This window comes from Metopolophium dirhodum, chromosome 1 (assembly GCF_019925205.1).
Source record: "Metopolophium dirhodum isolate CAU chromosome 1, ASM1992520v1, whole genome shotgun sequence".
NCBI lineage: Eukaryota > Metazoa > Arthropoda > Insecta > Hemiptera > Aphididae > Metopolophium > Metopolophium dirhodum.
The window spans coordinates 129,524,668-129,636,679 of NC_083560.1; the positions used below are offsets into that span (position 1 = coordinate 129,524,668).

At 27.6% G+C, this 112,012-nt stretch overlaps 5 protein-coding genes and 2 pseudogenes across 5 annotated transcripts; 2 read left to right on the top strand and 5 right to left on the bottom strand.

The window, feature by feature from the left end:
- Positions 1–6,471: 6,471 nt before the first annotated feature.
- On the bottom strand, positions 6,472–10,010 carry LOC132936513 (pro-resilin-like). The gene is made up of 4 exons (XM_061003254.1): positions 9,910–10,010; positions 9,647–9,855; positions 8,536–8,718; positions 6,472–7,265 (listed from the first exon to the last, which is right to left on the bottom strand). Exons 2-4 carry the CDS (start codon positions 9,659–9,661, stop codon positions 6,876–6,878), a joined length of 588 nt encoding a protein of 195 aa, XP_060859237.1. The 5' UTR covers positions 9,662–9,855; positions 9,910–10,010; the 3' UTR covers positions 6,472–6,875.
- A 3,765-nt stretch (positions 10,011–13,775) lies between these two features.
- On the top strand, positions 13,776–15,816 carry LOC132937323 (piggyBac transposable element-derived protein 2-like; annotated as a pseudogene).
- A 6,267-nt stretch (positions 15,817–22,083) lies between these two features.
- Positions 22,084–27,250, bottom strand: LOC132936443 (pro-resilin-like). The gene is made up of 3 exons (XM_061003175.1): positions 27,067–27,250; positions 24,368–24,550; positions 22,084–22,864 (listed from the first exon to the last, which is right to left on the bottom strand). Exons 1-3 carry the CDS (start codon positions 27,079–27,081, stop codon positions 22,358–22,360), a joined length of 705 nt encoding a protein of 234 aa, XP_060859158.1. The 5' UTR covers positions 27,082–27,250; the 3' UTR covers positions 22,084–22,357.
- Positions 27,251–65,658: 38,408 nt separating this feature from the next.
- On the top strand, positions 65,659–84,762 carry LOC132936381 (uncharacterized). Its single transcript, XM_061003100.1, is given in 23 exon segments — positions 65,659–65,885; positions 66,708–66,914; positions 69,043–69,320; positions 69,384–69,549; positions 69,621–69,759; positions 70,690–70,869; positions 71,313–71,444; positions 72,653–72,753; positions 74,142–74,184; positions 76,021–76,208; positions 76,278–76,374; positions 77,224–77,362; positions 78,039–78,174; positions 79,997–80,162; positions 81,392–81,504; positions 81,569–81,760; positions 82,256–82,443; positions 82,514–82,658; positions 83,792–83,836; positions 83,838–83,952; positions 83,955–84,004; positions 84,061–84,134; positions 84,368–84,762. Coding segments are annotated over 22 exon segments (2,961 nt in total). The 5' UTR covers positions 65,659–65,885; positions 66,708–66,725; the 3' UTR covers positions 84,453–84,762.
- Positions 84,763–89,046: 4,284 nt separating this feature from the next.
- Positions 89,047–91,804, bottom strand: LOC132933970 (uncharacterized; annotated as a pseudogene).
- A 3,362-nt stretch (positions 91,805–95,166) lies between these two features.
- LOC132936557 (cytoplasmic dynein 1 light intermediate chain 2-like) lies at positions 95,167–102,467 on the bottom strand. Its single transcript, XM_061003297.1, has 10 exons — positions 102,242–102,467; positions 101,915–101,988; positions 101,727–101,843; positions 101,373–101,603; positions 99,151–99,278; positions 97,433–97,662; positions 97,157–97,268; positions 96,879–97,088; positions 96,690–96,807; positions 95,167–96,610 (listed from the first exon to the last, which is right to left on the bottom strand). Exons 1-10 carry the CDS (start codon positions 102,262–102,264, stop codon positions 96,414–96,416), a joined length of 1,440 nt encoding a protein of 479 aa, XP_060859280.1. The 5' UTR covers positions 102,265–102,467; the 3' UTR covers positions 95,167–96,413.
- A 2,834-nt stretch (positions 102,468–105,301) lies between these two features.
- LOC132936451 (uncharacterized) lies at positions 105,302–110,420 on the bottom strand. The gene is made up of 9 exons (XM_061003181.1): positions 110,156–110,420; positions 109,989–110,069; positions 109,631–109,925; positions 107,427–107,739; positions 107,240–107,339; positions 106,767–107,116; positions 106,445–106,703; positions 106,120–106,287; positions 105,302–106,013 (listed from the first exon to the last, which is right to left on the bottom strand). Exons 1-9 carry the CDS (start codon positions 110,213–110,215, stop codon positions 105,486–105,488), a joined length of 2,154 nt encoding a protein of 717 aa, XP_060859164.1. The 5' UTR covers positions 110,216–110,420; the 3' UTR covers positions 105,302–105,485.
- Positions 110,421–112,012: the final 1,592 nt, after the last annotated feature.

The following is a 112,012-nucleotide window of genomic DNA, read 5'->3' on the forward strand; positions in this document are numbered from 1 at the left end:
AGGATATTTCAATGGGGGGGGGGGGGGGGGGGGAGGAGAGAGGGCTTGAAAATTAGTTACAATTTCATTTTTATTTTGTCTAGTCTAATAATTGCAGACGTTTATTCTGGTAGAAAAAATGATGATCATAAACTTCGATGCCCGACGTATGTTTTTGGAAGCAAATTGTACTTTTAGAGGTCAAAATTAAAAAGGTGGGCAAGTGGATGTCGCTCTGCTGTACTGTAGGTTACAAGTGGGTCACTGTATAATGGATGGTATTAAATTTGAATTCAATGATATATCATTGTATAAGAAAAACGATTCTGAGTGGAGACGATATGTCAGTCTAGGTATAAGACATATTATACACTTATCTATGGTATTAAAAAAAAAATTGACCTATAATAAATTCCAAATTAATCATATCACAATATCCATTAGGTACATATAACGCGTTATACATCAACAACAAACCGTGATACTATCATCATAATATATCGATGAAAATATTACAAATTAGAAGTTTCAAATGCCCACGAATAATATTATACAATCACAACAAAATAACTAAAATAGTTATTCTAGGTTTTTATGTAATTTCGTCCAAATTTGAACTTAAAATGACTATACAAATAAACTGTGCTTGTGTATTTTTTAGATTTTTTGGTAACCGAATTATCTATTTACATGGAATCTTGTTTTAAATTTTCAATCCTTAGCTATAAAAACTGAACATTTTATAATTTATTAATTACAATGGTTGATAATTTTCGAGATTTTGATAAATTCTGTCCAAATTTGATCTTTAAATGCTTATAAAAAAAAACTGTGCCTATGTATTTTCAATATTTTTCAACTGCTATTGTAAAAATATATCAGGAGTCTTGTATTAAATTTTTACACTTTTTGGCCCAACAGATAAAACTTTATTGATATTTATAGAAAAAAAAACTAAAAAAATTGAAAAATGAAAATGCCCGTAAACAGCTCAAAAAGTGTCAAAATATTTTCAAAATTGTATGGTGTATAGGAAATGCTAATATAAACATTCAGTGAAATTTTCATGTATCTACAGTTATTCGTTTTTGAATTACAAGAAAATAAGGAAATCGGTACATGAGAAATCGAGTGAATATCTAATGTTGTAAAAATATGAATTTAAAACGCTCATAAAAATTTAATTTGACTTTCTTGTAGAAATTTTTTTTTTGATAAAGTTAGACAAACTTATGAGGAATCTTGTATTAGATTTTAAAATCTTAGATGTTAAAAAGAAAATTTTTTATGAATTTCTAACTCAAAATAATTTGCAAATTTTCGTGATTTTTCCGTATTTTTTCAAGATTTGAACTTTAAACGTGTATAAAAAAAAACTGTGACTAAGGATTTTTAATTTTTTTCATCTGCCTTTGAAACAATAACCTAGGAGCCTTCTATTAAATTTTCAAGCTTTTTTACCCAACAAATAAAATTTTATTGATATTTATAGAAAAAAAATTTAAAAAAACTGAAAACTGACAATGTCCGTAAACAGTTCAAAAAAAGTCAAATTATTTTCAAAATTGTATTGTGTATAGAAAATGCAAATATAAACAACCAGTGAAAATTTCATGCATCTACGGTCATTTGTTTTAGAGTTACACCAATAACCAAAATCGATTTTGTTATAAATCGATTTTGCGTAAAAATTCCCGTTTTTCCTTAATTTTTCTTTTGTTTTTCACATCGCTTTTGAAAACTACTGGGAAATTAAAATTTTGACCTCCCCAATGCACCAACGATATTCACTTTCCCATCGAACAAGATACTGAAGTCGAAAATCGAAGCATTATTTCGACTACTTATCGTGTACACAGACACAAAAATAAAAAAATAAAAAAATAAATAAAAAAAAAAATAAAAAAAAAAAAAAAAAAAAAAAAAAAACACACATCATTGTAAAATCAATACATTCATCGTTTCACTCAGAATCTAAAATGCTCAGTGCTTTTTAAAATAATTGAAGAAAAAAATGAAAATTTATTAAAATTGTTTGGTAACCAGCTTGGTTATACCGTACTCACTTAGATTGTATTTCATTAGTTAAAATTATTTTTTTCTGTAAATGTCAATAAAAAATTATTTATCCAGTTAATAAGCTTAAACATGTTATACGTAAGTTTTTATTATAGCTAAAATATTAACATAGACATCATGGTTATTTTTTATAAGCATTTAAAGTTCAAATTTCAAATTTCGTCAAAACCACAGTTAATTTGTAGTTCAAAACTTATAAAATATTATTTGTGTATAAGCTAAGACTAGAAAATTGAATATAAGCAGGTCTTCCATACAAGTAAATCATACTTTTTCCGAAAATTTACAGATAATTTTAGGAAAATTTGTATGGGAATACAATGTTTTTTTCAAAAATAAATTCATTCTGGTAAGACGTATACGTAATTTACGTCTTGCTTACTATAGTTGACAGTTGAAACTTGATAAATATTTATTTTTTTTAAGTAATAATAATACGGGCAATGGGGGTGGGGGCCCTTAGCCCCCCTTCCCCCTGCGGACGCCACTGTGATTGAATATAATATTATACCCGTATTAATATGTATTAATATATTTGGTCAAAACCTTATTATGACTTAGTAAAAATGGTTTCTAACGCTAATATTGTTTGACTGTTGTCCCGGGAACCTACTCATGCACATCATAAACTACGTACAGTCCCGCCTCCAAGGGGGGGGGGGGGGCGAAGGGGCGTTCGCCCTCATCATAACAATTATTAATGTATAAAATTATTCTCATTGTGAACAAAATAACAATGATCAACATTTTAATTTACCGTTATACGTAAGTAAAAAAACTTATCACCACTAATGAGTGATGACTGTCTACAAACACGACAATTTATACATGGTGTTCAAAAGTAAAGTTCGGAAGCGATCATTTGACTGATAATTGATAAACAATATGTTATATGATAATATAATGAGGTGGTTTAAATATCTTACTAATAAATGTGCAGCAGTGTTCTCTTGTATTGCTTTATTATGTAGGTATAAAAATATCCAACAGTAGGTAATTAAAGCGTTTCCAAATTGTTTGAACAACTTGTATAATTGTAGGTATGTGTCCATAAGCGTAAATATGGGGGGGATTTAGGGGCTAATCTCCCCAAAAATGTCCATAGCCCCCCAAACATTTCCTACATTATTTTTTAACTTCTTCAATATTATCAAAGTAAATCTTTACCCCCTCCTCCCTTCAAATATCAAACGTTATTTTCGCCTATGTATGTGTCTTATAAGTTTAATCTAGGTAGGCTACTGTATATAGATAATGTGTAACACAAAATACTCGTAAGTACCTATTGAAATCAAAAATCTAAAAAATATATACCAAGCACTTTTTTTCTTATAGGTAGACATTTGAAATTCAAATTAAACGTAGGATAATAGTTTTCGTGGGGATTTATAACATTTGCGTATATTATTATACTTCATATTATACACAATGACATTTTAAAAACATGTAGACAAATTATATTACTTTAAATTGTAAAATAAATTATTATATCTTTTTATAATATTATAATCAAACGTGTCCTGGCTCAATGATCAAAGTAGAGCCTTGAGCCTAAACTATAATAGCCAATAGGTACAGACTTGACATTTTGGCAGTAACCTTATCATGTAGTGATGCACTCGGAAAGGATTTTCCAAAAACGTACAACGTACTAAGGATTTTGAAATTCATAATGTAACTCGACATTTTAGATTCTGAGGGAAGCGATGAATGTATTTATTTTACAATAATGTGTTTTTTTATTTTGATTTCTACAAACCGTAAAGCCTACGGTTTTCCTAGTTTATTATTGTCCTTTTTTTTCAACTGTTGTTATTTATTGAGGCCTTGATGAGACAATCTCGGACTCTCGGTAAATGTGTACTATCAGCATTAAAATATAAATTTTCTTTCTAACGCATAACAATGTCTAAGGTTAAAAGTTAGGTTTGGAATTACGATAAACGTGTAGGAGATAAAGCTTACTGTGATTTATGCGATGAAAATTCTAATAATGAATTTTCGTGTGTTGGTGGAACAACTGGATCAGTACTTCGTCATTTAAAAAACATTCATAATATATCAAACATGAACATGAAAGTAATAGAACACAAAGTTGCGTATTGTATAATATGTCAGGATTAACACATATAGTAATAATAATAACAGCGAGCAATATTATAGTATTATGGTAATTTAAATATTTAGTACGCTATAGTTATATAATTAAAATTTTTAGTATAAATCTAGTTTAGCATCCACGCAATTTTCCATATTTTTTTCCTGAAACATATGTACTTTTTTGCGCTAAGAATAATGGTGCAATCAGAATTATTTATTTCATTTACAATATTATGATTTATGATAATTTTATTTTAAAATAGTGGAGAAAGCAATGAAAATATTAATGAACAATCAAATGCCGACAATTTAGAATTATGTGATACTCAAATTAGCACTTTTACTTCTACTTTATCTTCTACAGTTTCATCTCGAAAACGACGTCATCGTAATAATTTAACAAGTGAAAGAAATGGTAATCCAACATCCTGAAAGAACTGAAAATATTCATCAAACCGTGGCTAAAATGGTGGCTTTAAATCAAATGCCTATATCATTCTGTTCTAGTGCTGGATTTCATTATTTCATGTCCATCGTAGAACCAAATTACAAGGCAATTAAGGAAGAGGCATTAAAAAAGAGACTATATGCACTAAAAACTGATACAAAAAAAAAAGTAATAGAAAAATTGCGTTCTGCTCAAAGTGTATCGTGTACTTCATCCTTGTCACAACAGTCATATATAACTATAGGTGCACATATTATTGATACACAGTGGTGTTAAATATCATTTACACTTACTACTCATGAGTTACACGAGCGACACACTGCAGAAAATCTTACCCAGCAACTAGAGAATACTTTCAACGAATGGGAAATAAATAAAAAAAAGTAGTAGCAGTAGTAACAGATAATGGTAAAAATATTGTAAATGCCTTCACATCATTAAGTTTTATTCCTGAAGTTTGTAGTAGTACATGTGCAGCTCATTCATTGCAACTTTGTATCGACAATTCTTTAAAAACAGATACTGAAATAATTGAAAAATGTTCTGAATTAGTTCGTCATTTCAAACACTCCAATGTAGCTATGAATGAATTACATAAAAAACAAGAACAATAATTAGGCTATATCAAAAGTTCATTGCTTCAATATTGTAAAACACAGTGGAATTCAATTTATACAATGTTGGATCGTCTTTTTATAAATAGAAGTGTAATATTATCTGTATTAACCGATAGAAGTTTAACTACATCAGAAATATATAGAAAATTGGAGATTACAGAAAATCAATATTGTTTAATAGAAACTTTGATATGTTTACTGAAACCATTTTACGTTCTTACAACAGTTCTTTGTAAAGAAAATCATTCTCCAGTGTCTATGGTGAGACCTTTGCTTTACAAAGTTATAGAAAATCATTTAAAATCACGAGATGACGACAATATAACTATTAAAGACTTCAGAAAAACTGTTGTAAATGAATTAACAAAGCGGTTTAATCTTAAATTTGAAATTAATAATATAATTTCTGTAAGTCATATTTGAAGTTTTTTAGATCCTAGGTATAAGGATTTGGAACATGAACCGATTCATATTAGAGAAGAAATTTGTTATCATGTTAAAAATTTATTGAATGATATAGTTGTTCATCAGCAACAGATGCAACAACATACATCGATCGGTAATACCGATCTCAAATTTTTATATTGTCATGAAAGTCTTCCTGAAAATGAAATATCTGATCAGTTTTAAGGTTACCTAGCAGAAACACAGTTGAAATTTGACTTAGATCCATTCGAGTGGTGGAAAACACGGGAACATAAATATCCAGCTATAGCGAAGTTGGCATTAAAATATTTGATAATACCGGCATCATCAGTCAGTTCGGAAAGATGTTTTTCTACAGCAGGTAATATAGTTACGTCAAAATAAGCTGTTTGCTGTCGGAAAATGTTAATATGTTGATTTTTCTTTATCAAAATAGAAAACTATTAGAATGAAAATTATTATGTTTTTTTTTACAATTTATTGTTATTCAATTTCACATTACATATAGTATTTATAGGTATAATATTCTAATTATAATTTATAACACAAATACATACACATGGATATCTGTTTATCTGTTAGGATTTATTGAACTAGAACATATATTATATTAATTAATAATTATCAATACTGTATCATATTACACGAGTAAATTATACATGTGAAAAAATTGGGCTTATTGTCCAAAATTAATAAATAAATAAAATTTAAAAACATGTTTTTATTGTTATCAATTTTTATGATATTCATAATTGTTCAATTATTTTTGTATTTATGTAAAATTTTAATAATAAACATTTGTCGAAAAAACCGCATTCTAAAATATTAGTTTTCAGTGGATATTCTGTTCGTAATAAATAATTGATCACCGTTCAATTCCATGTAAAAACTAGGAAGTCATTGGAAGATACTAAATGTATTGAAAATAAAATTTCAAATGTAATAATAAATGCGTGATTTAATAACAAAATTCACGGACTCACGTATTCACAAATTCACGTTAATTTATTTCATGTGATTGCATGATCCGTGAATTTTAATTTTACGTGTATCTGTGAATGTAACTACACTTGAAATAGAGACCTCTAATTTACAGGCGTAAGAAAATTTTGAGTAGTTTTTCTTTTAATTACTGTCAAAATAATAATAATAATAAAGTTATTTGGTCAGTCAAAAAACTTGAAAAGTTAAAAACTAAATACATAATTAAAAAATTAATTAAAATATTAAAAATCAAAATTCAGGTCATCAGAATCCTCCTTTGGTTTGGGTCGAGAAGATCCCTTATCACCCTTTCTTATAAGTGGTACCCAGATGATATAACCTGGGGCAGACAATGGGTCACTACTTGGAGTCAAAGCAGGAGAACCCGGCCTGGACAGATAACTTCTTTGGCTGTCTGGTTGAGATGGTTGTGGTTTAGCTTCCCCTTCATAGTTGACTTTGGCGTTGTAACCATTTGTGTCGGCTACATATGTCATTACTTGATTACGACCATCCGGAAGAAGTGCACTGTACGCTCCGGTCACTTGTTTGCCGTCACTGTTGGCTTCGTGCATGAAGTATGTATTGGTGGGTGCATCTTTCACTTGGAAAGCAAAGTTGAACGGCTCAGACTACATTAACCCAGACAAAAACATTGTTCAGTAAATATAATTAATAATATAAACTACTACTATATATACTTTTACTGTGACACATAGCGGTGTAGGTATACTAAAAAATAAAATTATTTGGTAATTTGCAAATTGTGACACATCACAGTATTCATTGGTATCACACCCTTTATTGTAAGTAGTCATTTAAATTTGTGTAGAATATCTTTAATAATTATAAACCTATTATAATATTAATACAATAGAACCTCGAGTAGAACTGTCATATAACGGTCACCAAAGGGACTGTAAATAATGACCGCTATTTAGAGGTGCCGTCTTACAGAGGTAGGATAACACTCGACGGGACCAAAAAAATTGACTGTTACATAGAGGTGACTGTTAACGGAAGTTTTACTATACTAGTTTTCCTATGGCTTTTAAAAGAAATGGGGAAAGCAAAACCAAAAGTACCCCCTTATTATGTTCAATGACTTATGGTAATCAAAAATGTTATTGGTGTACTTAATTTGATTGAGAATATTCCTATCTATAATTTGTATATAGGTAATACTGTACTATACTGACACCATTGTTTATAAATAGTTAACTAATTTACTGTAATAATAAAAATATTGACGTGGGTACATATTAATACTTTGTTATAAAATTTATTTGCATTATGCAAAATTACAATTAGTTATATAGAATTTAGTTAAAAAGTTAATTTCATTTTAACGTTTTAACTTAACTAGTTACTTTTGGATTTTCATTAACTTAACTGTTAGCTTACTAAATATCTTATTAATTAACGTGAAATTAACAAATTAGTTAGTTAAGTAAATTGAATTTGTTTTAAATTGTATTATTACATTTCACTTTTTAAGTCTATTTCGTTTGTCATGTCAAAAATATTTACCGTGAATTGTTTAAAGTTAAAAGTTTATTTTATTCCAATCTAACTTATATGGAAATACTGTAAAAAGTATAAATACTATAGTCTATAATTTAGTTTAGGATTGGTAAAAAATTAAGTATGCTAGCGTTGAATTAACAAATTAACTTTTTTTTAACTTAATGAAAAGTTAACAAAAAGAGTGTATTATTTTTAACTGAGTTGACCTATAATTAAATTAACTTATAACTTTTAACTTTTTGTTATTGGTGCATATACTTAACTTAACTGAGTAAAAAAAAATCATTAACTTGCCCATACTTGCTTATATTAATAGTAACGACTTATTGTCAAAATATGGTTTGTACTAAAATACAAGTTGCACATAGAACTTACTTCTGAATTTCCATCTGATCCACTAGGTCCTCTGACGGGATTTTGGCCTTTGTGTCCATAGTCTCCTGATGGTACACTGGTACCTATACCACCGTATCCGGGATTGCTATTGCCTGCAGGACTACCAAATTGGGCACAGATGAATGTTGTAAAAAATACATTCAATAATAGAATGACAACAGCCTAAAAATACAAAATATGTTTAATGGTTATGAAAGAGCTGAATTTAGTTTTGGAATTATACATAAAACAGGTACATATAATATTATTGAGTATTCATAATCAATGAAATTATCTATATATATATTATCTGTATCACTCGACACTCATATGCATGCGACTTACTAGTGCACTTACTATCTTATAAGTAATTAATGTGTAGTGAAATGTTCAAATTAAAGTTTATTAAAATGTTAAGAATACTTATGACAATTTGGTCAATTTGGTAGGTAGACAATACAATATTTAATTAATACATTATATTTTGTATAAGATAATTAAATCTTAAAATTGTATCATATTACCTATTTGAATTTAATATAAAAAATTTTTAAATCAAATAATTCATAAAATATTTAGTGAAAATCATTATTCAATAATATTATTTATTATTACGATAGGATACCTACCTAACAGTTATAGGATTGAATATTTGTTTGTTAACATGATTTTAAAAATGGCATTTCCAATAAAAATAAAAATGATACAAATTGAAAATGAAAATGGTCGTTCAAAAAATTATAAGCTACTATAATTGTACTAATATACTGTCTTGTTTTCAATTAATTTAATGTAAAAAATAAAATATAACATGCACGTTTGAATAAATTTAATTGTGTATAAAAAATATTAATTAAAAATAGGTAGTAATAATAATAATAATAATAATATTTACAACAATACACGTTTTGGAACTTGCAAGGGTTGCTCTTATATTATTTTGAATATTTAACATGACATTTCGAGAATAGAATAATATGATTAGGTAGGTATGCTAACGAGTAACGATGCATTTAATATAATTTTATAACACTCAGTGCTTTAAAATTAATATTCGCATTGTGTGGTAGGTATATTGTCTGTAAATAATATAATTATGTTTTTCGTTTACCTTTTGTTGGCTCATTGTGGGTAATATTAAAGTGTAAAACGTATGTGTTCAGTATTTACACGAGGTAGACGATAGAAATTCGCACACTGGAATAGTTATAAACATCAACGGAGTTGGTATTTTTCCCGTTCGACAGCACTATCACAAATGATTTACTTTGATTTCGGTGGGACACTGGGACGTCTTATATAATCGCCGACAGAATGTACCTGAAATAACCATACGATGTAAAATCAAAGGTTGCAATAAAAAAATTATACTACCGAGATGGCACTGAGTCAGTTCATTTACAAAGGCTATAATATGTATACATATATGGTATATATGTGATAATCCATAGACGATAATAGCTTCTGTATTATAAGAATGAATCGTGATCTCGGAGCCGAAGACATCCGTTTCTTTCTAACATTAACGACTAAATCCATACAAGTTTTCTCTGTCGCACTTATATCGTCGCTGAATCTAAACAGCTGATTATTGGAAAAACAAATTAACACTGGAAGCGCTGTCGACGCCTATCGTGCTGATGATTAGACGGGTTCCCCCCCACGTAGAGTCGGGAGATTGTATTTATTTTCCCGACATTTCACATAAATTTTGTCGTAAGTGAAGTGTATTTATATGTATTTGATAATATTAGTAGAAATTGTACTTACCTGGTAAGTCCAAGTATACGGTTGGCTATAAAAGCGTATAAAGTTTCGATAGCAAAATTAATTTATCATAAAAAGTAAAATAACCAATATTAAATTATATCATCCATACATTCCGAATTGGAACTTTGGAAGGTACAAATTGTTTCCACCAAAGCGCGTATTTTTAGATTGTTAGATTTTACCAATAGTAATTTCAATTCCGTTTTGAGAGCACCTGTTTGATATCACAAAAAGTGATCATAGTCGGTTTAAGCCACGGACTATGATTAACAGGACTGGAAACGAATAATAGTGCACTTTATAATGAAAAGATCCACATCTGCTCCGGAAAGTCAACGAGCGATTGTAGCGCCATCTCCTAGTATCTATCTTTTTCACCAGCTTCCTACACTGTTCTATTACTATACACAGTGACTAAATTTTAGTTACTCAATTTTGTCGCCACGATCGCTCGTTAACTTTCCATAACAGATCTTGATAGTGGCGTATTTACAGGGGGGGGGGGGGTCCATGGGGTCCGGACCCCTCCCATTGACTCGTGTCTTGTACATGTTAAATTTTGTGTTTTTACATGATTAAGAAAAAAATTTTATCATACAATACGAGGGATTTGTAAAAACTTTTCATCGCTTCAATTTTCAAAATTTTCAATTAATATCGTGATTTTTTTTTGGTTATAAATTTACATTGCCAGTATTACATTGTGATTTTGGGCAGTATTTACATTGGCACAGAAAATCTCAAAATCCTCGTTTGAGCAACTCCCCGGGTGGGGCTAAAAGGGTGAAAAATACTTTACTACCTATTCTCGTACCTACCAAATGTACAAAAAAATTTTTATCCGAATCGGTCGAGCCGTTACGGAGGAGTTCGTACACTAACATCGTGACACGAGATTTTTATATATTAGATGATTAAAAACTCAAAAATGTTACTTGGACTTATGACTTATAAGCTCCCTACGGCTCTGTGTTCTGAAAATGATCTGGGCCCTCCCCATAACAAATTCCTAAATACGCCACTGGATCTTGGTCAAATGATATAGGTTCGTTTCCAGCACGGACTACTACACTGGACTGGAAACGAGACGTTTACCACCGGGTCTCTTAGTGTCCGCGAGAGAGGTGTAGTAAGGGGGAATCGTACATGAGCTAATATGGCACCATCTATACATCAATGATAAACCATTTACCAAACGTATTCCTACTACCTAAGGAATTGATAGTATGCCTGTGGTAAGCCAAGCAGCGCTAGATTAGCTCACTATTCCCCATTATTCCCAGTATGCCTGTGGTAAGCCAAGCAGCGCTAGATTAGCTCACTATTCCCCATTATTCCCCCCTCCCCAGGGAAAATTGTCGTAGGTGCAACTGCACCCTCCCCCCCCCCCCCAAGATGCCACCACTGGGAATAGCGAACGTATAAACTCAGACAATGTGAATATAATTGGAATATAGGTAAATTAAACTCTAATATTATAAATATCAACATAAATTTAGGTATTCAACTGAACGCAAAATATTTGTTATATTCCAAGTGGATCAGAGAAAGAAAACGATATTATATTGGGCTGGCATAGTCACATGAGTACCTACACCACATCAACAGTAATTTTATCCATGAAAATGGTTTTGCATGGCACAAAGTAACTGAGACAGTATTTAACAGTAGTACTATGGTAGCAGTCTTCATGTTTACACGGTTCCGGTTCCGGTACTGGTACTTAATTACAGTAAAACTTCCATATTACGAAGTCTGACAGGCACCAAATACAATTCGTATTATAGAAAATTTTGTTCAATAGAATTAAATAATTTGGTTTGAATTAGGTTTGGTTCATAAAAATATTTCGTTAAACAGATAATTTTGTCTAATGTAAGTTCGTTACATTGAAGTTTCACTGTTTTTTTTGTTATGGGGTTCTGCAAGTTCCAGTTAGGGTTTTCCGAAAGGTTAACCTAACTTGTCATATAGAAGAAATCTATGTATGTTGTAGAGTTTTTTTTATTTAATGGATAACCGATTAACTGAAGGCATTCAAATTATTAATTTGTATGGATTCGTTTTTAGATTCTGAGAGGAGCGATGAATGTATTGGCTTTACATTGGTGTGTTTTTTTTTATTATTTTTGTCTGTCCGGTAAGTATTAAAGTGTCGTCAAAAAAATCCATTGCGGGTATTTTATTGCATTAGTTCCTTATTTCTACCGGTATAAGTGTCTAGCTACAAGATGAGAAGACTAAATGAAAACAGATTGCACTGATTGCAGCATAGGAAGTGACTAAATAAAAAGATCACCAAAAAACCAATTTTTCCTATCACTGTGCATTTTCCCAAGACTTGACAGAAACGGTAAAATTCCTATATAATTGTAGTGGGAATAACTTTTTTTTCCATGATCTTAGTTATTCTTCCAAGTCTGGGGAAGTATAAAATTTTCGTGCAGTAATCTAGCGATCATGACGTGCACAATCAGATTCTGTTTTCATTTAAATAATCTGTCGTGGTCAGAGATTCAAAAATATTATTGATAAGGAACATCGTTTCGTATCCTTATTGTTCCATGATAATATTATAGTTCGGGATAATATTATGTTTCTGAGTTTTTGAGTTTAATATAATAATTTGCAGATATTCTATTTCAGTTTTCAGTTATTGTTACGTTATTATATTACATTTTAATAGGTAGGTACTTAAATGTAGAACAGAATAATAAATATTAAGAGGACGTAATACACTGATAGGTATTTGTTGTCTCCATCTTACCAGTGCGTAACATAGCAAATTTATGCCCAGCAGAACACTTGTAGCTTCGTTTGTTTAAACATTAGGGTGAATTCACCTATTATGAAACTTGATGGTCAGAACATTATCTGTGTTTGTACCTTGGTTTTTTATGATAATTTAGTTTTAAGTGAGTTATTTTAATTTAGGTATATTAATATATTATATATATGTATACGCATAACTTGCTAAAAAAAATTAACTATCGTAAAAAACCAACATACAATCACAGATAATATTCTTACCAATAAGTTTCATAATAGGTCAATTTACTCTAATTTTTAAACTAACGAAGAAGCTACATGTGTTCTGCTAAGCCTAAATTTGCTATGTTATGCACTTGTAAGACGGAGACAACAAATACTAGTGTTACGTCCTCTTAATAACATACTAATATAGTAATATACTATTATACCTACTAGAATAGATTGAATCAGATTGTTAAGATTGTTTTTTTTTAATAATAATTAATATTGATATCATGGCTTAAATATATTTAAGTATATTTAAGCCATGATTGATGTTATAATATTACTTATAATAGTATAATATTATAAATATTTATATGTTTTCATGCTCTAGATTACTATACATAGGTTAGGTATATATATGCATAGTAATGAATATTACTTCAACACGTATTCTATTTTATTTTTCATATTTAGTTCAAACTAAATCTCAAAACATGGCGAAAAAACATTGTTATCGTGATATAATGGATATGATTGGCGATGGTATGGATTCAGAGTTGTCAGGGTTATCCGATGATGATGATGATGATGATATTGATGAAGATGGTGTTTTTCCTCGTTCAGAACTAGATAAAATACTAAAAGAAATCGAAGAAGCAGAATTAAGTGTATTTAAGCCAATTGAAGAATCTGATGATGACCTTTTTATTGAAGCCAATGGTACATGACATAATTCTAATTAATTTCTTATATTTGATAATTTATACATTTGGATTTATTTTTATAGAACCATCCAGTACAAATTCTATATCACAACCAAGTACCAAATTATGTTCTGAAGAAGACAAATCTTTTAATGATGAATTTATTCAACAGTTCAAGACATCATCTACTCTACAGCTTACACCACAATGCATACCTTATGATCAAACGCCAACGGTAAATCTACCAATTTATACAAAATACAGATATTCAATGGACTAATAAACCATTTATGTCTAAAACCTTTAAACGTTCAAGCATTAGTTCCAGAAATATCAACAACTCATCAAACTTTATCCCCTATAGAATATTTTATGAATTATTTTCCTGAAATAGAGTTTGAAAATATGGCAAAATATACTAATCTGTTTGCTAAGCAAAAATGTATTGAAAATTATGTAGATACTACACCAGGAGAAATAAAAGTGTTTGTCGGAATACACATAATTATAGGTTGTTTAAAAAACACTAGCTTTCATTGGTATTGGGAGGATAACTTCAGAATAAATGCAATTGCTGATAATATGTCACTAGATCGTTTTCTTATTTTAAGGTCATGTTTTCATGTTATTGACAATAACAACATTCCAACTAATAATGTAGATACATTCATAACAATTAGACCATTATATAATTCTTTTTTAAATCAATGTAAAAAATTGCCAGTGGAAACTAATTTAGCTGCTGGTAAACAAAAAATTGTCTTTAATGGAGGACTAGATGAATTAGATTACGATATGGAAGACAAACCCTGTCCATGGGGTATTAAAACATTTTTACTTTGCTCACAAAATGGAATAAGTGTACAACATGATTTTACATCAGAAAAATATGATTGAATTGAATCCTGAAATACAAAACAAATATGGCCTAGGTGGGTTCTGTTGTACTAAAATTAGTAGAACATTTAGAAATGGATAAACATATTTTATTTTTTGATCATTTTTTTTGGGTCATACAATTTATTCATGTCACTTGATTACTTAGGAATTAAAGCAGCAGGGCTTGTTCACATAAATAGTTTTGCAAAACCCCCCATATTAAGTAATAGTGAACTTAAAAAGTTAGGAAGGGGAGCTTCTTATGAAGTAAGCTCAGCTGATGAAAAAATTGGCATCATCAAATGGTTTGATAAGAAAATGATAACTCTTGCTTCAAATTTTATAACTTCAGGGCAGCCAGATATGTTTAAATGTTACGACAGAAAAAAAAAAATCTTATATTGAAGTAAGTCGTCCAGAAATTGTGAAATTATACAATGATACTATAAGAGGTGTATTTATAAACGATCACCCTAACTGGTATTTATAGGGTATTTTTAAAATCTCAAGAATGGTCCTTACATGTGCTTTTTCACTTTTTTGACATGGGTATTTGTAATTCTTGGTTGGAATATACAAAACGATGCTCAAGCAACTAATTTACCAAAAAAAAATACTATGGACTTATTTTCGTTTAAGCAAAAAATTAGCTCGAACACTTATAACTGTAGGAAACACTGAAATTGCACCTAAGAAATGTGAAAGTCCAACAATATCCCCTAAATCTACTATTCAACCAAAATATGTATCAACAAATTGTGAAGATGATAGTTCAAAGGCTCCTGATGAACTACGCTATAATCATAATATAAATCACTTACCTGGATTTGATGATTTGAAAGATGCAACCTTATGTAAAAACGAGGAATGTTCAAAGAAATCTCATGTGACTTGCACAATATGCAAATTAACAAAAAAAAGGAATTGTTTTTATGATTATCACCATCAATAACTTATTTACTGTATAATTTTTTTGTCATAATAGACATAATATATTTTGTATTTAATATCTAGGTAGATATTATAAAACTTACAAGACTTCTACATTTATTTTTTGAAATTGGGATGTTCAATATTGATGTTAATTATTTGTATGAATCATAAAAAACTTATATATATTATATTTCTTAAAAATTTTCATGTTTTTCATAAATAAAGTAATTTATGTCATTCAATATCTTGTGTGTGTCTTATACTCTTTTTTTCCAATTGCAATTGATTGGCATCAGTAGTATTTATTTAAATATACTCATGTCTTGTTATAATAAAAAGTCATTCATTTTAGATTTAACTACCAACCTGTCAGCCATATTGTATAAAACGTAAAATCATTTTATAATAAGGATTTAATGTCCATGTTATCTTTTGAAGTTCTTTTAATTTAATTTGTAGGATTAACGCTTACACTTTATAGTTTATAATGACTATTTAATAGTATTTATTTTAATTATTTAAACTACAATATTTATTATTTACACTCGGGGAGAACTAGTAGCGACCCTGAGTAGGTATCATTATAACATTATACCATGTATACCTACTGCCATTGATTATGAATACTACTAATACTAGTAACTAGTATTCATAATCAATGCTACCACCTACAATATAAATTGTAATATTGTATAAATGTAAGCCAAGAATATATAATACCATTACCTAACCTTTTAATACATTTTAAGCATAAAATTAAAACATTGTGTGTAAATTAAAATGAATAAAAATATTACCTAGATTTCAATAAAGATCAAAAAATGCCTAAATATAAAATAAATTTAAATTTAATAAATCCTAAAAAAATTTTTGAAATCCAAAAATGTAAAAAAAAAAATACAAAGTAAAAACTATATATTATTTGATAATCAAATCACATTTTGTGCTTGAAAATCTATATCCTGTGTATCATAAAAAAATAATCCTAGTCCTACTTGGCCACTTATTACTTATTAGTTATATGCCTACCTAAGTGTTAAGGTTATAGCAGTAGGTGGGGCGTGGGAAGTGGGATAGTAGTCGAATATTTATGTTTATTTGGATGTATGATGTACCTATTCAGTGGCGTTTACAAGGAGGGGTCGTGGGATTCAGATCCTCTCCCATTGGCATTGGAGTAGATAATCTTCCATATTGTGTTTGATGTGAATTTTGAATCAATTCAAATTATGTCCATTGTTCCTTATTGTTAAATATTTTACTGCCTAAGTACCTGGTCAGTTGCGCCTATGTACAACATGCTAGATAAAACTAATTTTGTTTAATATCTAGGTTTGTAACGTCGACTTATTCACTTGGTTATTTATAATTGGGTACTCAATTTATCATATCATCACAATTATTAAGCATGTTTTAAAATAAATAATAATTGTCAAAAAAGTTATACAAATTAGGTAAGTTCTTGTACCTAATATGACTTTTTGGTAGGTGGGTGGTTGGTATTAACTATTCTTGAACAACCAACTGAAAAATGTCAAACTGCGCCTCTGTCTGTCATTAACTTTTGGGACAGAAAAATAGAAAATGCTTCAATTTTCTTCAACAGCATCTTTTCTGGTATGAAAGTGAATCAAGTTGGTACTTAGGGGGGGTTAAAACTAAAAAGATTGGCAAGTGGGTGTCGCTCTGCTGTACAGTACGTTACAAGTGGGTCACTGTATTGGATGGTGTTAAATTAGAATTCAATGATATAATATCAATGTATAAGAAAATCAATTCTGAGCGAAAACGGTCAGTCAGCCTATGATATTACTAAGTATATTTGATGATATTATTGTGAATAAAGTAATTTATATATAACCTATTTCCGTGGAAACTTGTTTTACATTTTCAATCCTTAGCTATAAAAGTTGAACAAAATAATTATAAAATTTTGTCGAAATTCGAACTTTAAATGCTTATAAAAAACGCTTGCCAAGTCAGGGATCGACATGTAAACTTTCTTGATTTATTTATATTTAGAAATTTATTAACTGATAATCACACCCGAGCAATATAACAATTTAGTGAGATAGATCTCCAAAACCGGAGAGCGGATTTCGTTGTTTGGGGTCTTGTTAGATTCACATGGAGAAGTGCATTGAAGATTTTTAGAACTTTATCTTTAATATTTAATTCATTACAGAATATAAAAAAAATTAAAACAAATTTTATAGGGGGTTTTTCGATGTTTTTCAGCTTTACAACTTTGTAGTGAATTAACGATTGGAGATAAAAACCAGAAAATCTTCACTGCACTTCTCCTAGCCAATGTGAATCTTACAAGACCACAAATAACAAAATCCGTTCTTGAGTTTTGGAAATCTACCTCGCTAAATGAAAATCTAGCGAAAAATAACTCTTTTTTTTATCTGTGAAAAATTAAATAATTTTTTTTTTAAATTTTAATTCCACATTTAGTATTTACTTGATAATCCCTTTTTAATGAGTTATCAACCAACTTTCTTGCTATCATAGTTTAGGAGAAAAGTTAAAAAATAGATATTTTATATTTTATATTATAGCTAGCTAAATTACTCACCTACTTATCATTACTGAGTTACATATTTATTATTTTCCCATGTAACACAAATTCTTGAAGTTTTTAAAATTCAGACTTTTTTCACTTCAATCACCATACTTACTTGATTAAAAATCAAGAAACTAAAAATTGTACTTAGGTATGTATTTTTAATATTTTTCAACTGCTATTGTAACAATATATCAGGAGCCTTGCATTAAATTTTCTTGCTTTTTTACCCAACAAATAACATTTTATTGATATTTATAGAAAAAAAACTAAAAAAATTGAAAACTGACAATGTCCGTAAACATGTCAAAATAAGTCAACATTTTTGGAAAATTGTATGGTGTATAGAAAATGCTTATATAAACATTCAGTCAAAATTGCATGTACCTACGGTCTTTTGTTTTAAAGTTACACCAAAACCAAAATCGATTTCCTCGAAAACAGATTTTGCGTAAAAATTCCCATTTTCCTAAATTTTTCTTTTTTTTTCACGACGCTTTTGAAAATTAATGGGAAATTTTTCTTTTGACCCCCAAAGTACCAACTAGATTCACTTTCCTATCAGGTAAGATATTGTTAAAGAAAATCTAAGCATTTTTATTGTCCTAAAGGGTGATGACAAACACTAAAAAAACACACATCATTGTAAAATCAACAAGTAGGTACATTTATCGCTCCACTCAGATTCTAAAAATAGTTTTCAAAAGAGTCAAAAAAATAAACAAAAAATTAAGAAAAACAGAGATTTTTACGCAAAATCTACAACTAAAAGCTAAAAAAAATAAACATACATAGAATGCAGCATAACATTTTCGAAATATTGCAACTCTTCTTGAAATATTTATAGGCGTAAAAAAATGTCAAGTTTTATTAGTTTCTTTTTAACTATTATCAAAATTATTTGGTTGGTCAAAAAACTTTAAAATGTAATACAACGTTGCTCATAAGTTGATGTTAGTGGAAATTAAAAAAAAAGTTGTGCGTAAATCCACAGTCATTTTGTATGACTGTTTGAAGTTAGAATTTTGACAAAATTCATCAAATTGACGAAAATTGGCAAATTATTTTGAGTTAGGAATTCAGAAACATTTTTTATTTATATCTATGCTTTGAAAATTTAGCACAAGATTTCCGTAAGTTTTCCTACATTTAACAAAAAAAAGTTTCCCAGAAAATCCAATTAATTTTTTTTTTTTAATCAATATAACGGTTTTCTTATTTATTTGTTAATCTAAAACTAATAACCGTAAATAGGTACTTGAAATTTTCATCAAATGTTTATTTTATCATTTTCTATACGTCATAATAAAATGTTCAAAATATTTCGCCTCGTTTTGAATTATTTATAGACATTTGAAATTTGAAATTTTTTAGTCTTTTATTCAATAAAATGTTAATCGTTGGGTAACTGGGTAAGAAAGCTTGAACATTTAATACAAGGTTCCTCATAAGTAGTTATAATGGCAGTTGAAAAAAACTAAAGATCCATATGCACGATATTTTTATAAGTATTTAAAGTTTAGATTTTGACGAAAGTATATAAAAATCTTGTAACCAAACAATCAAAAAAATATGTGTATGAACTATAAACATAATTATTTTTAACAGACATTTTAAGTTAAAACCATGAATAACGATTTTAGTTATTTTGTTGTAATTAAAAAATATTATTTGTGGGTATATGAAATTTTTAAAGTATATTATTATATTTTATACACTTAATGATATTTTAAAAAGTAATTTTTTTGACAAAAATGAATTTACCTTAGTGCTGTTTTAATGCTTAATAGTAAAATAAATCGGTATCTTTAATCACGATAATATCATTAAATATACCTACTTAGTAATAGTATTATAGGGCTGACGCTCATAATCTTTTTTTGTATACAATGATCTTATATCATTGAATTCAAATTTAACACCATCCATTACAGTGACCTACTTGTAACCTACTGTATAGCAGAGCAACACCCACTTATGCGCTTATTTTGTTTTGTTTTATCGTATGTTTATTCAAAATTATTGAGTTTATTATCATAAAATAAAAACGATACAACACAGATAAAGCTCTATTTTATGTACCTAGTGTAAAAATTTGGGAAATCTACTGTGAATAGGTACTCGTAAGTCGTAAGTTTTCCTCGGTCGAAACTGTTTTTCTATGTATCCTCATCCTTATTCCTTATTACTAATTTTAAAATGCTCCATTAAAATTGCCTAGACTAAACCCCTGAAATAGCGGGTGTGTTGCGTGGTTGCGTCTTAATATTTTGTGCTTATTTTTTATTTTAGCCAGCACTAGATGTCCAGATGTCCTTATGATTTTGTGTAGTAATATATTTTTTTTGTAAATGGGCCGTGTGTGTAGTGACAGTCCCTATCAATATAATATGAGTATAATGTACAGTATACAATGTACCTACTCAGTAGTAAACTGGTGAGCAGTCCGCCTTTTGTATATTTTATTTAATAAAGTTGTTATTTGTTTATATATAAATATTAATCAGCAAAATTGATTCTCATTAAATAGTTCCAATATTTTTTCATGAGTTAATTCCGATAATGTTTTTATTTTTTTATAGATACACTGTTATTACATATTACCAGGGCTCGGAACTTATAGCACTTGAAATCATTAAAATAAGCACTCAAATAAGCATTTAAAAAACTTATATCTAAACAAAAATATTTAATCAAAAAAAAACTTCCTTTTTACATGATAAAGTAGATACTAGACATCATTTGTATAACTGTGCTAAAAATAATTATTAGAAAAAGTTTTTAACTAAAAAATCAAAAAATTAAATAAATCATTTGCATTTAATTTTAACTCTATCAAAAACAACTCTGCAGGAGAAAACTATAAAAAAGTAGAAAAACTGGTTAAAAAAGCAAAAATAACCAGAAAAACGGGATATAAGCATTTTTTTGAAAAATCGTTGATAAACAGCAAAAAAAGCACTTTAAATTTTTATAATTGAGTCAATCCATAAAAATAAGCAAATTCTTTAAGTCCCGACCCTTGCTTATTACTTATTAGGTAGTTATATCGTATAATATGATAAATAATTTTTCTTGATATACAATTCAATTATTGTTTTATTTTATTTTTTGTTTTTATTAATACAATTTCAAAATAATATAATGATAACATATTAATATGTTAAGCAGCTTTTGAGCTTTTAACAGTTTATTGAGTGTAAACATCGTTTTATCAGGTGAAGCGGGGAACTGGATATGTTGGAAAAGTTTGAATTTAATTAAATTATAATCATATGTATTATACCAATGTTACCAGTATAATAATTTTACAATAGACAATCCGGAAGTAGGTACATCAGCATGAATCAGTAGATATAATTTATAATGTAATACAATTTGCTATTGTTTGTGCCATATAAACGTTTATTCATAATCAGATCATATTAAAATAAAATTTATATTACATTGTATATAATATATTATATTACTTGAACACCAGGCTGTAACTGAAAACAAATTTTTTTGCGAGGAGTCCATGAGTCCAACATCTTTTAGTTGAGATACAAGATACATATTATAGTGTATAACTATATAGGTATAGTTTAGAGAACCCAAAATAGTTTATAACTGTGTAAAGACTTTTAGCTTGGCGAATGTCAAAAGAAATTATTGATGACTAATCTGATAAATTTTAATTCATAAATAATAATTATCATGATAATAGTAAAACACGCATTTTATAAAAAAAAACAATATGTTTATTAGTTATAAAATAATAAAATAATTTAAATAAACTAACTATTTTTAGTCAAAATACGGTAGGTATACATTTATGAATATTTTGTTGTACGTAATATTTGTTACAATTTGGTCAATGACCAATATTTATAGCTTATTTTGACTGTTTTTGAAAAATAAAAAAATAAAATACATAATTAAGTACAAGGGCGAAAAAATCGCTTAAAATATTAAAAATTAATCAATTAAACAAACGTTACAGAGTTATTAATTAATATCCTCCGTTTTTGGGTTGAGGTGCGGCGTAAGATCCTTTAACGCCGGACGGGTAACTCGGGGCAGACGATGGGAAACCCGGTGCCGATGAAGGATAACTTGGGGCAGACGATGGGTAACCGCCTGGAGCTGAAGAAGGGAAACCAGGTGCTGAAGAAGGATAACCAGGGGCAGCTGCAGAAGGATATCCAGGGGCGGCCGCAGAAGGATAACCAGGAGCAGCGGAAGGATAACTAGGAGCAGCAGAAGGGAAACCTGATGCGGACGGATAACCTCCTTGGCTGCCTGGTTGAGATGGTTGTGGTTTTGCTTCTCCTTCATAGTTGATCTTGGCGTTGTAACCATTTTCGTCGGCCACATATGTCACTACTTGATTACGACCGTCAGGAAGAAGTACGCTGTACGCTCCGGTAACTCGTTTGCCGTCACTGTTGGCTTCGTGCTTGAAGTCTGTATTGGTGGGTGCATCTTTTACTTGGTAAGCAAAGTTGAACGGCTCGGGCTACAATATAAATCAGACAAAAACATTATTAAGTCAATATAATTAATAATATAAACATTATAAACTAATAAATATCTAATAACTCTTAACTATAATACTACTAATGTCAATGGGTAAAGCCTATACTTATACCGTATTATAGTCATGTAACCTATGTAGGTAGTAGGTACTATTGTATTAGTTTAAACTTAAAACTGTATGGCTGTATCTAAATTCAGAATTAAAACTTGAAACTGATTCGATTGTAACTGTCACTTGGGTAACATGAAAATATAACTGTGCATTCTACTAAAAACTTATATAATTCACATTATATACATTAGCCCAATTTCTGAAAATTACGGTGGTGTAATTTATGAAGTTAACAGACAATTGTTTAACCAATAATAACAGAAGCAACTATTAAAAAAGGTATGTACGAAAAGAAGTCATTAAAATGTTTAGGTGTACATGTACCGGGTACCTATTACTTTTACAGCGACGTTAACTATACAAGTTTAACAACACAGTTGCTAAAAAAATTACACATTAGACACAATAGGTTAATGTGTTAATGTGTATTTTATAATATGGGTTAACACTTATAAAGTTTATTATACTTATAGTTTTCTATTATTTTCACAGGCCATAGGTAGGTACTTAAAAATAAAATGATTTGGTAATTTGCGTATTGTGACACATCACAGTATTCAGTGGTTATCGTACCCTTTATTGTAGTCATTCCATTTTAAGTCAAATATGATTTATGTGGAGTACCTATCTCATATAATTATTGACCTATTATATTTAATACTAATTTTCCTATAGTTAAATAAATTGATTTTAATACTGTGCCGTACTGCTATTTTGTTAAAGTATTGTAATAATAAGTTTTAATATCCTAATTTAAACGTTATATTTTGGGATCGACAAAATATTATCATTATAATCGTACATTAGCCTGCAAATTGTATAGCATTACAAGATATTATAACTAACAGGAATAAATGATAATATATGATTTTATGTGATAATTGATAGCTAACAGTAATATTATATGGACTTGTAATAAATACTTACTGTACAATAATTTAATTTACAGTTTATAGCTGCATATTGAACATTTGAAAAATTGAAACCAATTTCAATAAATTATGCATTTTAAAAAAATGGGGAAAACAGAATCTTTATAGGTGTACTTATTGTGTTCAATGACTTATGCTAATTAACAGTTTTAAATAAATTCTATTTAAAAACTATTTAATTATACCAAGGTGTAATTAATTCGATTGAGAATATTCCTATCTTTATAATACGATAATACCTTACCAGACGGCTGACACCATTGTTTATAGTTAACTACCATATTATAATAATAACAATATTAACGTGGGTACCTACATATTAATATTTTGTTATGACATTTATTTGCATTATGCAAAATGATGATTAGTTATGCCAATAGTAACGACTTATTGTGAAAATATGGTTTGTACTAAAATACAAGTTGCACATAGAACTTACTTCTGAATTTCCATCTGATCCACTAGGTCCTCCGACGGGATTTTGGCCTTTGTGTCCATAATCTCCTGATGGTACACTGGTACCTGTACCACCGTATCCGGGATTGCTATTGCCTGCAGGACTACCATATTGGGCACAGACGAATGATGTTAAAAATACATTCAATAATAGAACGACGACGGCCTAAAAATACGAAATATGGTTATGAAAGCCCTGAATTTAGTTTTGAAATTATACAAATATATACATAATATCTTTATGTCATATCACTTGACACTCATAATATGCATGCCATAGTATAATAATATAAAATAATCATTTTTAATGACACAAACAAATTTGATTGAATTATATAATTTATGCCGATACTATCAAATTATCATAGTATAGGTAAGAACATTTTATAATTATATGTGTTTTGAATATCAACAAAGAAAACCTATTTAATTTATGATGTTTTTGTTTTATTTACAATATTCTTCAGGAAGTATGAAATATTGGGAAAAAAAACTAAATAAGTGGGTACCTACAAAGAATGAATTGTAAAAATGAAATCATGTGTGGGTACCTATTGTGTGCTTACTGTTTTATTGTAGGATCCTACCTATGAGAATTATAGAAAAATTATAATGTCGTATTATAAGGAGTAAGGACAAATGAATGACGAATCAGAGGTCACAATTTGTTTTCATAAAATAGCGAAGATGTACTGACTCATATATGGTAACGAAAAATAAAAGAAGCATACTTTATTCTATATTATATAGTAATATTAATATAGTAGGTATTTGTACAACTCCAGCATGTGTAATTTAGGTAAGTGCCTAATTAACAAACAATTTTAAAAATATAATTGAAAAATATTTAAAACTCTATCATTTTACATCATAAAAAGTACCGATTAAATGTATAAGTATTGTTTATATTGTACCAAATAGTACCATTAGTACCTACAAATTACAATATATTTTAATAAATAGTCAATAAATATATATACCTATATTAAAAAGTTATTTTATTCCACTTTGAAATAGTAGGTATCATGTATTATGATAGTCGGATACCTAATACCTTATATTATGCTATTTTCTATGTTGCAACTTTTAAATATACAGTGTCGTATACTCGTATTAGATTCTTATGTATTCAAGTACTGAAATTATTGTAGACTAAAGTTACAATATGTAACTTAGGTACTGGATTTTGTACATTGTGTATAAAACTAAAATGTTTTTGCATTACAAAAATTGTATACGTTTTCATGAGATAGGAAAATATAACTGTTGTTTTTAGTAAAATTATGATTTTACCACTCCAATGAAAATGATAATAATTGAAAAGAAAAAATAATATTAACAGTTCAAATATAATAATAAGAGTTTATTTAAGTTATTAACGTACCTACTATATATTGTGTGTTAATTACATTTATTATTAAATAGAATATTTGTGTGCATTTTAATACCTTAAACACATCGTTACATCAAAATATTTGTTTTAAATATTGAGCGTTATTTCGTTTGCTTATTTTTTAATTATTGATAAAATAAAAATACTTGAACTTTACACTTTACTGACGTTACTTACACCATGATTATGAAAGGTATTATTATTAATGAATAATGATTAATATAATAATATTTTTTCTTACAAAAGTAACACACAATACATTTACAAAACAATGTATAAACAAATACACGGTATGCACTGGCGAAGAATTATTTGTTCAATAAAAAATATTTTTATATAATATTTCATCTATAAGATAGTTGGAAAAATATTATAGATTAAAATTATCAAATTCTTATTGTTGTACTTTATCATATTAAGTTAGATTAACTGTATTCGAAATTGTATAAAATAGGTTGCAGTAAAACTTTAGTAAATAGGTAGGTACTTATGAATTTCAATTTTAAAATTTTCATAGGAAATTTTCATTATAAAAATTATTATACGTTACTATTATGGACAAATTTAATCGTATAATAGTTTCTATACAAATTAATTTAGTAGATAATATTGTATACATTCTCTGAAAAATGTATACAATTAACTTTTTTTGGATTTAATATAAAAAAGTTAACAATTTATATAATATTTAGTGCAAATCATTATTCAATAATATTATTTATTATTATGATCAGATACCTAGAGAATAGCTACAGATTTGAATATTTGTTCGTAAATATTTTAATAACAAAAGTATAAGATGCTTTAAGATCATTTGGATTGATTTTGATTTTTGAAAATAGCATTTAAAAATAAAAAAATATTAATATCTAATTGAAAATAAAAATGATCGTTCAATAAATTATACTCTTGGGTACATTTTAGATCTATCAGATCTAGGTACCAACTATAATTATTGTATTAAATAATGTACTACATTGTTTTCAATTATAATATATTTTTAATTAATTTAATGTGAAAATAAAATATAACAGCGAATAAATTGTTTGATAAAATTTAATTGTGTAGGTACACGTGTTGCAGTAATACTTGCAGCGGTTGCAACTATATTATTTTGAATATTCAACATGAAATTCTGAGAATAAAATATGATTACGTATAAGGTAGGTATGCTAACAAGTAACGATCCATTAAATATAATTTTATCAGATAATATGTAACACGCGTAGTGTTTTAAAATTAATATTCGCGTTGTGTAGGCAAATAATATTGTTATGTTTTTCGCTTACCTTTTGTTGGCTCATGGTTGTGCGGTGGATAATAATATTAAAGTGTGAAACGTAGGTGTACAGTATTTACACGAGGTAGACGGTAGATAGGTATACGCACACTGGAATAGTTATAAACAGCAACGGAGGAGTTGGTATTTTTCCCGTTCGACGGCACTATCACAAATGATTTACTTTGATTGCGGCGGGACGTCTTATATAGTCGCCGACGGAGTGCATCTGAAATTAGCATACCATGTAAGATCTAGGTTGTAACAAAAAAAAAAAAAACGACCGAGATGGCACTGGGTTAGTTCATCTATATAATCAGCCCCATTCATCGTCTGATTCCAATGATGTAATATTGCTCCATGCAACTATACGATACTAAACTGAGGTCAAGTGTCATTACCGGAGGCAGCGTCGTGATCTTCCTAGTAACGATTGGTTATTTATCGCAACGGAAACACGCCGCGATGTTACGTATGGACTTGGAGTAAAATTACATGTGTACTTCGTGGAGCATGATTCATATAATAATAATAATAATAATAATAAATACTCCAGAAAATAAATATGGGTAAACGTCAACGTGCGCCGAAGGTAAAAATATTGCGATTAAATGTGTGCTTATTATGTCCATTATGCGTTAAGTGTATTGAATCGGCGGCGGTAAAGTGCCGACCAAATGAAATTATAAGCACGCCATCATGGTGTTGCAGTATATAGGTATATACCTATATAAATACCGTGGTGCGGGGCTATTGAAAATACAAAATATATAATACGCATGTACATAAAATATTATAATCGAGATTATCGTGTCGGCAAGTGTTACGCAGCAGCCTCGGTCCTTATTATTATCATTATTATCTCGCGCGTTCCAACGTATAGCGAAGAGCTGAAGATAGGTTTATGGTACATAAGGTAATTGGTATTATTTTGATGTATCGTTTCCACGGGGCGAACAGCAAAACCACCTGCAGTAGGTACCTACTCGTCGGTCTATTGTTTTTGTTTTCACCGTAAATTGTTATCCCTTAGGCTCCCGATGTGAACATCAATAATATAATATAATTATAATTTCGAATTTCGACTCTAAACACACAGATGACGCAACCCGAACATGATAACATTATTATTATTCGCCAAAGGTAGGTACGAGATATTTGTTCAAATTATGCACGATAAAACCTTGTCTGACTGAATTCCGCCGAAATAACATGGATGTTCGTTGGGTATTAAAAATTAATAGTTTTTCGTGCGATTCGTGACCGTTGATAGCCGACATTCATGGATGACCTGAAATGTTCATTATTGCCAAACTTTATTCATTCGTAATTAACTTATTATTAGGCACAACTACGTGCACATTTGAATGGAAATGCTAAATAATCAGCATAAAACCAACGAGTTTTAATTGAATATTTTTTATTTATGTATGTCAATAACAACATTTTTATTTACATTTGGTATTTCATTTTTTAATTTATTATTTGCATTTTGTACGATATTAAGAGATTTCAGTATAACGATGAATCAGAGATGTCTAGACAAATTACTATAGTTGGTAGTTGCTACAACTACTCATGACCATAAGTCATAACTATAGAGGAGGCGGCGCACATTTGTTTCATTCTTCAATTGAAATATTTATTTTTTTCAAGGTAAGTTCAATATACTAGGATAGCAAAATTAAACATTTTTTACTACATTTTGAATATGATTTTTTGACTAATACCTATTAGCAACTTACTATTAGTTAGTAGAATTTAAACTTTTGGTTGGGGGCTATTTTATTTTTTTGGATGGTTGATCTTATAACAAATTGGACAAAAATAATCATTAATTATAATAAATGTTATTTCTATATGCATAGCCCCACTTATAATTCAAGGATAAAAATTGTTAATTTTTTGAAAATAAAGTTTAAGTATTCATGTATTTTTAGATCTGGTAAAAGATGTTTCAATATGGGTTAAGGTACCTACAAAAAATAATGAATATTTTTAACCTTAATTCTAAATAAATAATATTTGAGTTATTATTATTACCTGTACCTACATAATGTAACCAATTATGATGGTAATCCTAATATTATTTCAGAGTGTGATAAATTATCGAGTATATACGAGTGTATCTGTTAAAAATTAAAGCGCCTAATTGAATCTACTCTGTTTTATTTTTAAATACCATTTATTTAGATCTAACAACTAATTTATAATATAGGTGTAATATACATTTTGATCAAATATGGAAATAAAATAATTTTATCTTTTATGAATAATACTTTGGTACTCATGTTATAAAAATAAGTTACAATAAGTTATAAATTGTGTTATAATATTTATAAATAGGCGTTAGCCGATAACTTTTAATATTTATCTAACGGTTTATTGTTATTCACATACCTATAAGTTTTATTATTATAATTTAATTAAATCCGTAAATTTAATTGTTTATTTTCGTTTTATAATTGTATATTAAATTGTTTTCAACTCACAACTATATTTACATCCCGGCTATAAATTTTTACAGTTTCATAGTAAAATATGATAAGTATATGAGACACTTTTAGTATAATAATGCCATAACGTATATTGTGTTAATATTTATTACTACTATTACTACTGCTATAAAGATAAATTATTTTAATTTTTGAACATTATTACGCAGATTATTCGCATGTCGAATAATGCGTATTACCATTGGTTATAAATACTAGTATTACATTATTCGAGAAAATAACAAATTGCTGTTAGGAAATTAACATGTAGGTATGTGGGCGAACACAATAATTTAATTACATAAAAAGAAAAAGTCTGTTCCTAATTTTTATATTATATACACACTGCGGTAGATCAAATAATTATGTACATATTTACTTTTGTTTTGATTCAAATATGATATTTGTTGCCAGGTTTAGAAGCAAAGGCAATCGATCAACGACTGTTCTGTGGCAGTTTTTATTGCGTAACATTTATATGTTTATGTTCAATTTCTACTCCTACACGATCTCATCACAAATAAGTTACGTTACGAATGTAACTGTACATTAGCGAGATATGGGTTAACGAATGTTAAGAAGTAAAATCGTCATTCCTTGTACGCGTATATAAGTGGTTTTTAATGTTGGCTCGAATGTTTTATGGAAAAAAAATGTTTGTGACATAATAATAATAATATAATGTCATCCCTCTACTACAGTCTACTATTGAGAATTACAGCAGTCCACGCAGATACTTTCATGTATTTTTTTTTTCATTTGATAAATATTAGGTACTGTTGAACATTTATCGTAGTTTTACTTAATTGAAATACTTTCGCGATCATTTTGAGAAAACATTTTCCCACTGTCGTTTAAAACTATTTAATATAACACTATAGAGTCTGAGGCCAACAAGTACTCATAAGTCATAGGGTAAGTATGTAAATCGTAAATGGGCCAAAAAAATTACATACAAAAAAAAAAAAAAAACATTTTGTACACATTTTGCCGGGAAAATACGTATAATATGTTTATCAAAACCTCTCTAATATAGTTGCGAGAAAAAATAAAAATACTATTTAGGTATTTGTTTTGCTCTTTATTTTCACTTAATTTAACGATGATCCCGATGGCTGCGGGCCGCAAAAAAAAGAATCGAGGGCTGCGTGACTTACATAATATTTGTATTAAGGCCTATACAGTGTTATAGTTTATTGTTTAAAAATTGTAATAGATAGATGTGTGATACCAGTGACGTGGGGGGGGGGGACTTAATGCGGTTCCAGGGTCTGTAGGAAGCGGAAGCCCCCTCGAACACAAAAATTAAATTATTAAATAGTGACTCTAGAATGAGTCTGATTAAATAGGCTTATAAATTTATTTAAAAATACTTAAAAATAATCAGCTTCGTTTGATAATCAAAAATTATTTCTCAGTAGTCAATTGTCAATTGGACGTACCTTGGGGGCCTAATTAATACTCTATTGCGTGAAACACCATTACAATATGTTTATATTTTATTATTTTAATATACATATATCCCAGACGAGTGTGTCATCTTATTTTCGTGTTATGCATTATCACAGAGTCATAGCATAAAATTTAAATGTTTTTGATTAGGTACCAAAATGGCAAAATGTATAATAATAATAACAAATTATCTTTCGGCCTATTTTATCGAACTACTCTCGTTTCATCGCTTGCTCCGTGCATTGCTATGCCAGGTAATCGGTTAAGTAAATTATATCATATTAACATTTTATTTAAATATTTATTAAACTGTACTTGGTATCACTATAAGTGTCTTGTATAATATTATTTACATACAAATCCTCTCGTTTCGTACTAATGTGTCACTGGTACGCTTATGCCCGTATATCACTGTACCAGAGATAACCTACCAATAGTTTAATAATTACTATACCACACGTAACAATATAATATTGTTATTAAAAGCGATGCAAATCGATTCGGTTAATAGTCGTTATATCAGCCACTATAGGAGAAACTTTCGTTTACCTATATATGCTGGCCGTATAGCCGAAGTGGCGCCCAACACTATTACAAGGTACCTATCAGGTAGGTTAGGTATATTTGCCGCAGCATCTTTGAAATAGCATTAACAGTATCTAATAATAGTTAGGCAGTAATGACCAACAATTATTAATAATAGACACGGTTCTTTTGACAGATTATAATCCCTGATGCGAATAACGCATGTAAATATGATGTCGATCATAATTTCATAATTCATAAGTATTTAGATATACTCAATGCATTTAGTCTTTAAAACGTCGATTAAAACGTTTTTTTTTTACAAACAATTAATTATTATGAATATTTTTATTAATTTCATTGGATAATAGTAATGAATTGGTGATGTAGCTTGAAAGCCATGAATTATAGGTTAAGTGAAACTAATTCGTTTGATTATAATTTATATGCGACCAAGCTAAATCAGAATTAAATATTTTTATGTAGGTAATTAATCTTATATACGTTTGAATTTATTTTACACGTAATTATTTAATTCTTATAACATTTAAAAATTTCAACGCTGGGCGCCTGGGCATTAACAAGCTAATATGTTAAACAAATTGTGTATTAACTTTTAACTTTTTCTTATTAAAGCATAATACTAAGTATTAACTGAGTTAAAAAAATCATTAACTTAACCAGCCTTGAAGAAAACTTACTTAACAAAATTAACTAAAGAATATACAGTTTTTCGAAAAAATCTTATAGGCCCAATTAAGAGGGTGGGGCTTGGGATTTCTTAAGTCTTGGAGTGTGTTTATAGCGTATTTTTTAAATCTCTATTATAGGTATAGCTGAAAGGTACCTAACTCAAACATGAACTTTATTTTGCCTCACTCAAATCCAATATTTTTTTAAATTTATTTATAGGGTTGCTATTGGTTACATAATATATAATACCATTATAGTTTATTTGTAGCTTATATGTAAACTCAAAAATTACTGAACTGTTTTCAATAACAATTATTATACCAATAAATACCTCGAGACTTGGAGGGTGTATATAGCTGATTTTTTAATTCCACAAAAATTTTTTTTCAGCTCGCGAAACATAAATATTATTATTTTTATTATTTAAAATTTAAATGATTGCCGTTAGTTACATATTATATTACTATTATAATTAGTAGAAATATGGTATAATATTATATTTTTTTACAATTATACTTATCTTTGGCGCCAGTTGTAGGGACAGCTAGTATATACTACTTATATACAAATATAAATTAATATATATTAAATATTTTCAATTTATTGCAAAATGAAGCGACCAATGATAATGATAGTTAAATGTATATAATAAATCATTAGAATAGGTACATTGGTTATTTTTGTACGATATAAATATATTTTATGTTTAATTATTTACAATTAAATATTATGGTTAGGTAAACATTTTATTGTATTAACTGTTAATATATTAATATTTTTTATGTGGAAGTATTTGAATGTATGAATAATATGTATGTTGTAATTATTAGAGCCGTAGAGGGTACGAGTAGTTAATTCTTAATTATAAACTGCGGTGGTTGGGTATTTATTTTAGATGTTGAACATTTCATACTTTCATTTATTGGTACAGTAATACTTGGCAGTTGTAGAAAAAAGAAGATGGCCATCGTGGAATTTAATGAAATGATTTATGATTGAATTAAATCAATAAAACGGTTACTATTTCGTCCGGTAATAATTAATAAATTTATTGCATTATCAAGTAAAAATGTATAGTGTGTGAAATTTTACTTTACTCGTCGAAAATATAAAAAAAATATTTATTCTATTAATTATTTATTAACACAGTACGACACACGCGGATACGATGCGAAATATGTACGCCAATATAATATCGTTATGTTAAAATATAAGAATAGGTGTGCAGTACCAAATGTCGAAATTATTAATAGCGCAAGTGCCTATTATATTTATACATTGATTGCTATATTAAATTAACTCAATCGATCAAAATAACGATTTATATTTCAAATATTATATTGAAAATGTTTTTTTATTATTTAATTTTCGTTGGAAAACGTGTTGAGTAGGTACGCTTTTAATCAATTAATGAAGTTGCCTATGATATATTTATAGCATATACCTAATAATAGTAATAATATCATTATGCTAGTATTTTATACGCATAGGCATATGCGCAAGTAGGAAGGGAGAGTGCTTTAAGGGTTAAGCCCCCACCCCCCAAATCTGTAACACTATTTGCGCACAGGCACGGCACTAGAATTTTTTTCCAATTGGGGGGGGGGGGGGGTGGCAGAGTAGTGCAAATTTTTTTTTACATGTATGTAATGGGCTAAGGTTTTATCAACAAATACTGAGGTTATTTAAATAAAATATAAATATTTTCGTATCATAGGTATAACATAATATAGCTATGAACACACGTTTTTATATTGTATGCTCTAAAAGTCTAAACAGATAATATGTACAAACTTTTGAATAGAATAAAAATATCAAATATTTTGTATGCACCTTATGTCCTTATGTAAGAAAATGTATAATCGCAGACCTTCAACAACTTTATTCATAATGAATAATGATGTACAAAAATGATAATTGCTTTATGACTTTAATAATATTACATACCTTTGTGAAGTAATTGTGTTTAGTAATGAACAGATGAATTTGTTTGAATCATCTTTAATGGAATGATTTGGGATACCTTCGTTTGCTTAATTTTATTCAGTAATTAGTACCCAATAAAGATAATAATAAATAAATAAAAGATTTTTTTTTATTTTACAAATTTCAAAACATATTTTATTGAAATTGTAGTACATTTTATCCTAATTAGACAAATAATAAATTCAATTTATTCCTCAATATTTTTAGTAGTGACAAATATATTAAATTATAAAATAAAATAAACTAAATATTATTATATCAGTTTTTATAACGGCAAATACTTAAAACACAAATCTTCGAAAATACGAAAGTATTTCCAGAAATTAAACATTTTTAAAAAGTATATTTTATAAATTCTTTGATGTAGCTCTTTTAAAAATAATGTTTTATAACTTTTTTATATCGTACATATTTTCGGTGGGGGTGGCTAGAGCCCCCTCCCCCCTTGTCGCCGAGCCTGTTTGCGCATATAAGTATCTTTATAAAACTTTAATATAATATATTCGTATATAATATATTATAAAAGTTTTATATTGACTTTACCTTTATTTATCGCTAAATATGTCCTTGTTTTGTACTGACTAATAAAATAAAGAACAAGAGGGTATACAATGAGTAATAGGGGCTCATTAGATATGTATTTTTTTATGTGCTTATAATATAGGTAATGCTCATTAGTCATTAGGTGGTACTGTGACAAAACTTTTTATTTTGTAATATTTATTCCTCATTTATTGCTAGAAAATGTGTTATTAACCGTTCTAATTTGATATAAAACTGTTAAAATAAAATAAAATATAATAAATTGTTGTGTGATATCATTATACCACCAAAAAACAACAAATATCGATGCGCTCAATTTATCATTTATGTGACAATAATTTATAGTAACTACTTCTTTAGCCGGATCCAGACAGAACTGGCAACATTTTCGACGCGTCACTTATAATATTATACGTATTTGTTTTCCATTTATTTGAATTTCGTAATCGGGTTACCTGTTGTTTCCGAACATTTTGACAATTTGATCGGATTGTATTTTATATACAACTCAAATAAATAAGTTTCTGCTTTATTTTAATTTCTAAGATAATTAATTTCTCAAGTAATATACTACTAAATTAATAGTATGAATATTGAATAAATTGAAAATTATTTATAATATTTAAATTATTTTAGATTTGTGGTGTGTTGAACGCTTATATATTGTATTATAAAATAATATTATTAGGATAGGAATTTTAAATTAGTACACTGCAGAAAGGCAGCCAATGTAAAAGTTAGCAACTATTGATACAATAAGGAGACATGAGTTGAAAAGTTATAACTATCTACCTATACTATTTTAAAATTGTCAATAATTATTATTACGTATTCTTGGTCATATTTCACGGGTAACCTATTATGAATTTTGTTTTTGTACTTATAATTATTTATTAAAAAATTATTACTAATAGTCTATTATATAGCATTGATCATAAATAATATATAAGACACTCGCCGTCGGCTATCGATAGTATGCGCAATATTACATTTTGGCGCTTGCGCTCTTGTATTTATAATTTATAATCAATGTCCATTACCTAAAAACAATCTGTCACAATCGGGTGCGTGTGGCTGATATTGTTTACTTATAAAATATAGACTCATATAGAATTTTACTTTCATATAAAAACAAAGGGACGTAATTATTATATTAAAATATTAAATTAATAATTATACACAAGGTACCTATCCAAATGAATTTCCTCTTTTCGAAACATAAAATTATAAAAACACGTTTAAAAAGTTGTTTAACCCAAGTTAAATTGGAATCATTGTTTTTGATGACCTGTGAAAGGGAATTGTTGGCCAATATACTCCAGATCAAGTAATTGACTCATTGTGTGAAAAAAATACAGAAATTTTAAGAATATTGAAAGTTGAATTGAAATATTTTATGAAATATTTTATGAAACAATTTGTGTATTATTTATCTATATATTAAACCATTTTGATGTACAAACTATTATTATTTTATAATTTATAATATAATACATTTATACTATGCTATTATAAGGAACGCTTAAACACAAAATCAAGCTATACCTATAATTAACGAAAAATAATTATTTTAATATTGTTGGAGTATTTATTTATTTTTATAGAAACCAAATCAAAATGTAGATTTTGTTTATTATTTACTTGAATAGGAAATTACTTACAGTTTACTGTCTTAGAGGTAGCTGGTAAGCAGTGTTTTTGGCATGCAAAAAAATGGTAATTTTATATAGTTTTTTTCTTGGTGTAATAAATGGGTTAATAGCTTGGTTGGTATTGTATGTACACACGGGGCCCACTGCTATTACTAAATGGGCCTTAACTATAATATATGATATTATCTAGTTTCCAGTTAATGAAAATGGACCTAGTATGCGTCTCAGTGGCGTTGTGAAGCTGAAGGGTTGGCCTCTACTCCAAATTTTAGGCGGATGGGTATTAATATTTAGCGTATACGACATACGTACATACTAGAAATAACGAAGTACTAATACAAATAAAATAATGTTTCGGAACAAGTTAATCTGAATATCTAGAAGAAGCTATCAATGAATATATGCGATAACATCAAACGTTTTAAAAAATGTACTTACTATTATTAAATAAATGTTTTTTTTATTTTTTATTATTAAATCTAATATGAATACATTTTTAGATTCTGAGCGAAACGATGAATGTATTGATTTTACAATGATGTGTGTTTTTTATTTTTTGTCTGTCATCACCTTTTAGGACAGTAAAAGTGCTTGGATTTTCTTCAACAGTAACTTTTCTGATAGGAAAGTGAATCTAGTTGGTACTTTGGGGGGGTCAAAAGTAAAAATTTCTCAGTAGTTTTCAAACGCGACGTGAAATACAAAAGAAAAATTAAGGAAAAACGGGAATTTTTACGCAAAATCCGTTTCACGTAAATAGGTTATATATAAATTACTTTTTTCACAATAATATCATCAAATATACTTGGTAATATCATAGGCTGACTGACCGTTTTCGCTCAGAATCGTTTGTCTTATACAATGATATTATATCATTGAATTCAAATTTAACACCATCCATTACAGTGACCCACTTGTAACCTACTGTACAGCAGAGCGACATCCACTTACCCACCTTTTTTTATATAATAAATAAAATATCGAGGGGTGGGTAGACAAAAATCTTTGCCCCTTGTGTTCAAATAGCTCGCCTGGCCACTGCGCCACAGTCCACACGAACTGTGGCACTGCCCGTACGACTTATATATTATGTTGATCTACACCACTCGTTAGGCCGATCTGAAATTTTCCGATGTCTCATCCAAGGGAAATGAATTTGTGACATGCTACATAGTCGTGATTTTTTTTAATTGATATTTTTAAAAATTTATTCCACCCACAGATTTTTTCTATGTTTAAGGCATACAATTTTTATTAAAAAATTTTATTACCGCCAGTAATAAATAGAAACATTTTTACTGATTAATTATTATCCAAACGCATTTTTATATAAAAAAAAAATAATTAATACAATAGGTAGGTACCTACATTTTACAAAAAATAATTGCCAATTTAACATTACACGCTTTACTTGTAATAACTTTTACACACAACTTTATGGCATAGGTACTGTGATAGTACGATGTACTAACTGAAAATAGTGTAAGACTTATTAAATGCGTTATTAAAATTAAACATAAATTATAATGATGAGAGTATTTATTTTTCATAATTAAAAGACTTCTAATTAATAACTAGAAAATATTAACTATAATACTATATAGGTATATTATATTATACTCTAAAATTTAGAGTCTAAATAGGTACCTACACACATATTTTACATATTAGATATTATTTATTTATATATAATATATAATATGTATATGTTTATATGCATAATTGTTAGATAAATACTCGCCGCGCACTTTCTATGGCACATTTAAAATTTTTATCATAATATTATTTGATTAAATTTGTAATTAATTGCATATAATTAAATACAATAATGGCAATGGTAACTATCTACCTAATTGTTATTTAAAATTAATTAATACAGGTACCTACCCACATAATATTTATTGCCCTCTGTTGATATTAAACGTTACACTTTTTTTTTATTTCATTCAAAATCTACAAAGAGTTGTAGTTATTATTTTCCTACTATACATATTACATGTACCTATATATAGGTATCTGAGTGTTAAGTTTTTAATATTTTTAAATATATCCATGAGTAAGCCCTAGATTTCATGCCCCAAAGACAATCAAATAATGATCTAAAAACTACCCAATAATATCCTTAAAAAATGACCAAATATTTTTTTGTAGCCACACAACTACGCAAGTGATAGAAAAACGACGGATTAACTTTCCGAATTTTTAACACTTTTTATCTTAACTAAGCAACAATTATTATACAAAAACAAAATACTAATACTTAGGCGCACACAATAAATACATAGTATACTAGAAAAAATGCGATAGCGATGTGCCTCTAACTGACCAATTAGTTGTTAGTTGTTATTTGTTTGAGTTAGAAACCACATACGATAATCGCTGGAGACAAAGACATTATCGCATTCATATTTCATAGATATTGTAGAACATTTTATATTTGGTACTGATGAAAAATACATTTAAATACCTAAACATATGAAAACAATATCTATTTCTTGACATAATATTTTCAATTTCCAATTTTACACTAAAAGCTTGTACAATATGTATATTATATATGCAAATATGTGTAATATATGTACTAAAAATTAATATAATAACCTGAAAATTCTAAAAAAATGCAAAATAAAAGTTTCACTGTTGAAGTAGGTATCTATGTTACATATGAATTATCAAACGAATTATGTACTTGAAATGCATTGTCTTATACGCCTAGATTAGCCAAAAAATATTGCACTTGAAATCCGGGCCTTACTCGTTGGCTATAACTTACATGTAATAGGTACCTATTAGTTATTACCTTGCTAATTTTGGTATTTTTGTTTGAATTTATTACTATTTTTTTTTTTTAGGCACGATTTTTTATTAATTATAGTTTGCGGAAATAAGGTAATAACACGTGTGCTATTACAGTATTACATTATTATGTTAGCGTTCATATTATGATTATTGACGGTGTACCTATATTAAAAATAATAATGTGAGATATGATCGTCATTGACATCGTATAATTAAAGTTATGCGAGAGTGAACATAGTGCATATAATATTTAACTATAAGATATATACATTATACATAGGTATAGGTATTAGACTTTGAGCGGAGTGATAAATGTATTGGTTTTACAATGATGTGTGTGTGTTTTTTTTTGTGTCTGTCACTACCTAGATATTTCAAGTTCAAATGTCTGTGAAATTGGATACCCGTTTAAATGAAAAATCACGATTTTAGTTATTTTATTGTAATTTAATAAAGATTATTCATTGAGATTTGAAGCTTCTCTCTCCACTACGCGTATATTATTATTTATAATACGCAATGAAATGTTCAAAATAATCAAAATCATTTTAATTTTAAGCAGGGCCATATTATGATTGGGAGGAGGGGCAACATTGAGCAGTTCAGCCAGTCAAAATCAGAAAACTAGTTACAATTTTTAACTGGTTTTTTTATCATTTAAATTAATTTTATTATAAATATTTTTTATTTTTATTCTTAATCGAATGTTTAATTTATTGATCCTAGGTGGTGAATCTAAATACAACCCTGCTTTTAAGTTATTGTTACCATAACCAATTTACGCTGTTCTGCAATAGGTACCAACGTCGGTATAATAAATTAGGTTCTAGGTCACTTTGTACGGTCGAGCATTAAAAGTGCGAAACGCGGACACTTTGTACGGTCGGGTAAAAAGGTACATTGAAGAACGCGGACACTTTGTACTATTATATACATAAAGTATATATATCATAAATATAAGTTATATACCTAAGTAGTAAGTATATATAATATTATAAATTATAATGTAAATTATTAAAATAGAAAAACTAAAAATAAAAAGTAAATTGTTTCATCGTATATTAATAATGATCAAAATAATCAAACAAACAATAATATTATTATAAATCTTAATTGTATTATAATATTAGATATTAGTTTAAAGCAAATCAAAAATGTGTACAATATAAATATGTCATAATGACAAATAAAATATAATTTTTTACCTATAATATGGAAATAATTCGTCAAAATTAACGATCTAAAAAATATAAAATTTCCATTCTTTAATATTTAAAAAAATCTTTAAAAACTGCATGTATAATATATGGAATTTAAAAATTCCATATATGTTATTTCCTTTTTTTGATGTTTGTTACATAAATTTAATAGTTTATTATTGCCAGCAGTATAGGATTTTTGTCTCTTATGAAGTCTATTGCCACATTCATCCAATTGTATTGCTCGCAAAACCGTCCAAAAACTTAGTAAAATTTGGCATATATAATATATAGTATTATTTACTTGCTAACTTAGGTATATAACTTATATTTATAATATATATACTTTATGTATATAATAGTACAAAGTGTCCGCGTTCTGCAATGTACCTTTTTACCCGACCGTACAAAGTGTCCGCGTTATACATTTTGAACAATGGACCGTACAAAGTGACCGTTTACCAATAAATTATCCTTAGAAAATATTATGTAGGTAGGGCATTTCCGCTCAGAATAATTTTTCGTATGCAATGATTTATCATTGAATTCAAATTTAACGTAGGTAATACCCATTACTGCATTGCCTTAATAAATGAGAATGTGCCTGGTAAGCTCGACACATACTCAGAAGAGTGCGACTTGTTCGGATTTTTTTGTATATTATTCAAATTTTGATTTTTTTTTATATATTATGTTGAATTATGACTAGAATTTAATCTTACCATATAAAATTACCAATTAAACGATTCTGGTACATTTTTTTTATACAAATTACTCTTGATACCTAATTATTTTTTCGATCTCTATTATGAAGTATTAACATCTGGTAGTATTGCAAAGTAATAATATTATAAATAATACAAAATAAAAATATAATATATTATATTATCGTTGGAATCTATTCTCTTATTTCGTATGCATATTTTAGATATTTAATGTTCATATAAATATGCGCATAATTAACTTTTTTACCCGAAAATCATGACATTCCTCGCATGACGAATAACATGCCTTCTCAAGAACATGTCTGACTACTTGATCATCTCTTGCATTACAGACGTGCTGCAGCAGCTGTAGCCGATGTTCGGTCACTATTATAATATTATCTTCCTATTTTCGTTCGGTGGTGGGACATAATGGGTAATCGTATAGTTCTCATATTATAAAAAAAAAAGACAAAAGTCCGTCCAAGACCGTGTGAAATTCTGACTAAGCATCGCATCTCTGCGGTGTATTATAAATATTTATAATGTGCGAGAGAGGTTATCAGAGACTTACCTTCTAAATATACCCGTATTATAAACACGTTTTTATCGCGGAATCCTGTTGAACTTAATTAAGAAATATTTTTACCCAAAAATCCAAACCTATTATTAAATGAACTGTTTACACGCGCAGCAGACATAATACGGCTGTGTGTAACATAATATTATTATAGCTGCATGCCGACCGATCTACGAATAAGTATATAATATTATCTTTTATACCTAGTCGATTATGCATGCATCCAAAACCAATAATATACGGCACTACACACGACACACACACACACACACACACACGCGCGTAAGACATAATATATAATATTATGGGAACACTAATAAGGTGTCGTCGTCATCGTCGTCCAAGTCTTTCTCTCCTGAAAATAGTATATTATATACGAGCTATTATCGTGAGCGGATCCTATGTGCTGTAAACGTATTTATTATTATTATTATAAAGTCACATGATACGAAATGAACATAATATTATGTTATGTATAGGTATATTATTATACCTTTATAGTATGCATGAATGCGTACAGGGTGATCCGTTTACAACTACATTTAATATTTCGAGGAAATAATATTTGTTTTGATTTTTACAGAGCTGTGCGTTTGTAGGAAAATGGATTCTTTTTAAATTATTATAAAATATAGGTTTTTTAACTCAAACTTTGAATTAATCACCAACGAGTTTATATTTTGAATTTTGTATGATGATTTTTAATTTTTTAGGTCGGTTTTAGTCTATTGGGTCAATTTTTCATTCTCTTATTACTTTTTTCGATATCTCTTAATTAAAACTTTTTGCTCACATTTTATGAATTATTTTTTAATTTTCGCCCAATAAAGGTTTGTATCTAATAAAAAATATAGCTTCTTCTTGTGAATAAAACCTAATAGATTTTGATACGTTTTAAATTGTTATTTTATAATACATTTTTCGAGGTTTTTAGCGTTTTTGGAATTTTGATTTCGGTTTTTATAGCATTTTTTGAGATTTTGAATTAATTTCTTAAAGTTATCTTATGCATCAAATTCACAGCCCTATTCATAACACTATACATATTTATTTACATTGACTATAAGCATTTAATGTTTAGATTAGTGGATTAAAGTGGCGAGGAGTACACCGAAAAAGTTCTAATCCACCAACTCGGCTCATATTAACTTCAATTTGTTACTAATAAAAACAACTATTTATTCGATGTTCAATATTTAAGCAATAAGTAGTTACATTTAAAAAAAAACATCCTGTTTCTGAAATCAAAAAAATATAATATATTGTCACATTGTGATTAAAGCTTATCTTTTAAAATCTAAAAGATAAGAATAATAGTAAAACGTTTTTCATAAAAATGCCGTCATATCTATATAATTATATAGGTGCCTACTTTTATAACTATATAGAAACAAATTGACGTCTCCAGACAATTACTGTTTGGTTAGTTAAATAGATCACTCCGTACAATTATTATAATATTATATATTATCATGTGCTGCAGATCGAACTAAATAATATGTTTACCGATATCGAATACCTATTACCAATGCATACGAATGCATTCAAGGTAACGGCGGCGGCGCTGTTATGTAATTTTGATTGTTTGCGCGCATCCTTATGTGCAAAGGAGGAATGGCTGAGTTTCCCGGCGATCTATATATACATATATTATGTATTATATTATATATATTGTGTACGTATATAAATATAATATATTGTGAAATGTTATAATAATGTCACGTTTGCGTGGGCGTTACTCGCGCCAGATGACTCAAGGCTTCTCTTCTCGCGCGCGCGTACTTGGTAATGGATTTATTCTAACGCAACAATGGTGCGATAAACAATTCGTAATAGCTAGGCGATTGCACCTACGCACCTCGGTGACGACTACGACGACTACGACGATGTCCTGCCTTATTATATTATTATTATAATATTATGTGTTATTGTGTGCATATTATAAGACTCGGAAGACTATAATATATAATACTATAAATTTTATTGTTATCGACGTCCTGACCGCGAGTTTCCCGGATATGTATTATAATATGAAATATTTTTTAAAATAAACCCCCCCTTTCACGGATTTTGCAGGAACAAACGTTTAATGATGTTTCATGGACAACTTCGTACCAACTGTCTACAAAGGTTCCGCCGGGAGATTGATATAATATTTACATTCCTATACTTATTAAAAATCAATCACGCTAAACGGCCTTTATTTTTTAAAACTACCTTCGATCGCATACGGTCGTGAATTTTGCTAGTTAAAAAATTTGATTATATTGTTTACAATTATAATTATATCATAGTGATTTTAACATATTTTTTTTTGTTGAAAACCGCATTATTATTAGGTACCGTACTTACCTAGAAAAAATGGCTTCGATCTTCAAATTCTATGTGAATTTCTGGTAGCAAATCAGATTTAGTTTGTACCTAAATTGAGGAGCCAAAATCAAAATAATCCCCATAGGTATTTCTTTTCTTAAAAATTTGGAAAAACTAAAAACAATTACTTACGGAAAAATGGAAATATTTACACATTATCATTTCGTTATTTTGCTGTAATTCACAAACCAATAACAGTACCTAGGTAGACATTTTTAAATGTTTATCAAGCATTTATAATATCATTTTCTAGACATTGTATAATTTTCAAAATATTTTGACTCTTTTTGAGCCATTTATAGACATTTTATGCTTGCAAATGTAATGCAAGGTTTCTCTTAAGTTGTTCTTACTGGAATTAAGAAAATTGAACGTAAATATACATTAGGTAATTTGTATGAGAATACGTTTGAAGTTTTGACAAAGTCGTCAAAATCGCAAACATTAGCCACTTGTCTCGTAGTGAAAACTCCATAAAGTTTTCAATTTTAAGTGCAAAGCCTTGAAAATGTAATACAAAATTCCTCTTAATAAGTTGTTCTCCTTATAATAGGTGTCGAGTGTACCTCGCTATTTAGTAGGTCACCGTAATGGATGTGTTAAATTTTAATGCAATGATAAATCATTGTATATGCGATGAAAAACAATTATGTGTAGAGACATATAGGAAGCTGACAAACCGTCAGCCTATATTAATTATAATGATATGATTTTATTTTATATTATTTTATAAAGCATGCAATCAATAATTTATCTTTCTGTTAGTACCTAATACGGTAGGTTGAACTCAGAACTACAAATTTTTGTCATAAGCAAATGGCATATATTTCATAATATTAATCATAATATCCTAATAAAATCAAAAAAAATACAAATATAAAATATTTTGGTACCTAGGTAAGTACGTAGAAAATTTTTTTTAATGAAGATAGTGTAATAATAGATAAATGTTCACATAGGCTATTCTTTGCTTTTAACCGCGTCCAATTGTATACGATTACTATCGCTTATATTATTATTATTATAACTGTACCTAGGACAATTTAATAATTTTCTTGCAATTATTGTTTTCGTCAAATACTTTTAAGGGGCGTATTAGTTTGTGCTCTATGTTGTTCCAATTTATTGTGGCACGTTTATAATAATACAATATATCGACAAAAATTATAATACATCAAACTGTTGTAAATCTGAATCGTTGCGATATGTTTAATTTATTAGTTAGGTACAATAATATAGTTACGACCGCGTAGTGTTACGACTTACGACTGTGCTGAGAATTAGCGCAGTGATATCATGCATATCGTGATATATTTTAAAACAATTGTTAAATTTGCTACAAAATCGAACAGTGTTCTAATAAGTGTATTTGACGTTCTTACATAATTTCGTGATCGTTAATGGTGCAGTCTCATCGATACATATGTATATATATATATACAGTGTACACATCAGGTAGGTACCTACCTATATAGGTACGTGTCTGTACAATCACCGTCGCCGACTTACAAGTAAAAGTAATATAATCTATGCATTTTTATGCTAATGTTACGGAAACGTATATAGTGGTACGCATAGGTACACACACTAGAACGTCTTGAATAGTATACTTACATGCGCAAAAGAAAACGATAAGAAAGCTTGTGAACGAAAGGAATGGGATTATGGGAATAGTCCGCGCGCGCGAGTTTATTATATTATTTTAATACATAAATCATACAATGTATAATAATAATATGTAATAATATTATATATTATATTTACAGGGTGATTATTTTAACGGTAAACACCTGTCATCACAAAAAGTATTAATAAGTTTTTGGAAACATGTTTTCTTACATAATTTGAATTACAAAACAGTACGTTCACTATTTTTTTTATCGTTATAATTTTTTCATTTTTTTAGTGTTTTGAATGACAGACGTTTTTGATTTTATTCTCGGAGGCAGAATATTTTTCAAACTATTTCGGTGCACACAAATCGTATTTTGAACGTCGGTATACCTATATTATATAGTTAATTAATCATAAGCTCATAACTTACAAGTACTTATCTATATTTAAAGTATAGAAGAGTGTGGAGTAGGGTGGAACTATAGGGGTATCCCTCAAATGTTAAGCCATTAATCCAATTTTTTTTTTTATAAAAACATGTTGTTGGCGATGACTTTAAAAACGTTGATACTTTTCGATATGTCGAGTGCTCACTGTTAAACAAATCACCCAGTATACCAGATACCTACATAATATTTAGATAGGCACTCGACAGTGGCGCATATATATAGGTAGACATTTCAGCACTTGATGATGGCGTATATAGATATATAATATTTAATCCGTGACCATCGGCAATTGCCAATCCATAATAAAACATTATTTTGATGTACCTATATTATGTATATTATAATTTATATTCAATAACGACCATTATTGGTATTCGCTTTCATAGACACTCTACGGGTATAATACGTTATCAGCAATCAGCGTTCGAATCACGAAAACCTCTGCTCCAGAAACATCTAAACCTCGATTTTTAATTAACACGAATAATCCAAAATGATCTGACGTAACGAATACCTATAATATTATATAGATACACTTTGACGATGTGATGATCGTTACATTCAATTTTTCTTAAGACTATATTGCATTTTTATTTGAAAATCTTGTGCAATCTATTTTCACCTAATACATACCATAGGTATAAACGTATAATAAATAAAACGATACAATAAACCTATCGCGGATAAGTATGATTTTAATTTATTTCAAAATGTTCAATATAATATATTTACTTACTATACATATAGGTTAGGTACCTATATATATTTTTAATATGATGTAAATTATTTAAAATAAATAGGTATTGGTATTTTTATTAAAAAAAGTTCAAGGATGTCACGATGAACAATTTCAATGTGGCCTTTATTTTATTTTTAAACTATGTGATAGAACATCCGAAGAAGTCATACTTGGAAATAATTAAGTGTTAAATCGTAAGTGTTGGTGTTACAAATGAAAAAAAATCACTCAATTATTTACCTTCTAATATATTTTGATGCGAAGGACAGTTAGGCACTCATAATACACGATGTATGATGGTATAACGTCAATGATGGGTATTATTAAATTCTTAAATGGTCTAATGACCGAAAAAAAATGCACGCCGAAGACTAGGCACTCACTGGCATAAATATTGATAACATCAACACACATCAATATTAGATCGGTTAAACACTTTATGTGGACGTGTAATTTGTTCCGCCCATTGCATAAATCAATACACCAGGGTCACAGATTCATAGGTGTTCCTGCCCTCAGCATCTTAGATAATATATTATTTTATGATCTAAGCTTAACATCGGCACGTGTGTTATCTTAAGACTCCAACAGCGCAATCCATAATTTAATACATTTTTCCATGTTGTACATAATATGTAAAAAACCTTAGTAGGGGTCTATATTATACTCTATACTTATACCCCGAGTTTTCTAACACCTTTAAAATTTTTAAAGTTATGTTTAAAGTTACGATTTGAATTGATTGTGCGTAACTTTTATCACGGAATGAATTTTTATTCGTTCCAACTTTTTATTGTCATCCAGCAAAAAAACAGCAGATTTTTATACAGAATGTGCAGAATCAAGAATAGTGGGTGGATTTTACAATTTATATACCAACTATACTCAATATTATTTATTCAATATTATATTAACTTCTCGAGTAACATCAGATTATCACGTCATAATACGCGCAAAGGTTTAAACTAATTCTGAATTTAACATAACACTTTAGAGTTTAGACGATTAATATTCACTTTACTGCTTATACTATTTTTTCACGTGCAACACATTTTAATAGTACTTGTACTTAAGTAAATACATTACAAATAAGTTTTAATCTGACGTTTAATATTAACTTTATAGTCTATATATACTATGTTATTCACGTGCATCATATTTTAATAGTACTTAGCTGTTAGATAAATACATTACGTAGGCACCTATAACTTATAAGTTTTAATTTGAACAATGAAACAGTAGCTAACTTGTACCTAATAGTAAAATTTCCAAATAAGATCAAAAGGCACGATACTAATAGAGTTTAAATTTCGATCGGTTATAAAAAGGCACCGGTGGTCGATGTTTTATGAAATTTATTAAAATATTAATTAGATTAATAATTATTATCATACCTACATATTATACAAATTTAATAGGTTTAAATTTTATTATACAATAACATATATACCTACACGTTTTTAAAATTACTGATCAACCATATAGTTAACCACGAATGACGAAAATAGTGTGAAGGTTCTTGAGTACCTAACCTATTGGTTATTTATAATAATAAAATAATAGTAGGTGCCTAATAATAGTAAGATAGAAAAACGAGTATTGGAACTCTTATGTGTTTTTTCGAAGAATATAGGTAAGTATTTAATTTTTTCATCATCTATTATGTACGTCATCCCTATGGATGAATAAATATATTTCAAAATGCTTATTCGTTATATAAAGGTACCTTCTGTAATAGGCACTTAAATTTGTGATGTATCTGCCTAAATAGGTATAGTGAGTAGGTAACTCTCAAGTCACAACTGATAGTGTAAGTGGTTACCTACACTAAAAATAATTGAGTTTAAATAACAAATTAGATAATAATTAATTAAATATTTAACTGTATTATTATAAAGTATTTAACTATAAAGTAAAAGTAGACGTATATATTATATAATTATATAGGAAGAGCTAAAGTATAAAAAGAGGTAGGTAGGCATATTGGTGGCTATAAATGTTGAGGTCTCTCTAGTCTCTACCCATAGGCTATAGAAGATGCCTCTATACTAGATAATATTATATTATATTCCGATCGGTTATAATTAACACGACATCATTATAATACATATGCTAAATTGTAATAAATTGTAACTTTTATTGTAATAACTACTGTATCTATTGCAACATGTTTGTGAAATAACAGTTTGTATTTTGTTAAATGTAAACACAAAACGCTATGATAATAAATCAGATTACACATATATATAATTGCAGCTTCAATACGGGTTTTACGCGTAGGTATAGTAGGTATAACACTTGAACCTGCATGAACAGCCAGGTTTCCGATTTTATAAAAAATAATTTTATACTAGGTACCGAGATTATAAACATTGTGGGTCAAGCAGGTCAGAGGCCAAAAATGTAACATTACGGGTCAAATTTCTAGGTAGGTAAGTATACATATTGATACTAATTTTGATTATACGCATTTGTATCGTCGATACTTATTTGTTTTTTTATGTGTAAAGTTTTCGAAATAAGTCAACCAGTAAATTGGGTGAAAACTGACACATATTAATTTTTAAATCAATTTCAAATGTATGTTGAACTACCTCGTACAACATTTCAAGTTTTAAAAATAAAAAACAACTTTTTATCATAATAGAAAAATTGAAATTGTATAAAAAAAATATCTTATAAATTATAATAGTATTTCTCAATTAATACTTTAAATAAAAAAATTAAACTTGAAAATATATAGTATTTCTCCTGCTGTAATGTTGGTTTAGAAATAACTTACAATTATGATAGTAAATTTAATAGTTTAAATTTATATTAAAGTATATAAATGAAAACAACGTTAGCCGATAAGTTATAAGTGTTATAACATTGGTTATATTCATAAAAAAAAGAAATATAATAATAAAAATAATCTAATCAAAGAATTTGTTCAATATATTATATATTTGCTACAAATTTAAGTTATTTGACTAAAAAAAATTGTGACTGCGTTATGGCGTTCTAGCGTACGGGCAGGATGGGCAGCTGCGCGTAACAAATTGTTTGATGTTCACATGTTATAAAGTTTAATATCGTGTCGTTCTTTTAATTAAAGTAAAATATTATTATTCGAAAGAATAAAAATAGTTCATACATTTTTACAACTTATTAAAATAATTTTGTTTTTTAAACTTATTAGGTACACGTCATCACTCATCACTAATTATATACCTAAGTACTTACCTAACCTGCTCATTACTTTACTTATTAGTTTTTACTCGTTCTTTATCAAATGGTACAATACTAGCCTGCAAAATACCAGCTACTGCATTTGATTATTCAAGATAATTAATGTTTTCTAAAGCAACTTTGAACATTTTAGGAAATATTGTTTTTGGTCATGTACGCCTTTATTTTTCATTTTTTTCTGCATCCAAAACTTAATGCCAGACAGTTTTTAAAGGATATCAAGTACCTATAGTTATCATAAGTGTGTACAGAGTTAGGTGGCAATAAAATAAAACGTACCAATGAAACATTTGTTTTTTTATTGCTTCTACTTGAATGGCTTGATAAATTACTTTTTTAACATTAAATGTTATACAATAAAAAAATATAAATTTTGTTCAGTATTAACGTCCGAGTTAATATCTTATACAAAAATGTTATATATAATTGGTATATCATATTTTACAGGGTCTGGCATTTCTCTCCTATTCAAACTTAAATCTATATTATAATTCATAGTATTACTATTACTGATGTGTAAATTATTCAAATAATATAAAATAGCAAAGTACATTTTTCTGCTGTTGATTTAAACAATAATTTAAATGATAAGAACTATTTATCATTTGAAGAGGATTGACTTTTGTATGACTTCTTGAAACAAAGTAATTGTTCTATAATTTTTTTTCTATAAATAAATATATTTCAATTGATATGCATATAATAGATATTAGATATAACATTTTCTAAGTATCGAAGTATGGTAATAGCGTACTTTATAATATGTATAATTTGTATTTAAAAAGAACAAAGTACCTAGGTACAACATTATTATGGTTCAAAAATTATTGGTAGGTTCAACTCTACATGACCGTATTTGATAGGGTAGGGTTGTGGAAAAAATTTTCCCAGAGAATCAACTTCCCTCATAAATACTCATAGGCCTCCCTTATAAGCACACGGCTCTGAGTTAATGTTTATGATATTTTTGTTGTCGATTATATAAAAAATTTAAAAATATTTTTTTTTATCTAGTCGTTAGATTTTTATCCATTAACATTTTTTACTTAAGAGGACGTCGCACCCACATGTGTTGTCATCACTTATGGCACATTTTCGTTCACCAGATTTTAAACTGTACATTTTATATGATCATAACTTACTTAAAAATAATAATATAAATATAAAAGCCTACGTGGGGCCCTAGATAATAATCTTACCTAAACATTTTATAATAAGTAAATTCACTCTAATATCGAAACTGATAGCACACTATTGAATCTGGTGAACGAAAATTTGCCATGTCTTACGTGTGTAGGGAAGAGACAACACAACGACGTGCTCGAAGTCGAAAAACAAATAGGGTAACTTTTAACTTTACTTTCTCTTTTATGTGCATTAACTTAACGAGTAAAAAAAAAAAAAATCGTCCATCTGCCCTGCAGCCTTGGCAGTAGATAAATATTAGGTGTACCTGCTAGACATGTGCGTGCATTAAAATTTTGTTTTAAAACCGTATAAATTATACCGAACGATCAGACGGCCCAGATGGGCAGATTTGCCCTCCCGTCATTCGGTACAGTCCGCCCCTGCAGCACATAACCTGATTTGAATAATTATACATCCTCGATATATGCAATATCGAATATTTCTCCAACACAGAGAATGTTTAATTTCTTTGTCTCCGTGCGGCTTTGTGAACGTGAGTGTGTGCGCATATGGTATGCGCGTTGCGTGACGCGTGTCTTTAAATGTACCTATATATGTAGATGGGATACGATGGGATATTCTATATACACAATTTGAGATGTAGGCGAATCGTATATTATATTATTATATACATTATACATATTGCACACGATGATACATGGACATCTATATACATAATATTGTGCACCTATGAAAATACCAACTAAATATAAATTATGATACACTAATTATTATTTATTTATGTCTCATCTGTGGCGGCCAGCAGTAATAATAATTAGTCACATTACTAAATTGATATTAATTATTATTATAGTTTTAGAGCCCAGGATATTTTGGGTGTGCTATGCACAGTATATAGTCGATAATATACTGGGTAAAAGTCACTTACCATGCTTACCCCCACGTTCTCCTTTAATAAAATGACTTTATTCAAATTCCGATTAATGAAAGGTTTTATCGTACCTATACTACGTCTTAAGGACAATATTTTCAAATGCTTTGATTTTCATACCATTTAAAGAGTATTCTATACAAACTTATTTTTATTATAAGAATCGCCATATTTTAGTATACATATAACTATCTATATATAAGTACCTTCATATGATTTTTTTGAAAATATTCCCGTGTTTAAATCAAAAAATATGTCCGAGTATAATAAATACTAGATTCAATACATATATTACATAATGTATTTTATATTTTTTAAAACCGTTTTCAATGGTTATTTTACTTAGTATATTATAGATTTTAATTGTCTATCCAGCAACTACTCGTTCAAATTTGGATTTAAATACATCAACATTTGAATGAAACAAAAAATGTACCTACAGTAAAAAAAGGTTGGTTCTCGTTTGAAAAAAAAATAGTATATAATATCGCCACAAAACATTTATTTGATGGAATAAAAATCTAATAAATTAAAAAAATTAAAAAAATTGTCCTAAATATACTTAAAAATTCTAAAAATAGGAATGAGGAGTGAGCATGCTTGGTGAATCACCCTATATAGAACTGGATTCGCAGTTACTGGTACATCATAGGTATACATTATATCATTATGTTAACGTATATTACATCTGAACGTTCTATGTAGGTACGACAATAAAGTCAAATATTCATAAATAAAATAAGTATTAGGTAAGTACGTTATAATATTATACACTATTTTAATCTAAACACATTTTTAAAAAAAAAACTTTTCTATAACTATTGATATTAATATTGAATTTCAAAGTTATTATATCTTTAGATATATTATTTACATAGGTAATATATTTACGGTTTAAATATTAACATATTATTATGTAGATTTGACATTAATCGCAATTTATTCGTTTACCTATAATTTTATTTTATATAGACACGAAGGGATTATTAAATAAAACCGGTAAATAACGAATCAATATAAAAAGCATTAAGTAATTTTTGAAAGGTACGTTCTATGGCTGTATAATAGTTATAATAGATATTATGTAAGTTTTCTATTCGCGTACTAAATTCCTTTTTTTGGTTTTTGTTTTAATTCCTGCCGACACATACCGAAAGCATCTAATTTAGTTGATAATATTTAATATTTATATGGGTCGCATGTGGCCGTCAAAATTATCTCTATGAAACTTCCAAACAAATTATTAACAGAATGGAATGACTATGCAGTCGGAATTTTTAGGTTCTGGTCACTGCGTTGTCCGGTTTAATTTCCGGACTAACGATGATGGGCCTTCATTTCAAAATCACCGATGCTGACAAGTTGATAAATGTATTTTGTGCGATGTTAGTTTTTACATAATATTATTGTTGTGACTTTATTCTTTTCACGTTTGAATAATGTTAATAACATAATAATATATAATGTGCCGCGCCACAATACCACATAGTATATATTATTATAATATAAGTGTAAAAAAACACACACATGACGTGTACAATAAAATATAAATTATAATAACATAATATATATCATTATTATAACTGACATTATGACTTAGCCTACCTACATTTATGTTGACAATAATGTATTAATGTATAGGTATTATTATACTTCAACAGTTTGCATGATGAAGTATCTATACGGCGTTAAGGATAGGTTGGTAGATAGATAATATATTATAGGCATTCATTTTATTTCTGGTACAATGGATATTATATTCCTAACGATGATAATAAAGACGTATTATTTAAAAATTGATTTATTATTGTACTACAGTATAATATACACTTTATACCTACTGTTGTAGTTAATTCAAATATAGGTACTTATTCAGTCAATAATAATTTACAGCGACGATCGTATCCGTCGATCATATTTTATTTGCCTCATACAATTACGTATGTATATATATGTACCTATATATAATGTGGAATTTAGATCCAATATATAATCATCATTCATCACCATAGGTACTGTATTGTCTTAAATACGGTTTACTGCCACATTTAACCGGACAAACGGCATTCGCGTCGCTGCATGTTCCGTTCTGTAATGAGTTAATCAACAAGTTTTTATTGAATAAAAGACTGTAATATTGTAGAGTTATTGCAGCTGTATTATTGGAATAATAATTAGCCATTTAGCCTTTATGTTTATTATCTAAGCGCACACATCTTATTATATATAAATGTAATATGTTTATTATTATAGAGTATAGGTAGGTAGTTGTTTATAGTCTTCCTTATTGCCAATCAAATTTACATTAATTTCAGTCTCGATGATAGTTTGAAGACTCATGATGTAGGTATTATTAGTATACTTTATAAACGCGGTACACAGGTATTATAATATTATATATTATTATACCGACCAGTGTGACGGCCTCTCAACTGAATAGTTTATGTATTGGCATCTAGCCTTAAAACTGATTCCTGCACAATATGCACGTAGTTTGGTGGATTAAAAATTAATTACAATGGCCGTTTATGATAGTGATTTTTTTTGTTGCTTAAAATAAATGGGTGTCGTCGATAGACGATACAGTATAAATTGCTGGTATAGTAATTGCTCAAATACAACACACAATCAACAAATATAATTTTATTAAATTGATGCTGAGGTATCTATAAACTCGGTAATAAAACGTCCAACCACGCCAGGGATATATTCACTATATAGTTATACAGGGTTATTCAAAATGATTCATCTGATTTAAAATGTTTATTTTTTTAGTTTTTAGGTTTAAAGTACATACCTAAATACCTAATATATTATTATTCGTTCGGTGGTGTGCACATAATTTTTGTATGAGGGGATCAGAAAAAAAAATATTAACCTAAGTACCTGCACATTAAAATAATAAATAAAATACATTTAATACATGTTATTAACAAAACCACAAACAATTGTGACGAAATAAAAATTTACAAAATTCTTAGCAATTTTTTTATGTTTCTTTGTAACGCCCCAACACTAATAACACTATTTTAAAAAATTTAAAAAAAAAGCCCACGACAACCACATCCCTTTGTATACGCTCCTGGATTCATTAAATAAATCAAATTTATAATATTTATTTTACCAGTACCTACCCTTCATTTGGTCTCATGAACATCATCTATAGTAGGAACACAGCATGAATTAAAATTTTACCTACCCACTTACTGACAATTGCAATTTCTTGGCCAATAAATAATATTATATGTAATCTATTCTGTTGTAGGAACACGAATTCATTCCTTATGCATCATATCCGTTGTAATACCATTAATTGTGTAGCTCATCTGTGGTTGATGATGGTAAAAAGAAATACCTATAGGTAGTCACACATTATGGCGTAAGATATAACTGCAGGTGAGTCCTATAGGAAGCCTGGTTCAAAGCAAGATTCATTTTGGATAATCCTGTAAGGCTGCAGTAGGTACATCTGCTATTGCTATATAATATCCCGGATTTGTTTAAACGATTTTTTTTTTGTATTCTATAATAACATAAAAACACATATTTTCATGATTGTATTAAAAATCATTTATTTACACAACTATAAATTGTTATGTAACGGTGAGAGTTGTGATCTTGTCGCAGTCAAACAGACATTACTAATGTATATTATTCATGACGATATTTTTGAAATACATTTATTTTCACAAATCATAAAACTTGTGTTAATCATATATTATGTATACAACCTAGGTACTGGGATGATGCTTTAAAATATATTTTATTAGATTTCGTTAGTACGATACGAGACACGACTTCGCGAGTAGCTATACAAGACCAGCTGTATAATATAGTCTTTTACGTGTTATTTTATTAGCTTTGTTTTATTGCTTATATTAGCTACCTATACATATATAGTAGCTGGTATCTGGCATACGGTATGTCGCGGGATACCCGTACAAGTTCTATTATATTTTATAACGTTGTATTCATAAAAAAATTTTAAATATTATATTAGCCGTCGGGCGTGAAGGTTATCTTCTGCGAATTCAAATTGCATAACAATTCGTTAAATTAATTACGGTGATTATATGCATGATTACACATGGTCGTAGAAAAAAGTAAAAACACAGAAGTTTTAATTCCATAAATTATGAACGTAAGGTGACTTCGTGTGTGACTAAAAGGATGAGTACCTATATATTTACAACTTACTTATACCCGTCAGAGCTATTTAGTGCAAAACACAAAAACGAGTTAATTTTTACATCGAATCATTAATATAATATTGCATGGTTATTATTACTTATTAACTATTATGACTATACCTATACTACCTACACTCAAAAAATATCGTCGGATCAAAAACACGAAAATCGACATTTAACGTAAATATAATATAATTCTGTGACAGGTATACTGTACACAAACACAATATATACAGTACTGCAGGTAACACGATGTGGTAGGTACCTATCATATTATATTGTACATGCTTTGTAGTCTCAACTAGTCAGTAATGTGATTGTCAATACTCAATATAAAATAAGAAATAATAAGACATAGCAACGGCTTTATTTTAATATGAAAGAATTTAAAACAACAATACTACTGAAACTATTATAGTGCTAAATAAGGATAATATAAGATTACAAAAAAGTATAAGTCATTATTTGATTAATCTTGCAACGGAAGCAACAAGGAAATTGCTTTTTAATGTAAAAATGTATCATACACACGTTCACGGTTCACACATTTCTGGTATAAAACATCGTCCGCCCAGTACCGATGAGCAGTATCTATTCCACATCCACATTCCACGCTATATGCCAAATAACAATTTTTTTACCTTATAGGTATACCTATTTAAAATTAATTACCTATTTAATAGTAAAAATATCCAATATGGCCATGTGGGTTATGGACATTGGACATACCTAGGTATATAATAAGAAAGATAAGGTTATGTTTAATTTATTAATAATTATTCGAGTATTTATAACTCTTTAATAACATCAAGTTATGTATCACTGCAGATGTGCTTATACAAAAAAAAAATAATAAAACTGATTTTAAATTGTAACTACAGTCTACAACAATTCTATACACAATACACATATTATAGATATTATTTTTACATATATAATACACTATAATAAAATTAATATACTGTTCAGTGTATCTTGGGAAGAGTATTATATATTATATAGTTATATTATGTTGTTGTTGACATGCAAACAACCTTTATTGTGTAGATTCAAAAAAAAATTCATAATCGAGTATTGGAGTACCTATACGGTCTACCTATAATTTTACATTTCTATAGAAAGCCGGTAGTGGTATGCAAGCTTGTGAAAATATTGTTATTATTAAAAATTTAATTTTAATTTTTAAATACGTGATATATAGTATAATATATAGTATAATGATACCTATTTTAGTACTTTAGTATCAAAATGAATACAAACATTTTCCTATAAAAAAAGGGGGGTAAGTAGGTAATTAACTACTCTGCTGTGTACAGTTGTTGTAGTTGTCTAGTGAACCTCGTCGTTAAATATAAGTCACTTTAATGTAGGTATATTATGATAAACTTGAATTCAATAATAAATTATTGCATTCGAAAAACGATTTTGAGCGAAGATGCCAATATGGTCAGTCAGCAGTTTACTTATACAGTTTAAATATATTTTATGATATATTTATATTGCTATTGCTATTGCCTATTAATGTATGCTAATGCATTTAATCTAAATATTTTGAAAATGTCATTGTGCGTATAAAATATAATAATAATATACGTTAACATTTTTAAGTACCTATCAACGAATAATATTTTTAAATTACAACAAAATAACGATTTTCGTTATTCTTCGTTTAAATATCTAATGTTGTCGAAATTTTAACTGGAAATGCGTCTAAAAAAAACTCTGTACCTATACCTATATTATATTTTTCAGATTTTTTGGCTACAGTATCAAATACTTATGACAAACTTTGTATTAAATATTTAAATCTCAAATCCTGAGCATTGAAAGTTGAACATTTTATCATTTTTAATTACAAAATTATTCACATTTTTTTTTAACGATTTTGACAGTTAATTTTGTCAACATTTTAACTTCAAATGATTACAAAAAAGTTGTGCCCATGTATCTTTAATATTATATAAAATATATCTATAGTAAAAACGTACGAGAGACCTATAGTATTACATTTTCAACCTTTTCGACCCAACAAAAAAATAATAGTTTATGATTTATAAACTATATAGGTAGTAATTGAAATGTTAAGTAATTGGTACGTAAGTATAAAGTATTGCAGTTGTATCAAAATTTTCTTTTTCTTAAAAAGTAGTAAGCTGTTGTATGATGCGTGTAGGTGTATAGTTTTTAATGTACCTACGGGCTACGGCCATTTCTTTACAAACAAATATTTTACGGTTTTATTTCTGTTACTTCATATAGGTACCTATATGTACGAAAATTACATATTTCTGTATGGTATACACACACGATGACTATATATTATAGTGTCAATTCAATATTTTTAGCAACTAGTATCTAATTACAGTCATAGATACTAAATTATTATTTTTTATTTACGCTTAATACTTAATAACTTTAATCATTGTTATCGATAATTATCATCTTACACTAATAACAATTTCTAAATGTGTGATTATTATTTAATGATATATTATACGACTTGCAAGTTTGCAATATTATTTATTTATAATAGGCGCCCAAGTAGTTTTGGAATCGTGTTGCAGATTGTTCGAGACTTCCGTGTATGATTTAACATTATTATAATTTATATAAATTCTATACACACGTATTATTGTGGTTGCACACCAATGTCTTCATATATTATCATAGTCAGGTAATACCCACTATCGACAAGACATGGATTTACCTCATCTCTGGAATACGACGTGTCTTGCAAATTCTTTGACACAATAAAAACGCCTTGTTATATTATTTGCTTCATTAGTGGTTGTATAACGTAAATATTTATGTACTTACAGCACTATATCACAGTTATATAATACAATAATAAATACCTATGTATAGATAATACTCAACCATCACAATTCACAACCATACTGACATTTTATTCTTTTTGAGGAATATTTTTCGTTGTATACATGACACGTCATGTGTATAATATATACTGACAATCATGTATTCATGTACACAATACCTATGGGTAACATTATGGAATAATATTATAGTAGGATATGTACCTAATAAACGTTAGTAAAACAACATTACATATAGGTAGGTACACCATCCTACAACCTTGTATTAAAACAATATTAAATGACATGTATTATATTTATTACACAAAATATATTACCTATATTGTTTTATGTCGTAGATTCTTATTATCTCGAATTTTTCGCATGCCGAACTCAATTGAAATCCCCTGGAAATAATTAACATTGCAATAAAAATTCGAACTTGTATCTGTGTCATCTGAGCTTCGATATAACGCGAGAGTTTACTATATTTTAATTTACTATATTATAAAGGGGATTTTTGGAATTTCCCCCATGTATTTAACACTACTGGAAATGGTAAGAATTTACTTTGGCACATGACTGATTTTACCAAAATTATACCCCTGTAAGTTATTCAGGAAAAACGATTGTAAATTACTTAAGAATTACAAGTAGGTTCTTCTTTTAAAATCTCAAGTTAAGATAACTGATTCACCGAATATTATTCATCAGACCATTTTAAAGACATTAGATTATAAATATACTATAGGACCTTATACCTTATTGCTAATACCTTTATAGTGTATATGCATCATCAATGCAATACAAATATTTGTCAACAAATAAAAGAATGTATTATTGTTTTGTTGTAAAATTTAAAATTTATTTTTTTAAAAATGAAAATTGTAAGTATCTTGCACGTAAGTAGTATTTTTTTTATTTATCTTAACTTTGTTTGACACAATTAGTTCTGACAAAATAAACAGTCAATGAATTATATAATATACTGAGTTCAACAAATGTCTATATTTATTATATTATGTAGAACATTATATTATGGAAGGATGTGAAATGACTACGGTAGTACGTTTAATGCCTATGTACCTACTATATAATACCTAAAGCAAACCAAACTCGGTTTAAAATTATTATTTTAAATACGATGAATGACGATTGATGAACATTGCATCAAGATTCAAAATAATAATAATATTATAATATATTATAATATATAGGTAGCTGCAGGAAACAATGATAAACTAACTGACGCCGAAGTGGGCGATCAACGACGAATGCAAAAACCCAGTTTCTACATACCGTTCGCTTTTTAAATTTAAATTTCCATTTGGTGATCGATTTATATTTTAGGTATGGTGACCTTCAATAATTTCATAGGGAGTGGCTAACACATAATTCATAATTGGGAAGATGTATGACCGCAATGAAAAGCACCGTCAGTACACAAGTATTGGGCTTATATTATAAGTTATAAAAAATAAATAATAGTCTAATTAAAATTAAGTCAATATTGTGACACCACTTGTCCCTAAAGAAGGCTGATAACATAAAATGTAAGAAGGCACTTATTCAAAATATACCAAATTTTTGAAGAAAAATAATATTAAAGAGTTAAGATTTTATGAGCAAATCTAACTCAAGCCAATAACAATGATTTAATTAGGTACCTACGAAGTAATACATTTTTAGATAACATTCGTAACCTCATAATGTATTGGTAATTATTTTTAAATAATTTAACTTAATCTCTACATTTAACATTAAAATAAATAACTAATTATAATTGTTGTGCATTTTTAGATAATTCAATATCTGGCTTTAATGGTAAGTACTTAACAATAGTAGGTAGTTAAATGACTAATAATTAAAAATTCAACTCATTTATAGAAACTATATACTCAGATTAAAGTCGGATCAGAATAAAAGAAATACGTAAGTTTATAGGTACGAATAAATATTATCATAAATAATGATTAATAGTGCTGTGACATAGAGATGATCTGAATATTTTAAGATATGTTTTTTTTTTTATCCCATATGTAGTATTATCTCAAAAATATGTATTGGTTATAATTTACTGACAATTAAATTGTTCGGAAATTTAGGCAATTGTGTGCCTATATGGAATATATAGTATATGACATTGACATATATTTAATGTTATAAATTCCAGGCTGTGAATTAACGCATAACAGTGGCGTATTTAGGTTTTCGTCTTGGTGGGGGAGGGGGGGAGGTGATATGATCTTATCCAGTAGCCCCGCCTTTAAAGTTAAAGGCTTTAAGTTAGGATTCCGAAAATGTTTGCATATTATAATATACGGCCTATGGGATTTATCCCCCACTCCCGTAAATACGCCACTGACGCATAAAATAACAATGACTTAAAAAGAATGCACTCAAAATTAGGGAAGATTCAGTGGTGCAACCAAAATTTTTTCGAGGGGGGTGGTGGCGGCGTTCATACTTGTTAGAACGTTATGAAACGTTTTTCATATTATTCGGGTAGTATACCCATTACCCACCCATTATAGCTATGGCTCAATGGGGATCACCTTGATCCGGGCCTTAGGTTAGGACGTATATGAAGTTGATTTTGATTTCTAAGTATTCAGCTGACTTTTTGCGGGGAATGAATTTACAATTACTTACAATGGATTTACAATTGTTTACAATTTGTCCGGAGTCGATAGGTCAAAGTGTGGGGGGGGGAGGCAACTTCATGTACGTTAGGTTACGATAAGGTTTTTTTTTGAATTCCTGCAGTGATAAAAACTTATGAAGAATTTTTATAAAAGTTTCAAGCCGCACTTAGTAAAATTTAGTAAAATCGTCAAGTATTAACGGATATTCATTTTTGAATTACAACAAAAAACAAAATCGATATTGTAAAAAAAAAAACGGGTGTTGCATAAAATTATTCTCATTTTGCCGTATTCTTTTAAAAAGTTTTTCTCCATATTTTTTTAATTTCTGATAATTTTCTAATCCTCCCCTCAACAAATAAAAAAGTAATATTAACAATAATTACTAATGAAATCCTACTTCCTACCAGAAATCACCCTCACTGTTGGTGTTATTACCACAGCTCCAAAGGTGATGACAGAAACAGTCAACAGATAGTCATGTGAAAACAAATACAGAGTTGAAGAACCAATACATTCATCACTCTATTCACAGGATCTAAAAGTATAAATTACAGATAACAGATGTATAATATATTAATATTGTATAATATATAATAATATGGTACTTATCTATAAACCTACAGTGAACAATGTACGCTAGGTATAAATTATAATATTATTTTACCTTAGTGTATGATATTACATTATAATATACGACCATGGTAAAACTTAATTTGCTTCTGAAGTATGGTAATAAGTAAAGTAACACGGGTACACTGAACTATTATAATTAGAGTAGTGAATAAATAGCCCAAATAATGCACTTATAACACTTCAAAACCTTAAAATACCTATATTTGTAAAAATATTCACTAAAAATGTCTGTTCTAGTGGCTTAATAAAATACGAACGATGTAAAAAGTAAGTGGCTGAGTCGGTACGAGTTCAAATTGTTGACACAAAAAATGAAAACTTTTACTGTATAATATACTTAATACTTCTATCTTATTTTTAGATATTGTGTTTGTAAGAAAAGTTAATTCTGTCACATTCCGGGGTTGTAGAGTGTGGGTTTATTAAGTATTACTCAAATACTTGAAAAAAATATTTAAAAATAAGATATAAGTATTAAGTATATTATACAGTAAAAGTTTTCATTTTTTGTGTCAAAAATTTGGATCCACCATAAAGCCGTTTTTCCATATCATTTCGCAACAACCCACATACACACTGAATATACAGATGAAAAATCAGTACTAAAGGTAGATTGTTTCCTTTTGTTTTGAAAGGAGTACTTATTATATTATTAGAATTTTTAAAATGATAAAATATATATTTGAGTAAAAGTAGGTATTACAAATTTATTTTTAAGTATAAAATATATTTAAAATTTTGATTTTATTTTAAATTTTAGTAAAATGAATAGTTTATCAAATACCATAATATTTGAATGTGCAGTGTTCTCTCTACGCAATTACATAGGGTTAAAATTCTGGAGGGCTACAGACAACTAGCCTACACTATACAACTGGGATACTTAAAACAACCATTGGGGGTACACACCCCAACATAGTGAGAATTGCTTTGATTTTACAATGATGCTTTTTTTTATATGACATTATCGTTAGCCAATTAAGCCAATCATAGAAACGGTGTACAACAATATTATATACAACCACTACTATTATCTTACCGGTTTTTTAACATTAATTAATAATATAAATGTATTTACCTGTATAACACGAGAACAAAAATATACAAAAATCTTTTTCTTAGTCAACTATTTTTTTTGCAAAGGCACATAGAAATAATGTCTGATATTAAATAAGCATCCCGATGGGCCGGTTGTTGGACGTTGGTATAATAAATTATCTCTATTTTTATAATATTTAGGAAATGAGATATTGTATACACTATACATATACCTACTGGTTACTGAGAAATTATTGTCACAATGATGATTAATATTTAAGAGTTGGAACATAATATTATATATTATAATATGATGTACCTGTGTACCTATTTTTAAGTACGAGTTCTTATTTGTCAGACGGATCACGGATAGACGTGGACGCATAAATGCATGTATGATAATATAAAATATTATACAAAATGTTCAAAGTTTGTATTCGGGCAGCGGATTTTCTCATTGGTAACAATCGGTGGGTAGCTAGGAGGAAACAAAATTAAAAAAAATTCAAGACAAAATGTAAAAAGTGTATAGCAATATGTTTATATGTGTTTAGTTAGATACCTAATGAAATAATTATTTTATTATAAATTTTTTAGCATTTTTAGCATATTTTAGATTGTTATTATGTAAGACTGTGCATTATAGAAAAATGCATTACTTTTAGCTTAGGTACGGTACTGTGTAACATATCAACTTTATTAGTATGAAGTTTTGATAAGTTACTAATGAATTCAATGTTGAAACTTTTATTTTACAATTTTTTGATATATTTTTTGGTATTTTTAGGTCATTTTTTAAGTTTTTTACTACTTTTTTGATATTATTATAAATTTCTTTCATTTATAGGTATAACTTTTTACATACATGTTATAAACCTTAGATTCTGAGCGAAGCGATGAATGTATTTATTTTACAATAATGTGTGTTTTATTTTTTATTTTTTTTTTGTGACTGTCATCACCTTTTAGGACAGTAAAAGTGCTTGGATTTTCTTCAACAGTAACTTTTCTGATAGGAAAGTGAATCTAGTTAGTACTTTGTGGGGTCAAAAGTAAAAATTTCCCAGTAGTTTTCAAAAGCGACATGAAAAACAAAAGAAAAATTAAGAAAAAAACGGGAATTTTTAGGCAAAATCTGTTTTTGAGAAAATCTCTAAAACAAAATATGATCGTAGGTACATGCAACTTTGACTGAATGTTTATATAAGCATTTTCTATACACCATAACATTTTCCAAATATTTTGACTTATTTTGTGCTGTTTACGGACATTTTCAGTTTCCATTTTTTTTAAGTTTTTTTTTTTACAAATATCAATAAAATTTTTTTTGTTGAGTAGAAAAGCGTGAAAATTTAATGCAAAGCTCCTACTAATTGCTACAATGACATTTGAAAAATATTAAAAACCCTTAGTCATAGTTTTTATTTATAAGAATTTAAAGTTTAAATTTTGACAAAATACGAAAAAATACGAAAATTAGCAAATTATTTTGAGTTGAAAATTCATAAAAATTTTTCTTTTTCAATCTATGATTTGAAAATTCAATACAAGATTATCCATAAGTTTATCTACCTTTATCAAAAAAAAAATGTCTACAAGAAAGTCAAATTAAATTTTTATGAGCGTTTGAAATTCATATTTTTACAACATTTGATATTCACTTGATTTCTCGTGTAACGATTTTCTTATTTTGTTGTAATTAAAAAACGTATGACGGTAGATACTTGAAAATTTCACTGAATGTTTATATTAGCATTTTAGCATTTTCTATATAAGATAAAATTTTGAAAATAATTTGACTCTTTTTGAGCTGTTAACGAACATTGTCAGTTTTCAAATTTTTTAGGTTTTTTTCTATAAATATCAATAAAAATTTATTTGTTGGGTAGAAAAGCGTGACAATTTAATATAAGGCTAATAATATTAAAACATCCACTTACCCACATTTTTTTTTTAATTTAAGCCCTGGTTAAGAATAATTAGGACTCGATATGGTACGTATAGCCGAGATCTGTGGCATGAACGTAGAAACGCGGGAAGAAATCTGATAACAGCGATTCCTATAGGACGGTGACCTATAATATAGTATCGCATTCCAGTGTTCGGTCCACACATTGAACTATATGATAACATGTTATCATTTAGTTCGATGGTCCACATGGCTCGTATGCGTATCGGCATTTCTAGTTTCTCTGAACCGGATAATGATTTTATCAGTGGTTTCATTCCACTAGTCACGGCCGAAAACTTATAAAATTCCTGACGGCTTTCCATAATAATATGCAATGGCCGTGAATTTGTTGTATTCCAACACCTTTCGCTAATCCCTGTGAGAACCGCATACCCGTTTTGCACCTTACAGCCCGGAGGAGGTATTATGAGCTTTTGACTACGTAAGTATTTTCACTCGTTGCGTGTTGCAGTTTTTGACCGAAATCTGGATGCACCGAAATTTTGTTTAATATTGTTTTAAATATTATGTTGGAATGTTCAAAATACATACAACCTTATATAATATCGGTTCATTGATTCATTTTAGATTTTTTAGATTTAAGGTTTGTGCAATTAATAAAAATATCTTATAATTTTATAATTACTTGTTCAGGCCACCCACTATCTGAAAATCAATGGTATAGAAATGAATGTCATACCTACGTTTCTTTCTTATATCTTAAGATTTAATTAAAAATTAGTTATTTTTATTTACAATGTTGGGTACATCCAGGTTAGTGCATCTACTAATTTGTAGCGATGCTCATCTGGGTGATCTCAACTAACATGATATCAGAATTTGTTTTGTACTACATCAGTGTCAAGCTAATTATCATTGATGCGTTTAAATGTGAAGTTCTTAATTTGGTTTTTATTAGAAAATATGATTTCACAACTAGCTTTTTCATCAGAAAAATAATACTTCTATATTTGATTTTAGTTTCCTCCTTAAACATTTATTTATACCTCTCATTATTTAGGCTTCATTAACAAATATTACATTTTTTTTTTATAAAATTAAATAATTAAATAATTTGAGACAACAATTAAAGATACACAATTTTTTTCTTCAAAAATGGCTATATTAAAATAAATATTATATTTGTTCTTAAAATAGCTAATGTACCTAATAAATATTAACTTAAATTTGTGGTTATAATAATATTGTTTACTTACAATATCAAAATTAGAAACTTAACATACCTATATATATTTTTTTATAGGTATATCATTTATTCACCATGGAACAACCAGATTTAAATTATTTAAAGACAATTATACGGAGTCTTTTAACTAGTTCTCCAGGTAAAATGACAATTTCACAAATATTAAATGAATACTATGATTATGAAGGTTGTAATTTACCATATAAGCACTTGGGGTTCAAGAATGTTTTTGAGTTGCTGGAAAATATGAAAGATGTTTTAAAAGTAAGTTGAACCTTGTTTTTTTTAGCAAGGGGTTTTTAATATTTTGGTTGATGAATTAAGAGGACGTCTTACACTCATACAACATTCCAAATTTTCGTTCACCAGTTTTAATAGTGAGCCGTTAGTTTTGATATTAGAGTGAATTGATCTAACTAAAATTTAAAGGTAAGATTATTATTATTATCTGGGGCACAATGTATGCTTTTTTTTTTTTATTATTAACATAAAGGCTTCAATTACAAAGATTATTAGCCTGAGAATGTATGCTTTTATTAATATTATTTTTAAGTAAGTATGATAATTTTAAAATGTATCCGGGTGAGACGTCCTGTTAAATAAATGACATTTTCTATTACAGAATTTTTAATATGATTATTACGGCTTATTTTAGGGAGCTGGTTTCATGGGGTGTTCTATTTGATAGCATTTTAGTTCATATAAATTGCATGTAAAAAATAATTATTATATTGCTTGTTTATTTTGTAAAGGTACCTACTGCAGTCATTGCACAACATAGTATAGACCTTAATATACTTATAGACGGAGAATATATGACTGGCAGGTTGGGTGGTGCGGTGAGAGCATATTGTGCAGTGATGTTGTCTTATTATTATAATTCATTATAACGTAATAGATGAAATTAAAAACCGGACAAGTTACTTCTTCTTCTTTGATTTTACAATTCTGTAAGAATTTTGGCCGCCACTGTTACCGTTCTGCAATTATTTCGGTCCTAGATTCTATTTTCCCAATCCGTTTCATTCAGTGTTTCTAAATTTTTTCTTATTCTATCTAATTATTACTTTCTAGGTCTTCTATGGGTCTTTTCCCCGTCATTTGTCATTCGATTGCTGCTCTTGTATTTGTAGTTTCTATTTTTCTCATATCATGACCAAACTACTGGAGTCTAACATTTTACTTTAGTGATTTGTCTTATATTAATAAGTCTAATATTTTTCCTTATGTACCATATATTTAACTCATTATCAAACACTGGATCATGAATCATCCTCAGTATTTAATTTTTTTTTAATTTTAACTAGTTTTCTAGTTGTAGAGTAGTAGACTATACCTCCACCTATAAGTTACTGTTGGTCTTATTATGCTCATGTATAGTCTGACCTTTGTTCCTTTCGAGAACAGTTTTGATTTAAATTATTTATGGAACACAAAATATACCCTCTCTGCCTTGCGCATACGACTCATGACTTCAAGACTCCAGTCATTGTTGTTAGTAATAGTTGATCTTAGGTACTTCAACTCTTTAACTTTCACAAATACATAATCATCGATTACCATGTTTTCCTCCCCATTTGGGTGTTACTAGTAAGACTTAATACAAGTTTATTCATAATTCATTAATTTTTTTTGGAACTTGTAATTAATATTCATGAATCATGATACCATTTATAATATGATAATTATGTATTTATGCTGTATTTCTTTTTAACTATTTGGTATGGTTTTCGTCCAAAAGCATTTCCCTTTCGTCATTGAATTCTTTTTGTCTTGTGAGAAAGGGAGACTAAATTATTAAATATGGCACTTATGGTTATAGTAAATAATTATTATATTAAATTATATTAAGTACAACTTTGAAGCTTACTACTTGGTTTAAGAGGACGTGCTACCTGCATTTGTTGTCTCCGTCTTAATAGTACATAACATACCAAATTTTACGCTCAGCAAAACATGTGTAGCTCCGTTAATTTAAAAATAAGAGTAAATTGACCTCTTATAAAATCTAAAGGTAAGATTATTATCTAGACAGCTTCATGGGCTTTTTATTATATTTTAATTTTTAAGCAAGTTATGAGTACTTTAAAATGTACAAACAATTTACAATTTTAAAATACTCATAGCTCGCTTTAAATTTTAAATATAACAAAAAGCCCATGAAGTTGTCTAAATAATAATCTTTTCTTTAGATTTTGTAAAAGGTCAATTCACTTTAATTTTTAAACTAACTGAGCTACACGTGTTCTGCTTTGCGTAGAATTTACTATGTTATGCTCTTGTAAGATGGAGACAACACATGCAGGTATCACATCCTCTTAATAGAATATTTTATTAATTATTGAATTAAATTATGTATATGTTATTTATAGTTGAAATTATTTTATTTTAGATACCGTCAAACCCAAGTATGAGTTCTTTCATTACACTTATTGTTGATGAAAAAACTACACACCTCAGAGAACTTGTTGTAAATCAAAAATCTAAAAGAACACGTCCTAGAAGAAATAATTCCGTTGGAAGAAGTGGTAATCATCACTTGTTGAAATCTGCCAACTTTAAATCTCGTGATTACAATCATAATAATTATAAGACTGAATATGGCAGATCTAGGTATACAACTCCTAGATATGAATATACAACTCCTAGATATGAATATACAACTCCTAGGTATGAATACACCTCCTCTAGATATGATAATAGTGCTCGTGTACATGAATATAGCACTCCTAGGTATGACAACAGTGCTCGTGGATATGAACGCTCTTCTAAGTATGATCACAATGCTCGTGGATATGATCATATTAAAATCAAACCTTTAAGCTCAAAACCTATTGGTACTGTAACATCCGATCTCAAGAGTTTCATAGAAAATCTGTGTAATACTTCCGGTCCAGAAGTAAGTATTATTGTTTTATTTACAACATTATACATTATTATTTTTTTACTAAATATCTTCTTGGTTTTTAGATAATAACTATTAATAAATTGAAGATTTGTCTAATAAATCATCCAGATTATAAGAAATTGGGTACAACTAATATCGAAGAATCTATAAATATGTTAAAATTTTTTATCTACATTGATAAAGGAGGTGTACACCTTAAAAGTAATAATCTAAACAGTATATCTTAATACATATATTTTATACATAAATGTTCTTTAGCTTGTAGATTGTTTACATATAGTAAGACTTTTTGTTTGAATGTAGTAACTATTAAAATAATACAGAGTATATGATATATTAAAAGTTAATCAAATATAATAATAAAATATCATGACTATATTAGTTTTTATTGTATTTTACATAACTTATAATTGATAATACTTTCACATTAATCTATATTATTTTGTTACGTTGTCTACTTATTAGTTATTACCATAATATAATAACCAGTTATTATACTCGAAATTTTCTTTTTCTTTTAAAGTTAACTTATTAGTTATGAAGCTTTTTAAATAATATAATTAAATGTAAAAATAAATAAAACAACGACTGTTTGTCAAGCAGGGCTTGAGACTCATAGCATTTGCATATTTATTAGCAGTACATGAAATGATGTCAGAGTAAGCTATAAATATGTTCTAAAAATAATTCTATATGTTTTGGATTTTTTCATCAATTTTGCTATTCATTGCTAATTAATGCAGAAATCAGTATCACACAATTCAAATAGTCATAATTTGTATAATTTTTAATCAAATCTTTTTACTCTAGATACCATAGCATTAATCATTCAATCAGTTGTGCGATCTCTTACAATAATAATAAAATTATATAATTGAAAGTGTTATCCATAAGTGAAAGACTTATTTTATTACTTTAATGAGTTTTGATTTTGTCATGCTTTTTATTCACTTGCCACATACGCTTATATTATACATTACACAAAAAGTTTATATTCTCTGAAATAAACTGTTATATCCTTCCTTGTTATGTAATACCTAGAGAGATTAAAAAAACAAATATAAATATTTTGAAAATTATGAAATAAAGTTTTTAAATGTAAGTACTATTTATTTTGTATTTAAATTTTAGATTCTCCATATGAAATATTTCCATCTAAGACATCTGATAAAAGACAGTACACAATACCAACATCTGCAAATTATCTAGGTAGTATTGTTAATGAAAGTGAAGAATTGTCATATAGTGAACTAAATTATGATGACTTTGATGAGATGGATGATTTAGGTTCCGAAAACCTTAACATATTTGGTAGGTTTGTTTACATAGTATATCTACTATACAAATTAATATATTATACATTTATGAACTATAGTTTGTAGCTTGTTTGTGTGTAGTTGCACTTTTTAATGTAGAAACTATCAAAATAATATGGAATTTAAGATATTAGATCAATTTCTCATAATTTATATAAAGCAACAGAAAATAAAGTATATACTATTATTCAATATAGCTTAGCTACTATGAATCCACATTAGTGCATTGCAACTTTAAATAAATGTTGCAAATTAATTGCTTTTGTACCCTGCCATGAGTAAGCCCTTGGTCATGACTCATGGCTAAGTTGATAGAGGTAAAATTAGGCCGGTATAGGATTTTAAATTATAACTACACTTGATCACTGAGACACTGGTTTCATAAATTTAATCTCAATATACTTTATATAATGTAAACTATGTATTGTGTTTTAACAGAAAATGAACACAAAATAAGCCAAAAATCAACCAGCACTGCACATAATAATAACACAATCTCGCTGAGCAGTAATTCTCAACATGGATCAAATCAATTAGCACATCAGAACTTAGTCAATATGTGCAAAATAGGTCTGTTCTATCATGATATAAGTATAATATATCTTCTATTTATTAATATTGGTGGAGTAATAACATGATAGTAGAACATAATAAATAAATAAATAATATTCTGTATTTACAACTGTAAAAATGTACAGAATTCTTATAATATTATGTTTTGTTTATGTCTTATAGACTGGGAGGGATTGGAAAAAAATAGGTAATTGCATTAATTTTATAGATTTTCATGATATTTTTAATGATGTGTTATTTATTTTTGATTTGACTTTCGTGACCTTTTATATTTAGAGCAGTAAAAACAAATATGTATACAATATTTACACTAGTTATTTTTTTTTAAATCGATTTAGTTAATTTTGATAACTTTTCCTATATAATTATACTAGTATTTTTTAGACGTAATATAATATAAAAAAAAATATTTTGGCTCCTATTTAGTTATTTATTGGCGTATGAATTTTTGTTTTATTAAGTTCAAATTTTAACGAAATTGGATACTTGTTAAAACTATTTACATAACAATTTTAGTTATTTTATCGTTATTCAAAAATATAAATCTCAGGAACTTGGAACTTATCGCCATTAGGTATAATTTAAAAAATATTATACCACAATTCTTTTCACATGTGACTACTGACTGATAAGTTTATATTAATTTATTGTTTTTCTTCATTTAAATTAATTTATAACAATAATATTGTATATTTAAAAATAACATATTTTGAGCCTTCGTTTGAATAATAAAAAAAAAATGCCTTGGTGATTATTTTTTTCTCATTTATTAATTTTCATTCTAATATATCATGTCTTATAAATTTTTTATTTGGGTGATTTTATTTTCATAGACCTCACTAGTCGTGAGTCTAACTATATCTAATGTAAATTATTATGACACTATCATTGATAAAAAAGGTTATTTCCATTTATTTTATTTATTATTTGATATACTCTCAATGGGCAAAGAGCAGACTTAGAGTTACTTATATTATAAATTTAACAAACAACTATTTTAATTAAAATACAACTATTAGTCTAATGAAATTAATAATATTTTAAATGTAAAGATAATTATTCAATGTCGCGTATTTATAGAGAGAAGAATGTAGGGGAAAAATATAATATAAAATTTTGTTTTGATTTAATAATTCTTAATAATTAGTTAAATTGTTGTCAATTACGATCATACTTTTTTGATTAGATTTGTTATTTGTGTGTAGGTTTGAATGATTCAGAGTCAAAAAATAATGACACAGTTCCAGCTCAAAATAATGATAAAAATACATTAATATCGTCTACTACTAAACCTTTTCATAATAAAGTAAGATTATTGTTATTATTTAATTTATTACTTGTATAGTTGTATTTATAGTTAATTATAGAGTTTTAAAATATATTTATAGTTCTTTAAAAGGTAATGAATTTAGTAGGTTCATTAATGTATGATTAATATGTATACGTATATAATTAATTCAATTGTGAATTCTTAATTCAATTTTTAAAGTTAAACTTCTTTACAGAAGGTATAAAAAAAACTGGATGATCGAGAGAGGATATTAGTTCAAAATTTCCTATGCACGTAACCTCGTTTCAGTTAAAATTTTTTTCCGTTAGGATCGCAATACAAATAGATAATGCCAGTATGAACCGGTACAATTCCCTGGTTTTTTCTGATTGTTAATTTCTATTTTTCCCTTTATAACCATAGGCACAAATCCATTAAAATATCTGGGGGTTCTAACATTTTTAACATCATTGTGAGTGTGTGTGTGTGGGGGGGGGGGGGGCTAATGGAATATTTAGAGGGTTCTAACCTCCCTATAGCCCCCTACAATATGCGTGTATAGTTATAACTTTGTCGAATAGTGGGTTAGTCCAATTTTTTAGATTTGGATTATCACTGGACATAAGCATCTTAGTGATTCAGGGTTTTGGCTACCTTTCATAAGCTTAATCCCAGGATGATTGAACCTATTCACCACCACCCTCAAAACTTAAGCACCCACTCATCATAGAGTGACAGAACTGACTCCTAACGTTTTGGTTTGACCTCGCAAAGAGAAATAAGTTTCACTTCAACAGCGCCATACTCTCAACACACTATTTGTTTAAAATAGATTTATTTTCTTTCAAAGTTACGTAAAATTTTTATATTATTCCACAAATTTAAAAAGTTCTATAATTACTAATTAAATTCATCTTGTATTTATTTATTAAAACATGAATCATCAATTACAATTATATTGTTGCTGGTAACTGGTTAAGCTAGGTATTATTGTAACGAAATAATTCTGTTTTAATGTTTTAGTTACATTTTATACCGAGTTCTTGAAAATAAAAACCACCAGCCCACAGTTATTTACCATATTTTGCTTCCTCTGAATGTTTGAATCAATGCTATTTATTGGCTAGTAATTTGTTGTTAGATCAATATAACAAATTGTGTTTATTTATATTAAAATATTTTGATTTTAATTATTTTAATAAATTTAAGAAAAAATGTAATCCCAAGTATGATCTTTATAATTATAGTCAAATTATAATATATTCTAATTCTTGATAAATAATTAAGTTTTGGATATTTAAATTGATTTATAATAGTTAATCATTTTATTCTAAGAAGTAAATTAATGTCTTTAAATAAATGTAATTTATCAACCTAAAAAAGAAAGCATTTGTTAATAGCTATATTCTATATCAATTTTATAGATTGTGTCCAAAATTGAACATAAACCAAATGGTGATGTACAAAGTAAGTACCCAGCAATTGTTACTTTTATTTTATTATTTACAGTTTTCTTAAAATGTAATAGTACTTACCAAGGCTGGGCATTAACGAGTTAAAAAGTTAAATTTATTTTAACTTTTTAACTTAACTAGTTACTTTTGGCTTTTCATTAACCCATTAACACCGTGCGTTGCCATATGGCAACATAGATTTATTACAATCATTTTTGAGGTATAATATATACATTTTCAACAAAATTTTGGTTAAAATTGTAAATAAAAAAACTCCGGCGCTAATGGGTTAACTTAACTGTTAACTTACTAAATTTCTTTCTTAATTAACGTGAAATTAACGAGTTAATTTTTCATTTTAAGAAGTAAGTTAAGTTAATTTATTTTGTTTTTAATTTTATAATATTTCACTATTTCAGTCTATTTTGTTTTCATATCAAAAAATATGTATCGTAAATTGTTTAAAGTTAAAAATGTATATCATTTGAATCCAACTTATATGGAAATACTGCATGAAGTATTAACACTATATATCCTATAATTTAGTTTTGGGTTGGAAAAAAATTAAGTACGCTAGCGTTGTATAAACAAATTGACTTTATTTTAACTTAATAAAAAGTTAACAAAAAGTGTGTATTAACTTTTTGTTATTGGTACATATTAACTTAACTTAACTGAGTTAAAAAAAATCATTAACTTGTCCAGCCTTGGTATTTACACTTAAATTCATTAATTATGTTCAATATGTTCATAAAAAAAATTATTGGTGATAATTTATATTATACTAGCCGAATCCATGCACTTTGTTGACCATAAAAAATTGCAACTTAAATAAATTGTATAACTCCTTTTGAGTGTAACTCACTGCAGTTATTTTAACTCAGCTACCCTGTTGGGTCTGACTATGTCGGATTGCGGACAAAGAGCAACTAATCCACCTTGGTAGACAATGTTCGAAATTTGATTTGATGCAAGGTTGTACAGACGTTGCCAGATAAATTGATACGGCGGCGCGATAACGGAAAACCAGTGGTTCACCGTATTTGATTATTATTACCAAAAATACATCAATAAACCAAAAATTGTCACAAAAATTATTTTACGATAATTTAAAATCAGATATTCTGATAATAATCTTTTATTTAAGAACAAAAAGTAGAAATTGTAAAATAATATAAATTAATTAATAATAATAATAAATACATTGTTTTGCACTGAGCTGGGTTCGAACTGGTGACTGTGCGCGTTGTAACCAACTATGTGACGTTTGCACCACACTGCCAGCGACTAGCTTGGGCTACACTTACTGAAAAGCGCTGCCGCCGCCGTCTCAATTTATCTGGCAACGACTGTATCTACCCGTATAACTTATGGCAACCAATAATAAATAAATACTAATTTCTATCCTAATTCATATCTACACGCCAATAAAACGCACACAAAAGAAAAAAGGTCAGGTTCCAGGTAGCTTGAAACCCATTGGCCGCCGTGCTGTTTTATGTATACAATTTACACGTTTATATGAATTATTAATAATAACTAATTATTTATTAACTTTTTATCAGACTAAATTTATGCCTATGACACTCACAAAGAATGTAGCTTTCTATTGGTGAAAGAATTTTTGAAATCGGTCCTGTAGTTTTTGAGGTTTTGTTTCTTTCCTCTTTATAATAATAGTATAGATAACTTGGTATGTTTAATATTATATGTATCTAAATATAATTTTGAGATTTTCAAAATATTCTATCAAAACAGTTTTATTAATAACACACAATGGGATTATTATTGTATTATTGTATTTCTTAAATTATTATAATTTCAACTTTTTGTTTATTTGTCACTCCAGATTCGTCCAAAACTAAGGATTATTATAAAAAAGCCATTGTTGCTATTATTGCCAGATCTGATCAACCAATTACCGTAAATAATGTATTGGACATATTTAAAAATGAACATGGTTATACCTTTCCATTTCAAGAATTTTCATGTGGATCATACATGGACTTTTTTCGCTTGTATCCAGATATGTTCAAAGTAACTAATTTATCAATTTTTAGAACATTACTCAATAATATAAAATATAATTTAAATTATTTTTTTTAGTTGGAAGACCAATGCTCTACAAACAGTTTTGTAAGTCTAGAAAAACAAATAATATTCAAACGAAAAGAAACTATTAGAAAATTCTTTAAAAATGCATGTAAGTCATAAATAATAATAATTTTTTAGTTTAATTATATACCTATAGTCTATTCAAAATGAGATGATGACTCGTTGGCGACCAGTTTTGGTCAGCCGCCGGTCATACTCCCTCCACAAGCATCGATCACGTGACCGAAGCAACGGGGATGTGTCACGCGAGACGTGGATGTGCGTGTGTGCGTCTGCGACCGACAGACATACAAAAAATACGCGCAATGCATTTCAAATTATCCACACACATCGGCAGTCGATATTAGACTAATTAAAGCTCCCGTCCGCGGCGGTGTCTCAAGCGCTACTACGGAACAAAAGCCACGCCCATGCGCACAAATTGGCCGCCGATTCATCATCTCATTTTGAATAGACTATACCTTCTTATTTCTTGTTCATTGTGATAACTGACTTTGACGATTACAATATTGGTTGTATGATGGACTTAAATTCCATTACATTCTATTTTCAATGCTTTCAATAATACAAATTGTAATACATCAATGGAATTGTTGGTTTTAAGATGTATACAAATAATTCTAATCTTAAATGCTATTTTGTTATTAAAATTCTGTTATTCTAAATTGTTTTCAAGCGACTTCTTAAGGATAAACTTAATATTAACAAATAAAGAATAACAATATTACTTGTGCTGTTTAACTAGTATCAATTTTTATTTTATCAGGTCTTTTTTATAAAACCTATATAAATATTATATTTATATAGTATAGACTATAGAATATCTATTATTTCCTAAAATCAATATTTTTTATACTAAATAATTCTTTTAATTAAAAAAACATACTAAAAAAGTTATGTTAAATATTTAACGCTTATTTATTATTTACATTTTTAGCCATATTTAACAATGATGCTGTTACCAATTCAGAAAACAATATTTTGAATCAAAGTAAGATTATATCTGAAGTATTATCAAACAAAGACGATGATCAGAAATATATAAATGCTACTATTGATAATTCATGCCAACCACAGTGAGTATAACATAATTTACAATCTCTTAAGATTGATACATTATTTTTAAATTATCTGTTATTACCAAAAATAGTGATAAAATACTCAAATTTATTTACAGTTGACTAATATCCTAATAATATTGTGTAAAAATAATTTTTGTGGGATTTGAAGTACTTCAAACTCTTAAGACTGTGTTTCCTTTAATACAGGGGTCTTTAACCTGCATTCTCGTATGTTTTTATTACGTATGAGTCTCTCGAGATTTTTGAAAAACAATAGGTCCCACTACTTAAAAAGGTGAAAACCCCTAATTTACTATCCAAGGCAATTATTAATTTTTCAACGTTTTAAAAACGGTTGAATATCTATAAAAAGCAAATTAAATTTGTTATTAAAAATGTATTCATTATATTGTAACTTTTGAGTTAAATTAATTTACTTAAAGTTTTTTTTTTAATATAACCTCATTTTCCATATTATTTTTAATTCTTATCAAAAATCTGTAGGAACTCACTCAAACTTGATGAATTCACAAATATTATGTTTATTTACTATATTGTATATAAATTATATGGCTATAACCTTGAAATAATATGTCTTTATAAGCAAATTTATCATAAAACTATAATATCTATCTTCTAAAAAATATTTTCAACTAATTTATCCTATTCTGATTTTATTTTTACTTTGCAGTTGTGAAAAGTCAATACATTTGAATGAAATATATGATGCTGAAACGGTATTGGATACAATGAAAGTAAAAATGCGCAATATTTTAAGTAAACACAAAGATGGTATATTATGTAACGATTTTATGAATGTTTATGGTGTAAGTATTCAATTAAATAATTTTTATTTTTATTTACTCATATGACATATAATTAACAATAGTACCAGATTGAATTACCCTAGTATTAGATATAGTTAGTAGTCCGATAATGTGTTGCTTTCTGGGATCTTTTTAAAAGCCTCCCTCGTTCTGAGCGTGTGGGGTTGAGCCTGAGCAAAGTTTTTCTAGGAAGATATTTAGAATATATTATTTGAATGCGCACATTTTCTACGCGAACGTCTCCTAGTTTATTTCTCATCAGTTCATCTTGACATACATCTGGGGTTAACTTCCTTATCTCAATTATGGTCAGAGCTTATTGTAGAAACAGCTTTCGTGATTCTAGCCTCAGATTTGCTATTCCATTCTTGTCTTGCACTACTACTAGCTAAATTTAATTTTCTGGTTCCTGGTTCTTGTACTAGGAAATCCAATACATTTTAACTGCCAATCCATCAAACTAACTATTCTCAAAATGCCCTCATTATTAGATTAATGCGTTTTATCAACAAGTATAATGTAGACTTGTTCCTTTGTAAAATTATAGTGTCTTTTAATGTATATAAATCATAAATGTAAAATGTTATTAATATTTTATGATTACTATTTGTATGTTATCTTTAACTATACTATTTACATAATATTATTGTATTACTATAAGATGTATGACTGTTACTTGTAATTAACCAATACAATCTTGTCTATTTTTTGTAAATTGGGCTTATTGCCCGTTTAACAATTTTAAATAAATATACATATATTATATATATGTCGTCAGCATAACTGAACATTTTACTAATTATGGTATATCATTAGTATATATATTAATGAGAGTTGGAGCTAGGACAGAATTTTGAAGTAGGCCTTTGTTCAAAATGCGAGTACTGCTTTTGGTTTCCAAGAAATTCTCCTAAATTTCTATTTCCAAGACTCTAATAATTAATGGTATAAAATGTGGGCATGGGAATATAGGATAATGTTTGATAATTTCTATAGCAAACTGTCTTTCCATACCATATCTCATGCTGCCAAAAGATCTATGAGGGTAGTTTCAGACTTCAGTTTATCATCATAGCCCTTACGATACAAGAAGTTAAGGCTAGGACTTGATCACAACAGTTCCTGTTAGGTGTTATATTTGTTGCTTTCCAACTTCTATGGATTTTTCTGCTTTCATAGAATTTTATAAAGTCACCTGCTAACATGTAAAAATGGTCATTTTGGCCTAAATTGTTCAGGGATTTTAGGTTTATTTTCATTGATTGCATTAAAAACGTCATCTATACTGAAACAACAATCAGCCATTACACTTAAGTTTGCAGCTTTTTTTCTATTTGTTGCTAGCCTTTTTCGATCCTTTTTGCATGCATTTTGTCAATTTTTATCTCAGAGTTCCCTATTAAAACTGAAAAAATGGCTTACGATTTTTCCTTTGAGTGAAGCCTAATATTATGTTGGGAAAAATCTTTCAGTCTACACATCTTTTAGCCTAATTTCTACACAACCACTTCTGTTTTTTGGCAACATCTAAGGATGATATCAGAAATCTACCTGTTTCTATAGTCGATTTAATAATCAAAATGGTAATTTAAAATTTCTAAGAGAATGCATGGTTATTAAAATAGCTTGAATTTATTAATATTGTAATTTAATTAATTATGTTCTACTTATTAGTAAATAGTTTGAACTAAATATTTTATAAATACTTGTATTGCTACCTAAATTTGTATTTAATTATGATTTTTTTTGTTTTTAAAATAACTTTATTATATTTAAACATTGAATGATTAATCTATTGGTAAATTATTTAAATATTTTATAGAATGAGTATAACAGTCACTTTAATTATTCTGAGTATGGATTCAGCAGCATGAGAGATATGGCATACAAGTTACCATCTGTATTTTATGTAAAATTAACTGAAGATAACCAGGAATCTATTCTATTTGAAGCTTGTAGACGAAGTGAACTAGAAGATAACATGGACGGTTAGTAATAGTCAGTGTTTGTGACTTCAATTAAAAAAAAAAAAAAACCTGGTTACTAATTATCAGTGTTGGGGTAAACCAATGTATTTATGTATCATATTCCACGTATTAATGTAAATCTGTTTTATATCAAACATAATATAGTGTTAATAAGTAAAAAAAAACTAACTCAATGATAATCTACATTAAAATTATCTGGTAAAATAAATGCTAATCTATTTAAAATATCTTTAGTTTGATAATATCAATCATTATGATGGTTTTATCCAAAGTTACATTAAAAACTTCAGTAACAAAAATTACTTCAGGTGAATTTGTTCTTTCATCTTTACATTCTTTTTTACCCATTTTTGTCCTAACTAATTAGTTTTTCATTCCAATTTTGTTTGTATAAATTATATTTTACAGTAAATTGTTTTGCTTCACTAATAATACACTCAATTAATTGTTTTTTTCCAACATTTCTTAACAGAACGCTATATCCGCATATTATGTTGTCTCATAAATATTTGTCTAACAAATGTACAACATAGCAAAAGCTGTTTTGCGCTGAATAGAACCACCTGGGCTGTAGTGATAGTTAAGACTCCAAATTGATATACAATATAATTAAGAATATTATCAATGAAATAATATCGTTTTTATTCTTTTGATATCACTTGTACGAAAATAGTTCTTATAGTTTCAAAATCCATTAATTGTTGTGTTTTTCAAACTTCCATAACTTTTTTTATTGTTCTGATATCAAAAATATTTTTAACAATATTTCATAGCTAAAGTTCTCCTTTTTATGTGGTGAAAATTTCTTTTGTTAGTTATCGTGTTTTGCTATGTTTTCATTTGTAAGACGGTTCAACAATGCAGTGTCCTCTTGATCAAATTATTTCATATTTTGGTGCTTTAATTTGTTTAATAGCCTCTATGAAACATAATTTTGGTGCTTGAGAGTAATTTTTAAGTAAAGACATAATTTAAACTCTTTTTACCATATCCTTCATCATTCATCACAGTTAATTGAAGTATACACGTAAAAACAGTTTAAAATGCTAATTTATTTGTATCTCACCTATTTAACTGATTAACCGACAAACCTACCCACTAAAGTTATATTTTATTATCACAGTGTCCCTGTATAAAGTACATTCTAGCTGCCTCTGAATTATACAGTGCATAACATGAATACCCATTATTTTTTAATTAAGAACAATAATATATTATATTATTTTCAGATCCATCACTGTATTATAAGAATATCCCGAAGACTGTGTTGTACAATCTTTCAAAGTTCTTTGATAAGTATCGAACTGGTGTTAAATTCAATGAACTGATGACTTTATACTGTGTAATATAATAAATAAAGTGATTTTTCTTTACAACCAGTATTTTAGTTGTATTTTATTTTTCAGACAGAATATGGCCGAGCTTATGAACCATTAAAGTATGGATATTCTTCCGAAAAGCATATGTTTGAATCTTTAGACAAAATGGTTGAAATAGAAAATAATGAGCTGTTTACATTAGATCCTTTTGCCTATACAAAATGTTTACAAAATGTAGATCATAATGACAACTATGATAACAATTCTGTTGCGATATCGGTATGTATTAAAATTGTTTGTACTTTTTAATAAAAAGTACACATCATGGCTAAATATATAGGTATCAATTTTGTGATACGCAGGTGTCATGACCACCACTGGCAGTGAATTTTATCACTGATTTATTTGCTAACAAAACCATACAAATTATTAATTTCTTGGCTAAATAAATCCAAAAATCATTGCCAGCTGAGATTCCTTTCCATGCTAAAACATGCAATAATTGTACGTGCGCAGCCCATGACAAAAATGCGTCTCAATGCGATCATACCTATATATTTAGCCATGGTACACATTACGTTTTGTTATCTTTTCTTATAAATGTAAATCATCTGGTAATTTTGATGGTCTATTGAAAATAATGATACAATAAATCATTTAAAATATTTTAAATTGAAATATATTCTAGGAAAATGAATTTTAAATATATTTAATATATATTGTAACAATAAAAAAATGATTTATTATTTTACTGCATTGTTTTATTATACACAGAATCCTGATTTTTTATTGCATTACTCTGGAAATGATATCTGCAACGGAAAATTTAAGTATCCTACAATTAAGTTGAACAATCAAAAGTATATAAATGTCATTGTTGCTGAGATTTATAACCCAAGTTCATTTTACGTTCAATTAGCAGCAGAATTTAATAATCTGAATAGTTTAATGGACTCATTGCAGTTGGTTTAATCTTTAATTGATTTGTTATTACATTGTTGACTTACTAATTTTGTAACTTATGTATTATAGAGTGTATTACAACGCCAATGAAAAAAAGTACAAAGTTTTACCAACACTAATTCTTCCAGGATTGGCATGTACCTCAATTTTTGAAGATTCAAACAGTTGGCACAGGGCCAAAGTTTTAAAAATAGTTGATGATAATAATGTGCAAGTAATTAAGATTTTTAAATTTAATATATAGTTTGTATGATTCTAAAAGTGTTTATAAAAATGTCTTTTTTTTTTAAATTTATATATATAAGATATTTATTTAGATCACTTTGTCCCAGTATTCATACAAGTCAAATACACTCACATTTAAATATATCAAAAACATTTAGCACAAATAATTAAGGGATATCTGTTGGAGTTACCATATTTGTTTGTTTGCAAAAATAGAAGTATCAATTGGTTAAAAATATTTAGAAATTAATAAGTTCAATCTAAATATATTTGGAAAAATATCAAATCCATATTGTGCTTAATTTAATATTTTTACTTATATGATTTAAATCATTTTTATTTTGGCTTATCTTAAAATTTTTAATTGGTCATTAATATATCTGTTAAATTCACAAGTAATTATTGTATTAATCAAATAAGAATATAAATAAATATAAATAAATCTATTTATTTTATTAGCATTCTGTCACCTTGTAATTAGTTATTAGTAATCATAATAGTCATAATATTTATTTTTAACACTTAATAGAGGTAGGTCTGTGTTAGTCTTGATCTGTAGAGTTTTCTTAAAATGTAAATTTGATGTCAAAAATGTATAAAAAACTGCAAGTGTTGGTAGTACTTTTAATGAAAAATTAATTTTTCAACAATTTAATTATTCTATAGCTACACATAGATTGTGTCAATATCAGACTATTTGTACATATATTTTTTACTAATACAGTGAACCTCTGTATCTCAAGCCTTAAGAGACAAAAAAAAAAATTTGGAGTCACTGGGGTAATTTAAAATATTTACATGCATTATTGGAACTGAATATTTTTTGGATATACAGAAACTCCGAGATACTAAGGTTCCACTGTATTTTGTATGTAAACATTAATATATATTTTTAAATATATTAATTTTGTTTTATAGATTTTATAATTCAATTTTACACAGATTTTGTGTGGCATTTTTTGAAAATTATACTAAGTAATTTATTATAGTAATTTAAAATTTCATTTTTATAGCAATACTTATGACATCAACCATTTAATATTTATTTATTACTTAATATAAATTTCACATTCATTTTTTATTTATTTGAAGATAAATTTAAGCTTTTTTCTTATTTTTTAGTTATTATATGTTGATTATGGATCAATAGAAATAGTACCCAAAAATAAATGTTCGACTTTTGGCATCACAATTTGGGGTATATCCTGCTCAGGGAGTGCATTGCGGTTTGTACGAGTGCAATGAATTAAATTATCCACGAGAAATAAGTGAATCTTTTGCTGAAAAGTTGAGGACCATCAGCTAGAAGCAGAGTTTCATACACCAATATCTGAAGTAATTTTTTAAATAATCATAGTTTTACTTAATTATTAAATAAAATTTTATTTCAGGATGGTTCTCAAAAAGTAACCGTGACATTATTTTTGAATACTAAAAATAATAAAATTAATATAAACAAAAAATGGTAAGTTATAAGTAAACATTATTTTTTTGATTATTTATATTAATACTATTATTTTTTTTTTAACTGACAATTTAATTACTTAAAATTTGATGCATTTGATATTATTGTGATTTGTGAGTTATGAATATATTTTTAACTTTTGTAACTGTCACAAAAAAGAATACAAAGAAATAATTTTATTTTTTTAATAGGTACATTGTATTGTTTAATTTATTTTAAATGTTATTTTTTAGTTCTAAGGAAATTATAAATCATTTAAACAAACATCAAGAATCTGTTAGAAGGATGATTTATAAAGTAATGGAGGAAGACAAATAAATTTGGAATTTTTGAAAAAGAAATGTAAAGCAACAAGAAATCAAAGAAAATTCATTGTTTAGTAAATATTTTTTTTAATATGATCATGCAGTATTATTTTATGTATATTTGTTACTTAAAGTATGATTAAGTACTATATGAGTATATTAATGAAAAGTTTCCCTGCTATTACATAAAGCCAATTTATTTAAAAAAATTTAATTGTATGTAATTATTTTTGTTTTATTTCCTAAAATGTTGAGTATCTTAACATAATTGGTTGATTACTAAATGTTCTTACTTTGTTTGTAATACAATTTGTTTATTATTATTTTTGTTCTTGTTTTTCTATTAGTATTTGGAAAATTGCAGTAGGGTATATAATTTTTGGGCAAAGATAGAATCAAAATCAAAAAACGTTACGTTACGAAAAAAATTGCAAAATATCATTTTTCTCATACGAGAATCAAACTCGATATACGTGCTTATCATACAATAGTTAGGTGCAACTGCACCGACACTCGATGTATTTGATACTTTGATCATTTGACCATATAGCGAATGTCGCGAAAATGTCGATGTGCTACATATGATAGCAAGGACAACAAAGACATAAAATGTGGTACTTCATTGCAGACTCGTATGCAATATGTTTTGTTAAAAATCATACAAACACTTTTTTTATTGTTATAATAATAATAAGTTTAAATAAGCAGATACCTCAAACAAAAAATGTTGGTAAAATGTATGAAGCTGTCTCAATAGCATAGTTTGTGTTATGTGTAGCAAGTTCAATACTATGTCAGTATATACTATACAGAAAGATCTGACAAAAAAAAATTGATGCTAGTTAAACGCATGCCAAAGATTGTAAAAATGGTATGGATTAAAAGATGATTTAAGAAATATGTTCATGTCAGGAAATTCCCAAAAATAATATTTTGAAATAAGCTATTATGTTTTAAATTAATTTACTCAAAAAAATTTATATTTTAAAAAACTACTAAATGAAACACATGACTTAAACAAATGTTTTTAACATCAACATTTTTCTTATTATATTATATTAGATTTACAAATAGACTATTTTGAAAATGTACAAAACAAATTAGAATAAAATTTAAAAAAGCGGGTAAGTGGATGTGTCGCTCTGCTGTGCAGTAAGGTTACAAGTGGGTCAATGTATAATTTATTGTATTATACTTGAATTCAATGATATAATATTATTGTATAAGAAAAATGATTCTGAGCGGAGACGATTTGCCATCTGGATTTTTATTAAGTTATTATTTATTTTATTAGGTACAGCCTTAAAGTTGAATTAATATTATAATTTTTATTCGTTGCTATAGTAAACTAAGTGTTAGAAATTGAAATCCCATTTTTAGCAGTTTTTTGTAATTTGTCGTTAGCTTTTCCCGTGGCATTAAACAACTATTGAAAAAAATCAAAAAATGACCTCTCTAAAGTACCATCTTGATCCAATTTGCTAAAAGATACACATACAGTACTATATGTTGAAATACTCCTTCTGGTAGAAGTTTTGTATACAGGGTAAAAAAAATAAACAATTGTAAAACCACTAGGTTGCTCAATCCGCTCAGAATCTAAAAATTTAATTTTCCGTTTCCATAGATATAAGCCGTTGAAGTTTTTTTGTACTAAAAGAACTGTAAAGTTCTTATACGTGAAAATCATAACCCACCTTTTTTTAAATCTATATTACGGCATTCGACTGGGTTGGCCCTTGGATGGTAAATCGGAGTTGTCCAACCCTGTGTGAAATGTACCAATTCTTATGACTCAAACTTTGTTCAATTCGTTATTTTTAATATTCGGTGTATGGTGTATGGTGTTAAAAATTTATCTTAACTCTTCTGTTGCCCGGAATAAAAGTTCTGATTCGCAGCAGTATATTATCAGGTAGGCAATCTACCTGTGGTAGATCGCGGACCCCGTGCTGTTTGTACGTAAGTGTATGATTTAACTCTAAAGTATCAAAATTGTACCAAGTTTGTCATTTTACTTAATTCTACCTACGGATGATTATCTAATATAATCAATAAATACAAAAGCCTAACGCAACCATACTAAAATCCGATGAATAAAAAAAAAACAAATTTAACACTTTTTAAATTAGCCTATCTTCTTCCCAGAGCTCTAATCTACACACAAACATTCATTTTTATCTATACTAATCTATACTAATATATAAAATGAAAGCGTTTGTTTGTATGTTTGGGATAAACTCCGAAACTACTGAACCGATTTCGAAAATTCTTTCATCGATACAAAGCCACATTCTTTGTGAGTGTCATAGGCTAATTTAAAAAGGGAAGTGATCACCCCCGGTAGGTGCTCAAACAGGAATTTTGAGATTTACGATAGAAATTTTTGTTTTTTAATGGTTGCTATGGGTTATATATATAGATACAAATAATTGTATAGACGTTGTTGTTGTTTTTGGCCATGTCGTCAGGTGTGCACTTAAGAGGCCATAACTCCGGAACCACTTATCCCACAGTGTAAAAACTTCACAGAAACCATCTACATATCAATTTTAATATGTCCTGAAATTTTTATCGAAATCGGTTTGATGGATCTTGAGTTATAAAATGTATTCAAAATGTACACTTATTTTTATATATATAGATTTATAATCCATGTAATTTGACGAAGTCGTTATCTTATCTGAGACCTATCGGGACAAGTATTGAGTAGGTTTTAGTGAATCACACATTAGTCGTGTTTGTTTCCTCGTGTTTGTCGTGATCCGAGTGCTTGTATTTTATTTTTCCGAAAAAATGCCGAAAATTAGCTCGACTACGTCTAGTTGGCTGAATAAATTTGTTGCCGAATATAAAGGTATTTTTTCTACAGATGGCTTAGTTTTGTTCTGTTTAAAATGTAACGTCAAAGAGAATGGCGAAAAACGTTTCACAGTCATCCAACATTTATCAACTGGAATACACAAAAGTGCAGTTTAACGAATTTACTAGAAAAAAATCAAACATTAATTTCAAATGCAACTTCAAAATCTCCCTTTTTTCAAGATATGTGCAATGCAACATTTGATATTCACTCGATTTCTCATGTAATGATTTTCTTATTTTGTTGTAATTTAAAAACGTATGACTGTAGATACTTGAAAATTTCACTGAATGTTTATGTTAGCATTTTCTATACACGATAAAATTTTGAAAATATTTTGACTCTTTTTGAGCTCTTTACAAGTATTGTCAGTTTTCAATTTTTTTAGTTTTTTTTTCTATAAATATCAATACAATTTTATTTGTTGGGTAAAAAAGGTGTGAAAATTTAATGCAAAGCTCCTGATATATTGTTACAATAGCAGTTGCAAAATATTAAAAATACATTGGCACAATTTTTTTTATAAGCATTTAAAGTTCAAAGTTCTAGGTTGCATTGGGTCGTTAGGACGCGTGTTACACATGGGAGAAGTACAAACGAAAGTGTGTTGAATAAATGGGTGCATGGACTTCTGACTGCTAGTAACATTTCTGAATCTCTTGTGAAACATTGTCAAATTTATTTTCTTTCTAAAAAGCAACACGTAGATGCAAGAGACTCTCACATTTAAAGTGGATCCACATTACGTGGATGTTCAGAAACGTTTACAGTTAGATTGCCAATACCACTTTGCCTTTATCGTAAAAAATTGTCCATTGCACAGAGCCTTCAGGGGTCACTGGAGATGAGACAATTAATTGTAACGGAGTAGGTAGTAAATTTTTTTTTATATTGGTTGCAATTTGCAAGTAGTTGCTAAAAAGTTGCTAAATATTGGCACTAGTCCGGATTTCGTTGGACAACAATAGGGAGCTAACTTCACGGACGTTATATCGGGGGCGGCTGGCGCAACATTCAAAAGAGTTAATTGATTTTTTTGCAGGGAGAGAGTGACGTGCCAATTCAGTTGACCATCGTGTGGGTTCATGCAAATGATGTGCTAAATACTGACATAAAAGTTTTTTCAAAATAATAATACCGTGAAAATTCTAAATTTAGTCGTACAAATTCTTGTCAATTGCGTGCTAAATTTTGACATAAATATTCCAATATTTTTTAATAGGTGTGGCTGGTGCAATGCACGTTATATACATAGGTCAAATTAATTTTTGCCAAAAACATTACACTTAAAAATGTCATTGTATGTACAAAATATAATAATATACTTATATACTACATCTAAGTTGGCCCAAATTTGAACTTAAAACATTTATTAAAAAAAACTATGTTTTTATATTTTTTTTGGTCACAGCATGGACTACTTATGAAAAATATCGTTTTACATTTTCAATTTTAAGTATTAAAAGTATTAAGTATTAAAATTGAACATTTATTATATTATGTTCTGCGTTATTGTACAATTATATTGGTACCTCCTATATTTCTTATAATTACAAATATCTGAGAACTTAATACTTTACATAATATTTTTATATATTTTTTAACGAATATATCGGTAATATACAAAACTATTGTTGATTTGTGAAAAGAGATATTTGTAAAACTTTTTTTTTTTTTGTTTAGTAGGTATTAGGATGAATTCTAAAACAATTCAAAATTGAAAAAATATTCTCACATTTAGCTATTAACCATCGTCAGGATAAAAAGTTGGGTCTATTTTTATCATCTTCTTCTCATATTTTCGTCTCATTTGAGGAGACTCAGATTCATCAGAGAAGGTAGACATAGAGTCAGGCATGAAGGATTGTATATTTTTATCTTTAATATGTTGATCATATATAATATATTATATAATATATTATCATATATTATATATCGTTACTTTACGTTTGAACGCGAAATTGCAACATGTGCAGATATAAGGCTCCGGGCTAACACTAAAAACATAAAATATAAAAACAAAACAACATATTACATTTTTTAAATATGCAATAACCATTCAAATTATAGTGATGTAAATATTTTACATTGGTCGAGGCCGAGCTTTCGGAGCGTCCGGATCTTTTAGAGCTTTCGTGGCTTTTGTGATGGCGTTCTGGATAGTCTTCAGAGTTTTCTGTTCTTTCAAAACTTTCTGAGTTGGTACATTTTTACTACGTTTTGTACAACTATTCAAATGTGAATTTGCAGTGTCTTCCATAGGCGTGTTTACGGGAGGGGCCGGGTGGGCACTGCCCCCCCCCCCGGCAGACTGTGCCTCAAAAAAAAAATGCCAGGATAAAAAAAAAAAGTTGTGCGGTGTGTACCCTGCAGTACCTATAGTTTTTGATTAATTGTAATTTTTTTAGTTACGCATTTATTAACTAGTGATTATATTATCATATTAAAATATTATGTTCATTTAAAAGCAAAACATATTTTTCTTAGGAATTTTAAAACGGCATTCAATATTAAATCAATAAACTGAAAATGTACAGTATTTAATTTAATTTTATGAATGATTAGGTAGTTTTTATTATTTGTTACACAGACATTTGAGATTTCTTTATTCAAATTTTGTTACCAAAATGTATACATTATGCTCAATTTCATGATTTCATACAAATTAAGTAGTAAAAATATTATTGTAATTGAAGGTGCAGTTAAAATAAAATATAAAGATCAATCAGATAAAGAAATAGAAGTTATTTCTGGAACATGGTTAGCAAAGGCTAAAGAACGTAAAAAAAAAATAATCCCATCAACTAATGAAGATAATAGTACCAAATAATATGTTTTTTTATAACTAAACGATCAATTAAAATAATGTAATTATTTTAATATGTATTGTTAATGGCAAATTTAAATTTTCACGGTAACTATGTAATTATTATTTTTTTATACATTTTTAAACCTTAATATATAATATTGTATGAAATTAAAATGTTTATTGATATTCGGTATAATATGTATTAGGTATCTTACTTATTTAATATTTTACCGATCATTTATTAAAGATAATTTTTTTTTCTATTTTGAAATTTAAGTATAAATGTATAGTATTAACATATTATTACAATATACATTGTTAATGATTAGGTAACTTGAAAGTTTCAATTCTAATTATTTTATAATACATTTTTTATAATTCAAACGTTATATACTTATAATATTGTATAAAATATTAAAATTCCTTTTTTTTAAATTGATATTTGGTATAATATGTATTAGGTACCTACTTGTATAAGATTAAAATATTATTATAATAAACTATAAGTATTGCTTTTTATGTATTATTAATTGGTAATTTAATACATTTTTTTATCAATCATTTAATAAAGAAAATATCATAAAACATATTTACATTACACTATATAAATTATAAAGGTTAGTTATAATTTTTGTATTTATGTAGGTATGTTAGTTATATTTATGAAAGTTATATTGTTGCGGAAGACTGGCAGTATATTGTATATATTTTAATGATCTAATTATCTATTCCTTAGATATCTAATAAATATCTTAGCAGATATTCCATGAAAATGTCTATCTCTTCTTGGATATCAAATGAATATCTGTGTAGATACCAATGCTATATTCCATGAATATTTTCCAATCTTTTCTGTAGATATCTAATGAATATGCTCATAGATTCTATTAGCATAATATTCATAGTACATCTCAAGCGAGACATATTGATATAATAATTATATTCTATGTATATATTTAGCCTATTGATGGATATACATGGAAAATATACAAATTCTAAATAGTATGTTCATAACATTTGAAAAGAATATACAATGCTATGTGGGATCATATTATAGTTTTATCAGTTGATATTATCCAATTACCGGTTATAATTTCAAAAATGTTTTTAGACATTTTACGACTTGTTAAAATAATTTAAATTTTGTCAGATACTCAAAATATAATATATTACCTACTGATTAGTTAATAGTTTTACAATTTGTATGTTGTTTACCTTGTATAAAGGATGGGAAAAAAGTATTTTTATTGTTTTGACAATGATTATACTTTTTGATCATAATTAAAAAATACTCCTATCATTGTGAATTTTGTAACATAAAAAATGAATGTTTTTCATTTCTAAAAAATAAATAGGTTTCACAATTTAAAAATTTGTTGTGCCCCCTCGGCCACTAAAGTCTGAACAGGCCTATGGTGTCTTCATTCAGGGAGACCTTTAAACAGTTTTTGCAGACAAACACTGGCCCTGCGTAGTCATCGAGTGCTGTATTATCGTATCTCACCATTAAACTGTGGCGGACCATTTTTTTTCCGATTGTTTGTTACCATTATACTTAGGACTTATTCCTTCTTGTGATTCTGTTGGAAAAAAAATTAACAAATACCTAACAATAATAAATTTCATGTTTGATTATTTTATTGATGGCACTTATACTGTTATAGATTTTAAATGCTCGCTTTAATTGCAACATACCTTTCTAGCTAATGTGTGATTGAGTAGGTAATGATTTTGAATTATTCAAGATGATTTTATTTAAATCGCAGCAACGTCTAAGAGGAAACTGAACAATAAGCAATAACGTATAATGATTTATTTTCATTGTTAATTATTCAAATAATGAATCGTTATAATATAACGACATATTATATAAGATCGTTTATTTAAGTTTGATAAGTTGGCCTGTAGACTGTAGAGTCTAGGAGAATAATAATGAATAATAAATAAACAATCTTATATTATGCTTACCTACAATTACCTAAACACATAAATATATTTGTAACAAGTACAGTAGTACACAATATGATTGGAAATTTATGTCATAACTCATTATATTATACTCAGTTGCAAGGCCATATCCAGAAATTTCTTTCAAGATGGGGGGGGGGGGGGGGTCAAAAACCTGTATATTGTAATTTTATTGAATTTATGTTTGGATATTTGATTAAAAATAACACATATTGAAGAAATTTCGAGGGGGGGGGGGGGGTTTAAAAAATTTTAATAAAATAAAAAATCAGCTACCTAAATAAAAATTGATATTAAACAAAATGTAATTTCAATAAAAAAAGTTTCGTTAAATTAAAAAACCAAAGTAGAAAAAATGTATATCTAAAAAACCTAAATAGAATAAAAAAACCAGTTGAATAAAAAATAGACAATAAATTGAAATTACATTTTATTTAATAACAATTTTTATTTAGGTATAGCTGATTTTTTATTTTATTTAAAATTTTTATTCTATTTAGATATTATTTTAATTTAACTAGGATTTTTTTTATTAATTTTCCTTTAATTTTCCATAAAAATCTAAAAAACTTATAAAAGATAAAAAATCAGTCGAATAAAACTTTTTATTTATTAAAAAATCAAATATTAATAAAAGGAGCCAAGTTAAATTTAAAAAATATATAAGATCAATATATAAAAATAATATAATATTAATATAAGATTTTTTATCCTATAAAGATATTTTTTAATTTTTTTATTAATTTTTCGACCAACTTCCTTTAGGAATAATTAAGGAAGAGATGACTTACAAATTCTAAATTCGTGCTTATAAATACTTACAAATGACTTACAAATTATTGACAAAATTTGGAGCCAAAATTTTGACATTGTGCGGCCAACTACGGACCTAGTGCCTGTGCCTCTCTGTCTCTAGTAGTCTAGTCTTTACTTACTTTTCTATGGCGACACCTCTACTGTTTTTGATTTATTATTTACGTAATGCTTATTACCTTTGTTTATTGAATTGTTATTAACTTGATGTGTTCAACACTAAATCGGTACTGTTAACGTTTGTCAAAATAGATTATGAAATTTCTTCTAATCTGTGCTTACACCAAAAAATAAATTATCTCCCAAAGCATATCGCCCGTTTGCCATCAGTACTACTATTAATGAATAAAGATAAGTAAAACTGTTTTACTGATTTTTGTCATATTTTTACTTTTTAGGTAATAATCATGAACTAAGAAGATCTTATTAAGATTACTAGATCTAACTAAGATCTTCTTAGTTCATGGTAATAATAACCGTTGGTGCGGATTATGGGAGATGGTATTGCAAGTAGATTTATTTTGTTCTAAGTACTATTATAATACATTATACTTATTTGGTATAATCAAAAATTTTTTTTTAAACTTAATTGAGTTTTATATTATACCAAACATCCATTATTATTCAATAATTAAGTTGCCACGAGTACCGGAGTACTCCATCAAAACAAAAGGAGTCAATTTCTAATTCTTGTAAATTTTTGTCATTATGTAAATATTATTACCTACTTTATTGAAATTTTATAATATGATATATTATTTTGCTGTTGAAAAAATGTATATAAATTATTGAAACACACATAACTATATACTATCCAAAGTGACTAGGATTATACGATGCCTATTCACTTTTGTATAATATATTAGAACAGTTATTTACAAAATATGTTTAAATATAGGTAGTATAGAAAAAGTAATTTGAACATTGTAATGAAACACTGGCATCGTGATGATGTTAATGTCATAATTAAAGACCGGATTCATATGTTTTTACATATTGTTACTGGGTCTATGCAGTTTTATGAGAGTAAAAAATGTGGATGATTTGTTCAATTCTGAATGCATACAAAAAAGTTTTTTTTTGCATATTTGAGAATATTTTATGGGTTAGAGAATATTTAACTCATTTAGCATATTTTGGAATATTTCGTAAATTGTGAGAAAAAATTTGTATTTATTTTTAATTTTAATATTACGGTACCCAGAAAAAATTTTTTTGAACATTTACAATTTTTATTTTATCATTTCCAACTCTTACTAAAGTGCAATAATATTCCATTAGAATACGAAACTTTAAATACCTAATAATTAACTCACTATTAATATAAAATTGAAAAAAAAAAATTTTAAATGCATATTAAAGTAAATATAATGATGTTTATTGATTATTTTTGCATATTTTTGCTTTTTTTTGTATATTTTGCATATTTTAGCATATTTTTAAAATTTTTAAGAGAATATAATGAGAATAGCTGAAGGTTTTTTCGAGAATATTAGCATCATATTTAAGGTATTTTAAGAGAATATAAATCCGGTCTTTAGTCATAATAATATGGTCATTAAGGCATTAAAGACAGATGCTTAATAATTGTTATATTCTGTGATTATACTGTCTATTATTTTTATTATTTAATAAGTTGGCACATACAACAGCATTAAATGGTATTTTACGCATTCGTACAACGCAATGTTTAACTGAGCATTTGGAACTTTTCTGTTTCACTGTACACCCTTGTTTCCCCCTTTTTTTTAATACATAAATGTTTTACAAATATCTCTGTTTACAATATAATTTACACTTCCATAATAAAACAATATACACTATAGTTTATTGATAGTTAATATTAGATCAAATATACGTACTATCAAATGTGAGGATAATATATAATGTACTTAAGCTAAGCATTTTTTTACTTGTTTATTGTAAAATCAGTAATATTAATTTTAAATTTTAAATTATTTATGTGTTTATAACTTATTATTATCTTGGCTCAAGCACAGTAATTTCCTCCTCTACATATTCTATAATATGAAAAATGTTCTCTAATATTAACTAAAATAAACTGACGTAACTAATATTAGCTATAAATAAACTGACGTAACTATTAAGAAACTTGTACGTATACCGAGTATGTGTGTAAAACAGAGATAATAAACACTAGTACGGCATCCTCTTAAAGCTTAAACAGTCTAATTAAATACTTATATAACTAATCAAAAAGAATAATTTTTCAATAAATAATTGCTATATTCAAAAATAATATAATATGAACCATTATAATATCAATATGGTTAGTTGTTTATTTTTTTATTACAAATGGTTTATTCCATTAATAATCCAATAAATAAATATAAGATTTTAAGTAGCTTTAGATTATTCATAAAATATTTTGTTTTAGCTCGATCATTATTCATTATAAAATAGTCTATTAAATGTGTACAAAAAGTATTACAATAATTTCATATAAAAATTTAAAGTGCATGTTCACCACGATAACAAATATAATAAAATACTAAAAAATGAAAAAAAATACAAATTTTATAAAACTATAAAACTATACAAACATATAGAATACAGATAATAGTTAAAATTGAAAGCTATAGTCAAGGGTCATGTATTATATACTTCAAATATTATAATTAACTTGTGTATAAATATCTAATAGTGCATGCACATATTAGATTGATGATAGATTGAAAGATGTACACAAAACCAAACTTAAAAAATGTTGTGATAGGGCAATTTGTTTTTAGATATATTTAACTTTTATACATTTCTATAAAAATAATAAAATATAAATTAATATTTTCATCGATATAAAAAATAGACCAATATAAATAAACTGTAACTATATTTAGCTGGATAGTTTGCCTGTAAATTATTACCTACACTATAAATACCACACAGTTTAACTGAAAAGTTTTTAATGGTTTTTTGTTTTATTATTTGAGCAAACAATATACTTAAATTATAAACAAACCAAACATAAAATAATGGTATAATAGTTTAAATAATTTTGAGATTTAGAAATAAATAAAAGTATAAAAAAAAAATTCTGTTGTAATATTGCACCTTATCATTTCTTATCCTAGGATCGTTGTGTTTTGTAATAACCAGTGGTCGAAATGGCTCAAGATAAGTGGAGGGATGCCTTACAATTCAGATTTTCTGATATCATCATAACATTCTTCTATTCTTCATCTAACAAAAAAGTAGAGGAATGCCATCTCTCTACATCCCCCCCCCCCAACTTCAAGCACTGGTAACAACTCTTTTATCTAAGTTTGGCTTAAGTTATACAAGAATTATTGACTATTTTAAAATAAAAATTCATACCGTGCAATAGTATGATTAAAGTAAAAATAATAAAATAATAGTTAAAGGTTTAATATAAAAATAAATAAATAAATATTTTGTATGTTCACTCTAAGCTAAAAAAAAAATAATAAATAAAATTGCACAAAACGTTAATGATTATTAGATTATCACAAAAATAGGAAAAATAATTTATCAACCCAGAATTAACATTCTGACGATGATTTTTCACCAAAAGTAGTAGAGATTTGTTCCTCAATTCCATTTTCAGACAAATTTGTTTCAGTAGACATTTCATGTGATAAGTTCAATGTTCGTTTAGCCAATCTATCGAGTTCAGCTGCTGTGTCTGTATGATACTCAGTTTTCTCCAAGGATAAAGATTTTGAACCAGACAACTCACCTTTAACATACAATTAAAATAACTTGGATTGTATGATGATGATATGACAATAGGTTTAGCAAGAAAAATATGTAATTACCTGTCGTTTTGGTCAAAACAGGACTTTGATTGGATTTTTTATGCAACAAAGAATTGAAAAAGTTAGCCAACACTCCTTCACCTGGGGTGGACGTGTTAGTTGATTTTACTGGATCAATCTATAAAATATAGTTTGGGTATGTAAAATCGAACCATTGAAAATGTCAAGAGTTTTAGGGAGCTATCTAACCTTTTTTGTTGGAGAACCTTGCCCTTGACTGGTTAACGACAGACGTCTATCACCTGACTTAGAAACACCTGTCAGTGATCTCATAACAGAATCTTGCCTTGGTATACCAATGGGTGACTGTTGGCTTGCACTCTGGTTTAGTAATCCTAATTGTTTGTTCAAAAATACTTGTTCATCTTCTGCTTGGATTTCATGATCTTTAGCAAAAGCCTAAGAAAAACAGATGGGTAATAAAATACAAGATTTGTGTGAATTGCCATAAGGCATAAAATACCAACCTTTCTCGTATTCACTTTTGTTATAACGGAGTTATAAAATTCATCAGGTCTTATGGTCTGCATGTTATCATAGAGAATACTAATTTTCTTCATACTATCCCATCCGGCTGGTCTGAAACATACAACCAAGCACTCCATGTTATGAAAGTTTATAAAAATGAACACGTAATTTATGTATTATAATAAAATGTTATTGATTAATAATTCATAACTTTTTAAAATTACAATTTGATAATTGTTCAAAATTCCAATATTGATAATAAAAAATAAACCTACATGAAAACTGCGTCTTTTTCGACAATCAATGCTGGTGTTTTAAATGGAAAGTTATAAATCTTATGTGTAAGGAATTTATATAATAAATCACAGTTTTTGTCTTCTTTAGCTGATGTATAAAATAGTGACGCACCATACTGTAAACAAAATTTGCGTACTGCTTGTTGTATGAAATCAAAATGTTCATCTTTGTAGTCATTTTCTTTTTCCAAAAAACTTATGTAATCAGTCTATAATAATGTATGAAACAATAATTAACATTGATTGTACAATAATTTTAAAAGAACGTCATACCTGCATGCATATGTGATACTGGATAATATTATTACTTTTAAATTGTATAATGAGTAAATTTACAATATTAAAAAAGGTGGGTAAGTGGATGTCGCTCTGCTGTACAGTAGGTTACAAGTGCTATAGCCTTACAAGTCCTTAGCTATAAAAGTTGAACATTTTATAAATTTTTAACTAAAAAATAATTATTACATTTTAAATTAGATAAATTTTGTCAAAATTTGAACTTTAAATGTTTATAAAAAAAATTGTGCCTATACATTTTAAATATTTTTCAACTGCCATTATAACATTATATCAGGAGCCTTGCATTAAGTTTTCACGCTGTTTTACCCAACAAATAAAATTTTATTGATATTTATAGAAAAAAAAACTAAAAAAATTGAAAACTTACAATGTTCGTAAACAGCATAAAAAGAGTCAAATTATTTTCAAATATCTACAGTTATTTGTTTTTGAATAATAAAATAGCAAAATAGTTACATGAGAAATCGAGTGAATATCAAATGTTGTAAAAATATGAATTTCAAACGCTCATAAAAATTTATTTTGATCTTCTTGTAGACATTTTTTTTATTTTGATAATGGTAGACAAACTTATGAGAAATCTTTTATAACGTTTTCAAATCTTAGGTTTAAAAGAAATTTTTTTTATGAATTTCCAACTCAATATAATTTGCAAATTTTTGTCATTTTTACGTATTTTGTCAATATTTGAACTTCAGATGCTTATAAAAAATAATTTTGATTATGGTTTTTTAATTTTTTTCATCTGCCTTTGAAATAATATACTAGGAGCCTTCTATTAAATTTTTAATCTTTTTTAACTAACAAATAAAATTTTATTGATATTTATAGAAAAAAAAACTAAAAAAAAATAGAAACTGATAATGTGCATAAATAGCTCAAAATAAGTCAAAATATTTGGAAAATGTTATGGTGTATAGACAATGCTAATATAAACATTCAGTCAAAATTGCATGTACCTACGGTCATTTGTTTAAGAGTTGCACCAAAAACCAAAATCGATTTTTTCGAAAACAGATTTTGTGTAAAAATTCCTGTTTTTCCGGGTGCGTTTAAAAACCACAGGAAAAATTTTACCTAAAGTACCAACTAGATTCACTTTCCTATCAGAAAAGATACTGTTGAAGAAAATCCAAGCACTTTTACTGTCCGTAAAGGTGATGACAGACACAACAAATAATAAAAAAATTTAAAAAAAAAAAAACACACATCATTGTAAAATCAATACATTCATCGTTCCACTCAGAATCTAAAATAACAAGAGTAAAATGGATTCTTCTGAGTATACATTTTACCATGTTATGCGTCATTAAGACAGAGTCAATACATGCGGGTAAGACGTCCTCTTAATAAAAATAAGCAAATAAGAATATTATCAATAATACCAATATACATACCATTGTTACAACAACAATTATATTTAAACCTAAATTTCTTGTAAGTACCCCATCTCCAAGCGATGGTTCCCAATACCCATTTTTATCACCAATATTTTCTTCAATGTATTCGTTCCATTTTTTAATGCCTATAAATAAGAGACAAAAAAGTTTAGTAAAATAGAAAAAATAGTATTGAAAAAATAGCTAATACCTACATAACAATAAATCTAAAATGTTACGAAAAAAATAATCTTTTATCAAAATAAAATAAAATAATATAAGAAATAGTAAACACAGCTTTTGTAGGTATACAAAATGTTGGTCCCAACAACCGACTCATCTTCTTCAGTCAAGGTACTCAAAAACATAATACCTTATATCAAATTTGTATCATAAAATCTAAAAACAATTGAATTTAATATTTCTATATTATATTTAGTTTAAGCTTAAAATGTGTAAAATAATATTATTACTCCAATAGCCACTGAAGCAGAGGTCATTTCTTGAAATAAAAATATATAAATATAATAAGAGGTGTAATAAATCCACTGATTTGTTTTTTTATTTTCAATGGTAGTTTTGAATCAAATTACGTGTACAAAAATTATAAAGTTTTATGTTTATTGTAATCAGTGGCGTAACTGGATAAAAATCTAGGGGGGGGGGGGCAAAAAATTAACCTCTCGTTGGGCCGTTCCCGTAGTCATAATCGTGATTTCAAGATAATAACGTGTTCACGAATCCGGAATCACGGATGATAATAGTCACGAATAATGCAATTATTGTGATAACACTGACAATATGTCAACAATAATATGTTGACTCAACATAATATTATTCAACAAGAGAAACCTAAAATAAATATAAACTTTTATAAAGTTATTTGAGGAAAAAAATATTTTAATATTATAATTTTATGTTAACAGTCTTGTTAAGAATACTTTTTAAATGTGGATTATTTTGAGGGGCAAAATGATACTTTTGACCCCACAAACATTTCTGAGGAGCAAGCCCACCTAAACAGGTTAAGAAAGTAATCAAGGATTAGCCATACACGAGCAGGTTCACATAATATAAGAAAAGGGGTGGCGATCCACGACCAGATTGCCGAGCACTCATAATTAATATTTAAAATACATAAATTGAACCATAGTACGCATTTCTGAACAACTATATAAAAAAAGTCTACAGTAGAAATATATTCAATCATATATCATAGTCATGTTAATATGATGTATGGTTATTACTTATAAGTTATAATATATATATATCAATAATGCATAGTATATAAATATTAACGGATGGCATATAACATATATTGTAAAGATGATTCTTGGAATAGCCAGGCGTGGGAATGTATAGATAATATTTTGAATCACGTCCTGTGAGGTACACGGATATATCGATAGACCAGGGGGAAGTAGGAGAGCATGAGGCCCTATAAAACCAGACCCGAAACAGCCTGTAGATTAGACGTGTATATTCATGCGAGCACCTTCACGCTAGACTGTGTAAACATTGTGTCAACTTTTGGACTTACAGAATTTACTGAGACAGTTTAATACATTCAACTAATTCTTCAACATCTGACTTATTATTTCAACAAATTCTACAAATCCAATCATCATCGGTCGTGCTACCTGCAACCTTATAGACTGAGCAGTTGAGTCAACAGCTAGTTTATAACAAGTGTATTCCACTGTATAGGTACCAAAAATATACTTTTTTTTATGTAGAATGGTATAAAATAAGTACCTTATAATGTAACATATTAATATAATATAATATGTTTAACCAACAAATATATAATTAATTTAACTTTTCTACATATTATTATGATTACATTTAGTAGTTTACCTAACAACTTTATAATTATTATTGGGTATATTAAATATTTGTTTAGTTCGTCTTACTTGATTTATAAAAAAATAAAAAATACGTCTATCAATGATTTATTTTAATAAAAAATGAGTATGGTGAATATAGGTAATATTTTTAGTATAATCAAATGAAATGTCGAAAATTAAATGAACAACATAATATCATTGAGTATACTCAATGATAATGTCTGATAGCATATATTATTATAATATACAGCTATAATTTAATTTAACTGTAATTATTATTCTCTATAATACTAAGATGTAATTAAATAAATAAAATTCATCATTTTCAATGGTAATAATTTAGTTGCCTTAAAAATTGTTTTTTTTTAAGTAAATTCAATAGTCGACACTTACAATTTTGTCTATATTCTCTAAGATCTTCACTAGGAATTGGTAGATTGTCAATGTAGTCTTGCAGTAATGTTGCCCAACTTTCTAGTTGATCCATTATATTCCAAGGCGTTTTCATAGAAACAACAAACATAATCAATGTGTTCTTAAAGTTCTTCTCAGACAAAGCAAATTTTAATAGAAACGAGTATTTAGGGTTGCCATCTTGTACCCATACATTCAATTTCGTATGATCTAAAAAAAATGTGATTTTATGTTGGATTCATAATCAAACATATCTAATATATAATTAAGTGAATGTATTTCTAAATATTTAGTTAAATCAAAACACATATCAACACTTTATAACTAACTAACCTTCTTTATAATCATCACGAATATCAATATACGCATATTCCAGTCCAATTCCTTTTGTCAAATCGTCAATACCCTGCAACTTTGCTACAAGAGTAGTTTTACCACATTGGTTATCACCTGGAAAATATAAATATTAAACTAATTGTATGCGCTATACTGGAAAAGTGTATAATTTTATTATAATTTACCTATTATAATCATAGACTTGTCTGTTGGTAACCTGGTCCCGCCCTTTTCTTTTAATGAGATCAACATGGAATTCCTATAACACAACGTAGAATAGCATTTAAAAGTCAGTAGATGTGAGGTTGTGAGGATGTATAACAGTTAAAAAAGATCAACCGTTCATTAAGATGAATGGAATGGAAAAAATTGATATTATTCATGATTAAATGATTTTCAAACTCAAACAGACGTTTTTAAAACCAAGCATTAGTGTTTTATTGTTGACATCATATGCTTAGTATAGCCGTACTCCATACTTATGCAACATAATGGTATAATTGATCACTCACCATAAGTTTTCTTCTTCTTGCATTTTACAGAAAGAAATCTTACACTTGACTCAGTTGTTTCAACAGCAAACTACTGCCAGCTCACAAAATTTAAACTTACACTAATTGCCTAATTAACACGATAAAAATGTAACTTCAGTCAATATAATAGAAAAATATTTTAGTCTTACAAATTAAAAAAAACTGTTTTGTCATTATGTACTAAATAAATTAACAACTTGGTAGATTTTTTTCGTTGTTTTGCAGTGATAATGTTAATGTGATTATGATAACATTTATCATACTACAAGAAGTGATAAGAATACGTCGAAAATCGAAACAGTGATAATACTGTTATCACTCAATCACTGAGGCTGATCGCTCACTCACTGTAACTGCATGACAAATTAAATAAACATTTAAATATTAATTGTCATGTTTAACTGTACGTATTAATTATTATTGTGTATTTGTGTATTTATGTAGTAAATACTAAATGTGTATAACTGTATAAGTGTATTATGTATTGTGTACTCAACACAAGTATTGAACCTGGATTCTGATTTCTGGAAGCAAATCAGTTCCTCCATAGTATAAGGAATATTTCTTATACTATGAGTTCTAGGTACAACATAACATGCGCAAAAAATTGTCTAAGTTCCTAAGTTAGAGGTTTATTTGGGTATTTAGGAGTTTGTAAATTCTACATAATAGTATAATACAATCAACTATTGTCATATCATTGGCAACTGCCATGACAGTTAATTAAATAAAACTATGAATAATTAAATCCATATTATTCGCGAATCGCAAGCCAAACAACCTTCTAGTATTCGTCGACTAGAAACAAATTAGCTCTAGAAGCGCATATCCGCAGCAACAACAACTTTCCAATGACCTCACCCAAAGACACCTGCAAAATCCACGTGCCGAACATATCGAAGTAGCTGACATCGTGTATAGGAGGGCTAGGAACACGGCATATTCAGATGTACCATAGCCGCCAAGACCAGAGCTACTTCACGCCATACTCAGCCACATACACTTTTATACGATTACTACATGAATTATATTACAACTATTTCATTTTACTATTCAAATTGACTACGACTTATTTCAAATAATCATCTTTTGGATTCCTGACAGGGCGGCACATAACAGTCCCCAAAAGAATTGCAAGGTAGCTAAATAAGGCTAATAATTTACTATGGTCTAGGATTACATTTTTTTCTACATATTTTGAGGTCACTAATAATTATTATTTTTTATATAATATGTTAGTTAATTAGTTAGTATAATAGGTTAGTTTTGAAATTCTGACGCAGTATGTTTAGGTAGCAATATAGCAAAACATGTAAATAATACGAGCAGGAGCGCAATTTCAATGAAAAAACTGGGGGGTGCTGAAGCCAATCTATTTTTTTTTGTGTATATGTAAACGATACAAGCAAATAGCAATTCGAAAACATTGGTCACTACTCACTAGTATAAATAGAATTATATATTTATATATTTACTATCAGTATCAATGATAAAATTATAACAGTGGCAATAGTGGATTGGGGTTTGTCCATAGAAACATAGAGTATTCTAAGTAATATATTTTGTCACACTGCAAATGTGTCCAGCAATGCGTTTTCGCCGAATTTCTGTACAAACGGGTGTTATCGACACCGCTACGGTATTTACAAATAATCTAAATTTAAAACGTTGACTATGATTTTATGTTTTTATTACACTTCTTACGTATTACCCGTCTACACTCTACATACACAAACGTACATTTCACGGACATTAATTTTTGGACAAATTATTTCTTAATAGGTATATTTTGATTAAATTCCAGATATTTAAAATCAAGAAAAATGAATATAAGTAGGAACTAATTTTATTGAAACAAAGTCTATTGATCAACTTAAATTAATAATATATTAAATTATTGATATTAAATCTTTAAAAATTAATATATTAATGTACATTTTCACTATTCATTTATCAATCGCTTTATGTACACTTAATAGTTTTCTATCAATGATAGTAAGAACATCTTTAATATTGTTTATTTTTCATTTTTTATTTGAAAACTAATTTCTTACCACCTGGCACCTATGAGTAACTAAGTAACTTATCTAAACCGGATTGGGAAATGTTAAAAATAGAAAAGAAATACTACACAAAATGTAAACATATTGACAAATTAATATTTTAATTTAAAAGTACCAGGTTATTTAATATACTTGTTCTCTATTAAATTACAAAAAGATAGTGAATGCCTACATCTTTAAGGAAATAAATTTATTAGTAAACTAAATTAATTAATTAATAATTTGTACTATATATTTCAAGAAAATTGCATGTCCTGTTAAAACACTGCAGACCGCCTCAAACTCAACATTTTGGATACTTTGGACACATCACTATAATATTAATTATTATCAAATCCTTAACATAATATTTCACTATTTCATTAAAAAATACAAGGTTACCATAATTAGGTGTCTAAATAAATTTACAACAAAAGGTGTTGATAAAATATTACATTTTTCACTTACCACTCTACAATATTTTAATATTATGTTTCATTTATTTTAATTTTGTTTGTTAAAATATAATTTATTGTAAATTGGAAGTCTTACAAAATTACAAAGTGATACTTTTTTTTTATTATTGTTAATTTTTTGGATAATATGTATATTTTAGTATTTCTAATGCTACAGGGACGGTGATAGTAGAATTTACACATAGATAAGACTACATTTAGCCGTCCCTGAAAAATAGCTGTTAATGGTACCATAATAAATACTTTTATTACCTTAAGCTACTAAAATAAAATCTTAAATGTTTATATTATCTGAAAAATGTTTTTGTTCTTTTGTCTCTACAATAGTAGAACCTAGTCATTATGATATTCTATTATCTAATTTACATATTATAAGTATAAACATTTTCAAAAATTTGATGTACAATGTACTCATATTCGATTAAAACTTACTTCAGTTTAATTTGATATTGGAAAGGAATCATAGGTAAAATTAGAATTTAAAATTTTTTTTTAAATATTAATTGTCACAAATGAAGGAATTTATTTTAGTAAATATATTTTTAATTGATTTATGTTTTTACAAACTCATTACAACTCTAGAAAAACATTAATAAATGTAAAATGTATTAAAAATGAATAAAATTACAATATACAATTAAAATATCATTCTATATACTGATTTGAATTACCATTCTGTTTAAAACATTAAACATTTTCAATATTTTATTTCATTGTGTCACAAATATTATTTAAAAGATATGAATATTCTTTTAATCTTCCCAGCTCATCTGCCGTTAATTGAGTTTTACTTACAATATCATTCAAACAGTCAATATCTTTTTTCAATGTATCCAATACTTTACCTAATTTACCATTATATGAACACATGTGTTGAAATTTTCCACAAAGGGACAATTGTTCAAAATATTGTATCAAATCATTATGATTATAAGTATGACTGATTTTCATTTCCAAATAATCTGTTATAATAATTCGAACTTTAGGTTGTTTAAAGAGCATATAAATTAAGTTATTTTGACTTTCAGTAACACTGGAAATATACACTATAGTTTCAACTGTCCATTGTCGTACTAATGGATGATGATCAAACAAGTACCGAAGAAAAATGTCCATAACTAGTTCCACATGAAACCTTGGCATATGCAATAATATTGATTGAATCAACCGTAGTCTACATCGCTTCATTTCTGTAGTATCATCATTAGCCCAGCTACTCAGTATTTTAGTAGTCTAAAATTCAACAATAATAAGCATAAACAATATTTGATAGAATGGTACTACAATTTGTTAATTAATGTAATCTTTTATATTATAATTTAATTTAATATTGTTGTACCTTTGGAATAATTATTTTCAATAATTTTTCAGAACGAATACTGACTTCAACTAATGCACATAGGAATTCTGGTGGGTACTCGTCTTTAATACAACTCCATAAATGTATTATATCCTCATTTAAGTGTTCAAAATTCATTTGCTCTGGTAATATACTTATGATCTTTATCTATATAAAAGAAAATAGCATGCTATTATTATAATATGATTTATTTGATTCCATGAACATGCTATATTTAACTAAACATAGACAGTTACTGTAAATTTGAATACAAATTAAAAAAAGAAGAAACTTTGAAGCAGCAAAAAAAATAAGTTTTAAGTACCATTTCTGATAATTGATTGTATTCTGAAAGTGTTGAAACATGAAGTATTCCAATAGTAGATTTCAGACTTGGTAATTTTAGTTGAGGACAACAACTCACTAATTGATTTTTATTTGTTATTAATGAGAAATGTCTTTTCAATAACATTTCAAGATAAATATGCTGCGGACATTGAGTAAAACATGGAAAAACAATCAATGCTTCAAAAAGTCTAGCTAATTTTGAAAATTGTAAGATACGTAAATCTGGTGACAAATATCTAAAACAAAATTGGAATTTACTTGTAATTATTTTTGAGAAAAAGAAATAAAGAAAATCAAACCTCATAATAATTATCCATAAATCAGTACTAAACATGGCTGGCCAATACTCAGTATTGAGAATATTTTGAATTAAAATGTTCTCAACATTTTCAAACAAACTGTAATCAGACACTAGTATTACTGACGTTAAATTAATCAGTAGATCTTCGTAGATATCTGTATTGTAACAACACATTATAGATTCCGCAGATCTTATCAAATTAAAAACAATGCAAATAATCTGATGAGCTTGTTGATCACAGGGAGTTTTTGTTAGACGTTTTATAAGCAACATTGCAATGTACATGGCAGACATCTTTCGACTTGAAGAGTTGCTATTAATTATTTCTTTACAGCTTGACTGAAATGTCTAAAATATTGCAAAATTAGAACTCATAATTATTTATAAGTTTAAAGTTTAGTTTTTCATTTAGGCTTCTTAACTATTTTTTTGTTAATTATAAATAGGTACATGAAGAGTATTTTAAATTACCTCCAAAAATGTATCATCTAATAACAACACTAACTGATCAACAAATTGTGATAATCTATTTTTGACGGCAACAGCATCTTGAGTGTCAGATAACCAGTAGCTAGAATGATAAATGTAAAAAATCACTATGCGTAAAATAACACAAATTATATTTGATTATAAGGATATTATTATATAATATTCATACCTATTTAAGAATAAAATAAACTCTAATAATATGTTATGAGATTTTGATACACAACCGTACGAGCAAAGCTTAACTAAAACACTCATCATATACATTGATAATTTCAATGAGGCTTCATCATTGTAGTGGAAAGATGAGATTGTTTTCTTAATTTCTGAGCATATAAAATTAATTTGTTCATCATTGATGATATTATCTTTTAATTCTGCAGCATACTTCTTTAACATAGTAATATATGCTTTCCAATGAGTAGCCATAATTTTGTTACTAATATTATGTACTGATTCAGCACCATACCAAATGTTCTGCAACACTGTATACACACAAATATTCAAATGCCTATTTTCATCTTTGTATAATAATAGGTATATTAATATTATTTATTATTTTTTTATAATATACCTATATATTTGTATTCAACCATGTGTTATCAACATGAAACATATCGGTATTTATCAGTTTACAACCCTCCAAACATGTAATTTTTCAGTAAACTCATTACTCAATTCAGCATGTTATTGCGACTACCACAGATTAACACTGCCTTCTATTATTTTTAGAAAATATTGTAATCTACAAGACAAAATAATACAATAGTAGGTCTGCCTTCCAGCGTCAAGCACATAAGCGCAACTAGGGGGGGGGGGGGCTTAGCCCCTCAAAATAAATTATTCAATTCTTTCCTAAAATATTAACAAATCTTTAAAAATTAAACTGCATTTCTTATTTTTTTTTTTTTGGTAAAAAAATGTACCTTATTATTTTTATTGCCTCTGATAAATATGGTAAGTATCATAAGCTGTATGCTTGTATTTGTTTTAAGGAAACAATTTATGTCGGTATGATATAATAAAAATATAATAAAAATCCCTGACCCTAGGAAAAATAACTCCCAGGCTACAATATTACTGACAACCACATGCCATTTTTAAAACATAATTAGTGTAATTATTACATTATTAATATTTAATTAAAAATATTTTATTATACTTATATAATATAGATATACTTTTCATCAAAAAAATTAATATACAATAAATAATATTCAAAAAATAACAATAATATTGTTTTGTTTTATATCACAATGTGAAACAACATACTATGTTAATATTTCTTTTAAAAGATTACTGATTAGGTACTTACATTCATTAACTATTTGTTTAATAATAATTTAATTTATTTGATGTATCGATCATTTTATTTTATAATCTTTTAAATATTGTATCTACCTATATTAAGTAAAACTTATAAAATCTACTTCTAATAATAATTATTATTTTTTACACATCATTAAAATATTATTAGGAAACGTAATATTATACTTCGGGGATATATTATAATGTATAATATAAAGGTATTAATCAAAAAATATTATTGTTAATGTTTGAAAATTATAATATAAATATTAAAAAATAAGGTAGGTATAATTAAATAATTGATTTTGTTCGTATGATTTTTTTTATATTTTTAAGTGAACATATATTGGGGTGTGGGGGCATCACCCCCACGGGTTACTTTTCATGTAATGTCAGGTGGGGGCTACAGCCCCCCAACATTTCAGCCCTAGTTGCGCCACTGGTGAAGCATATAAAAACAATGTACAACAGACAACAAACCATTTTAAAACCATATGCTTTACGCTGTAAGTTTTGTTGTGCAAACAACATTATAACATTATTAATTTGTCTTGTAAGTTACAAAATTGTTCTAAGATAATTTAAACACATTATTTGTTTTCTCTCTCTAGCTCACGACCATCATGGACAAGACACGATCACAAAATCATTTTCTCCATGTTTTTGAGTAATCTTAGAATAAAATCAACAATTACAAAATTATAGATAACCATATTTTTGAGGGTTTGACATACCAATTTGTCTAATTTGCGTCTCAAATAATTTAATATCCATTTAAATTTACAAAAAAATGTTTTATAACAATTCGAATATAAAGTAAAACCACGATAAAATATAAAATCAATGTCAAACCATAAAAAAAATTATTTAGGTGAATATGCCTTGTCTATGTTATGTGCGGGTATGAGATAGAAAACAGATATTGAGCTGACATCCACTTAAAATAACATAACACACACTGTTAACCTGTGATAGTCTGTAATTGCGATAAAAAAAATTGAGTCTACCAGAAAAGTGTATAAGTAGTCATAATAACTGATAAGTACCAATATAATATTATTATTTTACCTCTTAGCAATAAGCTTAAATCTCCATTCAACGAGAAATCAAATTTCACTTTTTCTAAGATACTGAAAAATAATATTTGTATTTCAGACGCTTTTTTGAATAATTCGGTGAGCAATTTCTTTACATTCATAATTAAATTGCCATAAATCAGACTGCTCTCTGAACAATGTTTAAATGAAGCAATTATGCCTTTTTCATATGATAAGAATCCACTAACTATACTGCTTGATTCACAAGATCGATCCTGGATACATTCCAAAGAGTTTTTCCCAGTGTTCAGTATTTCAATGCAACCCTGGAAATCATTCAAATTTTTTATGTTTAATTGTTCATAGAAATGATTAAGATATTACAGTACCTGCAATAATGTATGTACGGAGGATTCTTTACTTCCTTCATAGTTTGAATCACTAACAATTTGTTTTATGTCGTTCAATTTCTATAATCAGTTAAATAAATACAATTAAAACATTTGGTGAAACACTTATTATTTATTCATAATTAGATAGCTAATGGTCTTAATACTTTTATCAGATCTGTGTAACAATAATCGTCTAAAAACATTTCTTCAGTACTGTCGTCCATTACTTTTCCTTGGTACTCGCTAATGATATTATAATAGATATTAGTAGATTAATAGAAAACTGTTTATAACATGTATTATAATATGCGTCAAGATTAATTGCCTAAAACATAAATCATTTCATAAAATAATATACATTAGTACAACACTACGTTTTTACGACTGTAAACTTTATAGAGTAAACTGAACGAAATTCTTGAATATCGATAATGAATTGGCGCGATATGTTCTTATCACTAAAGGCATTGAATGATAACATCAAAATATCTGTAAAATTCACAATCTCTATTATGATAAACGCATAATAAATTCATGACGAAATAGATCTATAATAGATTCTATTTTGTCATGATAAAATTGCCCGCTCATGACTCGTAGGTATGAGTGTACCTATGACCACAGCCGTGGATATGACTATAATATTATATAATTACCTACTATAATATTAGGTACTATATATTATTATATATTTTAAATTTTAAATAAACTGCAAATCTACAAATGTTTCGTTTATCTATTTGTTTTGCGTACATTATGTAGATGTTGCTATATATGGTGGTTCAATTAAAGGTAGATAGGTTTAAAACTTTAAAAGGACCGTTGAACATTAGGTATGGTTTATGAATCTTAAACGTAAGCCGTAATTCTTAAATAATAGTTAATATGGTGAACTATTTTAGTATAAGGGCAAAATATAGTTTTTCTACCCACTCAATAAAAAATACTCACCCAGTGCCCAAATACTAAAATATATCTTACTGCTAGGCGGAAATTGGAAAGTTCGAAGCCTTCGTATAACGATTGAATAAATAATTTTAATATTTTCCATTTTTATCCATGTAAAAAAAATTGGAATATTTTTTATTAAGTACCTAGCAAAAGTGGTAAATGTTTTGACTGAAATATTATAAGTTGTAACATTAACCCACCATAATTAGGCATTAGGTAGCTATAAAGTTATACCAAGTTTCCGCCTATTTCCAACATCAATATAGGCATAACTTTTCATTATATATTAACTAACGTTGTGAATAGATTCGTGGAATAAAGTGTATTAATCTAAAAATAATGAAAATTTAGTTACGTACTTATACTTACATATAGTAGGTATATAGCCATATAGGTATTAGTTATAATAATTTACTAAATAAATAACAGTAAAAACTATAATTTTTCTGAATTTACAAGGAACCTTGAACAGAATTTTCAAGCCTACGCTATCCAGATTGAAAATGTGATACATTTTAACTACAAAATGATTGTGATCGACATAATATTATACCTACCTACATAAGAAAAAACCTAAAAAGCGGGTAAGTGGATGTATCTCTGCTGTACAGTAAGTTACAAGTGGGTCACTGTATAGGATTGTATTTAATTTGAATTCAATGATATAATATCTTTGTATAAGAAAAACGATTCTGAGCGAAGACGATCGGTCAGCCTCGGTGGTCCGTAGTGGACTTATCTCAAGTTGTCGGCGAATGAAGAAATTTAAATTTAACATTTGAATTTGTATCACCTTTTTTTATTAAATTAAATGTTTAAATAAATAAGTTAGAATATTTTTCCACAACATAAACTTTCTGATTTTATTTTGTACCTATAAACTATAAAAGAATAAAAAAATAAGGGATATAAAGAGGGAGAGGGGATAGAAATCAGGTCGTGGTCCGTGACGGTGAAAAATATATAAAAGTGGTCCATGCCTAGTGTTGAGTTGGGAACCACTGCAATAAATTATAATATTACTAAGTATATTTGATGACATTATTGTGAATAAAGTACTTAATTGATAT

Excerpts from the sequence above, each read along its gene's own strand:
- LOC132936513 (XM_061003254.1), bottom strand. Across the intron at positions 7,266-8,535 it reads GATCAGATGGAAATTCAGAA|TCTGAGCCGTTCAACTTTGC; the intron begins GTAAGTTCTATG and ends GGGTTAATGTAG.
- LOC132936443 (XM_061003175.1), bottom strand. Across the intron at positions 22,865-24,367 it reads GATCAGATGGAAATTCAGAA|CCCGAGCCGTTCAACTTTGC; the intron begins GTAAGTTCTATG and ends TTTATATTGTAG.
- LOC132936557 (XM_061003297.1), bottom strand. The coding sequence starts at position 102,264 with ATGCAAGAAGAAGAAAACTTATG. Across the intron at positions 101,844-101,914 it reads CAAGTCTATGATTATAATAG|GTGATAACCAATGTGGTAAA; the intron begins GTAAATTATAAT and ends TATATTTTCCAG. Across the intron at positions 99,279-101,372 it reads TAGAGAATATAGACAAAATT|GCATTAAAAAATGGAACGAA; the intron begins GTAAGTGTCGAC and ends TCTTATTTATAG.
- LOC132936451 (XM_061003181.1), bottom strand. The coding sequence starts at position 110,215 with ATGGACGACAGTACTGAAGAAATGTTTTTAGACGATTATTGTTACACA. Across the intron at positions 110,070-110,155 it reads GTTACACAGATCTGATAAAA|AAATTGAACGACATAAAACA; the intron begins GTATTAAGACCA and ends AACTGATTATAG. Across the intron at positions 106,288-106,444 it reads ACAATCAATTATCAGAAATG|ATAAAGATCATAAGTATATT; the intron begins GTACTTAAAACT and ends TCTTTTATATAG.